This window comes from Dromiciops gliroides, chromosome 2 (genome assembly GCF_019393635.1).
Source record: "Dromiciops gliroides isolate mDroGli1 chromosome 2, mDroGli1.pri, whole genome shotgun sequence".
In the NCBI taxonomy this organism is placed as follows: domain Eukaryota; kingdom Metazoa; phylum Chordata; class Mammalia; order Microbiotheria; family Microbiotheriidae; genus Dromiciops; species Dromiciops gliroides.
In genome coordinates, this window is record NC_057862.1 from 466,433,119 (window position 1) to 466,543,602 (window position 110,484).

At 41.7% G+C, this 110,484-nt stretch overlaps 2 protein-coding genes across 3 annotated transcripts; one reads left to right on the plus strand and one right to left on the minus strand.

Moving 5' to 3' along the window:
- The first annotated feature begins 888 nt into the window (after positions 1-888).
- On the plus strand, positions 889-33,517 carry LMAN2L (lectin, mannose binding 2 like). 2 transcript variants are annotated; one of them, XM_043983939.1, is made up of 9 exons: positions 889-1,117; positions 6,050-6,168; positions 11,010-11,127; positions 12,786-12,868; positions 26,035-26,067; positions 27,256-27,417; positions 27,541-27,655; positions 32,140-32,259; positions 32,837-33,517. In XM_043983939.1, exons 1-9 carry the CDS (start codon positions 913-915, stop codon positions 32,977-32,979), a joined length of 1,098 nt encoding a protein of 365 aa, XP_043839874.1. In that variant the 5' UTR covers positions 889-912; the 3' UTR covers positions 32,980-33,517. The 2 variants fall into 2 exon arrangements, with proteins under 2 accessions (XP_043839874.1, XP_043839876.1); XM_043983941.1 differs by lacking the exon at positions 26,035-26,067.
- Positions 33,518-36,013: 2,496 nt separating this feature from the next.
- Positions 36,014-99,894, minus strand: FER1L5 (fer-1 like family member 5). Its single transcript, XM_043983938.1, has 53 exons — positions 99,810-99,894; positions 97,410-97,465; positions 95,460-95,551; positions 95,027-95,135; positions 92,148-92,202; positions 90,758-90,867; positions 87,264-87,392; positions 85,899-85,964; positions 84,357-84,407; positions 82,137-82,167; positions 81,213-81,328; positions 80,884-81,007; positions 80,445-80,539; positions 78,022-78,090; positions 75,986-76,029; positions 75,418-75,500; positions 75,221-75,315; positions 74,618-74,743; positions 73,426-73,603; positions 67,741-67,865; positions 65,630-65,730; positions 62,305-62,488; positions 60,920-61,075; positions 56,843-57,001; positions 55,253-55,416; positions 54,025-54,139; positions 53,737-53,839; positions 51,672-51,814; positions 50,817-51,000; positions 50,284-50,439; positions 50,062-50,139; positions 49,527-49,708; positions 49,115-49,276; positions 48,648-48,752; positions 46,698-46,844; positions 46,359-46,521; positions 45,811-45,833; positions 44,884-44,931; positions 44,545-44,646; positions 43,186-43,305; positions 42,258-42,419; positions 41,701-41,792; positions 40,919-41,089; positions 40,506-40,651; positions 40,072-40,211; positions 39,629-39,717; positions 39,203-39,298; positions 38,599-38,740; positions 37,390-37,489; positions 37,117-37,310; positions 36,815-36,924; positions 36,367-36,514; positions 36,014-36,214 (listed from the first exon to the last, which is right to left on the minus strand). The coding sequence occupies exons 1-53, from the start codon at positions 99,892-99,894 to the stop codon at positions 36,014-36,016; spliced, it is 6,225 nt and encodes a 2,074-aa protein (XP_043839873.1).
- Positions 99,895-110,484: the final 10,590 nt, after the last annotated feature.

The following is a 110,484-nucleotide window of genomic DNA, read 5'->3' on the forward strand; positions in this document are numbered from 1 at the left end:
TTAGTTTCAAAAAGCCAAAAAATTTCTCATGATATGCCAGTCTCTTGGCAGGTAAATAACAAAGTGTATAGAACACCAGTCCTGGAGTCAGGAAGACTCATTTTCCTGAGTCCAAATCTGGCTTCAGACATTTACTAGCAGTATGACTTTTTTTTTTTTTTTTTGGTGAGGCAATTGGGGTTAAGTGACTTGCCTAGGGTCACACAGCTAGTAAGTGTTAAGTGTCTGAGGCCAGATTTGAACTCAGGTCCTCCTGACTCCAGGGCCGGTGCTCTATCCACTGTGCCACCTAGCTGCCCCCAGCAGTATGACTTTTGACAAGCCACTTAACCCTGTTTGCCTCAGTTTCCTCATTTGTAAAATGAGCTGGAGAAGGAAATGGCAAACCAGTGTCATATGTTTACCAAGATAACTGCAAATGCGGTCATGAAGAGTCTCTCTTGTTCTAAATGTCCAGTTATGGGTTATTAAACAGTTTAATCACGTGGGGGTAAGGAAAGAAAGATGCTTTTCACTCTAGCTCCCTCCCATCCCTCACAAATGAGGCAAAAAGCAGTCTGAACCATATTTCATAAGGTCCTTCACCCGGGCCCTTGAGATTTGATGGGGGTGGGAAATAAACACTGCTATCTCTTTAACTGTGATGAATGACTATGAGCTTCAAGTAAAAGACTTCATTCCCCAGAATACTTTGCAGGCCCTAAGAAAATGCAAATTTAGCGCACTGTGTACTATCACGCCCCTCCCTCGGGTTGGCAGGGCAACTGATGCCCAAGGTACCCAATCAGCGAGATGCTCACCTGTGCCGGCGGGGACATACTGACAACCAATAGCGTGCGGGGCGGATGACCCTTCGGGCCAATGGGCCGGGAGAGAGGGCGGGCGTTGGGCTAGGCGGTGGCGGCGAGGAAGATGGCGGTGGTTCCCGGAGCTTCGGGCTGGCGGTGGCGGTGGCGGTGGAGATGGCCGGGGAGTGGGGTTCGGCCGGTCTGGGCGGGGTTCGGCACTTTGCTCCTACTCCTCTTGCTAGGATCTGGGCCGGGGCTGGGGCCGGCCGGGGCAGACCAAACCGATGAGTACCTGAAGCGGGAGCACTCGCTGTCCAAGCCGTACCAGGGTGAGGGGGCCGGGACCGTACGGGGGGAAGCTCGCGGGGCGGGCTCGCGGGTAGAGGTCACTGAGCAGAATTCTCTGGCCAGAGGTCAGGGGACCTCGCTGCAGGGTTCGTGCTGCTCTCCCCGGATCCTCCCGGGAGTGACCGCCCCGCGACTGAGCAGAGGCGGCCAGGTCAGCTCAGCCTGGCCCAGGTTTCTCGAGTGCCCACCTTGGGTCAGGGGGCCTGGGCTCTGCAGGGGCCTGAGCCAGAAGTGGCAGGCAGAAGCAGCCGCAGAGGCAAATAGAAGATGCCCAGGGCGTTATTTGTGACTTGGCATCCCTGGATGTGGAGTCAGAACACTTTGCTTCAAATCCTAGCTCTGCCACTTAACTCACTGCGTGACCTTGGCCAAGGAACTGAATCCCTCGGTGCCTCATTTTTCCTCTTAAGGAAAAGGAAGCGATTATACCAGATGACCTCTGGGGGTCCATTTTAGCCCCAGACCTGTGCTTTTAAGGACTTGATTCATTGTTCAGTGACTGAGTAAATAGGTTAGTTAGAAACTTTCCCATTTAAAGGATCCGGAGTAGGCAGTTCTTTCAGACCTCCAAGTGTCAACAACTCTCTGAAAAAAATCAGAAATGCAAATTAAAATGACTTTCAGCCTGTACCTCATATCCATTAGTTCCACAAAGATGGCAGAAAAGGGAAAATGACTAATTTTGGAGGGGCTGTGGGAAAAGGGGCACATTAGTGCACTGTTATTGGAGCAGTGAGTTGGTCCAGCCATTCTCCAAAAGTAATTTGGAACTGTGGGCAAAATGTCACTAAATTATTCCTACCTGTTGACTCAGTGATACATTTATAAGGCCTATACTTCAAAGAGATCAAAGAAAGGAAAAAAAGCACCCATAAATACATAAATATTTATAGCAACTCTTTTTTAGTGGCAAAGAACTGGAAACTAAGGGGGGCTGCCCATCAGCTGGGGAATGGTCGAACAAATTGTGATAGGTGAATGTAGTGGAATACTATTGTGTTGTAAGAAATGATGAAAAGGTTCAGAAAAACCTGGAAAGACTTATATGAAGGGATGCAGAGTGAAGTGAGAAGAACCAGAACAATTTATACAATAATAATAGTATTGTAAAGCCAAAAATCATTGAAAGACTTAAGATCTCTGATCAATACAGTGACCATCTATGATTCTAAATCCATGTTACCTCCTGACAGATCAGTGATGGATTCAAGGTACAGAATGAGATGTATATTTTGAACATGGACAATTTGGGAATTTGTTTTTCCTGACTGCATATTTATAAGAAGGGGTTTGCTTTAATTTTATTTTTCCATTTAAAAGGATGGGGTGGGAGAGGGGAAAAGAACAACTTGTTGATCAAAAAATAAAGCAAACACTTCCCTCATTGTTCTCCCCTGCCCCTACTTTCCCAGAACATTTTGTCTGCCTCACTCCTTTGCTACTATCTTTGGTCATACTTGTGTATAGGGAGATAATGTGATTCTAGGGAAAAGAATGATCAAGAGTTAGAAGATAAGGGTTTGAATCTTGGTTTTTCCTAGGTAACCTTTTATAATTATATAGCCTTTATAGGCCTCAGTTTTCTCAATGGTAAATTGAGTGATTGGACTAGATGGCCCTAAATTTATTTTGAGCTCTATATCTATGGTCCTTTATCTTTCCCACTCTGCAGATTATAAAAAATGCTTCATGGTAAAGGCCTCCCTTTTCTCATTTTTGTATGCCCGGTATCTAGCAAAATGTTTTGCCCATAGGAGACAATAAATGTTTTGTTGATTTTATTATCTTTGTCTTATTCAGTGACTATAGAATGTTCAGACCTTTAACCATAGTTAGCTAAACAGTGGAAAGAGTATTTTATTTAGAGTAAGAGCACCTAATTTCATATTTTTGACTTTTATTTACTTCCTGTACTAGCTTACTACTAATTCACTTTGCCTATAAAGTGAAAGGCTCAGTTTAGATCAGGGCTTTTTAATCTTTTTTTTTTTGTGTGTGTTTTGGACCCAGGATCATGTTTAGTGCAGCTTTATGGGCCACTTCTCAGAATGATTTTTCTTTCTTTCTTTCTTTCTTTTTTTGCTGGGCAGTGAGGGTTAAGTGACTTGCCCAGGGTCACACAGCTATTAAGTGTTAAGTGTCTGAAGTCGGATTTGAACTCTGGTCCTCCTGACTCCTGGGCCGGTGCTTTATCCACTGTGCCACCTAGCTGCCCTGATCCTAATATTTTTAAAGGATGTACTGTTGGTGACAAAGGAAGCTAGATGAGAATGTATTATGTATGGCTGAAAGAAGAAACCTGTCACTAACCACAAATGGCTAGAAAACACAGTGTAATAGAAGGAACTCTCTGAGGCTAAATTTCCTTATCTGTAAAACAAGAGGTTTGGATTAGATAGTTTCTGAGGTTCCTTCCAACTCCAAATCTATGGTTCTATTATCACTACCTTAAAAAAAAAAAGTCCATAATTATTATTAGGGGAGGCAGAGTTTCATTCATGGAGCAAACATTTAGTTTTATATACTAAGTGCAAGGCACACAGAGAGATAATCAGTCTCCAGCCTTAAAGAGTTTATAAATTGGGAGTTGCGGGTAAGGAACTTTAAACCCTCTAGTCTCCAGGCAAAGACTAGATGACTACTTTTTAGGTATTTTGTGGTGGGATTCTTTTTTCAGGTGTGGGTTGGACCAAATGGCCAGAGATCCAACTCTGAAATCCTGTGATTCAATCAGTCTTTAAGCATTTATTAAGCACCTAGAGCTAGCATGGTATGGCACAAAGCTTCTTAAACTTGAGGTCATGACCCCATATGGGGTTGCAAAACTGAATTTGGAGTTCATGAAAAATTTGGCAACAGTAAAAGGCTATGTAAACCTATTTTATATACCTATATACCCAGGGTCACAAAATTTCTCAGGTAAAAAGGGGTCATGAGTAGAAAACATTTAAGAAGCCCTGGCATAGCTGATAGAGATCTGGCTTTGTAGTCACAAAGACCATGGTTCAAATCTCACCTCTGACACATACTGGTTGTTTAAGTCTGGGCAAATCATTTAACCTCTCAGTGCAACCCAGGTTAGTCTCTAAACCTTAGTTGTAGCACAGTTGCCTAACCTTTGTGGGTGCTGGGTGTTTTCCCACTGGGAGATCCCAAACCCAGTGAAATCACAGGTCTAATCCCAGCAGTGTAGGTGGATCCCAAAGCTTGGCCTGTGGACCTCTGGAGGTCCTTGGGGCCCTTTCAGGGGGTATAAAAGATCAAAATTATTTTCATAATAATATTATGTTATTTATATAACTCACCTGGTAAAAGGAGTTCCGAGACTAAAAAGTTTGAGAACTGCTGTTAGGCATTTTCTAAACAAAGATAAAAATGAACAGTAGTCCCTCAAGAAGGCTACATTGTGCTCAATGGATACAATATTTAGACAAAATAATCTGAATAGGGAGAGAGCATCAAACCCTAGGGAGATTAGCAAAGCCTTTGTTAAAATGTGTCATGTGAGTGGAAACTTGAAGGAAGCTAAGGTGTTTTTTTTTGGGGGGGGGTCAGGCAATTGGGGTTAAGTGACTTGCTCAGGGTCACACAGCTAGTAAGTGTCAAGTGTCTGAAGTCAGATTTGAACTGAAACCAGGGCCAGTGCTCTATCCTCTGTGCCACCTAACTGCCTTTTCCAACCCCCCCCCTTTTTTTTTTTGATGAGGCAGTTGGGGTTAAGTGACTTGCCCAGGGTCACACAGCTAGTAAGGAAGCTAAGGATTCTAAAAGACCTTGGTCAGGATGGGAGCTAGAATGCCAAGTTTGGGGAATAGCAGGTAGTCCAGATTGACTGGAATGTAGAGAGTGTGAAAGGGAGTAATCAATAATTTTCATGCAGGCATGTATGCACACATGTACTCAGACGATTTGTACCTGACCCGTGGTAGAGCCTTCCAAGCTTGTATTTGTCTGGTCAGCCATGGTTAGATACACTGTACCCTGACCCAAACATAGTGACTTCATTTTTGGTCCTCTTTGAGAAGGTAGGACAACCACCATCCAATTAACCAACAGATACCTGTGTGTATATACACATATGTGTGTGTATAATATATGAAACTGACAACTTTGAAAATATGTGAGCTAGTTCTAGGAGGATTGAGGTCTAAGTTATCTGCCTTTACTATTGCATCTTAGTGTAATTGTATTAATGATAGCTAGCATTTATATAGTACTTTAAGGTTAATCAAGATCTTGATATATGTTATCGCATTTTATTCTTTTTTTTGGGGGGGGGTTGGTGAGGCAATTGGGGTTAAGTGACTTGCCCAGGGTAACACAGTAAGTGTTAAGTGTCTGAGGCCAGATTTGAACTCAGGTACTCCTGACTCCAGGGCCGGTGCTCTATCCACTGTGCCACCTAGCTGCCCCTCATTTTATTCTTAAATCAAATGATGTACCTACTTGAGAGGTAGGTGCTATTATTATCCCCATTTTATAGATGAGGTCAGGATAATTTCAGTGACTTGCCCAGAGTCACACAGCTATTGTGTCCGAGGCAGAATTTGAATTCATGTCTTCCTGACTGAAGTCTAGTACTCTACCCACTTTTCCACCTAGCTTCTTTGATTGTGGGCACTTTTTTTTCTTTCTTTTATGATACCTTAGTTTATTCACATATAAAATGGGAAGAATGATCCTGACTTCAGATCAGTGATGGATGGGTAGATGGATGAATAAATGAATAAGCAAATATCTCTAAAGTTTTTTGGAATCCATGTCTGAAAAGGGCACCATGGAACTACACAGGAGAAAAAGTTTAAAATGTATCAGTGAAATGAAGAGGTAAGTTAGTGAGAAAATAATAGCTGCTTTAGATAATATAAAAGAAAGCATTATTTATGAGAACTTTTCTACTTTCCTTCCTATAGGTGTGGGTACTAGCGGTTCTTCACTGTGGACCCTGATGGGGAATGCCATGGTGATGACCCAGTATATCCGCCTTACCCCAGATATGCAGAGCAAACAGGGAGCCCTGTGGAACCGGGTGGTAAGAATCTTTCTCCTTACTCTGTTGGTGACTAAGCAGGCTATCCAAGAAGTTTTTAAGATCATACTGGCTCAACCCTATAGTCCATCCAGATCCAGCTCAGTATTTTATTTCTGACAAAAGTTCCAAGTGACCTTTTCTGGGAAAGGATGGGACTTGCTTTGTGTGACATACCACTTATTTGACAAGAGGAATACTATAAACATCCTTCATTCTTCCCACATAGTCCAGTATGGATTTGTCATTTGTGACATTATTTAAATCCTTCTCATTTATATTTTGAACTTGTAAAACCTGTTAGAGTAACAGGTTCAACATATTTATTACTTATTTGCTCAAGTAGTCCATGGCCAGAAAAAAAAAAAAAAGTAGTGCATGATTTCAGTTTGTGTTAAAATTGCTGCCTTTAGGTTTTTAGGGGTCTTCCTTCATTATATTCACTTAAAAGTATAATCTTGTTTTTATTCTGGAACTTTTCTCAGTTCATTTTGTCTTCCTTGAGAGGTGCATGCTATATCCCTGGGGTGGACCTGATTTCATGCAAGTGTAAGATGAAACTACTTGCTTCTAATATCCTTTCAAACTCTTTCTGACTGTTCTGCTTCTCTGCATAGCTCTTAGTATTTCTTTAGATTTTCTCCTGGGATCCTATGAACCCGAGTTTGCTTTTTCATGTATGTGTTACAAATACTAAGGATGATCTTCAGAGCTTGCTGATGATCCTTAGCAAAGTAGAGCTGTTGCACCATCTCCCTATTAATTTTATTTGGGTCAATTGTGTGGAAAGTGACAAAGGGGTGAGGGAGTTCATTTATCCAAGAACAGTCCCATTAATTTAAATTTTGATAATACTGAATCATTTTTTTCCCCAATCTCATTCTTAGATATAGCCAGTGACAATATGATAAGTCTGGGAGTCAGGAGGCCTGGGTTCTAGTTCTGGTTTTGTCACTGAATCACTGTGTGATCTTAGGCAAGTTATTTCTCTATGTCGTAGTTTTCTCATCTGTCAGACTGGGTTAATGATACCTGTTCTAGCTTAACAGGGCTTATTGTTAGGATAGAAATGATAATAGATGTCAAGGACTATGGAAAAGTTATATTTGCTATGGTAATATTGGGCATTGGCATTTTTATGATCATGTATGTGTGATCTGCTGGGGTTTTATGGAGTGCCAAGTGGCAAAATCTCAGTAGTCCTTTGACGTGCTCTTTTTTTTTTTTTTCTAGTGGGGCAATTGGGGTTAAGTGACTTGCCCAGGGTCACACAGCTAGTAAGTGTTAAGTATCTGAGGCCAGATTTGAACTCAGGTACTCCTGACTCCAGGGCCGGTGCTCTATCCTCTGTGCCACCTAGCTGCCCCCTTTGACATGCTCTTAAAAAATTTATTGGGGGGCAGCTGGGTGGCGCAGTGGATAAAACACCAGCCCTGGATTCAGAAGTACCTGAATTTAAATTTTACCTCAGACACTTTACACTTACTAGCTGTGTGACCCCGGGCAAGTCACTTAACCCCCATGACCCCACAAAAAAAAAACCCAAAACCAAAACCAAAATTTATTGATATATTTTGTTTTGGCACAATATATTCCCAACATATATCTAAACAACCACCACCACCACCCCCTGCCCCCAACAAAGTACATTCCTTCCAAATAGTTTATTGTAAACAGAAAGGATGTATGTCATTATATTTTAAAAATAAGTTTCTGTTGATATTCTTGCCATGTCCTTTAACTTTGACCATATGGTGCTAACATTGTTCAGTTTGATGGACAGACTCCCTATTCTGATGATAGAGTACATCAAAAATGACTTAACACCCTGGAGTCAGGAGGACCTGATTTCAAATCTGGCCTTGGACACTTGACACTTACTAGCTGTGTGACCCTGGGCAAGTCACTTAACCTTCATTGCCCCACAAAAAAAAAAAGAAAGAAAGAAAAGAGTTAACAAATGGTAACTTTCCATGTTTTGTTGTTGTTCGCTTTGTTTTGGTTATTGTATATATTCTTGTGACTCTACTTTCATTACTCCTTATGACTTCACATACATTCTCCTATGTTTCTCTGAATTCCTTTTCTTAATCCTTAAATTAATTTTAAGAAGGCTGGATATTAACATGATAGAGTGGAAAGGGCATTGGACCAGTAATCAGGACCCTGGCTTCTAGTTCTGGTTCATCCTCTAGGCAGGTATGTCCTTTTGGGCAAGCTCCTTTAAATGCAAGGGCCTCAGCTTCCTTACCTATAAACGGTTGAAACAAAACAAAGCAAGGCTTTAGCTCAGAAAATCAACAACATGATTTAGGATATGTGCCTGGACAGCTGTTTATATGAAAAAGACTTAGGGGTTTTTAGTTGACTGCAAGCCTGATATAATCAATATTATGATGTGACTACTGAAAAAACAGATGCAATTTTAGACTGCACTAGTGAAAATTGCATGTGTAGAATAAGGGTAGTTATAATAGTTCCACTGTATTCTACTCAGACTATATTAGGCATATTGTAATATTCCATGTTGGGTGCCACATTTTAGGCAGGATGATGACAATTGTATCCTGCCCAGAGGAAGGTTTTCTGCTTCTCTCCTGAGGAGAAAGAGACCTAAGACCAATGGTAGAAGTTATAGGCAAGTTGATGATAAATGGAGTGGAGGTTATTCTAAGAGATGGGGATCTGCCATTATCAGGCTACTTTAGCCTGGTTTCAGTTTGACCCTTGATTGTACCTACTTCTATGTACTCTCTGTCATACAAATTTAAAATGAAAATGGAAAGTGACTTAGTATGTTGTAAGAGACAGAGGACAACCTGTGTTTTTAAATCTTTCAGGATGAACCTGGTTGTCTGTCTTTGCTGTTTCCCTCTAAAGTAAATTATTTCCATTCAGAACTTGGTTATATAGGGCAGTCTTCTCTTTGAGTTTTTTCCTAGATCATCAAGACAGTTTATGAGCCTTGGTGAGCTCTGAGAGAAAATAATTTTATCACTAATTTAAGTGAACCTTACAATTGAAAACACTTTTATTCTGTGGTCTACAGATACTTTAGTGTTAGAGTATAAATTAGGAATCAGAGAACCCTGAGTAAATAGTCATTTCTTTAATATTTATAAGCTATAGTTTCTGCACAGCCACATTTTTTTTTCTTGCAAATTTTTTCAGCTCTGTATCTCTGTTTATGCAGCCGAGGCTTTTCCCATAGTAGTTGTTCAGTAGTATTCTCTTCTGGTGCTCCTTGGGTGGGGAAGTAGGGAGGGAATGTTTAATAGGCAGAGACATGCCCTGTGACATCTGCATCTAGTTTTAGGAACTTTGATTTACTCCTCAGCTTGGCAAGGGACCAAGAGCTGATTGGAGTTGTTTATGCCATCTGGTTATTCTTTCTGAAACCATTTCATGAGACAAGGTGTTCCTTGCCTTTTTTTTTTTTTTAATGATAGATGAGCCTTTAGCTTTCCCAGCTAAAAATTGACAGAGGAAGATGTGGATTTTTTAGAGTTTCTCAAAAGAGAGAAACTAAATGGAGTCACTTTGGACCAAAAATGAATATTCAAAGGATCATAGGTATAGAGTTGGAAAGACCTAAGAAGCAACCCCTTCATTTTATAGATGAGGAAATAGGGTGGGAGAGATTTAGTGACCTGACCCCTAGTTACACAAACCTTGGATTTGAATGTCTTGCTCCAAATCTAGCATTCTTTCTACTGTGTCATACTGCATACTATAGAACTAGCCCTGTCTTTTTTTGATGGTTGAGGGTGATGGTGGTGAAGGCTGGATTTTTCTTTGACAGATGAGGAAGTTAAGGCCCCACAAGGTTGGATGACCTACCTAGGGTCACATGGAATAGGTCCGAGGAAAGTTCATTGAAGTAGGCATCAGGAAACTTAGGTTCGAGCCCTACCTCTGGCTCTTACTCACTAGGTGACTATGAATAAATTTGTATTGTGTTTGCAGGATAGGTTTAAGCCAACTGAACCAATAATTTACTCTTGCTTCACTCTGTTGATTCAGCAGGTTTTACATAAGTGACTAGGTCCTATGTCAAGAAATGCTTTCTTGGATCATAAGTTTATAGCATCACAAGTTTAGAGGTAGAAGAGACCTTAGAGACCATTTGAGAGTTGAGGGAACTGAAGACCAGTGGAGTGAGGTGGCTTGTCCAGAGTCCCAGAGCTAATAAGTTAGAGCAGGATTTGACACCAAATCTTTTGCTGCTGCTTCTCCACCATACTGTAGTTAAGGCAGCTCAGCATGGCATGTCATGGCTTTTCTGGCCCCCAACTCCAACTTCCTGTTACCGCTTCTGTTTGAGAGACAGTCATGTGGAAGACACTTGAGGTAGAGGTAGTAGATGACAAATATTGTACTTTTTCTAGGACTACATTGGTCCTTGAGTGAAGGAAGCATGACATTTCTATCATGTAAAGAACCTGAGAGAATTTGCCTCTAATCAGATGATTCTCTTTTAATATATATATATATTTTTTAGTGAGGCAATTGGGGTTAAGTGACTTGCCCAGGGTCACACAGCTAGTAAGTGTTAAGTGTCTGAGGCCGGATTTGAATTCAGGTCCTCCTGACTCCAGGGCCGGTGCTCTATCCACTGAGCCACCTAGCTGCCTCAATTCTCTTTTAATATTAATGTTATATATACAGGTAAAGGATTTCACCCATAATAAATTGAAGAAGCCTTGGATATCAAGTCCTAGTTTCTCTATAGCCTAGTTGTTGTGTCAACTACTTGTCATTTTCCCTATGTGTAGCTTGCTGTTGAGGAACTGAGGGCCTGGCAGCTCATCCTTCTGTTGACTCTTACCCTTTTTCTTTTGTAGCCTTGCTATTTGAGAGACTGGGAACTGCAAGTGCATTTCAAAATCCATGGACAAGGAAAGAAAAATCTGAATGGGGATGGCTTCGCAATCTGGTATACAAAGGATCGGATGCAGCCAGGTATCAGTATCTTTGCCTAGGGCCTCTTTGTATGGGGTATGGAAAAATTTGCACCTTGCAGAAGACACAAAAGATAGCTTTCTTTGCAAGATGTGAATTACTTTGGCATCTGTGTTTATGGCCAACAAGTCTCAGCTTTAGAATGGGTCTAAAATCCTGCCTAAACAAATGGGTTTGACTTAATCTCCAAATGGCTTCTTGTTCATTAATAGCCTCTAGGTTTTTTATTTGTTACCACTTGGCATGTTGGCTGCTGAAAGCACAGATTTTCAACTCATGGCTTGGTTCTGAGGGAAGAGCCCAACCCTAACAGTCACATACCCTGAAGACTCTTAATAGAACTAAGTCAGGAGAGAATTAGAGATTTCTGCTTATGGAACTAGAGTCACTGTTGCTACTGTCTCCAAGGAGATGGATTATTTTTCTTCACTTTACAGTATTTTTTCCAGAGATGCCTGGACTTGTTTACTAGACCTGGAGGCTACATTTCCTTCTATTGTTACTGTTTTTCTTGGATTTATCTTTTTATATTCAATGTTTTTGAGATTTCTTCTGCCTGAAATCTTTAGTATTTTCAATCTTTTCTCTCTTTCTTATTTTTCTCATTGCTCACTTTCTGACTCTCTCCCCTCTAATTGTGTTTTACTTGAGGTTGTTTCTAAAATTGTCTCAGTCTCCTCCCACACTGAGCAATTTATGGTTCACCAGCCTAGGTCTCTTTCCCAGCTGACTTTTGGGTGGTCAAAACTGGTTCCAGATGGGTACTGTCGTCTTTCCCTCGGGCTTAGTGGAGTGCTGCATAGTTCCTCACACATGCCATGTCCTATCCTGGTGATCTCTTTTACTCTCTCTATTCCTTAGTTCTCTGGATGCCACCATCAGTTCACAGCATGCTTTCACTGCTTTGCAACATTGATACTTCCAGGTTGCAGTCCCTAGCAGGTTTTTGCTCCTGAGGGACAGTGACCAAACAGGCTTTCAAAGCCTAAGCGAACTTCTACAACCTGAAACTAGGGTGTCTATGGCACTGGAAGGAGGGAGGGAGGGGAAATAGGATGCAGGGGTGGGTTTTGAAGTAAGTTTGCTAGTAAGGCCTCACTATAGTGGAATGGAAGGCAGAAGTAGAGTACTGAGTGAGCTCTGGGTCACTTGTGGGAATGGTTTTTTGGTTTTTTTTGCCTCCTTTTGGATTCTGGATTTTGAATGTCCTAGACCATGGAAACATCTGAAGTTGTTTTATCTTTGGTTCATAATTTCTGTTTTGGAGAGTTTTGAGGTGGAGATCAGAGGAAATGTCTATTCTGCCCTCTTGTTGTTTATGTGACCGCTCTTCAAGGAGATCAAAGGCTTAACTAGGTCTAACCTCTGAGAATTTAGAACTTGGGAATTCATTTCCCTATCTTTGGGGAACAGTCTTCCCTGACTGTTTCTGAAGCAGAAATCTATGAAGTTGGGGATCCTTGGCAGCCAAGGTTGTATTTCAGGGAGCTGATATAGGGCTAAATGAGGTTGGGATGGCATTCTCTCTGATCCCTGGCTTTCCCCTCCAAGTAAAGCATGAGATTCACTTGAACTTTTCCCACTCCAGAGAGTGAGAGGTATTCTTTGGAATATTCAAAACCTTATTTTGATTAAGCTTTGTCTTTTCATTCTTTTAGGGCCTGTCTTTGGGAGCAAGGACAACTTTGTAGGACTGGGAGTATTTGTAGACACCTATCCCAATGAGGAAAAGCAGCAAGAGGTAAGGTCACATGGCAAAACATACATCAACAGTACTGATTTTACAGTTTCTGTTTTCTAGGAAAGTTGATTGACAAAGGTTTGGGAAAGTGATTGTGTAGAGGGTAATTTACCTTATTTCCTTTGTATGTTGGACTTTAGAAATTGTCTTTGATTTTTTTTAAAGGGGAAAGAATAGTGGTTGTAGATGGGAGCTTTTTCTCTGGTATTAACTATTGTTTGCATTTCATATGTGAACTATTTTTCATAGTTCTTATTAACTGTTGTTTGTATTTCTCTCACTAATTATTGTGCTTCATACTTGTCTGCTTTTGTGTTCATGAATGCATGCATGCACAAATATATATCTATATAAACTAATATGAGTGATCTTTTCTCTTTTGCTCTTGTCTTTATCTTCATACTCTCGAAGCTGAGGAGCAAGTACTATCTTTCCTATGAAAGTCGATATAGGAAAATGGTCTCAGAACCCCAGCAATTTTAGAATATGAGCATGTGAGGAAACTGCTGTTGTTCAGGGTTCCTCAGATCTCTTTAAATAGACAGCAGGAAGTAGATTTGTTCATTTCTGCTCAGTGGGACTGACATTGGGGGCAAGAAAGATTATAGTATAACCAGGTTTCTTTCACTGATTACATAAATAAGAGGAATGTGTAAGAAAGAAGACAGAGATGGGAGTAAAGGCCAAAGCTCCTTGTAGAAATTGGAAAGGGCAGCCTTAGTGGGTATGCTTATTCTGCTACATAGCAATGAGACTATCTGATGTTTTTAAGTAGTAGTGTTTTTATGCTCCATTTCTTGGCTCAATGGGTCACATTATTTTCTATACCGAAGAGAGGGGTTTTAACGTTGTAAAAGGATTCTAGGTTCAACTGAATTCAATAAGCATTCAGAAAATGTGATTTACTGATTATATCCAGGGTTTGGGGAATACAAAGACAAAATGAAATAAGTCCCTGCCTATAAGAAACTTATATTCTACTGTTCTACTGGGAGGATAAAACGTTTTGTTTGTGTGTGTGTGTGTGTGTGTGTGTGTGTGTGTGTGTGTGTACACATGCAAATAAATATACAATAATTTGAGAAGGACAAGAGCAGGAACAACTTGAGGAAAGGTTCTCTTAGGAACTGTTCTAAATTGAACCTTGAGGAAGAAAAGGATTCTAACAAGTCAAGATGGGAAGGATGTGTATTTTGGGTATGGGGAGGGGGGACAGGCTGTACAAAGGTGCAGAGGTGGGAGGTGCAATTTTTAACTCAGGGAGTAGCAAGAAGTAGGTCATTTTGACTAGAATGTGGTGTCTGGCGACCAATGTTAAAGTCTGAGGATGTTGGCCTGAGCCAAAGTGCCATTTCTTTAAAGACCATGCTGAGTTCATGTGAAATCATATCACTATACATTTCATTCTGTTAATGGTCAGTTATCAGGATTCTCCTACTTGGCAGGCATTTCTGTGATTTTTTTCAAGGTCACCGTCAATATTTTCAACATCAAACAGGCCAGGTGGCACAGTTGCTATTTTTTCTTAGGCTTTCTTTTTTTTTTTACCTGGAAATTGTTTTGTAACTACTCTCAGGTTCTTTTTTCTCTGTTTGGTTTTTTCTTTTGTGGGGGTGGCTCTCTCCTTGAGATTCTGAGGCTGCTTTTTATTAGATATACTGGTGATTTGGTGAAAGGTTCATAGGACTAGAGCTGAAAGGAACCTCAGAAGTTATCTGATCCAGCTCCCAGTTAACAGTTAAGGAAACTTAGGCCCAGGGAGTTTAAGTGACTTGCCAGAGTCACACAAGTTATAATCACTAGAGAGGATTTGAAGGCATGTCCTTTGACTCTGGAATCTGTGTTTTTTCTACTGTATGGTACTTCCCTATGTTGAGTAGACAATTGGTCTCTGAACTTTTTTATATCCATGCTTTGGGATACTGCTTATCAAGCAGTTAAGTAACTTGAATTGGTTATAAGATGCTATGGCTAACCTCTCCCCCAAAAGACCCCCCAAACCAAAACAAACAAAACAACCCTTATGTGATCTATTCATGGCATGATGCACTTACCTATAGTTGACTGACAGAAGTAGGAGATAGGCAGTACATATTAAGCTTCCAAACTCTTGTGACTCTGACTTTGCACTATGGTAAAATGAGGCACAGAAAAGTGGTGGTAGATGGGAAGTAGCTCATTACTGCCATAGCACAAGTCACTGATAGAGGCTCTTCTGTGACAACACATGACTCCCTTCTTCTCTGTTCCCAGGTGTTATAGTTTAGTAGAGGCAGAAGAGATCTGGGTTTGGATTCTGCCTCAGACACTTATTAATAATAGTTAACATTTATATAGTGCTTACTCTGTGTTGGGTACTGTGCTAAGCGCATTACAATTACTATCTTAATTGATCCTCAAAAGAGCTCTGGGGGGCAGCTAGGTGGCGCAGTGGATAGAGCACCGGCCCTGGAGTCAGGAGTACCTGAGTTCAAATCCGGCCTCAGACACTTAACACTTACTAGCTGTGTGACCCTGGGCAAGTCACTTAACCCCAATTGCCTCGACAAAAAAAAAGAAAAAAAAAAAAGAGCTCTGGAAGATAGGTGGTATTATTATCCCCATTTTACAGATGAGGAGACTGAGGCAAATAGAGGTTTAAGTGACTTTCCCAGGGTCGCAGACCTAAGAAATATGTGAGGCTGGATTTGAATTCAGATCGTCCTGACTCCAGGTCTGGTACTCTATCCACTGTGTCCCCTAGCTGTCTAGCTATGTGATGAGGGGCAACTCTGAGGTTCCTTCCAGGGCTAGATCTATGATTTCATGATCTATTACCAAATCACAAGTATGTGTGAGGAAAGTAGATTCCCACCTTCAAGGTAAAATGGGGATAATAACTCTTATCTCCCAGGGTTGTGAGGATCAAATTAGGTAATATGTATAAGTCATTTTGCAAATTTTAAAATGCTATATAAATATCAACTATTCCTATTGTGATTTTGGAGTTATATTATAAAGAAGATAATGATAATCAAAAATGCATATGAGAAAAATACATGAGGGGTCAGTGCATGCTTAGAGTTTTAGGCCTTTCTCTTGCATAGGGACAGATCACTCTACTTTCATAGATCCATTTCTCTATCAGAGAGAAGGATTTTATTTGTTAGCTGTATAGGTCACAGAAATTACCAGGGTCATGAAGTGCTGTGCAAACACTGACTAAATACTTGTTCCAGTCGTCTTTATTGTTCAATCATAAAGCCCTCAGCTAATGGTCAGCAGTTTCTCACATGAAAATTGGAAGTTTACTTTAAGTTTCAGTGAACTCAAAAGTAGTATTTTAAAGAGTGAATGTTGTAATTAGGACAAGAAACTTTGCTTCATGGAAAAGACAGAAGTATAGTTCTCTATTGGATCTAGCTTTCTTTCCAAGAAGCTGGGAATGGATGAATGGATGAATGGATGAATGAATGAATGAATGAATGAATGAATGAATGAAAAGAAAGATAATTTATTAAATGTTTACTTTTTGCAAAGTTATGCTAAACACTGGGCATTCAGATAAAAAAGACAAGATAGCCTTTGGTCTCAAGGAGTTTGTACTCCATCTAGGGGAGATGGCATATATAAAAGTTCAGCTGTAGGATAGATGGAAAGGTCTGGAAATCTATGGGGGGGCAGGGCAATAAGGGTTAAGTGACTTGCCCAAGGTCACACAGCTAGTAAGTGTCAAGTGTCTGAGGCTGGATTTGAACTCAGGTCCTCCTGAATCCAGGGCCGGTGCTTTATCCACTGTGCCACCTAGCTGCCCCTGGAAATCTTTTTTTAAAAAATTTGATTCTGGTTTAGAATTTTAACACAATATAAAACAGACATTTCCATATACATAGAACAGAACAGGAGGATTGTACATAAAACTGTAGATCTCTTATATACAACTTTCTTTTTTAAAAAGTATATAATAAATTCAACCTGAAGCTTTAAGAGGTGTCTTGTCTGTACTTCTTTCTGCTCTTCTTTCTATTCTCTTCTCTGCATTTTTCTTTTTTTGGGGGGGGAGGGGCAATGAGTGTTAAGTGACTTGCCCAGGGTCACACAGCTAGTAAGTGTCAAGTATCTGAGGCTGGATTTAAATTCAGGTCCTCCTGAATCCAGGACCAGTGCTTTATCCGCTGTGCCACCTAGCTGCCCTCTCTTCTCTGCATTTAAAAAATATATACCAAGAAAGCCTTTTAACCAGTATGCATAATCAAGCAAAACAAATTCTCACATTGTCTGTGTCTGAAAATAGGTTTTATTTTTTGCATCTTGATTCTGTCACCACTCTGTCAAGAGATAAGTAGCAGGCTTTATCACTAGTCCTCTAGAATAGTTGATCATTTTACTGATCAGAATTCTCAAGTCTTTCAAAGTAATTTTTCTTTATAATATTGTTAATGTATAGCATCCTGGTTCTGTTCACTTCCCTATGCATCAGTTTATAATGTCTTCGTAGGTTTCTCTGAAATTGTCGATGTCATTATTTCTTGCAAAACAATAATATTTTATTAATACACTAATTTATTTAATCTTCCCCTAATAGATGGGCACCTTCCACTTTAGATTTCAGAGCTGCTATTACAAATCTTTTACATCTGTGTCCTTTCTCTTTAATTTCTAAGGATATAGACTTAGTAGTGGTTTTGCTGAGTCAAAAAGTATGCATGGATTCTGGTGATTTTTTTTGTGTGTGTGTGCACATTTTTAAATTGGCTGAATTCCAGAATAACTGTTTCAATTTACAGTTTAACAGTACCTGTTTTTCCATTGCCTCTCAACATTTGCCGTTTTCCTTTTTTATCTTTTTTTGTGGCACAGTGGATGTAGTGTTGGGCCTGCTGTTACAAAGACCTGAGGTCAAATCTAACCTCAGTCACTTACCAGCTATATGACCTTGAACTTAGCTGCTGTCTGTCCCAGTTTCCTCAACTGTAAAAAATGGGGACAATAATAGGATCCAATTGCCAGGTTGTTGTGAGAATAAAATGAAATAATATTTGTAAAGCATTTTGTAAGCTTTAAAGTATTACATAAAGGCTAGCTTTTATGTATTTATTTTAACCTATATGATGGATGTCAGGTGGAACTTCAGAGTTGCTTTAATATGTATTTTACCAATCACTACATATTAGTGATTGGCAGCATTTTTTCATATGGCTATTGATAGCTTAGATGTCTTCCTTTGAAGAAACACTTTTTCCTTTAGAGAAAACTGCCTGTTCATATTTGACAATTTATTGGGGAATGACTATTCTTAAAATTTCAATCAAGGGACAGCTAGGTGGCACAGTGGATAAAGCACTGGCCTTGGATTCAGGAGGACCTGAGTTCAAATCCGGCCTCAGACACTTGACACTAGCTGTGTGACCCTGGGCAAGTCACTTAACCCTCATTGCCCCGCCCCCCAAAAAAATTCAATCAGTTTCTTATATATCTCAGAGATAAGACCTTATCAGAGCAACATCCTACAAAGATTTCTCTTCTAATTGCCTGTTTTCCTTTTAATTTTAGCTGCTTTTGTTTGTTCAAAACCTTTTTTTTTAATCAAAATTATCCATTTTGTCTTTTTTGGTTCTCTCTTCTCTCTTGTTTGGTCATGGACTTTTTTATATCTATACATCTGAAAGATAGTTTTTCTTCCTTGCTTCTCTAACACGTTTATGATGTCACCTTTTATGTTTGTCATATAGCCAGAATTTATGTATGCCAGGATTCTAGAATCTTATTATTTGAGTGGAAATATCACAGATCTCAGCATTTTATGTTTTAGGACATAATCTCACTCCTCAGCTTTTTTGATTTTGGGGTTTTAACCTAAACCCCCACATTGTATAATATCTGTTGATTTATTGAGCATATTAGCTGATAGCAGCATGCAAACTCATTCTGCATCAATCTGAAGGTCAGTCCAACTGTATAATGTTTTTCAGCAGTATAAGGAACTAACTTACCTTGCAATCTTTGTTTTTTTCTTCCCCCACCCCAATCTTGGCAGATGTCAGACTTAACAGGTTGTAGTGTAGGCTGGTTGTAGGTTTGGAACTTATAAAACACAGGCCATCTCAAGCTATGTCATGAGAATCCCACACAACTATTTATTCACCTCTGCCTACCCTGCTTCTGATTACTACATTCAAAATTGATCTTGCTGAGATAATATCCATCCATTTTTTTCCTATTTATTCCCCTCATTCAGGATCTTATCCCTGCCAACTGAACTATTGTAGTAGCCTCCTAATTTATCTCCTTGACTCCAGTTTCTCCCCTCTTAACCATCCTTCACCCAGCTTCCAAATTGATATTTCTAAAACACAGATCTGACCATATCATGAAAAATATCTTCAGTAGCTTCTTATTCTGAAGTAAAATATAAACCTTCAGCCTGGCATTTAAAGTCCTCTGCAATATGGCTTCCACCACTTTTACAATCTTATTTCATATTATTCCCCTTCAGGTATTTTCTTCCCTAAGCTTACTAGTCTGCCTGTAAATGGTTGTACTAAACTAGTGTCCTTATAGATGACATTCCATCTCTTGCCTCTGAATTTGCACAAGTGGTTCTATCTAGGTTTGGAATACCCTCCTCACTCACATCTAAATTGTAGAAACCCCAGTTTCCTTAAAAAGCACAGCTCAGGTATCTCTTCTGCATAAGGCCTTTCCTGGATCCCTAAGTTATTTTCATTTCTTTCCTCTTGAAATTATTGTGTATCACCTTGTATAAACTTTATAGTTACTTACTTGTATAAATGATGTATTCTTTCTAGTAGAATTTGTTAACTCCTTGAGGGCAGGGACTCTTTCATTTTTGTCTTTGTTTCCCCTGAACTAGCACAATATCTCGCACATAGTAGGTACTTAATAAATAGTTGTAGAGTTGAATTGAGTAATGCCTATGCCAAACTTCAAGGACTTCTGTCTCCTGCAGTGGCAAACAGATTGAAATCTAACTATGTGTACACATTAAGAAATTAAAAACAAATGGGTCAGAATGGGTCTAGAATGGGAGCAGACTTCCCTACTGTGCTGTGAGTGTGTCTGAATGAGGATCCTAGTGATCCAGGCCCAGTGATCAAGGTAGCATGGTATAGTAAAAAGAAATCTAGGTTTGGAGTCAGAAGATTTGACTTTGAATCCTGGCTCTATGATTTTATCCCTATGACCTTATTAGGTTTCTGGAAGGTACTACTGGGTCAGAGTGACAGAGTTATAGGCTCACCTTCTGGTCCATGATCCCTACCTGGAATACTCTATGCATTGTAGAACCAGAGTGACCACAACAGGTTTACTCCTAGTCCACGGTGCTTCCTACTCAGGTATCCAGGGTCTGTTTTTCAGTATAGGGCCAGAGTTAATGTAGCAGGCTCAACCACAGAATGGAGTGCTTGCTGCCCCAGGTACACAGTTCTAGTTTCAGCCCTCCTTCTTTGGTGGAAGGCTTTGGGTCTTTCTGCCTGAATTCCTTTTCCCATGGTGGTCTATGCTGACCTTGGCTAGAAAAAGGCACCCACTGTAATTTTTAAATTTTGACTTCTCTATCACCATTCAGTCTAGTGGTTTTTTTCTTAAATAAGTTTTTATTGATATCTTCTCTTTCTTATATCATCATAGTTATATCAAGTATCCTTCCTTTTTCCCCTCCAAGACATTCCATATAAGAAATCATAATTTTTAGAGTATCAGCACAACTGATTGATACATTGAAAAAGTCTGAAAATATGTACGCTATATAATTCCTGTTGACCTCACTTCATGAAAGGGTGGGTTTAGATGCATCATCTCATTTCCATTTGAGTCCTGCTTGAACTTTATAATTTTGTTACATTTACATATTGTTTTCTTTGCTCTGCTTACTTCACTCTGTGTCAGTTTTTTATAGATTTTTCCATGCTTCTCAGTATTCATCACACATTATGTCTCATAGCACAGTAATATTCCAGTGTAAATTCATCTGCTACAATTTGTTTAGCCATTCCCCCAATTTATAGGTATTTACTTTGTATCTAATTTTTAGCTATCACAAAAGGTGCTGCTATAAGTATTTTGGAGTATATGGAGACTTTTTTTCTTATCTATGGCTTCCTTGGAGTGTAAGCCTACTAATAGATTCTGTGGCTCAAAGGGTATAGAGAGACATTTTAGTTATTTTATTTGTATAATTCCAAATTGTTTTCTAAAGTGGTTGTATTGTTTCAAAGCTCCATCAACAATATATTAGTGTGCCTGTCTTTCCACAAGCCCTCCAGCATTGACTGTTGTCCTTTTTTTTTTTTTTGGTGAGGCAATTGGGGTTAAGTGACTTGCCCAGGGTCACACAACTAGTAAGTGTCAAGTCTTTGAGGCCGGATTTGAACTCGGATCCTCCTGAATCCAGGGCTGGTGCTCTATCCACTGCACCACCTAGCTGCCCCCTGTTGTCCTTTTTTTAAATCATTTTTTGCCAATTTGCAGTGTGTGAGGTGAAACCTCAGGGCTGTGTTGACATACATTTTTCTTATTATTAGTGATCTGAAGCATTCTTCCATGTGGTTGTGAATACTTTTCAGTTCTTTTGAGAGCTGTTTCTTCATATTCTTTGACCACTTTTCTATTGAGGAATGGCTGTTAGTTTTATATATATTTAGTAATTATTGCTATATCTTAAATACCAAACCCTTAGCAGAGAAATTTGATACAAAAACTTTTTTCCTCATTCAAATACTTTCCTTCTTATCCTAAGTGCATTCATTTTGTCTGTATAGAAGCTTTTTGATTTCAAGTAATTAAAGTTAACTATCTTTTGTAATTGCTTCTGTCTCTTGTTTGGTTAAGAATACATCTTCTGAAAAACAAACAAAAAAACCCCCAACAAGAATACATCTTCTGCCCATAGCTCTGAGAAGTATATGATCTATGTTTCTTCTAATTTTTTTATATTTGATTTTTAATATTAAGGTCATATTTTCATTTATAATGTATTGTGATATGTGGTGTAAGCTGTCTGGTCTAAGTCTAATTTCTGCCATCCTGTTTCCCCTTTTTTTTCTAGCACTTTTTATCAAATAAGGAGTTTTTTCCTCAGTAATTTACATTTTTCAGTTGATCAAACATTGGGTTACTGAGTTCTATTGTTTCTGATTCTTCCTTGTCTAGGCAGTTGATCTATCTCTTTATTTTTTATAAATTTTGATGACTGCTGCTTTGTAATAGAGTTTGAGGTTTGGAAGTGCTTTTCTCCTTCTGTCCCAATTTCATTCAGCATTTCCCTTGGTATTCTAGATCTTTGATTTTTCCAAGTGGATTTTGTTATTTATCAAGTTCTATAAAGTATTCACCTGGTAATTTGATTGGTATAGCATTAAGAGTGTAAATTATTTTTGGTAATATTGTCGTTTTTATTATATTGGCAAAACCTAGCTATGAGCACTGAATAGTCTTCCATCTATTTAATTTATTCTTTATTTCTTTAAGGAGCACTTTGTAATTGAATCTATACAAGTCTTTCGTGTGCTTTGGTAGGGATTGTCTGCCCTAGCGATTCAGAGAGCTGTCGTATTGGTGCTAAGGAGGTGTATTCTCTGGACACTAGCAGTGCTGGTGCTATGTGGCCTGGACAAACTTATGCAGCATGGAGCTGGGTTCTTTACAGCTCTGGAAGGGGAGAGGAGGAAGATGAGGTGTAGAAATGGGTTTTGTTGTAACCTGTCAGGTCCTTGAGTTGGCTAGAGTAGCCTCAGTGTAGGTAGCATGGGAGGTAGAGGAGGGGTGCTGAGTGAGCATCAGTTCATGTTTTTTTCTAACCTTTTTTTTTTTTTTTTGTGGGGCAATGGGGGTTAAGTGACTTGCCCAGGGTCACACAGCCAGTAAAGTGTCAAGTGTCTGAGGCCGGACTTGAACTCAGGAACTCCTGAATCCAGGGCTGGTGCTTTATCCACTGTGCCACCTAGCCGCCCCCTAGCCGCCCCCTCTAACCTTCTTTTGTATTCTGAGTGTCCTAGACCTTGGAAAAAGAAGAAGTTGCTTTATTTTGGGGGTATCAGTTCTGTTTTGGAGAGGTTTGAGAGGTTGTGGGGATCAGAGAAAATGTCTGTTTCTCTTTTTGCTCAGGTGTCTCATCTGGTATTCTTTCTTTTTTTTTCTGGTATTTCTTAATGTTTGCTGGAGTATTTGGGTGAGAGAGCTGAGCTATATTGCTTCACACTGTACCATCTTCCTATTCTTCTGTTCTCATATATTTGAATTAATTTTCTCTATATCTGGGATATCAAAACTCTGTCTGAGATATTTGTTGCAGAGATTTTTTGTTCCAGTTAATGGCTTCTCCGGTTTTACCCACATAGACTTTTTTCCTAAAAAAGCCTTTTAATTTCAGCTTTAAAAATTGCCTATTTTGTCTTTTATGATCGCCTTTATCCCTTGTTTAGTTAAAGATTTCTCCCTTCCTTTTGTCCTTCTCTACATTTTAAAAAAATGATGTGACCTTTTATATTTAGGTTATATATCTATTTTGAGCTTATTGTGGTATGGCAAAAATTGTTCGGTGTGAACCTAATTTTTGCCGAATTGCTTTCCAGTGTGTTGAATAGGGAGTACTTGCCCCAGTTATATGACTGTCCCTTGAGTTTGCTCTTTTTAGCTTTGTTGTTGGTGCCTTAATTTCTTCCTAAATAAAAAAAAAATCTAAATTGCAATAGTTTGAAATTAAAAGAAAAAGTTTTGCTAAGCTTTTAAAACAGAATGCCTTTCTTAGCATCTTACAGTCACCTTCCTCTGAGATATACCTGTGAGATGATTCCTTTATGAATTTTTTTCTTCTGTCCATCCATATCACATCCCATTCCATAAGAATGCAGTCAAGGATTCCATCATGATGATTTTCTTTAGCAAATCTCATACTTTTTTTTTTTTAGAGTTATAGTCAAATGTAAATCATTCATTTCCTATCTTTGCACCATAATAAAACTGAGAATGCCTTTTGTTTTCATGTTATTAGCAATGTCATGTATCCTAGGTACACTCATTACCAGCTATTACCTAGGCCTGATAGGTTGTGGAATTCTCCTCTAAAAGGTTCTTATTGTTGCATTATGAATGACCCACTACTACCCATGGATTACAGTATTTATGACTGTAGCACCAACTAGCTTTTACATAAATTATTCATGTTACACCTATAAAAATGCACTGCCAATTTCAAGAAACGCTCCCTGCTTCTTCAGCATGTATGAGGTCTCATGGGGAAAGGTGACATCTCTATAGAAACTACCTAAAACAAAAAACAGTCACCTTGCAAGGATCCTAATAAACCAAGGTTACTTCTTCTGGGAAACCTTTCACAATGTCCTAAATTAGGATTACTTGCAGTTCATACAGAGCAAGAAATTAATAAGTGTTTATTGAGTATATACTGTATATTACTATGCACTTTAAATTCTGCTCTTTGACTTTTCTAGTGACTAATAATTTCTTTGTAGAAAGAGAAAAAACTATGATCACAGGTACCTATGTATGTATTCATATTATAGCTGTGTATCTATGTCTATATTCACATACATGTACACACATCAATTATTCTCAGTAATATGTGTACACTTAATGAATGTATACACGTTTACCTATATGTATTCATTTTTGCCTATCAACAGACATGGTACCTTTGCATGATTACAATTACATGATTCTCTTGATCATTTGACTCATTATCATCAGTATGCCCTTTCAGACTTTTATCCTTTTTATTATTACCTCTGCTTAAAAGGACCATGCCCCTGGGGAAATATGCTCCTGCTTCCATAGGTGTGATCTTATTTGTTTTTGTATGTCTTCCTATGTACCAATTGCTGCATCTCACTCTGAATTTTTTCTGACTGCCAGTGTAGGGTAAAGGGACCCTTAAAGCTTGATTTAAGAAATTTTTGGAGTCATGCAATCTCAGCAGCTTCTATCCATGTCAAAGTAGGCAGAAGAATCAGATCTATAGATACTTATGCCATGTTTAAATGACCTGAGAAGATCTTCATTTTATAGGCTTTAAATACTGTGCCACACTTCATTGGGTTTCTGAGCTCCTTAGGCTTAATATCTCTGCCCCTCAATCTTTTCAGGGCAAGTTGTCTGTCTGTATAGATTAAGTTACATATGTGGACCTTTACATAAAACTTGACTCTGTATCCTATTAACAGTAAAAATCAGGCTGGATGGAGCAACAAATCCAAATTATATCATGTAAGGGATCAGTGGTGTGTTCCTTCTATCAGAACTTGTAGCTGGTTTCAGTGAATCGAGTTTCATTTGAAGTCTTAATACTAAGTACATGATTATAAGATTAAGATAAAGTAATGAAAATGCTAGACTAGACTAGACCCAACCTTATAATCACAGAACCCACTTTCTAGAACCAGAGATTAGCCTTGCCTTGTAAATTGTAAAGGTTAGTGCAATCTCCCACCTATTTTCCTTGGACATGATAAGTAATGTGTGACTCAAGGTCATTGAAGACTCCAAACTGGTTTTGTACACCATGGGGATGAGATGCTCTAAGTTTAGGTAATCCAGTTCTGCCCTTGTCCAGATATTTCCAGTAGTACTCCTAGCCCCATCTTTCCCACTGGAATAGGCCCAAGGTTTTAGTTCTGTATCTGCTGTATGGATAGTCACAAACTTGTGCCAATTTTTCTAAATCAAAGCTATATAATGAATAGTTTTTCTAAATCTGCCCTGCTGCCTTTCTTAACTTGAACTTCATCCTTGTGCAAGTGGTATGGATGGAAAATCATAGTTGTGTGTCCATAGGGGTTCAGTTGGGTAAAGAGCTGTCTCTTTGGGCTTAATTTGGGCTTGATTGATATCAGTTTGTCTTTTTAAAACTCTTAGGAAATTCTTGTGTTCTAGACAAGGGCTGGAGTCCTACAGTAGTGCAAACAGTAGTGCAAAGAAAGGAATAAAGAACATTTCGAGGTCAGAAGATTTCAGCCTAAATTTAGCCCCTTCCTTTAATGTGGAAGCACTCCAGTCTCAGTAAAGGCTTCAGGTTTCCTGGTCCTCTAACACAGAAGATGAGAAGCATAGAAGCGTAGCTTGACCATGCTTCCTCAGTGGCCAGTTCTTTCTGACCCTGTCTCCTGTTCTGTGCCCTCTCTTTTGTAATAACTGCTGGACCCCTGCAGGCCCAGAAGAGGAGATATTCTCCAGGAGTCCAGGTATTCAATTCTTGACACACCATTCCCATCCTTCATTCCCATGTATGTCCCTTCAACAATTTGGTCTTGTAAAGAATTTGTGTTAATGTCCCAGGTGCCACTAATTCTTGGCCTCGTTTTGAGGCACAAACCTGCATGTTGACTTTTGACATCAAGCTCCAGCTGGGATGCTTACCAGACAAAATATTAGCATGTTTTATGTTTCTGTAACCATCTCATCATCCCCGCCTCTCCGTCTCCAGACTTCCCTTGTTCTAGAGTGGGTTTCCAGCCATCTTTATTCAAGGAATTGCTAATAGAAATCTTTGTTGAATACTTAGGTGTTAAACTTATAGCATCTTCTCAACTTTTTTTGAGGTCAGGGACTGTGGAATAGATGAGAACACACCTTATTTGTTAGGAACCTGGTAGTGTTGAATATTCTGTGGGGGAATCTTGTGAATAGAATTATTTATGAATAAGATTTAAAAGGGATTGAGAGAACAGAGGGTTTTTATTAATAAGATATTGTCAAACTGGGTAATAACTCAGCAACACTAGTACTAGCAGGACTATCTCTAAATCTGAACCCCTTTAGTATTCTCTAGTATTAAAGTTGGAATAAAAAAAAATAAAGTTGGAATGAATCATCTTAAATGAGAACAGTTTCCATGAATAACTTATGCCAGCTGTGAGATACTTTTGAATACATACCATTGTAGAAGACCTGATTGGAGATGCCAAGAGACATAAAGTATATTCCCTGCCCTTGAGGAGCTTATAGTCAAATCAGGAAGACAAACCATACAAATAAAAAGACACCAAGGCAGCTTATAAAGTACTCAGAGCAGTGTTGATTAAAGGGATTTTTCCAGGGGAGGACCCTGCTAGGATTGAAGATTCGGAGCTTCTCTGACACCAGTTCAAATCCATCCCATTTTGGGGGCAAGTTGAAGTTAGTGCCTTGAAGTGGGGTGACCTTTCCCTCTCAGAATAGGAGCCTGTACCTTGATTGGCTGCTTAAGCATGGGAATGCGGAAGTTGACTGTGATGGCGCCCTCTTTTGTTTGCTGCTAGGTTGTTTGGCTCCTGCTGCTTGTATTTGCATTTCTCATTGCTCTGGATGTTTATGTGCACATGTGCCTCCATGTACTCCTTAAAGAGCTCTGCCAACTTGGTCTTCTACTCTTTCCCCCATTGTTTCTCTAGCGGGTGTTCCCATATGTCTCAGCCATGGTGAGCAACGGCTCCCTCAGCTATGACCATGAGCGGGATGGGAGGCCCACGGAATTGGGTGGCTGCACAGCCATGGTTCGAAATCTCAACCATGATACTTTCCTGGTGATTCGCTATGTCAAGAGGCGCCTGACGGTGAGTCCCCGTCCCTGACAGTTTGGCTTTGGAGAAAGTAAGTGTGGGCTCTCTCTCTCCTTTTTCTGTGTTTTTTGTTTTTTCATGGCAGGGCCCTCTATTCATCCCTTTGTCTTTTTCTAGATCATGTTGGACATCGATGGCAAACATGAATGGAGGGACTGCATTGATGTGCCTGGAGTCCGCCTACCTCGGGGATACTTCTTTGGCACCTCTTCTGTCACTGGGGATCTCTCAGGTACCATCACAGGCACTTTTTTTCCTACTTAAATTTGGGTCATATCTCCATACCGAGAAATTGATGAGATTTCTTTTTCTTTTTTTTTTGAGTTCCAAACTCTCTCCTTCTCCCCCTCCCCCTCCCCCTCCCACTGAGAAGGTAAGTAATTTGGCATAGGTTATACATGTGTAATCATGCTAAACACAGTTCTCCATAAGTCATGCTGTGAAAGAAAACAGACAAAACTAAGAAAAATAAAGAAAAAGGATCTTTGATCTACATTCAGCCTCTACCAGTTCTGTCTCTGGAGACGGACTGCAGTTTTCATCGTAGGTCCTTCAGAATTGTCTTGGATAGTATGCTGAAAATAGCTAAGTTATTCACAGTAGATAACTTGATGAGATTTCTAAGGGTTGGCCAAATTAGTATATGATTTTGGGGAGGCAAATACAAAAAGGTATCTTCCTCCCTCTGCTTTTATATATTCAGCGACCAGTTCAGTTTCAGGTGACTCTAGTCAGTAAAACTTTGGATGAGTGTTGTCCATTTTGGAGAGGCTGAGAAAGCTGGCCTGGTTTGCATTATTCCTGGTAAAGGAATATTTAGTAGATCAGGTAGGTTGTGTAAAACAATTGTCTTTCCTTATTAAAACTTACCCCTGGGGGTAGCTAGGTGGTGCACAGGCCCTGAATTCAGGAGAACCTGAGTTCAAATCCGGCCTTAGACACTTGACACTCACTATCTGTGTGACCCTGGGCAAATCACTTAACCCCCATTCTTCCCCCCCAAAATAACAACAACAATAACAACAACAACACCTTACCCCCTCCATCTATACTTTGAACCCATTCCTCCACAGTTCCTTTAGACCTTCTCTCCTACAGTTATATCTTTAATATCTCCTTCCTCAAAGCCTCTCTTCCTTCCACTTTCAAATGTATTCAGGCCTTCTCAAAAAATGTTCAGTCTCTCCTTCCTCCCTTCCTCTGTGTACTCTTAGAATGTATCCGCCCCTTCTATCTCTGCTTGCTATCTATTCATTTGCATTTTAACTCCTAGTCTAGTCTGACTTTTGTTTTTGCCATTCAATTGCTGTCTTAAAGATGACTGATGACCTTTATGCCAATTTCAGTGTTCTTTTCTGAGCCTGTGCTTCCTTCTTAACTATTGATTCTGCAGCTCTTAACAACTTTTAAGAACTATTTTTGTTTTTGTATTTTTTTGTTATTTGTAATTTTATGTTAAGAATTATTTTTGAGGGGCATGATGGTTAAGTGACTTGCCCAGGGTCACACAGCTAGTAAGTGTCAATTGTCTGAGCTGGGATTTTAACTCAGGTCCTCCTGAATCCATGGCCAGTACTTTATCCACTGTACCACCTAACTGCTCTTCTTTATCAGTTCTACACATGGTTCTGCCCTCTGGGGTGAAGCCAAACAAGTCTAATCTCTCTTCCTGATTACAGCCTTTCAGATACTTGGAGACAATCATCATGTCCCTCTTGAGCCAGTTCTTTCACCAGATCCTCTTGACATAGACTCAGGGTCTTTCTGATTGCCTTCCTCTGAATTCTCTCCTGCTTACTGGAATTCTTCCTGAACGTGGCCAAAGCCAACAGTAACGTTTATCAAGCTCCTCTTGTGAGCCTGGCATTGTGCTAAGTTGTGTAAGTAAAAAACCAAAAAATGAAATAGTCCTTGCTCTTAAAGAGCAAGTGTGGATACATACACACATGTATATATGCATTTATGTGTACATATGTATGTATACACACGGGTGTGTACATGGATATTCAGTATTCAGAATGAAAATATTTGGAATAAAAACAAGGTAGTGAGGGATTGCAATAGTACTTGGCAGGATGGATCAGCTGACTCTTGAGGGAAGTGAGGAGGGAGAACATTCCAAGCATGAGGGACAGCAGATACAAAGGCAGGGGTTGGAGTGCCTAATGTGAGAAACAGAGAAGACCAGTTTGGCCGGACTATAGAGAACTAGAGTGGAAGAATAATATATTAGGAGGTTATAAAGGTAAGTTAGGGCTATGTTTTGAATGGTTTTAAAAGCCAGAGGAGTCTTTCTTATTCTACTCAGTTGATGATTGTTAAGTTTATGGCTAGCCCAGAGGCTTGGGTTGAGGCTGTTGCGTTCCGAATTAGCCCTTAGTCCAATCTCAGTTCAGCACAGTAAAGCCCAGTACTTTCCGGGTTGCCCCTCTGAGAGTTTTTCAGACTATGTCTGATTCCGGTTACATTCAGACTTTCTAGGAGTGTTCTAGAACAGTAGACTCTCCCTGTGTCTCTTATAGTTTAAACCTTTTACTCAGCATTGGCATCTCATTGGCTATGGGTGCTCGAACACAACAGGTTCAAGTTGTAGTTTTTCCTTCTCTGTTCTGAAACCTTTAGTTTTGGCCCCGGGATGCTGTTAAGATACCTGTGTACCTGGAGTTAATGTGGCAGTCTTACTTAATGTTCTCTTTCAGTACGCAGATCTGTTAATCTCAATACACTTGACTCAGCCCTGCCAGTATAGGTTGACAACCAGATGCTGTTAGCAGTTGGTAGAAATATCAGAGCAGAAGTTTTCTATTTTATTTATCCTATTGAGACCTTGTCGTAATTTGACAGAGTGATCTTGTTGAATTGGTTTTTTACCTTAACCTTAAGCCCTCAACATGTTGCTCCCTGGAGAAGTGCCTCTTTCTTCCAAGGGTTCTCATTGAATTATCATGCAGGGGGTTATTAAAAGCTACCAAAAATTCTGGATAGTTGGCTTCTCACTCAGCTATACCAGCTCTTGGTGTCAGAATTCTTTCAGGAGTATTTTCTTAGGTATTGTTTTTCTTTTCAACTAATAAACATTTATTTTCTCTCTCTCCCCTTGAAAAAGAAAAAAGCCATAGTAACAAATATATATAGTAAAAGAAACAAATTTTCACACTGATTATGTCAAAAATGTATGTTTCATCCTACATCTTAAGTACAGCTTTATTACTGTTCCTTTGGAATTGTGGTTGTTGCATCATTGATGAGAGTTCTTAAGTCTTTCTAAAAGTTTGTCTTTGCATTGTTGTTGTTTTTGTTCTGAATACTTCTCTTTATATCAGTCCATTGAGTCTCCAGGTTCTCTGAAATAGACCTCTTTTAACATTTCATATGGCACAATAGGATTTCATTAGATTCCTATACCATCATTTTTTTAGCCATTCTTCAGTAGCTAGATATCTCCTGGTTTCCAGTTCTTTGCCACTACAGAAAGAGCATCTATAAATTGTTTTTATACATGTATATCCTTTTCCTTGATCTCTGAGATATAGTCCCAATAGTGGTATTGCTGGGTCAGCACAGCACCTTATAGTGACTTTTTGGAAATGGCTCCATAGAATAGCTGGACTGATCCATAGGTCTACCAACAGTGCATTAAAGTACCTGCTTTTTCACAGTCCCTCCAGCATTTGTCATTTTCCTTTTTTGTCATCTTTGCTAATTTGATGAATGTGAGGTGGAACCTCAGAATTGCTTTAATTTTCATATCACTAATTATTAATGGAGAATTTTTCATATTTTGTTTGGAACATTCATTTTATTTCATTGGATTTCTTCCTTTGAAAACTACCTGTTCATAGCCTTTGACTATCTATTTGGCTCTTGGTCTTGAATATGAAACCTTTTTCAGAGGATCATCTCATAATTTTTTGCTGCAATTTTCATTTTATCTTCTGTGATCTTTTTTGTGGCCTTATTTATTCATGAATTCTTTTCCTATCCTAAGATCCAGAGAATAACTTCTTTCTTGCTCTTGATATGCTCTTTTATATCTAGGTCATATAACTACTTGGAGGTTATTGAGGTATTGATCTAAACCTAATTTCTGACAGACTGCTTTCTAGTTTTCCCAGCAGTTCTTGTCCAATAGTGGGTCTTTACCCCAGTAGCTGAGGCCTTTGAATTTACTGGACATTGGGCTGTGAGGTTTATTTACTTCTCTGTGTTGTGGACCTAATCTTTTCCATTGATCAATTCTCTAGTTTTTAACTAGTATGAAATAATTTTGATGATTACTGTGTTTAGTATTGTTTGACATTTGGTAGCCTAGTTTTGTTTTGGATTTTTTTTTTCATCCTGTTTTACAGTCTAGAGTTTAACTCCAGCACATCAAGGAGTTTTTGTCCTTGTTGATGAATTATTGCCCAGATGGACATTTATAGTGGGAGTCATCTCAGTTATTGATATGTCAGGAATTCCAGTCTCTAATTTATACATCTTCCCTCTTTGGTGAATTGTGATGGGATCCATTCTACCATTATGGAGCCACAAGAAAGCTGCCACATTCTATAAGTTTTCTCTCCAGAGGCAATATTATCTTAGCACCAGGCCTCTTAAAAGATACCTTGTTTAGGGAGGTGTGTGTGTGTGTGTGTGTGTGTGCACGTGCACTTGTGTGTTCTTTCTCTTATCTTCCTTGAAATGTCCTGGATCTTCTTATTCTTCCTTTGCTAGATAACCATGATATCATCTCCCTGAAACTTTTTGAGCTGACAGTAGAGCGAACTCAAGAAGAGGAAAGGCTGCATCGAGATGTATTTCTGCCCTCAGTGGACAATATGAAGCTGCCTGATGGTAAGGAAATGAGGGAAATTATCATGTTGTGGGAGAAGAGGGATTAAAATACATGGGGATTGGGGGCAGCTAGGTGGTGTAGTGGATAAAGCACTGGCCCTGGATTCAGGAGGACCTGAGTTCAAATCTGACCTCAGACACTTGCTTACTAGCTGTGTGACCCTGGGCAAGTCACTTAACCCTCATTGCCCTGCAAAAAACAAAACAAAAAACAAACAAAAACAAAAAATACATGGGGATCTGGAGGTGGGAGTGCTTGGGATCCTTCCCTACCCAGCAGTACCTGCAGTGAAGGCTTTCAGCTTTTCTTCTTTCCAGTTATTCCAATGCTGATTTCCTTCTAAGGACACTGGAATACTCCATGAGTACTGTCTAGTTCTCCAGAGGGGCTAGGGTGGTTATTTTTGTTCCTAGGAGGGGAAACAGAGGTGCCTAGAAGACGAGAACCTAGACCTTGGATTCCTAGGACGGACTTGGGAATGAAAGTAATAGCTGAGTGCCCTTACTGCTACTTGACTGAGTTGTCCTCATTGGACTGTACCTGACTGAGTTCTCTCTCTTGCTTGTGATTCCTCAGTGACGCTCCCAATGGAACCCTTAAGTGGCTTGGCCCTCTTCCTCATCGTCTTCTTTTCTCTGGTGGCTGCTGTGTTTGCTCTTGTCATCGGCATCATTGTCTACAACAAATGGCAGGACCAGAGTCGAAAGCGTTTCTACTGAGCTCTTGCGGCTGCCACCACTGTGGCTATAACCCTTAGGCACTGGGTGAGAAGCACTGGCCCCAGCATGCAGCCCAGCAGGAGGATTTCTCCCGTCTCAGACAACAGAGCCCTTGACTTGGTTTTGTAACTGGAGCTTCAAACCCAGGGACACTGCCACTCATTCCCATAGGAATCTCTGGGGACATCTAACTCTGGGACAAGAACCCATTCATAATGGGGACTGTGCTGCTGTGATGTGCCTTTCCCTGAGGTCCTACCAGCTGGGAACCAAGAAGGGTGGAGAGAATGTACTCTTTGGGGTTTGTGTGAAATCATAATCACAGGCCAAAATTTTATAGCACAGGATACCTTGAAGGCCAAAGCAAAAGGGGAATTGTACTTCAGCTTCTAAATCCCCAGAGCACTGAGATTTCCTTCTAGAAATCAGTAACTCCTTGGTACTTCTAGCCAGCCATTCACTGATTTTTGTTGTGTCTTATACTGGCTTTTTTTGCAGTGAGGTTTTCCTAGAAATAAATGATTCTTCCCCGTCCCTCCCCCTGCCCCTTCATGGCCCCTCTCTCCTTCCTCTGAAGTTCTCTTCCAGCTGGAAGCAGACTGCATTGCCTCACCCCTATGGATGGCTAGAAGTCTGGAGCTGCAAGAAAGCACGGCTTTTCATGCACATTTCCCTAAGGATCAAGAGGTTTAACATGTTCTCTCCCTTTGTTTCAGTGCAGCTTTACCTCAACCTTCCATCCCCTATTCTGTGATGATGGTCTGGCCTTCTAGCCATCTCCATGTAATTCTTTGAACGTTTTTGCTGGGGAATGGTCACTGTATAAATGAACTGGCTGGGATCTAGGATATTTTTTCCTTAAGAGTATAAAAGGACCCAACCGCTCCAGGTGTTTATACCCAACAGTTCCTATTAGTTTGCCCTGACACTTGCTCTGGGACTTGCTGGAGCTGTTAAGTTGCATGTTTTTGGGGTTGTAGTGATTCCTTGGATCTCACCATGAATGTTCAGAAAGTATGAAGGCTTCTTCCCACAGCCCAGGCTGGGTCACTCTTCTTTTTGGAGGGGGGGAGGGGAAGACAGTGAGGGTTAAGTGACTTGCCCAGGGTCACACAGCTGGTAGGTGTCAAGTGTCTGAGGCCAGATTTGAACTCAAGTCCTCCTGAATCCAAGGCTGGTGCTTTATCCACTGTACCACCTAGCTACCCCGGGTCACTCTTTATAGAGGATTATTTGGCCTCATTATTGGGAGAAACAAAAGCTGCTTCTAGGAATGTTGAGCTCCTTCATCTATCCTCGGAGGAGGTTTCGCTATTATCATGAGAAATATTCTCTCTAAACCTTCCCCTGCTGTCTTCTCTGCTAGGGAGTCATCTGCCTCATTGTCATTGACATGATTAGTCCAACATCCCATCTGAAAAGGGACTGAAGCCTTCATGCTGTTCTGTGTATGTCTATTACAAAGAAAATTCTTAAAGTGATTAACGGGTAAAGAATGAGATGGTGCCTCAGTGCCTTTCCACTTTGGGGTGGGGTCTTGGGGGAGGTTTGAGCCTGAGACTTTGAATGTGTCCCATATAGAAGTAATCTCAGGATAGAAAAGGGCCTGGGCTTCACTTGTAAGTCCTGGCCCCTTTTCTTGGAGTTGTTAGTATCCCTGGTGGCAAATGAAGCCACCAGCCTACAGCTTAGGGGCAAAGGCCTATTAATAAAACCTCAGGTGGGACTGAATCTGAAGTTTGGCTACATGTACTTATCCTCTTCCTTGGGGTAGTTTGTTTATGCAGGCTTTTAAGCATCTTTAGTTTCCTCTCCCGCTTTCCCTGCTTTCTTCCAAGTTGGGCAGGCCTGCTACAAAGGGTTAGCTTTAGCTGGTTTGGAGGTTTCTCTTGTCAGGAACCCATAGTAAACCTGTATACCTGAATTGTCATTCTGTTGGGGTTATAGATAGTACTCTTCCAGTGGAAAGCTGTTTGCTCAAAGGTATTGGTTCTCTTTCTTCTGTGGCAAAAACCTTACCCTGCTCAAAAGCATTCCTACCCGATGGGGATTAGTCTCCAAATTGTAACCCAGAGCTTTAATTACACTTGGCCTTTGAGAAGGTAGGTTTTAACTGGATATAACAAGATAGGAAATCAGGTGTCCAGTTTACCATTTTTTGTAACTTTTTAGCCTGTTTGGAGGTTAAGGAGGGAGACACTTGTGTGGCAAAGCATATAAGTAGATTGTTTTGAATTAGAACACTATGGCAGAGAGATATTTGACACAGACCTTTGTTTGTACATGTATGCACCAGGAGTGGGCTTTCTGTGGGCTTGGCTCCTTTTCTGGCTGGGGAATTAAGAAAGCAAAGTTCTTTGGGGTGAAAGTTTAATGGGGTAGCAGTAGCAGCTTTGGTGTACCTATTCATTTTTTTTGGTGGGGCAATGAGGGTTAAGTGACTTGCCCAAGGTCACACAGCTAGTAAATGTCATGTGTCTGAGGCTGGATTGGAACTCAGGTACTCCTGAATCCAGGGCCCATGCTTTATCCACTGTGACACCTAGCCGCCCCCATGGTGTACCTATTCTTAATACTCAGGCTTTTTTTTCTTTCTTATAAGCAGAGCTGGACCCTTTAGATTCTGTCAAGAGTGGGAGTTACAGGCACACATAATGCCAGTTGCCACTCATCTTTACTTGGCATTTGCTACTTTACCACTCCCCTTATCATTGAATAACTTGAATTTATAATGAAACCCTCTGGCACCAGACATTTTTATTTGGGTGGAAAGTTCCTCTTCAGTCTTCTCACAGCTCTGTTCCACTTTTAGGAGTTTTATTTCTTGGCCAGAGTGGCCAATCATGAACCACTTGGGCTATTTGCTCTCCCATTTTCAGTCTATAGCCCATAGATGATGACATAGGAAAATTTTAAAATTTTATTTCTTTTTAATAACCCTAGAGGCCTCAGGGTTTCAAACCAATGAGATCAAGAAAGGTTTGATGCTAGAAGGGATGTGGACAGGAAAGTCCCACAGGGGAGTAGATTGCCTTCATGGAGTTGGGAGATCAGAAAAAATATCCAAGTAGTTGGTGGATTTTTCATGGTCAACTTGGGTCTGTAGTATGTGAGACTGAGTAGAAGAGCCTCTGGGGGTGGTGGTTGGTGGCCTTTTGAGATTTTCTTCAAACTTTTCAGATATAGGTCCAACTAACCGAAACTCAGGTTTGATCAACTTCATAGCCAAATAGTTCTGAAAAGAATGGGGATTAAGATGCTCTGTAGGCTCCCTCCCTCTGGGAGGCAGTCACTAAGGGATTACTCTTGTGGAGCCATTATAGATAGAAGATAAAGACCCTACAATTTTCTTTCTCCCTCCCTGTCCCCCTACTTCCCATCACTTACAGGAGTAGAATAGATAAAGATGAGCACCATGAAAAACATGCTCATCATTAAAAAGGTGAATGTAAATTTCCAGCGGTAGCGTTTCCAACAGATGTGACGGATACTGAGCCAAGGTGATAGGAACCACAGGAATGAGGTTTCTGGCCGTCTGTCATCCCCAATTCAGGAAATACATAATAAGCCAGGGGTGGGCATGGGAGAGAAGAGGGAAAAAGAAATTTCAGGTAGAAGAAACCTGGAGTAAAAAGGTTTTTTTAAAGCATAAAATAATTGTCTTTGTCCTTGGTGTTAACTGGCCAGGCTATTCTGTGGGATGAGAAAAAAGCTCCATCTTTTCCCCCTATAGGCCTGCCAGGACTCCCCATGGTACTAGGTTGTTAGGTCTTTAGTTCAGAATGAAGATGAAAGGCATTTGGGAGCTTTTGCCTTTTCTTTGTGTGACCCTTACATGGGTGCATGAAGTGTAGGGTATTGGTTGGGTTCGGAGCGGCCTCGGCCAGCTGGTCTTTCTTCAGCCTCCTTCTTTGTCAGCACCTCCAGGGTCATCTTCACTTTGCCCTGGAAACAGCACAAGGAGTGAGAGGGACTTAATGAGATCAGTCACCAGGAATCTGAGATCTCCTAGGACCCAGGGAGGGGAATAGAAAGAATTTGTCTCTTGTTGCTCGTAAACAAGATACAGATAGTGCAGCCAGATAGCCCTAATACCCCTACCCAGGGTACTGAACAGGATAGCTCTCTGACTCCTACCGACAAACGCCATTTGCCATTATCCAGAACCTGACAAGGCCACCAGCCAGTGATGGTTTTTTGCCTGAAGAGGGAGACATGCTTGTGGAGGAACTTAAATGGCCACTTTGGCTTTTCTTCCATCATGTTGAGGGTGCAATCATGAGAACTCCGGGCAGGGGTTGGCATTTCACACAGGTCTAGCTCTAGAATTCCTGAGACCAGAGAGAAGGCCATCAGAGAAAAGTGTCTTCTTTGCTCTTAGGGTCCCAAGGCCCCAACTCAGTCCCTTACCTAAAAAGTCATCAGAAAGGAACTTGTCATTGTCCCAAACCTGGATTAGAAGTCGGGGTGGGGTCTTCTCCACTGTGGGGTCTAGGCTCCAGATAAATTCCTAGGTGTAAATGGGAGATGATCCAATCAGTCAGCAAGTATTTATTAAGCATTTACTATGTTCTAGGCAGCATGCTAGATATTAGAGATACAAAAATGAAATAGACTCTATGCTTAAGGGGCTTATATTCTTTTGGGGGGGACAACAGGTACATATATAAGTAAGGGAGGAGTGTGGTTAACAGTGTCAGATGTTGCAAGAATAATAAGAGCTGAGAAAAAGCCATTGGATTTGGCAATTCAGAGATCTTAGGTAACTTCAGAGAGTGGTTTCCATGAAATAATAAAGTCAGAAGCCATATTTGTAAAGGAATGAGGAGGGAGGGTGCTTTCATTTGGCAATAAAAGTAGTTAGATATTTCTAGGAATTTGGCTGTGAAAGGGAAGAAAGATATAGGACAATAGCTTGAAGGTTTGGTAGGATTAAGTGAGGGTTTTGTTCTTTTTTGGGGGGGGGCAGGGCAATGGGGGTTAAGTGACTTGCCCAGGGTCACACAGCTAGTAAGTGTTAAGTGTCTGAGGCCAGATTTGAACTCAGGTCCTCCTGAATCCAGGGCCAGCGTTTTAACCACTGTGCCACCTAGCTGCCCTGTTCTTTTTTTTTTTTTAGGAATGGGGAAGACCTGGATTTGTTTGTAGAAAGCCATGATGTAGCCGGTAGATAGGGAAACTGAAGAAACTGAGAAAAGGAATGCTATTGGGGACAAGATGGGACAGGAGATAGGGAGGAATGGAATCAAGGTTACAAGGCCTTGGCAAGGAGAAGGGCCACCTCTTTGACGGAAAACTGGAGATAGTGGTAGTGGGGCAAGGGAGAGGAGGAGGATGTTGGGGTTTTGAGGTATGGAGTGGGAAAGAAGGAGGAACTCATGGCAAATGGTACTTATTTCATCAATCAACAACGAGGTGAGATCCTCTGCCAAGACAGGGAGCAATGGATAGTTTGAGCAGCTTAAGAAAAGAAGTTGCTTCTCAGAAGCCATGTTACATTCTGTATTCAGACCTTGTCCTCAAGCAATGGCAGGGTTTGGGTGATGGAGTCGTTCTGCCTTTCTGAATGTGTTGGCAGAACCCAGAAAGGGTTGCAGTTTCTGCAGCTTTGTGCCTTACCTTCTTGTTCAGAATGCAGACCTGTTCTGTGGGCAGGTAGTTAAAAGTGAAGATGAACCTCCAGTTGAAATTCCCAGACCCAGTAAGTGATCGGTAGTGGATATCTGTCTTTTGCATGTCATCCTCCATATCATGCATCCATCTGTAACCAAAATGCACCATCTCAGGTTCACATACATTCAACCCATTCTCCTTTTTTTTTTTTTTTTTTTTTTTTTTTGGTGAGGCAATTGGGGTTAAGTGACTTGCCCAGGGTCACACAGCTAGTAAGTGTTAAGTGTCTGAGGCCGGATTGGAACTCAGGTACTCCTGACTCCAGGGCCGGTGCTCTATCCACTGCGCCATCTAGCTGCCCCAACCCATTCTCCTTTATGCACCCATTGGCTCCATTGTTTTGGTCTAGTTTAAAAAGGTCAATGCTGGGTACGGGATGAAAGGGCCAAGGTGCTATCTCCAGGATTGGGGGAGCCTAGATAGTATGAGAGAGACCAGGAAACTTAAGGAGAATGGGGTCCAGCTTGGAGGGTCTTGGACATGTTTGGTCATGCTTAATTCTTGGTCCTCTTCCCCTCTCCTCCCCACTCCCGACTCCAGACTCCCTCACCCCTTGATGTAGATGTCACTCATCTTCTCTCCAGTTATACTGACGTCCTGCAGGTCCACATTTCTCGTTTCCCAGATGATGCAGCGCAGTTCGTACCTATGGTTACTGCATTCTAAGGCCAGGCTACTGAGCCGTGAACATGGGGAGGGGCTCACTGTTTCTCTCCATGGCTCAAGATCTAGAGCATGAAGAGCCTATGATGGCCTGGCTTCAAGGCCACCTTTGAGTCTAGAGGTGTCAAGTTGGGAGGATATCTCCACACATCACCAATAGTGGAGAGGAATCTTTGGGGTGGAGGGGTAACATTTAAATTCAGTGTCCAAAGGTGGGATCAGGGGCAGGGAAAATATCCCCCCAGTTGCTTGTGAAATAGTATGTAATTGACTATTCTGGCCACGTATGTGTAGAGGGAAACGTAACTCTCACCCCTTAGCCTTTCGAAGACTGATGTTGACTGCAGGCCCTGGAGGCCCAAGGTGCAGGGGGAAGATGTCCACCCACAACTGCACCTTCCCCTGGAACCAGAGATAGGATTACTAGTTGGTATTTGCTATCCCTATTTATAAGAGCTTTATTCCTATGGTCTGACCGTGCCTTTTTAGAAGTCTTAGAGCCCTTGGAGTTGAGTTCCTAATAATGGTAGTGTCAACAAAGCCAGGCCCCTCTGAAGTCCCATCTGATTATAGGTACATAAACACAAATGTGTTTACATGGACTTGTGTATGAGTACATGGATCAGTGTTCTCCCCACACAGTGGAACATTTACTAAATAGAAGTGTCTGCCTGTCCCTGCTTGATGCTTATACTTAATCCTTCCCTCTTCCATAAAATAGGCTGTGTCCATTCAAGCTCTCCCCACAACACATACCTGGTCAATTCCTGGCTGGGTGTTTGAATACAGAGTTCGAGTCTCCACATGCTCAGGTACCTGTCCCTGAGCTTGCAAGAGGTACAATGCCAGGCGCTCTTTTGGAGAACCTAAGTACTTAATGGGAGGGGTATGTTGTTCTGGGAAGTGTGGAACAAAGAGATTACAATGGTTAGGCTTCACACAGTTGGCCTTGCTAGTATGAGTCCATGTAGAAACTAAAGATATTGTGATGAGAAGTTATTCCCCCCAGGAGAGATGCCCTTAGGGATCAAAATAAAGGGCACTGGGAACCATCTTTGCCCTTACAATCTCAAGTTTCATGAATGCTTCATTCTTCCAGGTTGTCTTCTTCTTGGCTATCTATTGCCCTACTTGTGTGCTGGTGGCTTCAAGGGCTAGATAGGGTTGGGGATAAAAGTACTGCTCCTTACCAAAGTGATGTAGCTTGTAGGTCCTCCCGTTGAATGTGATATAGTCCTCAGTGCTGAAATCAGGAGGGGGCAGCCCCTTCCTGTGGGCATAGCGCTCTAGGAGGTGACTGGGGGTTAGCTGGTCCCTCCACTGAAAGGGCCCTGACCTGGGGAGATGAGTATGGGAATAAGGCTGTTAGGATGTTTTAGGGATCAGAAGTTAGGATAAGAGGTCCTGAAGGATTGGGTGCTAACAAGTAGAAACATCCCAATAGCTCATCCCAGTACAGGCTGCAGGACTCCAATAAATGGGACCCAATAGAGACTGTACTGTGAAGTGACAGGAGAATCAGTCCTCTGCCTCTCTCTTGTCTGGAACTTGTCACTCCTCCCTTAACCTTCCCAGAATCCTGGGATTAGGCCCCTCCTCTCACAGGCAGTAGGACTTGGGAAGCCCACAACGAGCACCAAAGCTGGATAGGAGCCGATTCTCCAGGTCGATGACTGTGGACCCAATCTTGTCATCAGGTGAAATTAAGTCAAAGTCAAAAAGAGTGATTTCCAGATCTTTCTCCAGGGGAATGGTGCAGTTCAGTTCAAACATCCTGGGGTAGGGGAGGAGGGTGGAGAAGATTCAAGATTATAGAATTCTAAGTCCCAGGACAGGAAAATATCTTTAGAAGTCATTCCAGACAGGACTACATCTCCACTATCCCAGCTAAACATGTGTCTGGGCTTCTGTTAGAAATGTTTTCCTAGTAATCCTGGGCAGCATCTTGCCACTACCAGCATAGTCTGCACATCAATCCAAAATCCCCTTCATTTTGCTGTCACCAGAGATGGAGAACATCTTTGATATGTGGGACATGACATCACCTTAATTACTATCTCCATAATCAGTGGCCATTTCACTTGTAGCCTGTAAGGGCACAAATAGTTTCCTTCAGATTGACTTGGAGCAGCAGACTGTAATCTGTTCCTGAGTTGTGGGAAAAGCTAGTTTTGGCAATAGGGAAGAGTACAACTTGATGAGCCAATTTAGGGTTAGGGTTAGTAACAAATACTAAGTTATTGCTATGTGCAAGGAATTGTGGGAGAAACGAAGGCCAATCTGGGTTGGTCTTTGGTTAAGCGTTCCAGCCCTCAAAGGACTTAAAACTGTTTGAGTATTATTAGAAGAGGATTGGATCAATTGGAGGAAGAGAGGAAAACTTACATGCCAAAGATGGGATCCACAGTGTTGGGCTTGTAATGGTGCCGGCTACCCAACACTGTCTTGCCCAATTTCAGGATCACATAAGGGTCACACTGGTGGTGTAGAGGCATAGGCACAAAAATGGAGGTGAGCTGATCAGCAGGTTACAGGATGAAGGGGACACTGAAGAATAGGTCATTTCAAGAACTAGCCATTGGGGAGGAGAGGGAAGAGGCTCTGGCTGTGAAGGATCTTTAGGGTGATTAGAAATCATGGGGGTGGGGCAGCTAGGTGGTGCAGTGGATAAGGTACTGGCCCTGGATTCAGGAGGACCTGAATTCAAATCCAGCCTCAGACACTTGACACTAGCTATGTGACCCTGGGCAAGTCACTTAACCCTCATTCCCCCACAAAAAAAAAAGAAAGAAAATATCATGGGATTCGTATAGTAAGGTGTGTAGTCTACTAGAGGACTGTGATGGGAATTCCCTGGGTGAACTAGATCCTGGGTGGGATGGCATTGAAGAGGGTAGATCCCCAGGGAGAGGGGAGACATTGGGTGAGCTACTGGGTATTACCAAACCATTGTTGTCTTTAGGTTGCAGGTTGATGGCTCGTATTACATACACTCGGACAAGGCACTGCTGCGGGCCGCTCTCTTTCTCAGGCAGATTCTGAAACTGGCGTGGAGGGCTGGGTTGTTTGGGATTCTCAGAAAGTGGATAGATCCGGAAAAGGCCCTGGTTGGGGTTAGGACGCGGTGTCAAAGCTAAGCAGATCCCCAGCAAAGAAATGCTGTCTGCTGCCTAAGCATCACTGGTCCCCAAAGAGCAGTACTTTCCAGCCATGCCAAAGAGAATGAAGGGGTAGCTATGGCAGGAAGAGAATGATTCTGGGCAGGTCATGTTAGATTGAGCCATGGTCATTAAGCAAGGGTGCACAGTGAGAACTTAATGGTTTGAGAGGAAGAATGGTCTCAGATTCTCTGTATTCATTCCAGCCCATATAATATTTTTATTTTCCCCAGAAACTAGTACCCAGCTTTGTAGGGAATTGTGTGGGACTGTAGTCATGGGGTAGAACTGAGAATACAAACATCTTCATTGTAGGATTATAAATGGAGAGATGGAAGGAACCTCAGGGGACATTTAGTCCAACCTCATTTTATAGAGGAGAAATCTGAAGCCCAGAGGTCATGACAAGGTCACAGCGAAGTGACAAAGTTAGGATTTGAACCTAGGCCCTCTGACTCCATATTCCATGCTCTTTCCATAGTACCACACTACCTGTCAGGTTAAATAAGTCTGAATATCTATATGTCTACATTCTTATCAGCTACTCAAATATTCCTTCCCTCTGCCCACCCTGCTTTTTTCTTCAGAGAGATCAAGCTAACATCTGGTGGAAAAAAAAATCACTTTCTGGGGCCTAGGAAACTATAAAATGGAGAAATAAAAGAATGGGGAAGATTAAGTGGGGGAAAAATAGATTGGTGTTCAACCTCACCTTGAATTCCCCCACGACAGGGCTATCTTTAGTCTTTTGCCCGTTGTAGAGGTTGAAAGTCTGGCAGAAATCCTGCAGGCCTTGGAAATCTGGTACAGCTTCCAACTCACAGTCATACACCTGGTGGGGGGAGAGAGAGAGAGAGAGAGAGAGAGAGAGAGAGAGAGTGTGTGTGTGTGTGTGTGTGTGTGTGTGTGTTTATTGGGATTATGGGTTGGAATAAAACTTAGAAGGCACAGTGGGAGCTGAGACACCCCTCCTAGGCAAGGGCCTGAACTCTATTCTTCATTTTCCAAAGATGACATGGTTGCTAAGTTCCCTGTGCTATCCCAGCTTGTCTTTAGCCATCAACTTTCAGGGCTGTCTCTAGGAGGTTCACATAGGCCCAGGGTAAATCACTCCATGTAGGGCCCCCTCTCTTGTACCAATCACTAATTCCAATTATATTTTAAAGCTTAGGGTCTTTTTACTTTTTTTTTTTTTTTTTTGCAGGGCAGTGAGGGTTAAGTGACTTGCCCAGGGCCACGCAGCTAGTAAGTGTCAAGTGTCTGAGGTTGGATTTGAACTCAGGTCCTCCTGAATCCAGGGCCGGTACTTTATCCACTGTGCCACCTAGCTGCTCCCTCTTTTTACATTTTTGGTGCCTGCTGGAAGGGGCAGAGAGGTCCATCAACCCCGTTGGCCCCTTCTCCAATGGGATGCCCTGGAGAAAGGTATAAAGGTACTTGAGAGAAACTCCACCTCTTTGATGGTCCTTTAGAGAAATTATTAGGACTTCTAAGATCCCTCCTAGTTCTAAATCTCCTTTGAGGGAGGAGCCGCCAAAATGCCATTCTTGAGTATTGGTGCTAAAGTTAAATAACAGAGGAAGGGAGTCATTTTTAGGTAGCTGGAGATGAGCTGTCTTAACTGGTCGTAGGAGCTAACCTTAGTCTTGCACCACTATATCTTGTTCAGTTTATGATTCACTTAGAATTATATTCTCTCTCTGTCTCTCCCTCTGTGTGTGTGTGTGTATGTATACACATATACATATATATACACACACATGTATAGATAAATATAAACATATCCATATGTTTATATTTTGGAAAGCAGAAAAAATGTTACATTGGAAAGTGATGCATTTTGGAGGTCTTGAATTTGAAACCTGATTCTACCACTTAAAGACCTTTTTGACCTTGGGGAAGGTCACAATGCCCCCACTTATTCCTTAGTTTCCTCATCTGTAAAATGAGGGAGTTGGACTCAGTGACCTCTGTGGTACCTTCCAGCTCTAAATTTTGGTCCTAGACCATGACTCGTAATCACGTGAAATAACGCTGGGACAAGACGTTCCCTGGATGGAGTGAAGATCACCTTCAGAGCATAGTAGTCCTTTTCGTGGTTCCACATTGTAGGGCTCTCTCCTGATGCCCAGAACATCTTGCTCCACCAATCTACTTCATGCACATGTTCTTCCTACCAGGGCAAGGGGATGAAGTTAACATTGTTATCAGGTGCATCCAACACAGCAAACCACGGCAGGGTCCGTCCTAGAGCACCCCTTTCTTTTTTTTTTTTTTGCACCCCTTTCTTGATGAGGTAGCTAGAACCACCTTAACACTTAGCTTTTGGGGATCAGCCTGTTCCCACCCTCATAAAATGCGCTCCCTGGTTAATTGGACTTCCCAAGGTTGGAGACTTCATCCAGGTTACCTCACTATGGCTAGACCTGAAGAACCTTCTGTTCCTGCAATCAAAAAACTGGAGAGAGGAGGAGAAAAGGAGAGAGGTGAGAAAAGCACTCCCCCTTAACTCACAAAAATAATTCACATTTATTTAGCACTTTAAGGTTTGCAAAGCATCTTACATACATTATCTCAGTTCCTCACCTATGAGGTGCTATTTTTTTTTTTAAGGCAATGGGGGTTAAGTGACTTGCCCATCATCACACAGCTAGTAAGTGTCAAGTGTCTGAGGCCGGACCTGAACTCAGGTACTCCCGAATCCAGGGCCGGTGCTTTAACCACTGCGCCATCTAGCTGCCCCCTATGAGGTGCTATTATCCCCAATTTATACATAAGGAAACTAAGACCTGATCAGAGAGGTTAAATGACATGCCCATAGTTGGCTACCTAGTAGGTATCTGAGGCAGGATTTGAACAAGTCTTCCTGCCTCCCAACTCCAGTCCCCTGGACACCATCCTATGCTATCTCTTCCAAGGAAAAGGGAAGGGGCTGGTGGGTCAGGGCTTGCCTCTGTTCCTCTTCCTTTTCTAAGGTTTTCCTCTCCTTCCTGCCTGGAAAAGCTTTGGTTTCTTAGCCATAGTGACTCCATGGAAATTGCGGTGGAGGGGGGGGGTAGAAGTAATGGTGAAAGCACTTTCATGATGAAAGTGAAGCCTTGAAGGAGAATGGACTTGCCTCAAATTGTCTAAAGGATTGTCTGGGATTAGGACCCAAGAGCTCCAATTTCTTTCTTAGACCCTACCCCCTGGTATGAAAGCAGTAAAACTTTATTGAATCCACTTTGGGGAGGGAAGGGCCTTGGGGTCCTGGGAAAAGGGAAACAAAGGCTGCTCCCCTGGTGGTTAGGAAGGAACATGAAGTATGCAGGAGTAGGGTAACATGGCCTTCACTCACATGTCTCTTCTTCTTGGGTATAGCTATGGGAAAGAAATAGAATTGAGAATGTTTAGCTTGGAAAAAAAAGAAGACTAACCAGTTGGGGCCAACAAGATTGCTGTCTGCAAGTATTTAAAGGGCTGTCACATGGAAATAAAGGATTGGATTTATTCTGCTTGATCCCAGAAGGCAGAAATAGACCAGTAAAAGAAGCAAAGATAGGCTTGATTCCAGGATAAAAACCTCCTAATAATTAGAACTGGACAGGAGTGGATTGGGCTGCTTGGGAAGATAGTGGGTTCTAGGTGCCAGCTAGCAGGTCTGTTCAGGTATGGAAAGATCCCTTGCAGCTCTGATATTCTTTGATTCTGGAGTCAGAATGACTTTGTAATCCTAAGGATCCATTCTGGAATGGGAAGGAACTTTAAGGAGAGGTCAGGGGCTACAGAGAAAAGGCAGTTGGGAAGTGGTGGAGGGGCACATATCCCAAAATGAAGCCAATTTCTTGCAGAGAGATTAAGGGATAAGGGCAGGGGAAGGAGGTCAGAGTGAAGAAAGTTTCATACCAGGAAGACGTGGGGGTATGTAGTCTTCAGCCCAGGGGTCACAGAAGTATGGATGCAAGCAGTAGATAATAGTCTGGCCCACCACCATCTGGATGCCAAAATTTTGCTGGTCGACCACTTTCAGCACCAGGGGTGGGGCATATGCTTCCTCCTGAGGCAGGAACTATGGAACCAGGCAGCAGATAAGAAAGATTGGTGCCCATTCCCAAGACTCATCATCCCTAGTTTCATCTTCCTTCATGCCTCTGTCCTCAGTTCTTCCAGAATCAGAGCCCTTCCCCTCTTCCTCTCCCATTTCATGATAAGATCACCTTCCTTCCCCTCCTCTTACTTCCTTACCAGAGTAAGTAGGAGGGCAGCCTGGGGAAAGTTGGGGTTGGAATGGTAATCTTTGATTGGAGCTGTCTTCAGAGTTTCCCCACCACATTCTACCAGTAGCCAGGGAGAGTGTGCCTTGTGGATATTTCGTAGCCCCCAAGCTAGGATCTGCCAGAGGAAGAAGGAATAGGACAGGACTAGGAAAGGAGCTAGTATTAGGTGACCAGAGTAAGGAAACAAATCCATGTTTTTATAGGAGGGTTGTCATGCTCTGGGAACTTTATGTAACTTTATATAAACCCGAAGAAATTAAGCTGGGGAAAAGTGGAGATCAGAACTTTACATCAAAGGGGTGTGTTTTATTCATATGTGTGGGGAAGGGGGAGAGAGGGACACAGATTAAGTCCTAAAACAAGGCTCGTGGAAATACCACCAAAAGTGGCCCATTTAACACCTACCATACCTCCACCTTTACAGCCCAGGTCAAGCCCTGCCACCTCCCTGAAGCCTTTTGTGATGGGTCTCCCTACTTTGACCTAAGACTTCTAGTGTCTGTCCTGTACATTTTCAAACCAGATGTCTCCATTTTTGTGTTATCATGTAACCATTTCATGTATTTAAATTTGCACTCTGCTCCTGGGTTGCAAACTCCTTGAGGCAGGGATTATGTCATACACTTCATTTATATCCTCCACAGTACCTAGCACAGTGCTGAGTACTGGCAGTGTTCAATAAATGCTTAATTAATAATTAGACTCTTCCACCTTCCTCCTCCTCAACCAGTAGGTGCTATTGTTGTAAAATTCAGGTATAGTACCAAAGTAACAATGCAAAACACTCTGGATTAGAAATGGTCCCTGCTGGGGCAGCTAGGTGGCGCAGTGGATAGAGCACCAACCCTGGAGTCAGGAGTACCTGAGTTCAAATCCGGCCTCAGACACTTAACACTTACTAGCTGTGTGACCCTGGGCAAGTCACTTAACCCCAATTGCCTCACTAAAAAACAAACAAACAAACAAAAATGGTCCCTGCCTCTGGGGAGGTTCCAGTCTATCAGTCAACAAACATTTATTAAATATCCACTACTAATACAAACACTGCTTCCCCCCCCCCCCCCGCCCAATATGGCAGTTCCTGCCTTAGGGAAGCTTACAGTCTAGAGGAGGAGATATTTATATACAGAAGTATATAAATTTATTCAAAATAAATTTATATTTAAAAAAATAGGTGGTTGGTAAGATTAGGAAAGGCTTTGTGAGGGGCAGCTAGGTGGCGCAGTGGATAGAGAACCGGCCCTGGATTCAGGAGGACCTGAGTTCAAATCCGACCTCAGACACATGACACTTACTAGCTGTGTGACCCTGGGCAAGTCACTTAACCCTCATTGCCCTGCCAAAAAAAAAAAAAAAGAAAGAAAGGCTTTGTGTGTAGGTGGTACTTGAATTGAATCTTGAAGGAATTAAGGAGTTCAATGAAGTGGTGGTGAGAGAATGCATTCTGGTATAGGAGGTGGCCAGTGCAAAGACCCAGAATCAGGAGGAACAGAGGGAAGGCTGGTTTGGCATGACCATAGATTGCAGGAAGGTCAATAATGTATAGTAATCCCAGTGAAGACATTATTCTTCACTCTCATGAAGGCTGGTGGGTCCTTGAAGGGTGGACCTTGATGAACCCCTTACCCTCCAATGGAACTAAGTGCCACCATATCCTGCAAGATAGCATTAGATTTTCCATGCCCCTTCCCTTCTCCCCCATGTCAGCTCTCATACTTCCTTTCAGATAGATGGGATCCAAGAAATGTGGAGAAAAGGAATAAGGAAGGTCAAAGGGAGTGTTTGAAGAGAAGGAAGGTCTAAATGATCTCGTCACTTCTGCCTGGGGTGAATCATGAGCCTTTTTCCTGGCTGCCTAAGGATATTCCTTTTATCACCTGTCAGGCCCATCCATTCCCTATTCCCCCAGCCCTTTCACCTCAATGGCAGTTTTCTTCAAGGAAGGCTGGATGTTTGGAGGGAGAGTATAGTAGCCGTTCTTCCAGGGAATACTCATGAATGGAGATTTCTGGTTACTGACCATCTGAAGAGCGAAGTAGAGTGATCTGTAAGGCTTCTTTCCAGTTCTCTAGCTATAATTCTAGGATCCTGAGTGTAGGGCAGACATTAAGAACTCACTGGGCGTGGAGACCAGTTTCCCCTCCACCTCAAGTAGGGCCTATTTGGGTCCCTGGAAGCTCTCTTGAGGATGCTTCACCTGTGATTCTATTCCACTCAGGAGATCAAGGGGCAACCAAAGTATTCTGACACCTAGTCCTCATTCCTCACCCTCACTCCCCCACCCCATACCCATTCAGTAAGCTTAGCCTTTTGTCTCCCCAGTGCAAGGGATTGGGGGGTTTGAGGCTATGAGGCCCTTCACAGCTGAATTGCCACTCTCAGTACCTCAGTCTTTAGGATGAGCTCAAAAGCAGCAAGAATCTCTCCCTCTTCCTCCCCTGCCTCTTTGCTGATGGAATGCCAGCTTAGCAGAGGTGGGGTTCGCTTTTGAAGATCTAGACAGACAACTGGTGAGCACATGCTCCTCCCCCACAAGCTCCCCTTGCCCTGGAGTATAGGAAAATTGAACCTTAAAAAATTGACTGAGATGGGCAGGATGACTCTTGGGGTTCTGTGGGTTGAGATACATAACAAAGCAAGGGAGAAGTCACAGGGCCTTGGTCTTTGGGATGGGGATCTACTCAGCATGTACCATCATCACCATCTCAAGGAAGGGCATGGGAATAAACCACGCCGGAGGCAAGAGTTGCAGGAAGAGCAATGGAGATGCCTACTTAACTCATGGCTGCCCACGTACATAGGAGTCCAGCTGCCAGAGCTCTAGGCACACGAGGGGAGGATTTTCTTCTATATCTTGGGGCTTCTCATAGAGTAGAATGTGGTCAAAGACCAATGTCTGATCCCATGTCGGGACCAGGGAAGTCTTTAGTGTCCTAGTGCGCTGCCCATAGTGTAGGAAGACCACCTGAATGGAAGAGTCTAGGCATAGGTTGAGAGGAGGTCAGGAGGGAGAATAAAAAAGTAGAAAGAAGAGTGAGGAGTTCATCTAGCCCAGAGAGCACATTTATCTGGTGATTTGCTCTTTTGTCCATTTTTAAGTGGTAGTGTTGGAAAGTTAGGAAACACCTGTAGCTTCTACTGGTCCAAACCCCTGTCCCCCAAGAACTGTACTTGGTGGGTTTGGCCTCATAGAAAGTTGCCCTAACTTCAGCCCCTTGGGTAAAGCCACCCCAGTGGCACAGCCCACAGTCAGATCTCCAGAGAATTCCACAGTCATTATAGTTCTGGGTTCCTTAGAGGGCTGAGAGATCAGTGGCAAGGAGGGTGCTTACCTGAGAAGGTCTGGATGTGATTAGACATCAAGTTTCTGGCTTGGTAGATATAGCAGAAAAGCTGGTAGTACTGTGGTTCTGGAAGTGACACAGAGGAGTCACACATATCTGTCCCCCTTTCCTAGGTCTCCTTAACCCTCAACCACACATCTATTCCTTTATGCTGTTTAGGAGCCAGACCTCTGGTGCCCTTGGGTATGCCCCCCTGTCTAAGGTGCTCACTGTAGATCATGCAGTAGATGAAAGGAATGCTGAGTTGTTGGCGTGTCTCCATTAAAGCTTTTTTTGAAGTCATGAGATCCTCTTCTTCCTTTTTAACCTCTCCCTGTTCTTCCTCCTTCTGTTTCTTCTCATCCTTTATTTTCTTCTCCATTTCCTGTCATCCAGGATGGCCTCTCACCAAAGTGTCTCAGACTCTCTCTGGATCCCTACTTGCCCAGAACCAGGTTCAAAACCAGGGCCTACTCTGAGGATCATAGGGATGAAGGACAATAAACTTTCCCCAGGCTCAATCCAATGAAGCTGTATTATGAGAGAAGGGCCTGGCCTGAGAATAGGGTAGGGTTTGGTGGTAGATCCCTGGACTCTTAGGAGCCAGGGTTGGCATTAGATACCTTGGATCTTGGGCACCTTTGATTGTGGCCCATTTCTCACCCTTAACCCCTTTGTACTTGGCAGGGTGTGATTTGTGCTCTGCTTTGGGCTAGAACTGCGGGGGAGAGAAGGAATGGAGCAAGGAGAAACATTATGTCCATTATCTTTTACCAAGGATCCTTCCAGAAGGAAGATGGGAGATATACTGATGTCTTCGATGGGTACCATTCTACGGTGCCAGCAGCGGCGGCGGAACATGCTGTCTGGTTGTGGATCTGGGTCAAATTTGGAGCCAAAGGAGCCATATTCCCAGCCTTCCTCTTCCCCAGATAGGGCAGGTGACTGCTGTGAGCAGGCAGAGAAGAGACTCAGTCTGGAAGCTTCACTCAGAGAGACTTGTTGGGACTTAAAACAGTAGTTCAGTCTCTTTCCCCTGGTGTTCCAGCAAAACCCAGAGGGCCTCCTCTAAGAGAGAGATGGCCCAAAGCACAGAAAGGCTGTGGGGTTGTGGGAATGAGGTCTCAGTGGCAATGAAAAGATATGAAGACAGGGGCAGTTGGGTGGCACAGTGGATAGAGCATCAGCCCTGGAGTCAGGAGGACCTGAGTTCAAATTCTGCCTCAGATAATTAACACTTACTAGCTGTGTGACCCTGGACAAGTCACTTAACACTCATTGCCTCACAAAAAAAAAAAGAGAGAGAGAGAGAGAGAGAGAAAAGATATGAAGACAGAAAAGAGGAAAGGGTGAGAGGATACCAATACAATGAAGAGAAGTGGAGGTAAATGTCTTACACAACCTACTTTACAATTTGCAAAATGCATCGCATACATGATTTCAGTTGATCTTTGCAGCAATCCTATGAAGAAGGTAGTATTTTACAGATGAGAAAACTGAGGCTCAGAGAGGCTCCAAGGCAGCATTCGAACCCAGGCAATAGGTGAAATGGAACAGGGTGAGATAAAGACCCTCTTGGCTCAATCTTGAACCCCGCCCCCATACCAGGAGGAGGCTACCTTCTGTTCATGTGTCTGCTCTCCGGTGTTTTGGCATCTCTGTCTCACCCAGCGGCGCCGGCGCCAGGAATGATAGGTCTTCTCCACAGCAGTCCAGGCTTTGGGGATACCCGAGGGAGGAATCCCCACACCATACTTCCAGCCTGTAGGAAGCAGCACCTATCAGCCTTTTGGCTGCCCAATTCTAGGGAGGTGTAGAAAACAGAAGGAAGGTTTAGAGGAGGACAAGCAGAATGATTAAAGTGCCAAGAAACAGGCCCTGGGTCATTCAGCTGAAAAGAACCCAGTACTAGGAGTGAGGAGACTTGGATTTAAGCCCCAGATTTGCCACTGACCACCTTTGTGATCTTAGAAAAGCAATTTCTTTCATCTGGGCCTCAGTTTGCAAACCAAACAAATGCAAACCTTTAAGCATGTGTTAAGTGCCTACAACATGCAAGGCAAGAGGCAGCAATGAACGATGGATAGACAGCAGGTATCAGAGTCAGGAAGACCATGGCTCCTGCCTGTGGCATGTGTATACTGACTGTTTGACCAAAGCCAAACTACTTAAACTCTCAGTACTTCTGGCAACTTTCCAGCACCATGTGCAGAATATCTAATTGGTGTCAGGGAAGGAGTTTCCAAACCAGATGTTTCCTACGCTGATATAATCAAAGATTTGGACTGTGTGTGTGTGTGTGTGAGCATGCACATGCATGTGTGCATATGCATATACCACACATATACATGTGGGAGGGCATGAAGACACTTGGTTAGGTTCTAGGGATACAAAAACAAGATGAACTTATGAAAATCAGTCCTTGTCCTCAAGGAGCTTACATTCTATTGGGAATGTCAGTTTTTACACCTGAAAAATGAGAGTTGCAGTAGATAAGCTCTAAATCCTCCTCCAGTTCTAACAGTCTGTGAAATTATGAAAGGCTAATAGTGCTATGACTTTTTGCCCTGGAGAAAAGGAGAAATAACTAAGTGTGAAGTATTTGGAGGTATAAGCAGCAGAATACAAATAAATTTCCCTCATTCCCTCTTCATTTCTGTTTCTTAGAACCCCCAGCTCTTTTCAAAGCTCAGCTTAGGTATCACCACCTACAGGAGCTTTTCTTGATCTTCCCAATCTTTTGGGCTCTACTTCTCCCTGAAATTTCTTTGCATTTACTTATTTCTGTATTTATTGTTCTTTCCCCATCCTTCACGGACACAAAGAATGTAAGCTCTCTGAGGACAGGGAGTTGGGGGTTTTTTGTTTGTTTTTGTTTTGTCTTTTGTGTTCCTTGTGCCTAGCACAGTGCCTGGATCACGGTAGGCCTCTAATAAATATTTATTGAATCAAAACTGAATGAAGCAGGGGCAGCTAGGTGGCACAGTGGATAGAGCACTGGTCCTGAAGTCAGGAGTACCTGAGTTCAAATCCGGCCTCAGATGCTTAACACTTACTAGCTGTGTGACCCTGGGCAAGTCACTTAACCCCAATTGCCTCACTAAAACAAAACAAAACAAAAAAACTGAATGAAGCAAAGGAAATGAGTTTCAATTGTAGTAGGGGAGACTCCTTTTAAAGCTTGTCAGAAAGGAACAGGATAGAATGGAGTAGAACATAGAACAGTTCAAGATGGAATAAAATAAAAAAAAAATAAGAGACTAGAATGGAATAATAGAGCAAAATAGAATATAGAATTTTAGCCCTTAGAAAGCACCCTCAGCCCTTCAGCCCACTTGGTTTATATCCCCAAGTCACACAGGTGGTTAGGAGTAAAGTCAGGATTTTAAATCAGGTTTCTTAGTTCTCAGTGAACTAAATTCAAAGACCTAGAAATATTTAAGAAACATTCCCACAGTGCTGTACCACACTGTCTCCTTGATTCCCACATTTCTAATTCTTATTGGGGTGGAATCATGGAATGATTCATACATCCCTCCTGGCTCTGAGACTATCGTTCAGTGTTGGACTGGTTAGAGGCTCTTAGATTTAGAGCTAGAAGAGGCTGTAGGGTCTTTAATAACAATATCTTGGGAGCTGGGGTCCTTCCAGTAGGCAGATGTTCCCAATGAAAACAGGACCTGCCTTCATTATCCACTGCCTGGTTTAACTCCACATTCCAGTTTTCCTTGATGGACCAGCCTTCCGGGCACTTCATGTTTTCCCTGGCCTGCACAGGCTGTCCAATCTGCAGAAGGGATGAGTAGGGAGAAAATGAACTGAGGAATTTAGGGAAAGGGCAATCCAAGATTCCACCCATCTCCAACACTCCTAGCTACCTTACTCTATTCCATCCACACTGTGGTAATCCGTGATGTGTATCTTCTGCCTAGCTTTGGCTGTCCTTTCTCTGAGGATACCACTCTTACTCACCATATCAGTGTTTGGGATGGCTGCTGGAGCCCAACTTCCCCAAACGTCCCGTGTCTGGTTTTCATACACTTCCTCCAATATTTGGTTTTGGTTGATGTCTGTGTCTACAAGGAATCTGGAGGGAAGAGGTGAGCAGGGCAGACCCGTGTACTTCTACCTGTTTCACCAGCCTGTGATCCTGTGGGTCCGACCTTTCCCCTGGCCTTTAGCCTCATATAATGTCCTCACTGAATTTTCTCAGTCATAACTGAGGCAGAAGGATCCACAGTGCTTTCTCCCCAAAGCCTCATGGTACTTTGCCAGCCTATGCTGTGCAACATGAGCCTTGCCCCACACTGGGCTACCAGATGGGGTCTGTTACCATTGGACACATCTCTGAGATTGACTTTTCCCTCCATTCCCTTGGGAACTGGCAGAGGGATGGGCTTCTTTCTCCTGATGAGATTATCCATAGTAACAATTTCCTTGTCCCTCCCACTCCCCATTGGACTATCCTCTTTAGTGCCACCCCCATTTTTACCCTCACTACTGGTTTTGCCCCAGGTGAAAGAATTTCTAATTATAGCTTTGTGTTCCAACTAGACAAAGCCAGGTCTATCCCTAGCTTCAGTGGTAGGGTGATTGTCTCATGGCCATCCTCAATATCCATATTGCCATGTCTCTTTATCTTCCACTAGAGAAAAGCTTCTTGGGGGGAGGGGTGCAGCTATGTGATGTAGTGGATAAAGCACCAGCCCTGGATTCAGGAGGACCTGAGTTCAAATCTGCCCTCAGACACTTGATACTTACTAGCTGTGTGACCCTGGGCAAGTCACTTAACCCTCATTGCCTTGCCCCCGACCTCAAAAAAAAAGAATTGAGAAAAGCTTCTTAAACTGTGAGTCGTGACCCCATATGGGGTGGAGTAACTGAATGTGGGGGTTGCAAAAATTTGGCAACAGTAAAAGGTTACATATACCTATTTTATATACCTATATACCTGGTGTTATGTAAAAATTTCTCAGGCTAAAAGGGGTCACAAGTAGAAAAAGTTTATATACTAGAGCATAGTATAATAGCCAGGTCATCACCCATAGTGAGCAGCAGAAGGGTCTGAATAAGAGGCTGGGCAGCACCGGGGGCAGGATAGGGTAAGGTCAGTGGTATATATCCATGGACATTGACTCATCCTCTACCCATCCCACCTTACTCCCACTGTCCTTCCTGTTCCATCCTTTGCCAGACTCACCTTGTCTGGGGTTCCACAAACCAGCTCCCCTGCCAGCGCCATCCTTGGGGCACATGGAAGGCCTTCTTGGGGAGAGCCTGGTGTCCAGTGACATCGGAAAATCTGGGATAGTTTTTCAGCCCCTCTGGGCCCCACTTGCCCTGGTACATGGCTTGGTTCTCATACTGAGAGACATAATAAGGCACATACACAAATACATATGAGATGGGGTCATAGGATGATATCCTTAGAGCCAGAATGGATGGACCGTAGAGGTCATTTAGTCAAACACCCCTCCCCCCACCCCCACCATTTTAGATGAGGAGACCAGGGCCCTAGAAAAATAAAATAACTTGTTCTAAGGCAAACAGGTAACAAATAGCAAAGCTATAGGGCTCAAATCCAGAGCCTCTGATTGAAAATAGAGCACCCTTACCATTACACTGCACTTATATCATTATGTGCTTAAAACAATAACAAGAACTGACGCTGTCAGAACACTTTAAGGTTTATAAAGAGCTTTATATGTCTCTGGGGGCTCTCCCCACCCAATTTCCCTCCTGGCTGCAGAGCGAAGGCAGACGGAGACCAGATGCTAGGATAGTAGGGGCTTTAGATGGATGGAGAGTTTGAAACAATGGACACATGCCAGATTGCAAGGTGAACAGGGGTGAGCAGGTGGTGAGGCCAGAAAGCAAGGAGTATGAAGGTCTTTTTATGGAGGTTTAAGGGGAGGAAAGAGATAGGCAAGTTTGAGGGGATGGTGAGGCCAAGGAAAGAATTCCTTTGGGTAGAGGGGAGTCCTGAGTATCAGGGGAGGTGATTCAATATAGATATAGTTTGAATCAAGGGAAGGGCAGGATTTCATGAAAAGGAAGGAGGAATGCATTGTAGGCATGGCACAGGCAGAGGCAAATGAGTGTGTGAGGAGAGCCAAAGCTGGTGGTGGGGGGGGTCAGGGAGTAGTGGGGGCCTAACTCAGTAAGCTAAGGTCAGGGACCAGTTAGAATATACAGAGGCCTTGAAGTATAGCATCAGGAGTCAAACGGTGGAGTAGATAGAGAGCCAGCCTTAGAGTCAGGATGACCTGGGTTCAAATTTCATGTCTGAGATTCTGGCTGTTCAAGTTACTCTACCCTCTCAGTTCTCCAGGCATCTCTAAGATTCTAAAGTGTAGAGCATTTCAGGAGAGACGAAATCACAGGTCAAATCCACCCTCACCTCCCCCAAATCTGTGTAGGAGTTAACTGGATAGAAGGGCAGAAGAGGGGAAATGACTTTTCCAAGTTTTATTCCTTTGTCTGAGGGAGGGAGTTCCTTCCCTTTGGCCTTGAGTCCCCAAGAACCTCCTGCTCATCCTATTCAAGACTCCTCATTCTCTGAGAAAGGTACTTCCATCTAGATTTTAGTTTCCTCATCTATAAAATGATCTATAGGTTCCCCCCACCAGTTCAAAAATTCTCTTAGTAAAAACCAGTCCTTCCTTGGGCACCTCATCCTCCCAGACTTCTCTCACATTCTTCTTCCTCCCTGTTCCCACAAATTCTCCTCTTCCCACCCCCTTCCCAGGCCCATCACCCTATGGCTATAATTCTCAGCCAGGCTTCTTACTGTCTTTGCATAGAAGATGAAGTCATTATAGCTGGTCTTTGCCAGGTCACTGCTGTCCAAGACACTGCCTAGCCACATGCACACCCGGAGCTGGGCTGCCACCATTCCCTTCTGCTCATGGGCCTCCAGGAAGGTCTTTGGTTCTTGTTCTTTGGAGTACTGAGTCAGAGATAAGATCCTTCTCATAGGAGGCAATGAAGCAAGGATCTAACTCCTGGAATAAGTTTAGCTTTCTCCTCCCCTAATGACTTCTAAGCCTGGCCCACCCTTGTCCCAGACCACTAGGCCTTAGTGATATGAATTTGAAGGCAGTAGAATTGGAGAAGGCCTATGGATTATGGTCAATTGGGAGAATTGCTTTGCCCTGGACTTTGCACATGGTAGGGAACCAAGATGCAACGGAGAACTAGGTAAATGGGCAGTGACCCAGGAAGGCAGGTGATGACTCTACCTGCTTGTGCTTGGAAAAAACCCCCAACCCTGACCAATGAATATACACAGAATCATCCTATAGCCACCACTCCCCTTTACATTGGAGCTTATTGTCTAGGAGCATCCTTCTCTATAGGTACTGTGTTCCCTTTTTGTGACTTCTTTCCACCTTAGGAAGTGCTCCTCCCCCCATCTTAATGTTCATTTTTTAAAAAATAAATTTTATTGACATCTTTTCCCCATATCCCTTCTTCCTACCCTTCTAGAGAGCAATGGTTTGGGTTTTTTTTTTTTTAAAGAGGAAGAAGAAAAAAACAGTAAAACCATCAATACATAATAGTTAACATTTATATAGCTCTTTAAGGTTTGTAAAGTACTTTGCAAATATTGTCTTTTTTTAACCTTACAACATCCCTGGAAGGTAGGCACTATTATTATTTCTATTTTTACAGATGGGGAAAATGAAACTGACAATTTAAGAGACTTGACTCAGACTAATAAATGTCTGAGATTGGATTTGAACTAAGGTCTTCCTGACTTTAGGTCCAGGGCTCTTATTTACTCTGCCACCTAGCTGCCTCCTCCAAAAAATACCTTTAAAAATATGGTGATAAGAGAACTGATGAACTCTGAGTGCAGATTGAAGCATATTTTTTCCATTTTGTTTTTCTTCCTTTTTCCCTACATAACATGGCTAAAGTAGAAATATGTTTTGCATTACTTCATATGTATGAGTATTGTGTTTCTTGCCTTCTCTGTGGGTAGGAGAGCTGGTGGAGGGAAAGAGAGAATGAAATAAAAATTAAACTGAAAAAAATATATATAATGTTATATGGAATGTTTCTTTTAAAATATAAATATACATATATAATGATATATGGAGTGCTCCAATAAAATGAAAATTAAAAAAACAATCTATGTATGTGTGTGTTTGTATACAGAGAGATGGAGGGTTCCATGCTCCACATTAAATTTTTTAAAATTATATATATGTGGGGCAGCTAGGTGGCGCAGTGGAAAAAGCACTGGTCCTGGATTCAGGAGGACCAGAGTTCAAATCCGGTATCAGACACTTGACACTTACTAGCTGTGTGACCCTGGGCAAGTCACTTGACACTTATTGCCCCGCAAAAAAAAAGTATATATTATATGTGTGTACATATACATATGTAGTCATATGTGGAGTGTTTCAATAAAAGTTTTAAAACTATACATATGTACATACAAAGGGATAGTGTTCCATACCCCATACTAAATTTTTATTTTTAATTTTTTTCATAGTAATCGTATTTTATTTTTTCCCAATTACATGTGAAGATAGTTTTCAACATTCATTTTTGTAAGATTTTAAGTTCCAAATTTTTCATCCTCCCTCCCCTCTCCCCTCCCCAAGACATCAAACAATCAGATAGAGGAGTATATGTATGTGTGTACATACATGTATGTGTTCATGTTCATGCATGTGTGTATATCCACACATATATACAATCATTTAATACATATTTCCACATTAGTCATTTTGTGAGAGAAAAATCAGAATAAAAGGGAAAAACTTCAAGAAAGAAAAAAAAATAATAAAAATACTATGCTTCAATCTTCATTCAGACTCCATAGTTCTTTTCCTGGATGTGAAGAACATTTTCCATCATGAGTCTTTTGGAATTGTCTTGGATCATTGCATTGCTGAGAAGAGCTAAGTCCATCATAGTTGATCATTGCACACCCTCATTAATTTTAAAAAAACCCTATACATGTGTATATTTTTGTATGTACACGTATGTATATATACACATACATACATGGAATACTCCATATATCACAGTGATATATGGAGTATTCCCACATATGTATTGTATATATAGGTATATATGTGTCTATATACATATAGACACATGCATGCAGGTATACATACATATGTATTGAGGATATATGTATGTGCATGCATACATATATATATATATATATGTACACACACACACACACACACACACACACACACACACACACACGAACACTCCATGCCTTTACTTCTGCAAAGGAAGGAGGTATATGTCTTCTCCTATTTCCTCCTTGGGGCCAAGCTTATTCTTTGTAATTTTGAAACATTCTTAATATTTATTTATTTGTTTGTTTTTGTGTTTGTTTGTTTGTTTGTTTGTTTGTTTTGCAGGGCAATGAGGGTTAAGTGACTTGCCCAGGGTCACACAGCTAGTAAGTGTCAAGTGTCTGAGGCCGGATTTGAACTCAGGTACTCCTGAATCCAAGGCTGGTGCTCTCTCCACTGCACCACCTAGCTGCCCTTTAATATTTATTTTAATCTGCTTTTGACGGAATATAGAGGCAGTAGAATGTAGGGGATCTGAGAGCTGCTGTACTTGGGAATCAGGAAGATGTGGGTTCAAATTTTTCCTACTTGTACTCCCTACCTGGCAGTATTGTGAGTATCTACATGAGGTCAGAAGACTGGTACTGACCTAGAGCTGGAAGGGACCTCAGAGGCCATCTGGTCCATCCAATCCTTTAGTTTTATGAGGAAACTGAGGCCCAGTGAGGTTAATGAATATACCCAAAGTCATTCAGGTAGCAGGCATTTGAGGACAGATTTGAAACCCAGCTCTTCAGACTTCAGCGCTAGTTCTCTCTGCCCACCAGACCATGCTGCCTCCTCAAAGAAAACACATACAAAGTGTTTTGCAAACTTTGAAGCCTATATAAATGCTAGTGCTTACTAAAGTGTAAGATAGCTTGGTATGGTTAGAGTTCTAGATTAGGAGTCAGAGGACCTGAGTTCAAATTCCACCTGTTCTACTTACTACTTGAGTAATCTTAGGTAAGTCACTTTCCTTTTCTGAGCCTCAGTTTCCTCACCTGTAAAATGAACTTGGTGACCTCCAAGTTCATTTCCAGCTTGAAATCTATAGTCCTCTGGTGTGTATGAACCATATGACTCTGGACAAGTCACTTCCCTTTCCTGGGCCTCATTTTCCTTAACTGTAAAGTAAGGGAACATGGCTTGATGACTCCAAAGTCCTTTCCAGCTCTAAATCTTTAATCTCAGAATCCCCTGAAATTTACCGTATCATCTTAGACAAGTTAATTCGCCTCTATACACCTAAAGCGTTCCTAGGGTTTATCTGTTAAGAGATTGACTTGTCTGTTCTGTTGAAGGGAGTTCCCCATACTGAGGAAACCACAGATACTTTGAGTATATTCACCTATCTGCCTAATCATCACAGGGAGAGGTGCTCACACAATGAAATTTGGCCGGGGCCTTGCTTTCCCCCCCTCCCACTTTTACACATCCCCAGAGGCCAGCTGGGCAGAGAGCATTCAAGGGGTTGCTGTGAATCAGATTAGTTCACAGAAGCGATGGATTCAGTGCTAGACCTGGAGTCAGGAAGGCCTGAGTTCAAATCTGGCCTCAGATACTTCCTAGATTCATGATCCCAGGCAAGTCATCTAGCCTTAATTTCCTCACTTGCCTCCCAGGGCTGTTATTAGGCTAAAATGAGATAATATTTTTAAAGTGTTTTGCAAACCTTAAAGCATTATACAAATGCTAGTTATCATTATTACGTGGGCCCTGTCATCCTCTATACTTCTTTACCCCAGGTCTCTGGGGAAAGAGGCCAAAGCCCTTCTTACCTGCATGAAGACAGTTTGGACCTTCCCACAGAACTTGCCACAGTAGAGAGACCCAGTCTGGGAGAACAGGATAGTGTGGGCAGGAACCCGAGCATAGGCAACACGCTGCTTTTTGCACAGGAGCCAAATCACCACGTCAGGGATGCTAGACTGGGGCTGATGTAGGAAGATGATAAGGAGTGGAAGAGTAGAAATGGATGGAGAGGGATTGGGGAAAATGTATAAGACACTCAGGAGCCTAGACCTCTTATACCCCCTAAGTTTTTATATAAGGTCTTTTCCTCTTCATTACCTAGCACAATCCCTCAAATAGAGTAAGTACTTACTAAAGGAAACATACCATACCACCACTAGGCCTTTACCCAAAAGAAATCAAAGAAAGAGAAAAGGGACCCAACTACATGTAAAAAATTATTTATAGGGGGCAGCTAGATGGCGCAGTGGTTAAAGCATGGGCCCAGGATTCAGGAGTACCTGAGTTCAAATCCGGCCTCAGACACTTGACACTTACTAGCTGTGTGACCCTGGGTAAGTCACTTAACCCCCATTGCCTTAAAAAAAAAATTATTTATAACAGCTTTTTTTGAGGTAGCCAAATATTGGAAACTAAGGGAGTGTCCTATTAGGTAATGGCTAAACAAATTGAGGCATATGGATGTACTGGAATATTATTGTGCCAAAAGAAATACTGAAATGGACAATTTCAGAGGAAATCAGCCCTTTATGAGCTGATTCAGAGGATAATGAGAACTAAGAGAGTAATTCAATACAATGATAACGTGAAAAACCACTTTGAACTTTAGAACGCTGATCCAATGCAATGATAAACTACAAATCCAAAAGAAGAAAGATGGAACATGCCACTCACTTCCTACTAGAGAGGTGATGAACTTGAAATAGGGAGACATCCATACATTTTTGGACCATGTTAATACAGGAACGTGTTTTGCTGAACTATGTATTGAGGGGGTTGTTTTTTTTTTCTTTTTAAAATTTGGTCAATGTGGTGGAGAATAAAGGGAGTAGCAGATTAATAAAATTTTAAAAATCTTTTTAATTTAAAAAAGATGTGGAAAGAATATTAGTTTTGGAGACAGAGGACCTGTGCCCAAATTCTAGTCCATCCACTTATTTTCTGTGGACTTTGGGCAGGTCACATCCCTTCCCTGGACTTCAGTTTCCTCATGTAAAATGAAGGGGTTGGATCAGATGTCCTCAAGAGCCCTTTCTAGCTTTACCCATAATCCCTGATCTTATAAAATGCTTGTTGAATGAATGAATGAATGAACCTTTTCTTAGTGACTCTTATATGAGACCCCATGAAAAAAGAAAGGGGCCCATGCCACTCCAATGAATGAGAGAGGGTGACACAGCAGATGCCCCACCTCTGGGAGCACCAAGTTGAGCCGATATAACCAGTTCTCAGCTGTGGGAAGCATTTCCATGTGTTCATGCTTGCTGTTCTTGGCCTCATCTGCTAATTCCTGAAGGACTAGTCTTCGAAGTTTCCATAAATTCTGGTCCAAGATCGTGATAAAGGGTTGGTCTGCCACATTGGGCAAAGGCCTCCTGGGGTAGGGACAGGAGTAGGGAGAAGCTAGTACTATCGTCTGTCACTTGACATCCATACCCCTCCACTCTTTCCCTTTCCCCTCCATGCAACATACCCCTTCCACAAAAGTTAGAAGTTTATCTAAAAGTTTATTTCTGGATCATGCAACCTGACTTTCAAAACACTTGAATCATAAATCTATAGCTAGCAGGTACTTTAAAATGTTTTTTTTTTGTCTCTAGGATATTTTTATTTTTTTTTCTCTTAAGATTTATTATTTATTTAGTTTAAATGTGGTTTTTTTGAATGTTGAGTTCCAAATTCTTTCCCTCCTTTTGCTCCCTTACTTACCCATTTGAGAAGGTAAGCAGCATGATATCAACTGTACATGTGAAATCACATAAAACATATTTTGGGAGGGACTTTTGATGCCATCCACTTCAACCCATTCATTTAACAGGTAAGAAAAATGAGCCCAAGGTGACATAGCCAAGAAGTGATAGAGCCAGAATTTAAACCCAGGCTCTCTGACATCAGCTCCACCATGCTGCCTACCACCTTCCCTGGGCCATACTCAAAATTCTTTTCTTTTGTTTGCTGAAGAGCTGGTCCTGTCTCCTTAACAAAGCCAACCCTTCTACCCTTGCCATTTCCTCGTGGCTTACCTAGCATTCTGCTCCTTATTATCATCTCTATTTTTTCCCTTATCTCTAATATCTCTCTGTATTCACTGGTTCTTTTGCTGTGATTTACAAATGTGCTTGTCTTTCCCCAAACTGTTTATAAAACCTCAATAGATCCTACTATCTCTGCTAGCTGCCTTCCAATCTCTTTCTTCCCCTTCCCAACTGAACTTCTTTTAAAAGGTGTCTACACTGAGTGCCTCCCTCCCTTTTCTCTTCTCTTATTCTCCTCTACAACCAATTTCTGATCTCATTATTCAACTGAAAAAATGCTCTCTCCAAAGTTAACCAATCATCTCTAAATTGTCACATCTGATGGTCTTTTCTTAGTCCTCATCTCTTTTGCCATTTCTGTTGACCACTTCTTCCTAGGCATTCTCTCCTCTCTGGGCTTTTGTGACTTTGCTTTCTCTTGGTTCTACTCCTACATGCCTGACTGGTTTTTCTCATTTTCCTTTGCTGAGTTCAACACACACACACACACACACACACACACCCCTTCATTTATGACACATTGTGTATGTCCACCAAGACTGTTTTGGGTCCTCTTGTCTCTCTACATTCTTTCACTTGTTGATCTCATCAATCAATCAATCAATCAATCAATCAATAAACATTTATTATGTGCCTATTATGTGGCAGGCACTGTGCTAAACTCTGGGAATACAAAAAGATGCAAATGAGAGTCCCTGACCTTCAAGAAGCTTATAATCTGATGAGGGAGACAACATGCAAACAAACATGTACAAAGCAAGCTCTATACAGGATAAATAGGACATAATTGACAGAAGGAAGTCGCTAGAATTAAGTGGGGTTAGGAAAGGCTTCCCGTAGAAGATGGAATTTTAGTTGGCACTTAAAGGAAGCCAGGGATGCCAGTAAGTGAAATTGAAGGAGAACATTCCAGGAACAAGGGACAGCCAGAGAAAATGCCTGGAGCTGAGAGATTGGAGTGTCTTGTTTGTGGAACCAGCCAGGAGGCCAGTATGTCACTGTATCAAAGAGTATGTCTAAGAAGACTGGAAAGGCCAGAGCGGGTTAGGTTACAAAGGGCTTTGAATGGGAGAGTGTTTTGTATTTGTTCTTGGAGGCAAACTTCCAAGGCTCAACTATCCTCTGTAGCTAATTCTCATTTATATATATATATATATATATATATATATATATATATATATATATACACACACACACACACACACACATATATATATATATATATATACACACACACACACACACACACACACATATATATATATATATATATATATAGCCCTAGTCTCTCTCCAGAGCTCTAGTCCTAAATGACTAACTGCCTAATGGACATTTTAAACTGGATAATCCATAGGCATTTCAAACTCAGCATGTCCAAAACAAAACTCATGACCTTTTCCCTGAATCCCACCTCAATTCTGAACTTCCCTGTTACTGTCAAGGGCACCACCATTCTCAGTCACCCAGGATTGCAGCCTTGGTGTCATCATTAATGCCTCACTCTCACTGATCCCATATAACTAGGAAGTTGCCAAATGTTCTTTTCTCTACAAGGCTTCTTGGTTAGGTTCCCTTTTCACAAAGTCAACACCTTTATCACCCTGCTTAGACTATTGTAATCATCTCCTATCTGTACTCTCTACTTAAAATATCTTCTTCTGCCAATCCATATTCCACACAGCTGCCATAGGAAATCTTCCTTGAGGATAGATCTGATTGCGCCACTCCCCTACTCAAATAAACTCCAGCAGCTACTTGTGACCTCTAGGGTAAAATATAAACTCCTCTGGTTTGGCATTTAAAAGTCTTCACACAAGGGGCAGCTAGGTGGTCTAGTGGATAGAGCACCAGCTCTGGAGTCAGGAGGACCTGAGTTCAAATCTGACCTCAGACACTTAACACTTACTAGCTGTGTGACCCTGGGCAGGTCACTTAATCCCAATTGCCTCACACACAAAAAAAAGTCTTCACACCCTGTCCCATTCTAATCTTTCCAGTCTTCTTTCATATTCCTCCCTTCCATACACTCTACAATCCATCCCTACTGGCTGACGTTTTGTTCCTTAGATACAACAGTTCTCTCCTATCTCTGTGTTTTTTCATCATCTGTACCTCATTTCTGGTCATGCTTTATGGTTCCCTGCTCTATATGTATCTTATTCATGGAGATGTTGTCTTTCCCATTAGAAGCAAAGCTCCATGAGGAAAGGCACTGTCTGTATCCCCAGTGCTTAGCCCAGGGCCTGACATCTAATAAGGGTTTAATAAATGGTTTGTTGATTGATAGGTTTGGAGTCTGGCCTCCTGATTAACTTCAGCTCAGTATGGATATGGCACGTTCCTGTTGTCCCCAAACACAAGACTACATTAGCTCCTAGCCTCATTCATAGCCCGGTCCAACTCAACCCTTTAGACCTTCCCTCAAAACCCCACACTTCCAGCTCATTCCAGGCCCCCCACCCCACCCCCACTCCTGCCTACTTGCAGTCTTCCACCAACTCCTGCAGCAGTTTCCTCCACAGTCGAGGCAAAGCTGGGTTCTTAGGGTTTTGGATTGATTTCAGGGCCTCCAGGTTGGATTTCTGCCCCAGAGAGAGAAAAATGCAGTCAAGTTGGTATTAAGCCATTGACATGCTACAGAGCTAGCTTGTCCAAAACATTCTCAGTCAGGGTCTGGGAATCCTCAGATTCCCAGGAATCCCAGTGGGGACCTCAGGGCTCCAGACTAGGAGATCATATATTCTAGACCTTGCATGGGTAGGACCTCTCTCCTACTCTGTCCTATCAGCATAGGTTGTTGACAAATGTACAAGTAAATTCTCTGAGGTCAGAGACTATCTCTTTTTATTTTTGTACTCAGGGTCCCTAGCATAGTGTTTGATACATAGTAGGGGGACAGCTAGGTGGTTCAGTAGAAAGAGCACCGGGCCTGTAGTCAGGAAGACCTGAGTTCAAATCTTCCCTCAGACACTTACTAGCTGTGTGACTCTGTTCATGTCACTTAACCCTGTTTGCCTCAGTTCCTCATCCGTAAAATGGGGACACACTGGAGAAGGAAATGGCAAACCACTCCACTTATCTTTGCCAAGAAAACCTATGGACAAAGTCCATGGGGTCATGTAGAATTGGATATGAGTTGACAACAATAAGGTGCTAGATAAATGCTTGTTGAATTTAATTGGGTAGGGGCAGCTAGGTGGCACAGTAGATAGAGCACGGGCCCTGGAGTCAGGAGTACCCGAGTTCAAATCCAGCCTCAGACAATTGACTGTGTGACCCTGAGCAGGTCACTTAACCCCAATTGCCTCACCCCCCCCAAAAAAAAATCATTTGAATTTAATTAGGTAGCAGGAATCGCAGCTAAGAATGATAATAACTGACATATAGTACTTTAAAGTTTACAAAGCATTTTTCATACATTATCACATTTGATCCTACCTGTGAGGTAGGTACCACAGACATTTTTATCCCCATTTTGTAGGCAAAAAAACAGGCTCAGTGGGGTTAGATGACTTTCCCATCATCAGGCAGCTAGTAAATGCCAAAGGCAAGATCTGAACCCAGGATTTTCTTGTATCCAAGACTCTCCATTTTCCCAAGCACTCTATTGTCCTTACTATGCCTCATATATGATGTCCCATACTTTTGCCCTGACTGTTCCCTATGGTTGGAATGCTTGTCTCTGTACCTCCAACTCTTAGAATCATTTGTTTCCCTCAAGAATAAACTTGTGGGGGCAGCTAGGTGGTGCAGTAGATAAAGCACTGGCCCTGGATTCAGGAGGAATCCGGCCTCAGACACTTGACACTTACCAGCTGTGTGACCCTAGGCAAGTCACTTAACCCTCATTGCCCCGCAAAAAACTCACAAAAACAAAGAATAAACTTGTGCCCACTTCTGCAGGATGACTCTCTCCAGCTGCTTCTCTTTTAAGATTTTCTAGTTTTTGCTTTGTAAATGTACTGCATATACCTATTTGTAAACCTATTTTCTCCCACACTAAATGTAAGCTCCTTGAGGGCAGGCACTGTTTTAATTTTGTCTTTGTATGCCCACTGCTTACTTAGCACTGTGACTGGCCCACAGGAAAGATTTAATAAATGCTTATTGATGGAAAAATTTAACCCAAATTGCTCAGGTAGGAGGCAGTGTGGTATAATGGATAGGGGGCTAGATGGTGTCAGAGTGACTTGCACTTAAATGCTATCTCTGACACTTATTGGTTGTGTGACTGTGTGTAAGTCACTTGACCTTTCTGAGCCACAGTCTGCTCATTTGTAAAATGAGGATCATCATTGCACCTGTCTTGCTGGGTTGTTGTGAGAATCAAATAAGGCAACGAACATAAAATGTTTGACAACCTTTAAAATATCACATAAAAATTGTCATTAGTACTGTTCTGCTCTTCAGCCAGTCAGCCAACAAATTGATCTCAGAAGTTCCTTGCCACAATGTTTAGTCACAAAGAGAAAGTTCTTTCTTCTGAGGGGGAGAGGCCAGTGGTTGGTTTCTTCTGCTTATGCTCTCTTATCATATCTCTCATGGAATTCCCTGCCTCCATCCCATGCCATTTTCTCAGCCAAGGCACTCACCAGCCGGTTCCAGGCCATGTGTAGGATATTGAGGGAATTCATCCGATAGCTAACATCCTCCCAGGTGGAGGTCAGAGTCACTACTGGTTTGGAATTATGCCAGGGAAGGTAATGGTATGAAGTGCCTGGGGTACAAATAAACAGAAAAGGAGGAATTCAGCATTAGTACCCCCTTATTGATCCATCACAGAAATTGTGGACTATTTGATATTTGCTAATTAAAGCAGCTCAAATAAGAATATATATATGTACTTTGCAAACCTTAAAGTGTTATACAAATGTTTATTATTAATAATGACATTGCTAATAGTAATAATAGCAACATAAATAAATATAAGATAATAATAAACGAGAGGCAGCTTGGCATAGTAGACAACAAGTCAGTCTTGGTGTCAGGAAGACTTGGGTTCAACACTTGTCCCTGACACATACCAGCTAAGTAACCATGAAGTAGGTTAGTTGGACCAGAGCTTATTAAACCGTGGTCTGTGGCAAATAAAATTAAATGTGGTCACCCCATAACTGTCCCAAGTGTTAGGAAATTTAGTTGGGATTTATTATATATTTGTTACTTAGAAATTAGAGGCTATTGCACCAGTCTGGGGAATTAAGCATTTATTAAAGCATATTAAATATTAGTAAAGAGAACACACATGACTCTGAAAGATAGGAAAGCCTAGCTAGGAAAGAGAAGAGAGAGAATAGAGAAAATGGGGATCCCTAGTGGGCTGCGTCTGCTCTTACCAAGTTCCCGGGCCAAAAAGCCCGAGTGTCTGTGTAAGCTTGGAGAGCCTGCCAATACACATTCCTCAAAGCTAATTGCCTAGCATCATTCAAATCTGTTGGTTCTCTGGATTTGAGGTTGGTTCAGCTCAGTTGTGCTGAGGTCAGAGCCCAGAGAACAGATCCTCCAGCAGGAACAAGGCTTTCAGGTAGGTGTGGGTTTTTTTTTGTTTGTTTGTTTTTTGTTTTTTTTTTTTTAGTGAGGCAATTGGGGTTAAATGACTTGCCCAGGGTCACACAGCTAGTAAGTGTTAAGTGTCTGAGGCCAGATTTGAACTCAGGTACTCCTGATTCCAGGGCCGGTGCTCTATCCACTGTGCCACCTAGCTGCCCCAGGTGTGGTTTTGAGTGAGGTAACTTCCTGACTCTGGGCTGGCTTTAAGAAAGGTCAGACCAGGCTCTCTCAGTGGGGGCCTCTGGGACTCCCCCAAACCCTTATTATTAATAATTTTCTCACAAGTTGAATAACTGAATGTGGGGGTTACGAAAACAACAGAAAGAGGTTATATACCTATTTTTTATACCTATGTACCTGGAATTGTATAAATATTTTTCCAGAGAAAAGAGGTCGTGAATGGAAAAAGTTTAAGAAGCCCAGAGTTAGACTGAGTATCAGGAAACTCTCCAAGACTTACCTAATAGGTTCAAATTCAACAATTTCAACTTAAGGAATATTCATTCAAATTGTAGACAGGTAGAACTCTGTATAGGAGGGGGGAGTTCCCTAATTAAGGAAATTATTCATCTCTGTCATGGCTGACCAAATGGTCAACTCATTTTCAGTGTTAATAATGATAGGTAAGAGTTATATAGTACTTATGTATATGCCAGGCACTTTGATATGTGTACATGCCAGGCATTCTTGATAAGTGCTTTACAATTATTATCTCATTTGAGACACAGAAGCACTGTGAGGTAGGTGGTATAATTATCCCCATTTTACAGATGAGGAGAAACTGGGGCAAATCATGTTTAAGTGACTTGCCCAGGGTTGCACAGCTAGTGTCTGAGGCTGTATTTGAATTCTGGCCTCTCTAACTCCAAGCTCAGTGGTCCATCTCCTGAACCACTTAGCTGCTGAGGTGTTCTGGGCATTAACATTAGTATGCTAGAATCTGCATAGGATAATACAAACTCTGGCAGAAATCTCAAGCTCATGTGAAGAAGGCAGAGGGGGTGACTAAAGACAAGGAACTAAAACATTGTAAAAGTCTGGAGGGGGAATGAGGCCAGGGGCTTGTGACCTCTCTAGTCTCACTGATTTTTGAAGCCTGTAGATTCAGGATAATTTCCATGACTTCAAATATAGCCTCTATATAAATATAAATAGCTATATAAGTTATAGCCTGAGGGAAGTGATCTAAGAATTGTAAATAAATATGTATGAACTATAACTATGTAACAAATATAGCTATAAATAACTATGTAACAACTATATATAACAACTATGCCTATATCTATAACTTATAACAACTATATAACTATAACTATATAATTATATAATAGTATATAACTATAGAGTAACTATAACTATCTATACACAGATGCATACGCATACATATACACATAAAACTACTAAATCTATTATCTCCAGTGTAGAACTCTCTCTCTCTCTTTTTTTTTTCTTTGCAGGACAATGAGGGTTAAGTGACTTGCCCAGAGTCACACAGCTTGTAAGTGTGAAGTGTCTGAGGCCAAATTTGAACTCAGGTCCTCTTGAATCCAGGGCTGGTGCTTTATCCACTGTATCACCTAGCTGCCCCAGAACTCTCTCTTGATCTTCGGAATGTAGTAGCATAGAAAGGGGTCTGAATTGGAGTCTGAGGGATTGAGTTCAAATGTTAGATCTGTTATTTGCAGCTAGGTAGTCTAGTGGATAGAGTGCCTGACCTGGAATTAGAAAGACCTGAGTTTAAATCTAGCCTCAGACACATAATAGTTTGTGTGATCTCAAGCAAGTCACTTAACCTGTTTACCTCAGTTTCCTCAATTGTAAAGTGTGGATTTTATAGCACTTACCTCCAAGGGTTGTTGTGAGGATCAAATGAGATAATATTTGTAAACTGTGGGACACATAATAGGCACTATATAAATGCTAACCATTATTATTATTATTATTATTATTATTGTTTTTGTTTTTGTTTTTTAGTGAGGCAATTGGGGTTAAGTGACTTGCCTAGGGTCACACAGCTAGTAAGTGTTAAGTGTTTGAGGCTGGATTTGAACTCAGGTACTCCTAACTCCAGGGCCAGTGCTCTATCCACTGCGCCACCTAGCTGTCCCGATTATTATTATTATTATTATTACCTGTGTTCTTGGGCAAATTACTTAATCTCCCTGGGTCTCAGTTTACTCATCTATCAAATGAGAGAGTTGGAATGGAGACCTTCCAATAGGTACCTTCTAGTCCTAAATTATGGTTTAATGGAAAGGACACTGGTTCTGGAACCTGAAGTTGGTGGCGGGGGGTGTCAAATTCTGCTTCTGTTACTACCTGTCTGACTTTGGGCAAATCAATAAACCTTTTGGGGCCTCAGCTTCATCATATGTAAAATGAAGTGGTTGGACTGGGTAACCATTAATGTCCCTTAGAACTCTATATAAGCCTAAGAACCTCTTCCTCTCTTCTGCTCTTAGAACAGTTCCACGGTCCCCTCAAACTTAACACATCCAAAATAATTTATCTTTCCCCCCAAATCTATTCCTCCTTGTGACTTTGCTATTTCCATTAATGGTATTACCACTAACTTATCCATGTTCAATTCCTTCTCATTCTCTTTTGCTGGTTCATCATCTGGATGCCATTCCCTAACAGTGGGTATAACCCAAGGCTCTGTCCTGGGCCTTCTTCCCTTTTCTTATTACTCTCTCCATTTGGTAACCTCACTAACTTCCCAGGAATTAATTAGCATCCTTGTGTAGATTATTCCTAGACCATAATGCCCAGGCCCTAATTTCTCCTGCTCTAGTACTGTGTCACCAACAGTCTAGTAGTTGTTTTGGATGGATATCCCATAAGCATTTCAAACTCAACATGTCAAAAACAAAACTTAACACTTTCCCCCCAGGAAACTCACCCCTCTTCCAAGCTTCCATAAGCTTTATTGAGGACATGTCCATCCTTCCAGTCTCCCAGCTTTACAGCCTTGGCATTATTCCTGACTCCTCACTCTCCTTTATTGCACATATTTAATTAGTTTCCAAATCTTGCCATTTCTACCTCCACATCTTTCTCAAATTCAACCCTCTTTACTCACCTGGCACCCTCAGTCCCTACCTCATTGGACTTTCATTATCCCATCACCTTTCAAATATTTCAATAGCCTCAGATTTTGTCTTTCTGCTTCCAATTTTTCCTCAGGCATCTAGGTGGTACAATGGGGCCTGGAGTCTGGAAGACCTGAGTTCAAATACAGCCACAGGCATTTACTGGCTGTGTAACCCTGGACAAATCATTTGACCTCCATTTGCCTCAACTTCCTCCATCATAAAATAGGGATAATAAGAGCACCTCCCTCCCAGGGTTGTCATTAGGATCAAATGAGAAAATATTTATAAAGTGCTTAGAATGGTACCTAGTACATAGTAGGTACTGTATAGAGTTTATTCCTTTCCCTCCCATTCTAATAGATCCTACATAAAGGCATCAAAGTAAGGTCTGACCATGTCACTGGAGTATATTGAGTAGGAGAAACCTTTCCTGATCCCCTCCCTGCCTACTTCTGTTCCTTTAAAAGTTGCCTTCTTTTATTTTTCCTTCTATTTATTTTGCATATCCTACTTATACTTATTTATGTGTATATTGTTCCTTTCATACACATACTACTCCCACCCCATAGAATGTGAGCTCCTCACAGGCAGAGACTATTTTCTCTTATTTTTTTTTATCCCCAAGGCCTAGCACTGTGTCTGACACCTTGTTGTTGTTTGTGAGTTGTTTCAGTCATTTCTGACACTTTGTGACCCCATTTGGGGTTTTCTTGGCAAAGATACTATAGTGTTTTGCCATTTCCTTCTGTAGCTCATTATAGATGATTTTGGGGAAGTCAATAAATGAGGAAACTGAGGTAAACAGGGTTAAATGACTTGCCCTTCCATGTCTGAGGCCTGATTTGAACTCAGGAAGATGAGTCTTCCTGACTCCAGACCTGGTGGACTACCCACTGTGCCATTTGCCCAGAACAGAGCAGGTGCTTAGTAAATACTTACTGTTGGTTGATTTTTATCTTTGGCTCTTCCCCCTCCCTTATTTCTCATATCCAAATGGGACATGTCCTGTCAATTCTACCACCAAAATGTCTCACAACTCTTTTCTTATCTCTACTATCACTGTCATTCTTAATCAATCCCTTTTCTTGCTTCTACAAGTCCAAAGGTAGAGAGAAGCTGGTCCATGAATCACAATTAGTTCCCTCCACCAGTCCAGATATCAGGATAAAACCCCTGAGGGAAGTGGTCTAACAATGATGCTAGGGGGCATCTGCTCAGAGACCAGTAGGTATCCATTTCCAGTATTTTCCTTGATAATATTTGGAGAAGGCATGGCCAAGATTTCACTACATTTATTTTTAAAAGGTAATAATAAATATTGCAGAATTTGTGAGTCAAAAAGGAATGAGATGCCTGGAATTTTTTAGCTCCAGGGTTGGAGAAAGGGGAAGGTTGGAGACACATTTAGAACTCAGGAATAGAAGGAATGGATGCACAGGGTGCATAGGAAATAGATGGGAACAAGTGGGAATGAAAAGTGGTAGAATAGTGAGGAGGAACTAGGGAGGAGTTTGGGGAGCATATCAAAGGTGCCAAGTGGAAGATGAGTTAGTGAGACCAGGGAAGGTGGAAGAGTGGGACATTTAGGACATGGGTCAAAGGAAAAGGAGAGAATGGGACTTGGCTATTTACCATCAAATACAGCTTGGTTGTACTGGGGGGTAGAGGCCAGAGGCTTGTAATTCAGGTCCATTTTGTTACCATAGTGGCCAATGGTGACCTCGAAGTGAACTTGGTCCTTAAAGGCAGGCATCATGGTAGAGGAGAGGAAGACGACACACAGCCCATACTTTTGTCGGTGCAGTTCACTCTGGTCAATGAAACACACACCCCACACCCCCAAATGAGGTAAGCAATGGAATGGACAAGGCTATAAAGGGAAGGAAAGCAGAGAGGCAAGGATGAGATGCTCACGGAGAGCTTCTGGGGTGTGGTTTGCCTCCCACATGAGAGATCCCAGTCCCTCTTTAGGGTAGCCTGAAATACTATTTTCATCATTATTTCCCTACCTCAAAAGCCTACAATGGCTCCCTATTGCCAAACGGATTCTTTTGTCTTTCATTCAATTTCATACTCACCTGTCACCTAAAAGATAAAAATAGCAGCCTCATTGATCTCCTTGCCTTCAGTCTCTCCCTTCTCTAATCCACAGTTCACACAGCTGCCACCCCCTGCTTAAGAAGCTCCGGTGAGTCACTACTGACTTAGGATCAAATACAAACTCATCTGCTGAACATTTAAAGCCCTTTACTAGACCCAAATCTACTTTTTTTTTTTTTAGTGAGGCAATTGGAGTTAAGTGACTTGCCCAGGGTCACACAGCTAGTACGTGTTAAGTGTCTGAGGCCGGATTTGAACTCAGGTACTCCTGACTCCAGGGCTGGTGCTCTATCCACTGCGCCACCTAGATGCCCCCCAAATTTACTTTTACAGACTGATTACAAATCACTCCCCTTCATACACTCTTTGGTCTTAACCAAACTAAGTATATTTGCTGTTCTGTGGGATGACCTACAGTCCCTCCATTTGCACAGGCTGTTCCCATAACTGAAATGCACTCCCTTATATCTCTGGCTCTAAGAATCCCTAGTATCAAAAGGAATTGATTCAAACCTCTCCTCAAGGGCCAACTTCTTCATGAGGCTCTTCCTGGGGGTGGGAGGGAAGGAATTAGAAACTGAAGAGATCTGGAAATTTCTCTTGTAGAAGGTGGTGTTTTCCCTGAGTTTTAAAGGAAGCTAGGAATTCTAAGACATAAAGGTGAAGAAGAAGGGTGTTCTATGTATGGAGAACAACCAGTAGAAATGCAAGAGACAAGAGTTACCTCTAAGAAGGCAGCAGTAGTCCTAGGGGGTATAATTTTTGTTTTTGTATCTTGTATTCCAGTGACTAATTCCATTAAGACTCTACCTCGGTAAGTTAAGCCTTCCTCAGTTGAGTCAAGAGGAAACTAGGACAGAAAGGGAGAGGGAGGGAAAGAGAAAGGGAAGTGAGATATGAAGAGAATATGGAAGACTAAAAAAAACAAAACAAGAAACAAAAACTCCCTTATTGAAGATTCAGTGTCCCAATTATTTCTTAACCCAGGGCTGGTTTAAGAAATGCACAGTATACTAGCTGTGTGACCCTGGGAACCCCAATTGCCTCACTAAAAAACAAAAAAACCAAAAAAACCCCAAAAAAACAAAAACCAACCAAACAAAAGAAATGCACAGTATATATTGATACCCCACCCCCAAAAGGGAATTCTGAACCCTAGTAGTTACAACACAGGACATTCATCTGTCCCTCCATCTACTGATCCAGGAGGGCCTAGTTAATGCTAGGATGGTGGTGAAGGATATGCAGTGGGATGTTTCTGCATGTTGATGCATGTTGATGGTCACTCCCCTCCCATAGTTCTCTGAAGTTGAAATGAAGGACTCACGGGCTCTTCCTCAGGAAAGCTCTGGGATAATGCTTTCTCTCCCCCATGAAGAATGAGGTAGCTAGGGCCAAAGCAGGGCAGAAAGCCTGAGGATGCTCCTGAGAACAAAGGGAGAGATGCCTTTGGATTGGGTGGGAAGAGCAGGGAAAGGATGACTCCCAGGGAGCTAGGAAAGCAGAGGGGTCTCCCCTGATTACCTTTGGTGAGAGCTCCCACTGAGGAGAGATGTGTGATGTTCAGACTGGCTGTCCCAATCACCTCATTGTGTTCTCTTTTGTCCCTGGGAATGAACATAGCCCCAGCTGAGCTCCATCAGGCTCTCCTCACCTCACTTCACCTCTATTACTTCATCCTGGATGAACTTCTGTCTCAAACTCATTCATACATTTAACAAGTAACTATTATGTACCAGATGCTGTGCTAGGTGCTCGGGATAAAAAGACAAAAATCTGCCCTCAAGGAGCTTATGTTCAATTGGGGACCAGAGTGAGGAGCAACATGTATGCAGATGGGGAAATTCCAAAAATATACAAACCCAAGGTCACTTTATTTTTTTGCGGGGGGAGCACTACCAACTGAAGGAATCAAGATTACTCTCCCATGGGAGGTGATATGTGAACTGAGACCAGAAGGAAACTAGGGATTGTAAGAGGCAGAGACGAGGATGGAGAGTATCTCAGATGTGGGCAAAAGCATCGAGGTGGGAGATGGAATGTTGTGTACTGGGAATGACAAATAGGCCATTTTGGCTGTACAAGTACTTACCAGTCTAGAACCCTCAGCTTGATATGGTTGGTCATGCAGGGCAGCTGTAATGGGAAGGTTGGAGGAGTGGTGGGTAAGGTGCTCAGACTTCCAAGATTCCCAATCCCCTGGGGTGCCTTGGTGAATTAAACAATACTAAGGACGATGCATTTAGTTCAAATGAATTGATTCAAACATTAAACACCTACTGTATGCAGAGTACTATGGTAGGCTCTGAAGGAGATACAGTTTAGTCATAAGGGGGACCCTCTTCTCATGAAGCTTTGTGCTTTGTGGACTGCTTTGGGAGGCAGTGAGTTCTTTTTTCTGAGGTCTTCAAACAAAAGTCCAATGGCCACTTGAGTATGTTAGGGAGGGAATTCTTTATCAGATATGTGTTCAGCTAAGTAGTTGCTGAGGTCCCTTCTAATTCTGCAATTCTGTAGTCCTGGGGCTTAGGCTAGGTTTCACAAAGGCCTAAGAGTTCAACTCCTGATTTTGCTTATGGTGTACAAAGCATCAGCAGCAATTGGTAATTTGAATGCCTTCCTACTCCTTGTGCTCTTGGTCTCTTTTCTCCTGCTTACATTGTACCATTCACTTCTTCCCCTTTTCCTACAAACATTCATAGATCTTCAAAAAATAATTTCCCAGGGCAGCTAGGTGGTGCAGTGGATAAAGTGCCAGCCCTGGATTCAGGAGGACCTGAGTTCAAATCTGACCTCTGACACTTAACACTTACTAGCTGTGTGACCCTGGGCAAGTCACTTAACCCCCATTGCCCTGCAAAAAAAATAAAATAAAAATAATTTCCCCCAATCTTGCTAGCTTCTTGTTATCTCTTGTTCTTCTTATTCCTAATTCCATGTAGTCTAGCTTACATACTCATCTCCCCCTTGAAATGCTCCTTTCCAAGATCTCCAGTAACCTCATCACCAAATCCAATGCTTTTTCTCAGTCCTCATTCTAAGATATCCTTTACTGGAATTCCACGGTTCTCTTCTCATCTAAGAATTCCTTCTCTGTTCCAGTCATTGCCTTATTTTCTTTTTCCCATCCCTTTAATGAAATTGAGCTGAATGAAGCCAAGGGGTTCTGCCTTGGGTAAATTTTATTTATTAATTTATTGCAGGGCAATGAGGGTTAAGTGACTTGCCCAGAGTCACACAGCTAGTGTGTCAAGTGTCTGAGGATGGATTTGAACTCAGGTCCTCCTGAATCCAGGGCCGGTGCTTTATCCACTGTGCCATCTAGCTGCCCCCTTAGGTAAATTTTGTAACAAACACAGTAGTATATACACAGTAGAGGCTTAATATTTGCTCAATTTCAATTGGACCAAAGCAAGCACAGTGGGGCCTCAGCAGCCAAAATAGGTTACAAAGATGACACAAGAGCCTTTCAGACTCTTTCTTAGGACCATTTGTTCTTATTCTAGAGACATTCTAACAAGTTTGATTTTCTGGCTGTTCTATCCACAGCAGATGGGAAACAGTGAATTAGAGTGGGGATGATGAAATTGTAGAATTAAAAACATTTAAGTGGTAGCCGACAGGGAAGAATACAGAGAAATTCTAATGAACAGAGCCGAGAACTCACACATCACAGCATCATGTGGCCAATTGAGTATAAGGGCCACCTGCCTGCTGTATCCTCTACTTGGAAAGTTTTCACTGTGTGACCATGACTACTAATGCTCATAAGGTTGGCCTTGAGTCACCAAGAAAAGGAGAACATTTATTGAGATAATTTTGTTTAAGAAGTTAGGGGAGTATTTAAAATGTCTTAAGGACTTCCAAAAAAAAGGGTTTTAAGAAGAGAAAGTTTAAAGGGATGAGCTTCAGTTCTTTGCCAAAAGACCAGAATAATTCCTTCTTGACAATGAGTTCTCACTCTCCCATTCTCTTTCTTTCAGTCAGAGCACATGACCTCTGCCTTTATTGTCCCCCTTTGCCTTTTGAGACCCATGTGAAGGAAGGTCCAGCTGCTAATTATCTCTTCTAATCGCAGGAGAGCTTATAAGGGAAGAGCAGGAAGGGGGAGGGGGTAAGATGCTTTACCTGAACAGAGAAGATCAGAGTCTGGTCCCACCTGGGCTTCTCTGTCTGGAACTTTGGGCTAGTTTTGAGCTGGAGGGGTGGTGGTGTTAAGTTATCAGGTTAGTTGCTGCAGCTTTTCATCCCCTTGCTATGGGTTACTTATCAGTTTACTCCCTTTCCTCACTTCCCCTCCCACTCTGTCACTGACTGGTTCAAGTTTCTAGGCTTCTTGATGTATTTGTCTCTATGTCAGGCTAGGCTCAAGTATCCCTATTAGGATCCTAGATTATTGACAGTGGACATCAGGTGCTGCAGTTAGATAGAGTGCTGGGCATGAAGTTGGGAAGACTCATCTTCCCGAGTTCAAAGCTGGCCTCAGAAACTTACTAGCTGTGTGACCCTGGGCAAGTCACTTAACCCTGTTTACCTCAGTTTCCTTATCTATAAAATGAACTGCAGAAGAAAATGGCAAACTACCCCAGTATCTTTGCCAAGAAAACACCAAATGGGATCATGAAGAGTTGGAAACTACTGAAAGAACTTAATGACAATCCAATCTCAGAGAGATTAGCTGATTTGCCTTAGGTCACACAGGTTTTAAGCAGGAGAGGCAGGATGAAAAATCAGGTCTCCTGCTTCCAAATCCAGAGCTCTTTTCACTGTTATCATAACACTGCTTAATAAATATGGGGAGAGTAATCCTGGCTATTCTAACACAGTGATTTTCACTATTATTAACAAGACTGAGGTAAAGCCGGTGTGGTAAAGCCCCATGAAGTAATGATTGGGTAAGGGTACTTTGTGTGAAGATAACGAGCATTGGGGACAGGTAGATGGCATAGTAGATAAGGCACTGGCCCTGGATTCAGGAGGACTTAAGTTTAAATCCAGCCTCAGACACTTGACACTTACTAGCTGTGTGACCCTGGGCAAGTCACTTAACCCTGTTTACCTCAGTTTCCTTATCTATAAAATGAACTGCAGAAGAAAATGGCAAACTACCCCAGTATCTTTGCCAAGAAAACACCAAATGGGATCATGAAGAGTTGGAAACTACTGAAAGAACTTAATGACAATCCAATCTCAGAGAGATTAGCTGATTTGCCTTAGGTCACACAGGTTTTAAGCAGGAGAGGCAGGATGAAAAATCAGGTCTCCTGCTTCCAAATCCAGAGCTCTTTTCACTGTTATCATAACACTGCTTAATAAATATGGGGAGAGTAATCCTGGCTATTCTAACACAGTGATTTTCACTATTATTAACAAGACTGAGGTAAAGCCGGTGTGGTAAAGCCCCATGAAGTAATGATTGGGTAAGGGTACTTTGTGTGAAGATAACGAGCATTGGGGACAGGTAGATGGCATAGTAGATAAGGCACTGGCCCTGGATTCAGGAGGACTTAAGTTTAAATCCAGCCTCAGACACTTGACACTTACTAGCTGTGTGACCCTGGGCAAGTCACTTAACCCTCATTGCCTCACACACAAAAAAGAAGATAATGAGCCTTGGGAGTTTGAATATAATCTAGGCTCCTCAGTTCCATACCTAGAGTGTACAGTTGATAGGATATAGAACCAACTCAGAGGGTTAGAAGTTTAAGTTCTAGGTCCCTAGGCCAAGCAGAATCTCTGCCGTTTTCAGTGAATATTCACTAAGCACTGGGCTAAATGTTAGGAAGAAAAAAACAAAATGAAGAACAGTCTTAGGATCATAAATTTAGAGCTAGAAAGGACCTCAGAGGTCATCTAGTCCAACCCCCTCATTTTATAGTCAAGAAAACTGAGGCACAGGGAGGTTAAGCCCAAAGTCATGTAAATGGGCAGAGAGATACAATCTTGAATCAAACATCTCTAAGAGACAGGGGTTATCATCTTTCCTGGAGATTCCCCTTTTCCTATAATGTCCAGGGGTATGCTGAGAAATGTCTAACAACTGGCTCTCAGGGAAGAAAAAAGTGCCAGGATGCATGTTTAGAATTCATCTTAATTATTACCATTTCTCCATCACTTTGTTAATTCTAGACAATTAACAAAACAATATACCAAGCCATGATTTGTAGCATTTGCTGATTTCCAAAGTATAAATGCTCACACTGAAAATGTAACAATCAGCTCTAGTACAAAATGGCTCTGGCCCATTCCTGAAAAGTAATACAGTGACAATGGGTTCATAGTTTCAAAAAGCAAATAGCTAGAGTTAGGAAAATTCAGTGGATGAGAGTATAGTTTAAAAAACAAAGTACTGAAAGGGGCCTTAGATACTATTTGGTCTAATGCCCCCATTTTACAGATGAGAAGACTGAGCCCCAGAGACTTTAAGTGATTTTCTGAAGGTTACAAAACTTCTATGGGGAAGCTGGGTCTCTTAACTCCTTGTCTATTGCTTTTTCTGCTATACCGTACTATTTTCAGATGCCACCTCCCCCTCAGAGCCTGTTACTCACTATTTTCCCAGCCATTTCCACTTCCAGCATTGGATTCATTGAGCTCTTTTTCTCCCTGACACTGTGGGAAAATAATCTGGAGGCCACAGTAGTTTCTAGGGAGCAAAAAATGGGGTAGTAAGAGAACTTCTACATTTTTTTGACATAATTATATATTAAGATTTTCCAAGTAGGTCCTATCCTCCCCAGGGATATCCCTTGCCCCCAAATGGGATAAAGAGGGAGAACAACAGGGAAGGAGGGAAATCTTGAGATGCTCCCTATACTAGAAGGCCCAGGGCAGGCCAAGGAGAAGGGAGCCTATCTGAAAAAAAAAAAATCATAGCAGAGACTTGTACTTTCCTTATCCTAAGGGTCAATGCCAAAGTCATAGTTGGGATGTAGGACTATGGGAGTTGTGTTGGGATTCAAACAGGTATTGAGGGGCCCCTGGCTTTACTGAGGTGCAGGTCTTCAGCACAGTAGATAAAGAAACAAAAAGTAGCTAATTGGATGGGGACTGTGGCTGACGCGAAGAAATTCTCCTCTATTTCGCCAGTCTCGTGCAGTTGTCCATGATCCACCTGGAAAGACCATTGAACTGTTGGAGACAAGGCTTCTCAGAGGCCTGAGTTGAGGCCAAGAGATGCTGCCCTCTAACCTCCCACTCATGGAGCTCCAGGCCCCTAATGCTGTCTTCTGTTTGGAGGAGGGTTGAATCAATCAGACCAAGTCCTCACAGGTTTCATGTAAAAAGTAGCCCTAGCCAATCTGGGTGTGCAACCTCACCGGGGCTTGGTCTCCAACGCCGAGGACAGAAATGGTGACCTTCAGGTAACCTCTGATCCCCAAGTTGGGTTTTTTGGAATGACAGAGGCCTAGCCACTTTCTCATGAATGTGTGCCCTGTGTGGGGAGAGAGGAACATATTTCTAGTGACCAGTTTCAGGCCTCTCCCATTTCACCCTTGGCAACCAGTTTGGGTGCATTGGTGTAGGTCTAATTTCTAATCAAGTGACAGTATTAGCCTCTTCCTAAAACTTGGAGGAAAAGGGAAGTTATTAATGGTGGTCTACTCGGGCAAGAACTAAAATGGGCCCTCAAAAGAAGGCCTGTAGGAAATGGAAAGATTATATTATTTTCCAGGATATAAGGTCACTTGTAGTGATTACTGAATCCAAATCTAAGATGCAATGACAACAACAAAAAAAATCATCTACCCTTAAATACAGTTCTATCTTCAGCCACAAAGTTATGTCAGCAGACTTCAACTCCCACTGCCCAATTCCAATTGAACCTTGACACCAAAATCTCACTCTAAACCCTGACCCATACCAGAGATATTTGTACAATTTATGATTCTTATCTAAGGTAGGGACCCTTTTTGGAGAAAAGGTGCTAGAAATGTTATGTATAACCTCCTATATTATCCCTAGTCTAAGGGATGAGCTGAACACATGTGAATTATATATACATGTAAGTATGTATATGTGTATGTATGTACATATTATCTTTTTCCCCCATTGGAATCTAAGTTCCATGAGAGCAGGGACTGTTTCTCTAATGCCTTAGTAATCTTAACCCTTAACATAGTGCTTGGCACAGAGTAGATGCTAATAAATGCTTGCTGGCTAAGTGATTGATTTCTAGATATCTTGACTCCTGGATTCATCTGTTTCAGAACAACAGTAGATATGTAGCAGTCATCACCTACCTGGAGAGTGGTAGATGATCCCCATATCTATCTAAATAGACAAAACAAAGAGACAAATTAGGGACTCCAGTCTCTAGGTAGAGCCCTAACTAGATAAGGAGGGTTGGTTCCCCACGACCACCACAGAGAAAACCTATTCATCACTGGAGGCTCAGGTATAAGGGCAAAGGATCAAGGGATGGTGGAAGAAAGTTGTCAAGGTAGGCTGTTGCAAAGGGATACTGGATTAGGGTTAACTTCCTTCTCAGATAAAGACTATATTAGGACACCATAACTTCACAAAGTGGGCCAGAGCCATTGTCTTTCTGGGTTAGGATTTTGTCTCTGGTAGACACATGGAAAGACATATATTAGGTAGCCAGGGTTGTCCTCCTTTACACAGACATCAAAGGTTAGGATAGGCATCCTCAAACATCTTAAATTTCCCTTAACCACTCTGGTTTGATGATTCTATTGTTCATGTCAACCCTGGAATGTTCTATATTTGGACACTTGGGATTTTGGTCTAACTTTATCCTGCTTGGATCAAAAGATGGCCTTGCCTGGGATGTTATTTCATTATTTAGAATTTTATTTTCCCAAATTACATGTAAAATACAAATTTTGACATCAATTAAAAAAAAATTTGTGTTCCAAATTCTCTTCCTCCTTCCCCCCTACCCCCCAGAACTCAAGCAATTCAATATAAGCTATACATGAGCAGTCATGCAAAAGATTTCCACATTAGCCAGGTTGTGAAAGAAAACAGACAAAAACAAATACTAACAAAAAAAATTATGCTTCAGTTTGTATTCAGATACAATCGGTTCTCTCTCTGTAGATAGATTGCATTTTTCATAAGACCTTTCAAAGTTGTCTTGGATAATTGCATTGCTGAAAATAACCAAGTCATTCACAGCAGATCATCTCACAATATTGCTGTTATTTTGTATACAGTACATTTCACTTTGTATCAGCTCATGCAGGTCCTTCCAGGTCTTTCTGATAGTATCCTGCTCATCATTTAAAAAAAAATAGTAAACTACATTTATATGGTACTTTAAAGAGAGATTTACTTACAATAAGCCCATGAGGTTGATCTGGGATGTTATTTCAAAAATTTTTCAGTAGCCTGTGGCTTTTGCATAAGAGTTTGGTTTCAACCTTTGTTGTTTGCTATTGGTTTGTTACCTCCTGGTCTATTTCTTAATAATAGCACTTTTTAGGGTTAATGGATTCCCTATGTTTATTATCCACTCTGTGGAGGAAAACTGCTCTTTCCTTACGCTAAAATGTCCTCTCCTGATCTTCAATGGGTGTACTCTGATTATACTAGTCTTGGATTTAAAATCCAGGGTAGGGGGCAGCTAGGTGGCGCAGTGGATAGAGCACCGGCCCTGGATTCAGGAGTACCTGAGTTCAAATCCAGCCTCAGACACTTGATACTTACTAGCTGTGTGACCCTGGGCAAGTCACTTAACCCCCAATGCCCCGCAAAAAAAAAAAAAAATCCATGGTAAACACTTCATCACTGTATGGACTTCCATGCTATTCCACCTTATGCTTCCTCTTTCTTGACTGAAGATTCCTAATTTTTTCAGTCTGTTCTCATACTGCAGCACCATGTCCCCCAGATCATTTTATTTGCCTTCACTGGCACTTTCTCTGGTTCAAGTAGATCTTTTATTTAAGGTACAGAAGAGTTAGAAAGTACTTCCAGGCTTAGAAGGATTCTAATTTTAGTAGGGATGAGGAGCAGACTCAGGAAGGCTACTTGAAATCAATGTAATTGGTAACCCTGAGCTTTCCAAGAAAGTTGAGGAATAGGAGCTCTTTGAGGGCAGGCATGATTTGGTTTTTGTCTTTGTATTCCCATTGCCTTAAAGTACCTAATATGGTGATTAACACATACACATCAAATGAATGAATGGATGGATGCAGGAGAATTATAGAACAGGTACAGAGTTCAGGTACCAAAGCTTTGGGCCATATTATAATCATTTCCCCCAATTTCTCCTTCACCCCTTGGAGAAGAGGTTCTCTCTGTGTGGGAAATCTATGAACTTAAAAAATTTTGATAACTGTATTTCAATAAAATTGGTTTCTTTTGTAATCTTTTAAAATTTTATGTATTTAAGAACATTATTCTCAGGAGTCCATAGGCTTTACCAGACTGACATAGGGTTAGATGGTACAAAAAAGGTTAAAAATCTCTGATCCAGGGGCTCAGTCGCCACTCACCTGGCACCTCCCAATCTCAGATTTGGCTCTCTTTGCTTGGGAGTCTGCCACCTGTGGAGGAAGTTTCCAGAAAGATTCACCTTCTTTGTAAATTCTCTTGCCCCCAAGAGGGCATGGAGTGTGGAAGATGTGGTGGACAGGGCAGAGGCTCCTCAGTTCTATCTTTAACTCTAGCCTTGAGTCTCTGAAGGATTAGGGTTGGATCCCTTCCTTCTGCCATCAGAGTAGGGGAACACTAGCTGAGGGGCATATGGGTCTGGGGGCAAGACAGTTCTGGGGAGAGAAGAGGTAGGGAAAAGTCAAAGAAAAGAATGAAGCATTCTGAGAAGCTCTGTCTAAACACCAAACCTACACAGCTTAGAGCATAGAAAACTCACTGTCTTATTTTATTTTTGACCTGTTTTTGAGACAGGGCTGAAGGAAGGATTACCCTTTTTGTAAAAGGGGGAAAACTCACGAAGTCCCAGAATGGGCAAAGAGCTTCCTGGTTCAGGTCACATAGCCAGTAATTAACAATCAGAAGTGGTGTTTGTGTGTGTGTGTATGTACACGCAAACACATATAGCCAGTATTTGTCAGAGGTGAGACTTGAATCCAGGTCTTTCTGACTCTGAGGCCAACTCCCTACTTGTTATAATAAGATGCCTCTCATAGATATGTTTGACAAATACATACTTATGTTTCAAATTATTTGAAAGATCCATGATTTCATCAAGGTGGATGCTTCCTTCACTGATGCAAATTCCAGCCTCCCTTCACTTTGGGCATGACTTCATGAGATGCCATAAATAAGCAAGCTTTTAAAATAGTGGCTAACCTCAGACAACAGGCAAATTGAGCTTATTACTGGGTTCACAACTTTCCAGCTTGGTAGGAGCTGCCAGAGCTTGATCTGTGCCTTGGAGAACCCAGATAATCAAATGAAATATTTGTAAAGCACTTGGCATGGTGCCTGGCACATAATACCTGCTTAATAAATGCTTTCTCCCTCCTCCTTCCCTTTTCTCCAACATTACTAGGTCCTCTTTGGCCAGGGAACATGGACTTGTGTCAAGACAACAGAACACTGTCTAGGCTATCAGATGAATGAAGGATGAAGGGAACAAACATTTATTAAGCACCTACTACGTGCCAGGAACTGTGCTAAGCATTTTTACATATGTTATCTCATTTGATCCTCTCAACATCTCTGGAAAGTAGGTACTATTACCTACTATCCTTTTTACAGTTGAGGAAACTGAGGCAAACAGGGTTAAGTTACAGAGGTTACAGAGTTAGCTATAAAACTAGGGAATGTCTCAGGTGGAATTTGAACTCAGGTCTCCCTGACTCTAGACCCAGTGGTCTGCCCATTGTGTTACTTAGCTGCTTGTTAAAGTCATAGACAACTTTGGATGAGTTGGCCTCTGAGGGGACCCCCAGAAAAGTAAAGGAGAAAGAGGACGGTTTGCTCAGGAATGAAGTATGATGGGAAATGTTTCCCCAAACCATGAAAGAGGGTTATGATGCTAGAAATCAAGGGAAACTAGTTGACTTCTTTACCTGGATTGTGATGATTTCTTCAAAGAGGTCTGTGGGATACTGATGGTGGAAATTATGGAAGAATTTCTGGAACAGAAAGGAAGAGGTGGTATTGTATGTTGGGATAGGGGATAGTGAGGGGGGAGGGGGCTCAAGAGAGGGCAGTTGAGAGGGAGTGGTTCATTCTAAAATTCATAGAATAGCAGATCACAGGATCATCACAGATATAGAGCTGAAAGAGGCCTTAGAAGTCAACTAATCCCAACCCTTCATTTTATAGTTGGGAGTTTAAATTACTTGCTCAAGATCATATAAGTAGTGTTAGAGGTAGGATTTGAAGTTCTCATCTTTTTCTTTACAAAAAAAAACTTTTTTGGGGTGAGTTTTCAATTTGCATTGATATTACATGGCTGTTCAAATATATGAACAAATAAGGTTGTCACTTTCCAAAAATGTGATGATGGATCACCCTAATGCTTTTCCTAAGGAGGCAGAGACCAGTAGCAGAATCCCCCAAACTCATAAAAATATACCTATCTTCCCCACCTACTCCCTAGCTAGGAACCTCTGGTGATAGAAGTATCCAATTTAGCCAATAACCCAGTCTTATGATCCATTACTTTATACTAAAGGCCTGGGACTTCCATTGTTGTTGTTGTTGAGTGATTTAAGTTATGTCTGATTCTTTGTGACTCCATTTGGGGTTTTCTTGGTCGAGATACTAATGTGGTTTGCCATGTCATTCTCCAGCTCATTTTACAGATGAGGAATTTGAAGCAAACAAGGTTAAGTGACTCGCCTAGGGTCACAAAGCTAATAAGTATCTGAGGGCAGATTTGAACTTAGGTTTTCTTGATTTCAGGCCCAGCACTTTATCTACTGCACCACCTAGCTGTGCAGCAGAATGGGATACAATAGAATGGAACACCTAGTTCAATTCTCTCACTTTATAGATAAGGAAACTGAGTTTCTTAGAAACCTCACAAGGCCTGAAAAAAATTAGAGGATGCCAGTGGCCATCACCTCCCTGAGGAATGAGCCCATAGCTGGATCTCTTGCCAGCTCAAGCTTTAGACCATGAAAACACCTCAGAATGGGATGGACCTTTATTCACTATTAGCTATAGCTATTAAAAACAAAAACAAAAAACAACCTAGTACCCAAGGCTCGTTATTCCCCATCTTCCCCGTCCCTCCCCTGCCCTCTCCTTTTTTCTTTTTCTTTTGGGGCAATAAAGGTTAAGTGACTTGTCCAGGGTCACACAGCTAGTAAGTGTCAAGTGTCTGAGTCCAGATTTGAACTCAAGTCCTCCTGAATCCTGGGCTGGTACTTTATCCACTGTACCACCTAGTTGCCCCTGCCCTCTCCTCATGCTTTGAGGCCAACCTCATTGAAGAAGGGGTTATTCCCCTTCTTGATCCGAGTCCGATACTCATGATTTCCAATTAATGTCTTCACCACTGGTTCAATGTTGTTTCCATAGAGCTGGCGAGCTTCAAATATTCTCACCTGAACCTGAGGGGAAGGAGAGAAGCTGTAACAGGCTGGACCATGTCCTACCACCCTTGGCAAACATCCTTTGGTTAGCCTGTTGGGTGACCTTACCTTATTTAAAAACCAAACCAAACTCCAAAACCCAAACTAAAGAGAAGCCTCAGAGAACACAAAGGAGAGGAAATGCTCAGAAATCTGAGCACAGGCTGGAAATCACATGAGCTTAAAAATTCTTGACATTTCTCTGCCCCCATCCTTGCTCAGGCCTTTGTCACAGTATCAGAGACTTCGGGCCAGAAGGGGGCCTTAGAGGTGACTGAGTCCTGTAAATGGACTTACTCCCTTATTTGACCTCAGAGGTGGTAACTGAGGCCCAGAGAAGTGACTAAGACAGTAAGAACAGAACTGAGATTCAAACTCAAGGCCTCTAGCTCCCAACTCTGAGCCCGAGCCATTGTGCACTGGTGCCTGCTTGCCTTCTTCCTGGATTGCTCCAGGGGTCTCAAGCATCCCTCTCTTCCAGGCCATTTTCCCACATGTAACAAGATTAATTGTTCTAAGGCACAGCCTTCATTTTGTCACTCCCTGGTCAGAGTCCTTTAATGACTCCCTATCATCCAAAGTCTAAACTGTTCATCTCCTGACATTCAATCTGTCCCCTAACCTTCCCTTTGGGCCTTATGATTTCCCTCTGTGGACCCTCCACAAAATCTCCTTTATTATTATCGAACAATTGGGGTGTGAAGGGATGTGCATTCTGTTTCCTTTATTAGAATGTTATGTCCTAAAGAACAGGGATATGGTGGAATCAATCCGTAGAGTGTAAGAATCTACTCGTGTGACCTTGGGTAAGTCACTTTACCTCTGAGTATCAGTGCTAATCTGCAAAATGAAGGTATTAGTCTAGAAACTTTTTCCACTTGCCACCCCTTTTCGCCTGAGGAAATTTTACATGACCCCAGCTATATAGGTATATAAAATAGGCATACATAACCTTTTAGAGTTGCCACAGTTTTTTCAATCTCCACATTCAGTTACAGTCTGACTCACAGTTTAAGAAGCTGGGGTCTAAATGATCCCTAAGATCAATCAACAAGTCTTTAGGGGCCACTCACTCTGCTAAATGCCGGTGATACAAAGAAAAGGAAAATTAGTCCTTACCCTCAAGGAGCTTATTTTCTAAGATCCCTTTAAACTCCAAATGTATGATATGATAAAATATTTACCTCTTGGTATCCCCAACAGGGTCTAGAGCTCTGCTGGGTCTAGAGCTCTGTCTCTCAGCTTTTGAACAGACTGTTCCCTATGCTTGGTATGACTTCTTTCTTCCTCTAGAGTTGGTTGTTATTCAGTCATTTTTTAGTTATGCCCAACTCTTTGTGACCCCATTTAGGATTTTCTTGGCAAAGATACTGAAGTGGTTTGCTATTTTCTTCTCAAGTTCATTTCACAGATGAGGAAACTGAGGCAAACAGGGTTAAGTGACTCATCCAAGGTCATACAGCTAATACATGTCTGAGACCATATTTGAACTCAGGAAGATGACTCTCCCTGACACCAGGCATGGCACTATATACACTTTACTACCTAGCTGCCCATATATTAAAATATGTGTGTGTGTGTGTGTGTGTGTGTGTGTGTGTATGAGTGTGTTTCCCCTGGAGAATGTAAGCTCCCAGAGGGCAGGGACGATTTCACTTTTGTCTTTGTAATTTCAGAGCCTAGCACGGTGTCTGGCACAGCAATAAATACTTTTTGATTGATTAATAGCCAATAAATGTTTGAATAATTGATTTTCCCCCAACGTTCCCAAAGTTGTAATTGCCCGGCTTTAATTGCAGCCACTTGCAGAGCAAAATTTCTTGGTATGTTTCTTGCCCCTCTGGGACCTAGACAGTCCAGAGAGGGAGCAAACTTGCACTGGGGTTCCATGGCAAGGAACATGGGGAGGAGTTTGGAATAGAACCTGGGTGTTCCCTTGTCTAGCTGTTCTGGTCCTTGAACACCTTCTCACTGGGCATCCTCAGCAGAAGCAACCTTCTTTCTATAAGTGCGGGCTTGAAAATTAGAAGGGAGGCAGAAAGCTGGGAAACAATTTTTGTGGCCAGTACTTCTGATAAAGGCCTCATTTCTAAAATATATAGGGAACTAAATCAAATTTATAAGAATCCAAGTCATTCCCCAATTGAGAAATGGTCAAAGGATATGAACAGGCAGTTTTCTGATGAAGAAATCAAAGCTATCTATTCCCATATGAAAAAAATGCTCTAAATCTCTAATGATTAGAGAGATGCAAATTAAAACAACTCTGAGGTACCACCTGACACCTATCAGATTGGCTAAAATGACAAAAAAGGAAAATAATAAATGTTGGAGAAGCTGTGGGAAAATTGGAACACTAATTCATTGTTGGTGGAGCTGTGAACTGATCCAACCATTCTGGAAAGCAATTTGGAATTATGCTCAAAGGGCGATAAAGCTGTGCATACCCTTTGACCCAGCAATACCACTTTTGGGTCTTTTTCCCAAAGAAATCATGGAAGGGGGAAAGGGACCCACATGTACAAAAATATTTATAGCTGCTCTTTACGTGGTGGCAAGGAATTGGAAGTTGAGGGGGTGCCCATCAATTGGGGAATGGCTGGACAAGTTGTGGTATATGAATACAATGGAATACTATTGTGCTGTAAGAAATGATGAGCAGGAAGAGTTCAGAGAAACCTGGAGGGTCTTGTGTGAGCTGATGATGAGTGAGATGAGCAGAACCAGAAGAACATTGTACACAGTATCATCAACATTGAGTGTTGATCTACTGTGATGGACTATATTCTTCTCACCAATGCAATGGTACAGAAGAGTTCCAGGGAACTCATGATGGAAGAGGATCTCCAAATCCAAGGAAAAAAAAAAAGAACTGCGGAGTATAGATGCTGAATGAACCATACTATTTCTTTTGTTTTTGGTGCTGTTGTTTTTTTTTTTCTATTTTGAGGTTTTTCATCAGTGCTCTGATTTTTTTCTCTTATAACATGACTAATGCAGAAATAGGATTAATGTTATTATGTGTATATATGTGTGTATATATATATATATATATATATATATATATATATATATATATATATATATATATATATAAACCTATATCAGATTACCTGCTGTCTAGGGGAGGGGTAAGGGAGAGGAGGGAGGGAGAAAAATCTGAAATTGTAAAGCTTGTATAAACAAAAGATGAGAACTATCTTTACATGTAACGGAAAAAAAATAAAATATTTTATTAATTAAAAAAAAATAAGTGTGGGCTTGGAGTGTCAACAGAGACTCATTAGGAAAAGCTGGGACTGCTTCAACTTGAACCTTGGGAGAAACATCTGGGGCTTCCTTACCTGGAAATCCTGTGGCTTGGAGGTCATTGGCATTCTCACATTGTGGCCAGCCACCATGATCTCCTGCCTTCCAGCCTCCTTACATCTGATGCCAAGGTTTTGCCAAGTTTCTGGGGAAACATAGACCTTCACACATGGGTCGAAGCAGGGAGGAGGGACTTCTGTCAATCTCTCCATTAAGAGCATCTGCTTTGTTCTCTATCAACCTCTACTCTCCTTCTCTCTTCTCTCCATTCTTTTTTTTTTTTTTTTGGTGGGCAGGTCAATGAGGGTTAAGTGACTTGCCCAGGGTCACACAGCTAAGTAAGTGTCAAGTGTCTGAGGCCGGTATTCTCCTTCTTTCTTTAACACCTCTACACAATCTTTTCATTCAACTGTCTGAATTCTACCTTCTTCCCCTTGTGACCACTTTCTGGGCTCTGGAATTATGTCAAAGGTGAAACTCTTAAGGGCTGGCAGTTGAATGGTTCTAAGGCTTTTTCCTCCCCCCCCCCTTTTTTTTTTCTTTTCCTTTTTTTTTTTTTTTCAGGGCAATGAGGGTTAAGTGACTTGCCCTGGTCACACAACTAGTAAGTGTCAAGTGTCTGAGGCCGGATTTGAACTCAGGTCCTCCTGAATCCAGTGTCAGTGCTTTATCCACTGCGCCACCTAGCTGCCCCTTTCTTCCCCTTTCTTCCTCCAACTCTACCTGTATTTGGAGTCAGAGAATCTGAGTTTGAACTCCAGCTCCTGCTACTTACAAACTATGTGACCTTGGGCAAGTCATTTCCCTTTCTTGGCCTCTGTTTAGTCATTTGGAAAGTGAAGGTCTTAGATAATCTCTAAGACCCCTTCCAACTCTAAATCGATGGTTCTGGTCTCCTCACTGACAAGACAACTAGGAGAATCTACATGCTGTAAGCAAGCAAAGACATTTCTGTATGCAGGCACATTTGCCTCTGTTATTTCTATGTGTCTTCTCACCCACACATAATGATTGTCCAAGGTGGGAGAATACCTGGAAATACCTTTGAGATGATAATCTAGTGCTACATTCTTGTTTTGTAGATGAAGAAACTGAGACCCCAAGAAGTAAAGAAACCTCTACAAGGGCCCAGAGGCCATAAGTGGCAGAACCCAGACCTCTTGACACATAACCCAGAAGCCCTTTTCACTATTCTCATGTCCCTAGAAATTGACATTCTTGTGCCTTGCTCTGTAATTTAGGTGTTTTTTAGTTCCCTGGAGAATAGAAGGCAAGGGATGAGCAGAAAACATTTAGGCTCTGAGATAAAGCCCCTTAAGGTCAAGCATGCTGTCAGGACCCAATAATCATGGACTGGATTGGGGTAAAAGTGTATCTTCTGAAGGTGGAGGAGGGGCATGGTCATGGGCTAGCATGATGGCTCACCTGGCTTGTGGTGGGTCTCCTGTGGCAGGTAGGTTATTTGTAAGGTGATAGTACTCTGCAAAAGAAAAGCAAGCCAAACTCTGGGAGATATGGAAAGCTTCTGATACCAATTCAACTGATCTAAACTTGACATTACCCCATTGTGCTCACCTCTTATCTCTCCTGGATGGGACTAGTAGTGATCTAGGTGGGAGATATGATACTGGGAATGCAATCATGAGGTCTGATGGGAAGAGTGGTTGTGGAAGAATTCAGAGATTAGGTGATGGATCTAGATGGTGGTGGTGGTAGGAGTGGGGAAGGAGGAAAGGGAAAATACATCTGGAGTAGAGTCCCAACTATTATTTTGAGTGCCTGATGGCCAGCAGGATAGAGGGTACCCTGAGGAAACTAATTTGTGATGTCAGAAACATATATGAAAACCAGAACTATTTATATAATAACTACATTATGATTAAAAACAACTTTGAAAAACTTGAGAACTTGGATCAGTGTGGTAATCATCTATGATTCCATAGGACAGGGGATAAGACATGCTTCACCTTCTGAGAGAATCAAATCAAGATGAAGAATAAGACATTTTCAGGCACAGCCAAATGAGGGAAACAATGCTTGTATTTGCTTCAAGGGCTTGGTTTTTCTTTTTCTTTTCTAATGGTGGTGGGGTTGGAGGGTGAGGCAGGAAAGGGATTGGGTCATAAAGAAAAGAAAAGAACAAGAAGGAAAAGATGGTCACTGGAGCATCTTTGGAAGAAAAAAAGTATAGAGAGGAGAACAGAATGAAGACCAGAAAGAAGCACTGACAAGTGGGACAGCTTTGAAAGCTACCGGTTGAACTTATTACATGCTTAAAAAAGAAAATTGTATATAATCAAGACCTGCAGTTTCATGCACAGTGATTTACTTTTATTCTATTACTACATATAGAAATGTTCCTCTTATTTTTTTGTTATGTTCAGAATAAAAATGTAGAAAACACAAAGAAATAATTAAGTTTAGCTGAAAGGGATGCATTTGTTTATCACTCTCCTCAATAGTCAAGAAGTATATTCAGTCTTTTTAAGGCAAGATATTGCCCCACTGCTAATGCTATGAATGTCATACATCCCTTGGAACTCAGATTCTGGCAACCACAGCAGATTTTTATCATAGGATTATAAAATCATAGATCTAGAAGCTCAGAAGCCATGAAGTCCAATGCTTCAATTTTACAGATAAGGAAACTGAGGCACAGTCACATAGCTAGTTTCTGTGGTGTGATTTTGAACTACGGTTGTCCTGACCCGAGTCCAGTTTCATGTTACAATCATAGTAACTAGCAGCAAGCAGCTCACAGATGGGGTGTTTTCATAATAATCACCACTTGGTAACTTCCTATTTTAGTTATTTTTAGAAAATATTTTATTGATATTTTTTGTTCTTAGATCACTTCTATTTCTAAATATGTGCCTCTCCTCCCCAGAGAGTCAACCTTGTAAATAAAAAAATAAAGAGAAAGAAAGCAGTTTGTCAAAACCAAATGACACATCAGTTATATTTTACTGTATATGTAATATTTCACACTCTGGTCCTTTGTCTCTGCAGAGAAGGGAGGTGTTAATTATTTTCACTAACTAGATGCTATGCTCAGTTATTCCTGCAGCTGGAATGCATATGTTAAATTTTTGTCCCCTATAAATTTCCTGTGCCCAGGTTACCCCATTTTAGTCGCATCACTGCTCTCAGATATAGAATATGAAGTAATTGCTCAAATCTGAATGGCAAGAGACATTTGATATTCATGGTTATGACAGCATGACAAAATCCTGCCTTAAAAAGACCGGGTTTAATTCTGGAGAGCAATTTGGAACTATGCCCAAAGGGTTATGGGATTGTGCATACCCTTTGACCCAGTATTACCACTACTAGGTCTGTATCCCAAAGAGATCATAGAAAAGGGAAAAGGACCCACATGTACAAAAATATTTATAGCAGTTCATTTTGTGGTGGCAAAGAATTGGAAATGGAGGGAATACCCATCAATTGGAGAATGGCTAAACAAATTGTAGCATATGAATATAATGGAATACTATTGTACTGTAAGGAATAATGAGCAGGCAGATTTCAGAAAAACCTGGAAAGACTTAAGTGGACTGATGCTGAGTGAAATGAGCAGAACCGGGAGAACATTGTGCACAGTAACAGCTACATTGTGTGATGATCAACTGTGATAGACTTGGCTCTTCTCAGCTGTGCAATGACCCAAGACAATTCCAAAGAACTCATGAGGGAAAATGTTTTCCACATCCAGAAAAAAGAACTGTGGATTCTGAATGCAGATTGAACCATACTGTTTCTATTTTTTGGTTGTTTTTTTTTCTTTTTTGAGGTTTTTCCCTAGTGTCCTGATTCTTCTTTCACAATATGACTAATGCAGAAATATGTTTAAATATGTTTATATATTGTACATATGTAACCTATATTAGATTACTTTCTGTCTTGGGGAGGGGGGGAAGGAAGAAAGAGAGGGAGAAAAATTTGGAATTCAAAATCTTATAAAAACAAATGTTGAAAACTATCTTTACATGTAACTGGAAAATAATAAAATACTTTTGTCATTTAAAAAAAAAAAGACTAGGTTTACTTCTCCACCAGTGAGGGGAGTGACATGCAAATACCTAGGTTTGAGATCTGGATTACATTTCTCAACAACTCTTCTATGGAACAAGAACCTTTCCTTCTGGAGGCATTCAGCCCCAGTAAGTCTGCAGACAACCTTATCATTCCCAGAAATAGGCAACCCTCTACTTTATCTTCCCCTACTCCATGCAGGCACATACTATATTTAATTCCTTCTCACCCTAATCAACTACTTTGTAAGTCCTCCTTCCCTTACTCACTTTTGTGGGATGTACAGTACGGCTGACCAGGGGCAGCTCAGTTAGGACCAGGGGCTCATGTGGGTTTTCTGCCAATGGCCTGAGGAATACAGTGCTGATACCAAAAGTCCTGGGAATGAGGAGACACAGATATGGTTAGGAAATGCCTACCTTTCACTGGAAAGAGATGAAAGAAAAGAGCCTCGGAGTTCATATCACTGTTAAAGCTGAGCTATAATCTAGATTCTAGAATTTAGGTGGGGATGTCCAGCTTCTGGAAATTCCAGGAAACCTAACAGAATATAAAGGACCTATCCATCAGCGCCCCCCCCCCCAGCATTCCGGGACTCCTTATGGCCCTTGTCATATTCTAGTGACATGTGCAAGTCTTCATATGGGGCAGGGGCTGAGGATGTCATGTCAACTAAGGCCTTCCCTTTGTCTATTCTCCCACCTTTCGCTTTTTTTGTGGCTCATGTCTCGGAGGATGACTTGCAGGAAGGAGTCGTTCTCCAGGTGATGTGGGCCTAGATACCAGACTAGGGTCTGTGGGGGAGCAGGAGGAAGGTTAATGTTTTCCAGACATGCTTTACATGCCACCCAGTTGTCCACTCTTGCCACCTTCTTGCCATTTGCCCTGTTGCTGACACCAGACTGGTAAGTCAGCTGACTTATAAGGACAATAGCCTGAGTTACATGACCTCTTCCCCACCCCAATTAAAGTCCCACCTTCTGTAAGAAGTTTTTCCCAGTCTTTCATCAAAGTGCATTAATACTCTGAGATTGCTTCTAGTTTGGTAGATATTTTGGTTGTCCATAGCTTATATGCTGTCTCCCCCATTAGACTAGGACCCCCTTGAGAGAAAGAACTGTCTCTTGCCTTTCTCTCTGTTGAACATTCTTAGCATAGTACTTGGCACATAGTAGGCACTTAATAAATACTTATGGACTCAACAGAGGAATTTACACCACTTAGCTTAGAAATGTAGGTGTGTGGGTGGTACACCCCAAGCTGTCTTGATTAGTGAGTGAGCATATACTCAGATACACTATAGGGGGAAGCTAGGTGGCGCAGTGGATAGTGCACCAGCCCTGGAGTCAGGAGGACCTGAGTTCAAATCTGACCTCAGACACTTAACACTTACTAGCTGTGTGACCCTGGGCAAGTCACTTAACCCCAATTGCCTCACAAAAAAAAAAAAGAAAGAAAAGAAAAAAGAAACCAATACACTATATATCTAGCCACCCCTAGACTATGCTTCATACCCCAACCAACCACGCAACCCAACTATCTTCTTGCCCTCTTGCCCTTCTTACCCTCTCTTTTCTCCTTCCCCTACCCTATAACTATTTAGCTCTTACTTTGGAAACTATAATTAAATAAATACCATCATTGATTCTGTAAAGGGGCATGTCAGTCACCTGTGGCTCCACTCATCATCCCTGTGACTTTTAGACCTGAACACTCTTCTCTGACTCCTCCTCCCTACAGATATTATATCTGTTAGGATGTAAGTGAGTGGATCTGTCTCCCTTTTGTATCTATCACCAGTGCCCTTAGCACTGTGCTTGATACTGAGTAAGTATTTAATAGATGCTATTCGTTAATTCAACCTCACCTCAAAACTCCAAGGAACCTGAGTAATGAGGAAGGGTATGGCTAGCCTTCATGATGACCAAGATTCTTTTTTTGAGAGGGATGGGAGGTAGATAGTAAGCCGAGACAAACTCAGTTGTCTTTCCAAATTGGGATTGTGTTCACTTGCTGTGACAAAGGTAGTCAGGTGGTTCTGCACATATTTTTCTCATCTTTGTGCCCCTAGCTTTGGAGGATCCTCCATGGGCAGCCCCTGTGGCTAGTCTAAGGTATGCCAGGGATCTTGCAGATGGGGCAGAAGCAGAAATAAGAGAAAGAAATTCCTGTGAAGGCAGCTTTACCCTCGCTTTAGGTTTCTAAGAAGCATCTGACCCACACATTTGGACTGGTCTCTGGGCCCTACCTACATTCTAGTGCCAGAGACAAAGAAGAGGCTTCAAGTGGAAAACGTATGCGGGTGTAGACTCTGCATATGGCAAACATGGTTGTTGCAGGTCTTTGGGACATTGTAGATTCTGCTATATTAATTGTGAGGACTAATGGTGAGCAAATGCCCACCCATGATTTCCCTGCCAGAATTTGGTCTCAAGATGGGGTAGCTTGAGGTGGTTATGAAGTAGGGTTAAGTAGCCCGTTCCTAAAGATGGCACAAGGATTATAGCATCTGTATCTGTTGACTGGCCAGAAAGAACTCTATTATTAGGCTAACTTCTCTCAGGATCTCCAAGAACATTCCCCCCTTTCCCCACCCCTGGCTCTCTCAGCCCCTGGAATTGGGGCTCTTTCCTGCCTTTGATGATTAAGCACCTCATTCCAGGTGGGATTATTGTCTTCTTCTATAACTCGAGTTTTCTTCTTGACATCTGGAGGGAGAGACCAAATAAGGAAGAATAGATAATTGATTTATCTCTATGACTGATAAAGGGCTTAAAAACCTTCACCTCAGGTTTATCCTAGCAGGTAAAGTCTGATACATGCTCTTTGTCTCCTTTGAGAGGCTTAGCTTTTCCCACCTGTTCTTTCTCCTCTCCCCAGTCCTGTTCCACACCTTGATCTGTAGCAGGGAAGTGGTATTAATGATTTCCTGGCATCAATGTGAGTCACTACAGATAGAGTGCCCTGGCTGCCTGTGAAATGATCAGTCAACTAATAAACATTTGTCATATGCCTTCTATGAGTATACTACTATAAGGCCAAGAGGGGAAGAACTGAACAAATCCTACAAAGACTTCAGAGAAACAAGGAAAGAACTGTGCTAACTGATGCAGAGCAAAGTAGGCAGAAGTAGGAGAACAATATAGACAATGATTAGAATAAAATTAATGAAAACAATGCTTAAAAAGCAACTGAATTCTGGTGAATTATAATAACCAATTTTAGTTCCAAAGAACAGATGAAAAAATACATTTCCCTCTACTTGGTGGAAAAGTGGGGGGCAGAGACTATGAGTATGGGATGCTGTGCATGTGATCAGATACAACCCCTATGTTCATTGGTTTTGATGACCTGTTCTTTGTTATAAGGGGGAAGGTTCAGGGAAGCAGCATAGCTCAGTGGCTAGTGTGCAAAAACCTGGAAGATCTAGGGTTGAAATCCTGCCTCTGACATTTCCAAGCTGTGTGACCTTGGACAAGTCACACCCTAAGCCTCAGTTTCTTCATCTGTAAAATGGGAATACTAATACCTATAATGCCTACCTCACAGGGTCAATGTGAGGTTGAAAAGAAACAGTAGATGTACAAAAAGAAAAAGGTAAGAATAATTAAAAGTTTAAAAGAAAAACAAGGGAGGGATCAATGGTTATGGGGATACATAGGGAAGTACTTTGGTATAAAGTGGAGGGAAATGCCTTTTCTCTTTTCTTCTTCCAATTCAGTTTTGATCTGTATAATTACATAGCATTCAATTTCATCATTGCTTTTGGTTTTTTCCTTTATATTGTTGTAAGAAAATCCCAAATGGATGCTAATCTACTGCTGGTGGAGTTGTGAACAGATTCAATCATTCTGGAGAGTAATTTGGGGGAGTGAACCTTACTATCATCAGAATTGACTCAAAGAGGGAATAACATACATACTCAAGTGGGTATAGTAATATATTTTTGCCCTGAAGGAAAGTGGGAGGGGAAGGAGATGGGGCGGGGAGAAGAAGGGAAGGAGGGAAGGATAGATTGGGGGAAGGAGCAGTAAAAAGCAAAACACTTTCAAGGAAGGTGAAAATGTTCTGCATAACTGCACATGTATGGCATATTGAATTGCTTGATTTCATAGGGAGGGTTGAGGAGGGAGGGAGGAAGAAAAATTTTGAACACAGAATTAGCTCAAAGACCTTTATCTCATCAGAGTGACCTCAAGGAGGGAATAACACACACACCCAATTGGGAGGAATAATCTATTTAACCCCACAAGAAAGTAGGAGGGGAAGAGGATAAGGAGGGAAAGAAGGGAGGGCAGAGCGGGGTAGGGGGCAGTCAGAAGTAAAACATTTTTGAGGAGGAATAGGATAAAAGAAGATAGAAAATAGAGTAAATATCATGGAAAGGGAATAGGATGTAGGGAAATTGTTATGATGATTGACTATAATGGCAAAATGTATGGTACCTACTTTGCTGGGCTATTGTGAAGAAAATTCTTTGTCAAGTTTAAGGTACTGCATAAAAGTTATGATGAACAGGATGCTATCAGAGAAACCTGGAAAGACCTCCATGAACCAAAGCAGAGTGAAATGTACTGTATACAAAATAACAGCAATAGTGTAAGATGATCTGCTGGGAAGCATGTGGTTATTTTCAGCAAGGCAATAATCCAATATAACTCTGAAGGATTTATGAAAATTGCACTCCATCTACAGAGAAAGAACTGATGATATCTGAAAACAGATTGAAACACATTTTTTTTTTTTACAATTCCTTAATCTGAAGTCTTGTTTTTATCAGTTTTCTCTCATAACCTAGCCAATGTGGAGATGTTTTCCATGACTACTCATGCATAACTTATATTGAATTGCTTGAGTTCTTGGGAGTGGGACGTGGGAAGGAAGGGAGGAAGAGAAGTTGGAACACAAAGTTTTAAAAAATTGATGTCAAAGTTTGTTTTTACATGTCATTTGGAAAATAAAATTCTAAACAGAGAAAATAAGAATAAAAAAAAATTAGTAAGTATTGCTTTGAACTCTTTTCCCCTTCCCTTTTCTAGGATTTAGGCTTACCTCTGAAGTATATGGTCACACAAAAGTTGGGTGGGGGAATTTGAGGGGGCTGAACTTTGGCTGACTGCACAATGAGCTGCAGCATTTTCTCTGACTTCTATAGAGCCACAGCTCACTTGTTTGTGTGTTTCGAGTCCCAAGTCTTGAATGGCCCTAGGTTGTGCTATTGCTAAGCAACAGAGTGACACCATAAAGGTTGGAGAGTCTTAGTTCTGGAGAGTCACATAGGAAGCAGTTCTGATGGGAGGGAGAAGGAAGTAACTGTGGCAGGATGATGGGAAATCCTTTTAAAAATAAATGTAGGGGTAGCTAGGTGGAGCAGTGGATAAAGCACCAGCCCTGGATTCAGGAGTACATGAGTTCAAATCCGGCCTCACACACTTTGACACTTACTAGCTGTGTGACCTTGGGCAAGTCACTTAACCCCCATTACTCTACCCCCCCCCAAATTGTAGTCTTTTTGTAGCAATTATGTAGTGAGTATGCTCCCAGAGCCAGGCTGGCTGCTTCTGCTCCTCTAGGTTCTAGGACATCCTGAGGGGTTTGGGGGTATCTCTTTCCTACTGTCATAGGCTTAAGTCCCCACTGGCTGTGTTCCTTGCCCTATTAGGTGCCAGTGATTAGCACTCTAGTGCCATTTAACTGTTTAGCATCAATTTGCTTTTACAAAAGGGGTATTTACTTCAGTTATAACAAAAAAAGTACAAACTTTGTCCCTTAACACTTTGGTGATACATTCTTAGGGCTGTCCATAAACATTGGTCTTACCAAGGTCATGTTCAGATGCAGTATGAGTGCCAGATGAGTCCTTGTCTCAGCCACCTCCAAGCTGGATCGCCAAAGTTGTTCCTTGCTCCTCAAGGTATTGATTCTGAACTGTCTGCAAACCAGGCACTCTGGGATGCTAGTCTCTGGGGCACCCTCTTGATCTTTTGAAACTCACAACATCAGAGGATCCAGTCCCTGCACCTAGAATGAAAAAAAAAAAAAAAAGAAAAGCAAACTGTAAGGCAGGCAAGGAACCCAGGCCTATTCACAATACCCATATGGGTACCTTAATGGGGAAGGCCTAAGTCCACTCCCTTTATATCATTGTCTCTCCAGAAGCTACCAGTGAAGTCCAAAAGATGCAACAAGAATACGGAGTTAAAGAGAAGATATAGGTACTAGTCTGATTGATTAATATATAAGTGGTCAAAATGATGTAGGCTGGAATTTGGGGTCAAATTGATCGTGAGTTGTACCAAAAGAATTACAAGACTCAGTGACCCAGTTTACCAAGTTTTATTGCAATACTGTGAATGACCACAGGGAGAGAACCAGAATAGTGGAAAGGTATCTCTAGAATAGTGGAAGAAAAGACAGTTATATTTATAGTATGGATAAATTGATTATCAGTCTCATAATATTCTCCACCTTGGAGAGGTACAGGGGAGGGCTTATCCTAATTTGGAGTTCCTGAGGTCCTAAGCCAACCCCTGAGGCAGGTACCTTTTTCAGTGGAGGTGTATTTTTGGGGTTTACATGTCATAAGGCAAATCTGTGGACAAATTTGGCCTTTTCTGGGCATGTCTCTTTCTGGTTCCCATGGCTAGTTTTAAAACACCTTCATTTTTCATTTATTTCTAGTCTAAGTTTCTATAGCCTGTCAATTTCTTTATTGTTATAGTCTTAGACCTTCGTGGCCTAGCTTCCTCTGTTCCCATTATGGGTACTGATTACTGTGGGTAAGAGAACCTAGCAGAACCTGACTTCTAAGTTATCCATTAACTGGGGTCTGACTCCCTTTTGGAGCTAATATCTGAATTAGAGCTTGGATCTTAGGTTTTTCTATTAATCCTTTTTTCACCTCCTACATCAAAATGATATAAACAGATATTTCTCCCAAAATTGCAATTTATTAATAACCACATACAAGATGCTCCAAGTTATTAGTAATAAGAGAGAAACAAAACAAAACAACCATCTTTGTGTGTGGCTGAGGTGGGATGGGAGAGTAGGTCATAGGAAGTGATTGGTTAGGGCATTTGAGGGAGTCAGTATGTGTGCTGAAGCCTCCTAGTATGAAGACAGGATTTGGGTAGGAGAGAAAAATTGTGAGCCATGTACTGAGTTCAGTGAGAAAGGAAAGGGAGTGACCTGGGATTCTGTAGATAACAGCTAACAGGATTTTAATTGGGTGGTAGATGTGAATAGCATGAACCTCAAAGGAAGAAAAAGTATTTAGTGACAGAGGTAGGGAGAGAACTTATAAATGGTGGGGGACGTGATTATTGATAACCAATGATTTGAGGAAATCTAGAGTTCTTTTTTTCTAAAGTACTTTTTTTCTAAAGTTGGGATAGGACTGATGGTAACAGATAGGATCAACATTCTCCTCAATCTTGTTCAGACCCTGCCCAACCTTGCTAGGAATTTAATTTAAGTTGGGGAAGCCCATTGTGCTCCACACAAGTTTGAATGGGGATAAATTCTTTGATTAGATTGACCAAGGCTGGGCAATTTAGAAGTAAATGATATGAAGTTATATACCCCAGTCCATCATGAGAATAGGTCTACCTCTCACTGAGTATTCATTCTTTCTCATTAACCCTTAACCAGAGTTGATTGCCACTCTCTGGAACACCCACTCTTCCAAGGGCATATAAACTGTGAGTCCACCACCATGATTAGTCTTTGGCATTCGAGATTGTCATGGACCCTTTTATTAATAAAATGCTAGCATTATTAATACAATGATTAATTAGCCAGAAATCATGTCTCTCAAGCTTTTTAAACATCACAGTGGTCATGGGGAGCTTAGGAAAATGAGTGAAGATACAGCTGGTATTAGAAAGGGTGGCCAGGGAGGGTCTGTTATGGGTAGAGGGGGGCCAGTTTTAGTAATAGCTGGTAAATGGAAGAGGAAAAGATTAAGAATAAAGGGAAGAGGGGCAGTTAGGTGGTGCAGTGGATAGAGCACTGGCCCTGGAGTCAGGAGTACCTGAGTCCAAATCTGGCCTCAGACACTTAACACATACTAGCTGTGTGACCCTGGGCAAGTCATATAACCCATATTGCCTCACTTAAAAAAAAAAAAGAATAAAGGGAAGTTTGTTGTCTATGGAATCGACATTCCAGAGGGCTCAGTGGAAGGGATAGATAGATGGTGTTTGGAAAAAACTTTGGGTGGGAAATTTGGCAAGGATGGGAATGAGGACTCAGGTCGGGGGGGATAGGAAATGGGTTTGAAAGGCTCTACAGGGGTTCAGAATCACTGAGATGTGAAGGATGAGAATGTTTGTCATTGAGTGGAGCATTCCACTCTTCACAAGCTTGGAGGTTAGAGGGAAGTTGGAGATTAGGCTGAAGGCAAATATAACATGAGATAGGAAAGACATAATCAATGGTCAGATAGGAAGCCCTGTTTTATTACTCTTCTTCCCTCCAAAGTGTGGAAATTAGGTCAGAAAAAGGAAAAAGGAGATGGAAGGTGAACCTGTTTTTTGTTTAGTTGATTTTCAATCATGTCTGACTTTTTATGACCCTCTTTGAGATTTTCTTGGCAAAGATACTGGAGTGGCTTGCCATTTCCTGCTCCAACTCATTTTAGAGATGAGGAAACTGGGGCAACCAGGTTAAATGATTTGTCCAGGGTCACACGGAGGAGTCTCCCTGTCTCCAGGGCCCAGAACTCTATCCACTGCCCCATCAAAATTACATTGTATTTATTGATTTGTAGACATGTTGTATCTTCCCAGTACAAAGTAGACTCCTTGAGGACAGGAATTATCTTTGCATTCTCAAAGTCTAGTACCACTCTTGCTCAGCCCCCTTTGCTGGTTAACTATTCATCACTATTAAGCAAGCCTCTAAACTGGGTTTACTCCCAATGTTCCATCCTCAAAAACTCAAGAAGAGGTTTTGAGACATTCATTCCATTCTCCCTACTCACAAGGTCACCACCCTCTTTCAGACCCTTATAACCTCTCATTTATATTCATTTCAATAATCTCCAATTTGATCTCCTAGCTCTGTATCTTATTTCTAATCCACCCTCCACATTAGTTGCCAAAGAAATATTCTTTCCCCTTTCTTCTCCTGCCTCTGCCCTCCCTTCTATCAGTCCCCCCACCCTTTTCCCCTTACCCTTCTAATTCCCTATAGGGTAAGCTAAATTTCTTTATCCAAATGAGTGTATATGTTATTCCCTCTTTGAGCCAAATCTGATGTAAGGTTGAAACAATGCTCACCCCTACCTTCTTTCCCCCTATTGTAATAGGTTTTTTGTCCCTCTTCATGTGATATAATTTACCCCATTCCACCTCCCCTTTCCTCTTCTCCTGTATGCTTTTTTTTAACCCCTTAATTTTTTTTATATCATCACATCAAGGTCAATTTTTACCTATACCCTCTATGTACACTCCTATCTGCCCAAATAGAGATACCGTTCTCGAGAGTTACAAGTATTATCTTCCCATGTAGGGATGTAAACAGTTTAACCTTATTGAATAATGGGGTTTTTTTCCTGTTTACTTTTTTTATACTTCTTTTGAGTCTTGTATTTGAAAATCAAATTTTCTGTTCAGTTCTGATCTTTTCATCAGGAAAATTTGAAAGTCCCCTATTTCATTGAATGTCCATCTTTTCCCCTGAAAGATAATGATCAATTTTGCTGGGTAGTTGATTCTTGGTTGTAGTCCACTTTTTAAAAAACAGATGAGGAAATATAGGCACAGAATGGTTAAGTGTCTTGGCAGTGGTCAGACAATTAGTGACTGATACAACATTTGTTTTTGTTTTTTAAAGTTTTAATAGTTTCCCATTTCTTCTACCCAATGAATTTACATGATACTTACCTTCAGAGAATTTAAAGTATAGTAGGGAGGATAAGAAGTGTCATATACCAGGTATCAAATCCAGTCCCATAAACCAAATAAGACTTTACTTGTTTTTTTTTTGTTTGTTTGTTTGTTTTGGGTGGAGCAATGAGGGTTAAGTGACTTGCCCAGGGTCACACAGCTACTAAGTGTCAAGTGTTTGAGGCCAGATTTGAACTCAAGTCCTCCTGAATCCAGGGCCAGTGCTTTATCCACTGTGCCACCTAGCTACCCCCAATCTTAATAGTATTTTTTCCCTAGTTACATGTAAAGATAGTTTTCAACATTTGTTTTTATAAGATTTTGATTTCTCCCTCCCTCCCTTCCCTCCTCCCTCCCCAAGACAGAGAGCAATCTAATGTAGGTTATATATGTCCAACCACTTTAAGTATATTTCCTCATTAGTCATGTTGTGAAAGAAGAATCAGAACAAAAGAGAAAAACCTCAAAAAGGAAAAACAACAACAATGACAAAAGTAGGAATAGTATGGTTCAATGTGCATTCAGATTCTGTGGTTCTTTTTTCTGTATGTGGAGAGCATTTTCCATCGTGTGTCCTGTGGAATTGTCATGGATCATTGTATTGCTGAGAAGAGCTAAGTCTATCCCAGTTGATCATCGCACAATGTTGCTGTTACTATGTACAATATCTTCCCATTTTTAAAGTATCTGTTTGATAATATTAAAGGCAGTAGAGTTCATTTTACAGTTGGACCCTCATAAATTTTTTAAACATCTTTATATAAGATACAGGATTTAGGTAAGGACAGAAACAGCAAATGGAATATATAAACGGAAATTCTCTGAAGTTTCAAAACTTGAGAAACAAATTTAACTGATTGTACCAAATTATATTAAGTCCTCTTACTAGCAGAATTATCTAGGAACCTTTAGGTTTGTAACCAGAAAAGCAGAGCCCCCTTCAGAGCTGTCTTGAGATTAAAGCCTATTGTCCCAGAAAAGATATCTAAGGACCAGATAACTACATGTAACATTGGGGACTCAAAATGTGCTTATTAAACAGACATTGAAAATGGGTCACTAGGATACAAGGAGACTTGTTGTTAGTTAATATTGGTGATAATTATTGTATTGCTTTGGTCTTTTTTTTGTTTTGTTTTGTTTTTTGCAGGGCAATGAGGGTTAAGTGACTTTGCCCAGGGTCACACAGCTAGTAAGTGTCAAGTGTCTGAGGCTGGGTTTGAACTCAGGTCCTCCTGAATCCAGGGCCAGTGCTTTATCCACTGTGCCATCTAGCTGCCCCCTGCTTTGATCTTTTATATCAGATATTTTATGTTTAAGTTTTATCAGTTACCTTGGTGACATGTAAATCTCCCTACTCAAAACTAGTCCATCCTAAGTCCTCTAAATAATTTGATCTGTAATCTGACACTAATATAACTATGACTATGAATTTATGAAAAACCTTATTGCATTGTTTGAATCTAGCCTTGCATGTCTAGGAAACTGGACCATCTCTATGTGCAACCAATCATTGTTTCTAAGGGCTTCTACCGGGTCCTTCTGACTACTCCCACAGCTGCCAAACTTGTGGGTGTGTACTCCTATATCATCTGAGGAAAGCCACTGTTCCAGAGTAAATGGGAGAACCCTCCAGGGACCTTGAAATTTGTCTAGTACAGATCCAGAAGCAGCTGATAACTCAGATGAGACAGCTGTCCCAAAGTTGTGGACAAGGGCTGAATAGATTGTCCTACTTTTTTTCCTTTTGTTATATGTCCAGTCACCAAGGCCCTCATTTAAGTGTTTTTTTGTCATTTTCTCCCTCTACAATCTTACCCCCACCTGTTTCTGCTGGCAAGCAAATAATGGCTAGCAATGATACCTGGAATACATTTTCCCAATAGGTCCCCTCAAGGAACTAGGCCCCTGGGCAACATCTCATTTTGACCCAAATGGCCTCTTGTGGGTATTGGCCAGAAGGGTAGGAGCTCTTTCAAATCCTCTCCCTTTGGCCAAAAGGGGGAAATGACAAAATAAAATTTAGACCCCTTGTTTTCCAGAGCTAAGGCCCAGCAAGCAAGCTGTGCTCTGAGCTTGTCAAGACAACAATCCTTTGTGATCACCCTCTGGATGATCTCTCCCTCTGGGCTAGTCACATAATTCATCAGGTGTTCTCTGATCAAAGACAAACATGGGACAAACTTGGAAAGTCCTTCAATGAATCAAACTTGTCACATGCTTGCTGCTCTCTCATTGTCAGGGCTACAGCTCACTGGGTTGTCACTAGTATAAGTATTGAGATCTCCCAACACTATCTAACCCTGCCCCCCACTAGGGGTGGGGTCCCGGCACATGTGTCTATAGCTCCTTGCTTGCAAGCCTTTTTCTTCACTTTGAAAATAAACTTTAATAAATTCCTGACTTTCCTGTCTCTGGCCTGCTCTGTTTGGCTCTGGCCATTCACAGGCTTGCTCTGATCCAGTTGACAGTAGGTCTATAGTGGAACAAGAGGAAGAGAGCAGTTTGGGTCACTTTTAGGAAACTGCAAAGCTTCTTTAGTGATCCCCAAGGTTCCCATGAAACCAAAAGACAACATTCTTCTAATATTGTGTTTCCAGGAGTTAGAGTGCTGGGCCTGCAATTAGGAAGACTACTTTTCCTTAATTCAAGTCTGGCTTAAGACACTTAGTAGCTGTATGACCCTGGGCTGGCCATAACTCCATTTACCTGGTTCCTCATCTGTAAAAATGAGCTTGAGAGGGGCAGCTAGGTGGCTCAGTGAATAAAGCACCGGCCCTGGATTCAGGAAGACCTGAGTTCAAATCTGACCTCAGACATTTGACACTTATTAGCTGTGTGACCCTGGGCAAGTCACTTAACCCTCATTGTCCTGAACCAAAAAAAAAAAAAAAGAGCTGGAGAAGGAAATGGCAAACCACTCCAAGTATTTGGCCAAGAAAACTCCAAATGGGGTCATAAAGAGTTGGACAGAACAACAATTGACAGTGAAATATGGAATACTTTGGTTTTGAAAGAAATAAAACCAAGTCTTAAACAGCTGACAACAGAAGAAATAGGTAGGTATGAATGAGCAGCAAATGCATAACAAGATGAACTCAGAAGAATAAGAGTGAAAAGAAGCTATAAAGGAGTTGTAGGATAGGAAGAGAAGATAGTCTCTTGGTGGGGGGAAAGGTGAAGGGTGACTCACAGAGAACCAGAGGGCTTCCCTAAGCACTCTCCTGAAGTTGGCAGAAATTGAGGAAAGTATAGGCAATAGTGTCCAAAGACTGGGCATGTATAGCTAGGTAGCTGTCTGCTTTTTTTTTTTTTTGGTGTGCCTAAGGTCACACAGCTAGTAAGTGCCAAGTGTCTGAGGCCAGATTTGAACTCAGGTCCTCCTGTATCCAAGGCCGGTGCCTTATCCACTGTGCCACCTAGCTGCTCCTCAGATATCTGCTTTTTAAGAGAACTTCCAAATCAATCATTCATAGATCCATTTGAACATTTCAATATATACATGTTTTCTCCCCTAATTAGAATGTTACTTCCTTGAGGATTTGTTCTTCAGTCCCCAAGGACCCAGACCCTCATTTTCATTGACCTTCATTATTTAATATGGGGCCTGGCACGTATTAGTGTCATGTTTCAAATCTAAATGTGTGGTCACCTTAAATTAGAAGTTTTAGCACCAGTCTTTGGGCATTAAGCATTTATTGAAGCATACTAGGTATTCACGTGGAGTTCAGAAAGTTAAGAAAAGGCCTATCTAGCCTAGAGCTCCAGGCTGGTCGGGTTCTTTCTCAAGTCTTCCACCACAAGCCTGCTTCAATCATGAACTTCCCTCAAACTGAGTGTGTGGAAGCTTTTTATAGGTCCAGAGCATGGGTGGTCCTTACACACTGCTTCAAGCTGGATTGGTTAGCGTCATCTAAATCCATTCACTGGACTTGAAGGTGGTCTCGAGTTAAGTTCAAAGTCTTTAGCTCCTGAGAACAATACCTTCTTAAGGGCTAGCCAGGTGTACTTACAATCTAATTAACTTGAAGTGGGCTAATCAGCAATCACTCACTCACTTAATTCAATCAGTTTAGATTAATCTCCAGGTGGGCCTACTAAATCCCATTATTTTATCACAGTAGGTATTTAATAAATGCTTGATAGTTAATTGATAGACTCCTCTTTGCTGGTAGTACTGCCCTTCCTCCTAACCTGCTAATCATCTTCTATTTTATATCTATACTAGTATACATGTCTTATTTGGTCAGATCATGAGCTTCCTGAGAGCAGAGACAGTTCCACTTCCATCTTTGTCTCCCCAGTGCCTAGCCCAGTGCTGGGCACAAAGTAGGTCCTTCATTAATGCTTGTTGATTAATATGTGTGTATTGATATGTACCATAGTCAAATCAGCACTGTCTTGGATTCCATTCCTTCATGGCTATGGTCTTCTGTTAGAACACCAGCTCCTTAAGGGCAGGGACTGACTTCACTTTTGTATTTGTATCCCCAGGCTTAGCACAGTAAACAGTTAATAAAGACTTTTCAAATTCATTCAAGTCTCCTCCCTTTTTAGATGTAAGACTCCTGGCCCTGGGAGTAAAACACTTAAATGCTTTTTTTCCCCTCTAGGCCTGGGGCTGGCTCCCTTTTGTATCCCCAGGGCCTAATACATATAGCAGAGGACACAGATAAGGCCTAGACCTGGTATAGAGAATTCCTAGATGAGGAAACTCCTTACCAAAGAATAACTGGATTTTTTAGGGCACTGAGAAGTGACTTTTCCATGGGTCACACAGCCAATCTGAGTCAGAAACAAGACTTGAACCCAGCTTCCTGGCTCCAATCGACCTGACGTTCTTCACTGTCTTTTTGCACACAGTAGGTATTTAATAAATGTTTGGTTGATTTGCACCCAAAGTGCAGTGGGTAGAGTGCTAGATCTGGAATTAAGAAGACCTGAGATAGAATCTAAGATCAGACATTGAGTACCTGGGTGACCCAGGGCAAGTCACTTAGCCTGTTTTCCTCACTTTCCTCTTCTAAAATGAGGATTGTTAACAGCACCTACCTCCCAGGGTTCTTGAGAGGGTAAAACAAGATATTTGTAAAGCACTTTGTAAACCTTAAAATGCTATATAAATGCTAGCTGTTACTGACAACCTCTTAGGGTCTCAGTGAACTTCCTAATGCTGTTGCGGCACTGGTGAAGAGCTGTATTGGTACAGGGCTGCTGAAGTTGGGAGGACCTGAATTCAAATGTCACCTCAGACTTGGACTAGCTGTGTGACCCTGGGAAAGTCACTTATCCTTAATTGCCTTAAACATCCTGGGCCATCTCCAGTTGTCCTGACATATGTCTTGCCACTGGACCCAGATGGCTCTGGAGGAGAGAGTGAGGTTCCTGACCTTGCACAGCCCTCCTTCACTTAAATCCAATTCACTGCAAGTCGTGATATCACCCCAATGTCATAGTCCTCTTTGAGAACCAAGGACAAACAACAGTGCACTGTATTTTTAAAAAAAGTTTTTATTGATGTCTTCTGTTTTTCACACATCATCATATTATCCCTAGTATCCATCCCCTTCCCTACCAGAGAGCCATCCCATCCAACAAACAGTATTTTTTAAAGAGGAAAAAAAATCGGATGCATTGAAAAAGTCCCTTAACACGCGCAGCATGTAGTGCCTGTGGATGTCCCACCTCCACGAAGGGGGTGGTTGCTCATATCTCTTCATTCAAGTCCTGCTTGACCTTTAGAATTTTGTTACACTCCCTTTTTTTTAAATTTTGGTGAGGCAATTGGGGTTAAGTGACTTGCCCAGGGTCACACAGCTAGTAAGTGTCAAGTG

What these genes read in the sequence shown, in the direction of transcription:
- LMAN2L (XM_043983939.1), top strand. Translation starts at nt 913, where the DNA reads ATGGCGGTGGTTCCCGGAGCTTCGGGCTGGCGGTGGCGGTGGCGGTGG. An exon ending in ATGAGGAAAAGCAGCAAGAG is followed by an intron (nt 12,869 to 26,034) that starts GTAAGGTCACAT and finishes GGACCCCTGCAG; the next exon opens with GCCCAGAAGAGGAGATATTC. An exon ending in GATATTCTCCAGGAGTCCAG is followed by an intron (nt 26,068 to 27,255) that starts GTATTCAATTCT and finishes TTGTTTCTCTAG; the next exon opens with CGGGTGTTCCCATATGTCTC.
- FER1L5 (XM_043983938.1), bottom strand. Translation starts at nt 99,894, where the DNA reads ATGCTGCAGCTCATTGTGCAGTCAGCCAAAGTTCAGCCCCCTCAAATT. An exon ending in AGGATCCTTGGTAAAAGATA is followed by an intron (nt 50,440 to 50,816) that starts ATGGACATAATG and finishes ATCCTGGATGAC; the next exon opens with AGGAAATGGAGAAGAAAATA. An exon ending in TCTGCATTCTGAACAAGAAG is followed by an intron (nt 37,490 to 38,598) that starts GTAAGGCACAAA and finishes ATTTACACCTAG; the next exon opens with GAATTTATCTGGAGCCTAGA.